General features: G+C 41.7%; 5 protein-coding genes and 1 pseudogene across 14 annotated transcripts in view; all 6 read right to left on the bottom strand.

The window, feature by feature from the left end:
• Window positions 1-8,178: 8,178 nt before the first annotated feature.
• LOC121633513 (claudin-20-like) lies at window positions 8,179-26,512 on the bottom strand. 3 transcript variants are annotated; one of them, XM_041975621.1, is made up of 2 exons: window positions 26,501-26,512; window positions 8,179-9,184 (listed from the first exon to the last, which is right to left on the bottom strand). In XM_041975621.1, the coding sequence occupies exon 2, from the start codon at window positions 9,084-9,086 to the stop codon at window positions 8,265-8,267; it is 822 nt and encodes a 273-aa protein (XP_041831555.1). In that variant the 5' UTR covers window positions 9,087-9,184; window positions 26,501-26,512; the 3' UTR covers window positions 8,179-8,264. The 3 variants fall into 3 exon arrangements, with proteins under 3 accessions (XP_041831555.1, XP_041831553.1, XP_041831554.1); XM_041975619.1 differs by lacking the exon at window positions 26,501-26,512 and adding an exon at window positions 14,705-15,057; XM_041975620.1 differs by lacking the exon at window positions 26,501-26,512 and adding an exon at window positions 9,516-10,779.
• Window positions 16,499-60,354, bottom strand: LOC121633424 (T-lymphoma invasion and metastasis-inducing protein 2). Of its 4 annotated transcripts, none has more exons than XM_041975428.1 (26): window positions 60,279-60,354; window positions 59,846-60,034; window positions 42,610-42,687; window positions 35,875-36,034; window positions 33,808-34,863; window positions 32,402-32,879; window positions 31,955-32,127; window positions 30,517-30,741; window positions 30,053-30,238; window positions 29,823-29,969; window positions 26,841-26,906; window positions 26,040-26,118; window positions 25,810-25,899; window positions 25,440-25,640; window positions 25,142-25,233; window positions 21,559-21,747; window positions 19,738-19,806; window positions 19,526-19,651; window positions 19,155-19,263; window positions 18,892-19,071; window positions 18,690-18,808; window positions 18,489-18,597; window positions 18,356-18,414; window positions 18,142-18,232; window positions 17,975-18,062; window positions 16,499-17,761 (listed from the first exon to the last, which is right to left on the bottom strand). In XM_041975428.1, the coding sequence occupies exons 5-26, from the start codon at window positions 34,855-34,857 to the stop codon at window positions 17,230-17,232; spliced, it is 4,458 nt and encodes a 1,485-aa protein (XP_041831362.1). In that variant the 5' UTR covers window positions 34,858-34,863; window positions 35,875-36,034; window positions 42,610-42,687; window positions 59,846-60,034; window positions 60,279-60,354; the 3' UTR covers window positions 16,499-17,229. The 4 variants fall into 4 exon arrangements, with proteins under 4 accessions (XP_041831362.1, XP_041831359.1, XP_041831360.1 ...); XM_041975425.1 differs by having other exon boundaries at window positions 60,228-60,288; XM_041975426.1 differs by lacking the exon at window positions 60,279-60,354 and having other exon boundaries at window positions 59,846-60,153.
• Window positions 60,355-61,172: 818 nt separating this feature from the next.
• LOC121633478 (transcription factor E2F3-like) lies at window positions 61,173-71,270 on the bottom strand. The gene is made up of 9 exons (XM_041975551.1): window positions 71,036-71,270; window positions 69,872-70,129; window positions 66,700-66,746; window positions 66,559-66,605; window positions 65,880-66,066; window positions 65,541-65,696; window positions 64,399-64,510; window positions 63,987-64,149; window positions 61,173-62,836 (listed from the first exon to the last, which is right to left on the bottom strand). The coding sequence occupies exons 1-9, from the start codon at window positions 71,150-71,152 to the stop codon at window positions 62,625-62,627; spliced, it is 1,299 nt and encodes a 432-aa protein (XP_041831485.1). The 5' UTR covers window positions 71,153-71,270; the 3' UTR covers window positions 61,173-62,624.
• Window positions 71,271-71,851: 581 nt separating this feature from the next.
• Window positions 71,852-83,976, bottom strand: LOC121633435 (annotated as a pseudogene).
• A 2,863-nt stretch (window positions 83,977-86,839) lies between these two features.
• Window positions 86,840-108,989, bottom strand: LOC121633432 (NLR family CARD domain-containing protein 3-like). Of its 5 annotated transcripts, none has more exons than XM_041975460.1 (11): window positions 108,984-108,989; window positions 100,297-100,386; window positions 100,056-100,187; window positions 98,941-99,105; window positions 98,727-98,775; window positions 93,342-93,510; window positions 91,414-93,208; window positions 91,153-91,326; window positions 89,994-90,167; window positions 89,849-89,895; window positions 86,840-88,004 (listed from the first exon to the last, which is right to left on the bottom strand). In XM_041975460.1, the coding sequence occupies exons 2-11, from the start codon at window positions 100,371-100,373 to the stop codon at window positions 87,385-87,387; spliced, it is 3,402 nt and encodes a 1,133-aa protein (XP_041831394.1). In that variant the 5' UTR covers window positions 100,374-100,386; window positions 108,984-108,989; the 3' UTR covers window positions 86,840-87,384. The 5 variants fall into 5 exon arrangements, with proteins under 5 accessions (XP_041831394.1, XP_041831395.1, XP_041831392.1 ...); XM_041975461.1 differs by lacking the exon at window positions 108,984-108,989 and adding an exon at window positions 103,599-103,658 and having other exon boundaries at window positions 98,941-99,054; XM_041975458.1 differs by lacking the exon at window positions 108,984-108,989 and adding an exon at window positions 103,599-103,658.
• A 3,775-nt stretch (window positions 108,990-112,764) lies between these two features.
• si:ch211-202p1.5 (uncharacterized protein LOC103909337 homolog) overlaps window positions 112,765-144,179 on the bottom strand; it is a 31,542-nt gene continuing 127 nt past the window's right edge. Inside the window, exons 1-4 of the mRNA XM_041975649.1 lie at window positions 144,045-144,179; window positions 127,455-127,608; window positions 115,948-116,067; window positions 112,765-115,838 (exon numbers count right to left, since the gene is read on the bottom strand). The exon at window positions 144,045-144,179 is cut by the window's right edge and continues 127 nt beyond it. Coding sequence (XP_041831583.1) covers window positions 115,736-115,838; window positions 115,948-116,067; window positions 127,455-127,608; window positions 144,045-144,105 — 438 coding nt within the window. The 5' untranslated portion in view covers window positions 144,106-144,179 and the 3' untranslated portion in view covers window positions 112,765-115,735. The remainder of the gene's footprint in view (window positions 115,839-115,947; window positions 116,068-127,454; window positions 127,609-144,044) is intronic.

The following is a 144,179-nucleotide window of genomic DNA, read 5'->3' on the forward strand; positions in this document are numbered from 1 at the left end:
AAGCATGAACAGCAATTCCTTTTCAAGGACTCTGCTGATGGGGGTGCTGAGATCGTCGTAGCACTTGTCCTTGGCTTCCACAGAGGAAGTCAGCGTAGGAGCGTACACGCTGATCAGGGTGACCAGGCCAGCTGCGGTGAGGAGTTGGAAGGAAAGGATCCGCTCACTGCCCTATGTGGGTGGAGTAACGGCCTCTAGCAGACTGTTTCTGACAGCGAATCCCACGCCATGTTCTCTGACCTCCCCTGGTGCTTTCCCCCACCAGAAGAAGGAGAAGTCTTTTTCTCTCACAGACCCAGATCCGAGGAGCCTGGTCCCTTGGAGGGCGATGATGTCCATCTGCAGCCTGCTCAGCTCTCTGTCGATGACTGCCGTCTTGCGTGCATCATCCACCTCCTGCAGGTCGTCGCTAAAACCAGGTGTTATTTTTCTAATATAGATATGTATACACTCTTATTTATTCAGGTATGGTCTCTGTTGCAGTCAGGTGACATTGTACACACGTGTGTGTGGGTAGAGGTGTTTGGACAGGATGGACACAGTAACCAAGGAAACGGAGCCGTGGACACATGAAAAAAATGAAGGTTGCGTTCATGTTTCCTGATCTGCAGCCAGGGTTTATTGTCTTATTGTGGAAAGCTGATAAAGAATAAGAGGGGCTTAATAAAGGATGCAGGACACACCCAAATAAGTAAATCACATGGTGCTCATATGAATTTTCAGTCTAGTTTGAACTTTACCCTGATCGTTTGCAGATCTGAAAAATGATGAATTAAATATACCTTTGTCCTCACAACAAGAACCTTGTAGACATTCTTTATATCTTCCTTCATTTCAGGACAGATCAAACTGATTTTGGTGAGAATGGCGACTTGAGGCATGTCTGTCAAGATAAAAGGCAAAAACATTCATGAGTAATAATAATGACATACTATAGATGCTGAGACTCAACTGGAGCTGTTCAGTAGTTTTTTTTTTAATATAATTTATTAACTACTAAAACTATTATTTTAATAATAGTCTTTATTTAACTCCAGTTAAAACGTGTTTGGATTTTCACTGCAAAACAAAATTTTCTGATCAGCTGGATTCAAAGTTGGATAAATGGGTGTGAAAACAAAACTTCTCTTCCAATAGATAAAGTCTTATATTTTATTTTCTGACTATATTTGATCAAATTTGCTTAAAGCAGAGTTTTTATTCCTTTAGCTTTTTTATGTTTTAAATCTTAAAAGTTTAGGATCTGGTAGAAGTTAAATCTGAAGCACGTTCAACAATTAACCCTTTAATGCAGAATGTTTCATTTTTAAGTTTATGTGATCTCTGCGCCACTTTGTAAAAAAGTTTTAGAAAATTATACAACACTATTCAAAGTTGTCATCTGCTCCCCACTGTTATAAATTATTGATGTTATGTGGTGAGAAACAGTCATTAAACTGTTATTCAACTGTTACCCTATAAACTGTTATTCATGAAAATGGGGTTTGATTTTGTTTAATGATCCAATTAAAATTTTATATATATATATATATATATAATTTATTTTTAAGATTGGAAAGTTATGGAGAGTGTCTTCAAGGTTAAGAAGCTTGATGATAAATAATTATTGCAATCTACACTTGCAATAAAAATGAAAGCGTAAATGGAGTCTGGCGCAATTTCTGCAAACTAACACTTAAACTCCAACTGTACCCAAACCCAAAGTATCAACTTCTGTTTTGTGTGTGTGTTGGAAAAATTAATAAAAACAAACTCACTCCCAATTTATTTTCCTCCATGGTTCACTGAGAACTTCTGGTTGTTTGTTGGAAGCTGACAAATTGATGCTGACATGGTTTCAGAGATGTAGAAACTTGTTCCATCATTGTGCTCACACCTCTTGTGATGTTGCACAAAACCCATCTATGTTGCATCGTTGTTGCAGGGTTGTGGTTTTATATTTATAAAACATTTTTCTTTTTATGATTTTTTATTCAACCTCTAATATCTACTCTGTGTGGTGGTAAATGTGTCTCTGTTGCATTGTAAAGAACTGGTCACCTCTAATCTGACTGTAGCATTTGAATATCATCTGATATATATGATATGAATTCAGTAATACCATGGTCTAGTTGAATACTCGATTCTGAAGGCTGAAGGGTGTCCATTAAAAATTGATAATGGACACCTATGAAAGAAGTTCCGGTCAAATAGACTTATTGTTGTAAATTATTGCGCTGACTAAATGGTAGTTGGTAACCGTGGCAACAGAAATTCAGACACCGGGCAGCAGAAACGCCAAATCAGAGCAGCCTGCAGGCTTATTGAACGATGTAGGACACTATCTGTAGACTTTACCTGTTTAAAAAAAATATTGCATCATCCTCTGGAAACACACAAGCTATAGGAGCTGCACCCGCCCTATGAAATGTGTGTTTCAAGTAACATAACTGCGGCGACTGAGCTGCAAGTTCTGTGTCTGAGCCGGTTACCTTGGCAACGCGTCACAACGAAATAGTCCACTCAGCCGCTTCTTGTGAAAAACTTTTACCAGTAAAAAAAACATTACTGCATTAATAATTTATTTAATATTTTTTCTTTCCTAATTGACCATGGTATAAGCGGGATAATGCCCAATGACGTGGCCATTATCATAAATTAATGGACTTCGCGGAGGCAACCGCAAACGGTTCACGCTTCTACTCCACTAATTTATGATAATGGCCACCTCATTGGGCATTATCCCTTACGTATATAATAAAATACCAATTGTCAACACTTGAAGGTGCATTACATTTCTGTTTGATTTAGTGTTTATTTAAAAACAAACAATTCAGATCATGTGGCTTAATATGCTGTCTGGTTCAGACAAACTTTATCAGTTAGCTAAGGACACTTTTTTTTTTTTTTTTTTTAAAGAATGTTTAGGTTTTACTGACCTTTATTTCCCAATAGTTTGACAGGAAAGGGGTGAGAGAGAAGGGGGGAATAACGTGCAGAAAAGAGCCCCAAACTGGTTCTTGAACCTGGGCCATTGAGGAGCTGTAGTTTCTGTACATGAGGCAGCTGTTCATCCAGTTGATCTAAACACCACCCTAACACATCATTTAACATTTTATATCCACACTAACAGCACGGCTTCCACCAGGCACTTAATTAGGTCCACCTGGCTCAAACTGGGTTGGACCTCCTTTTACTTTCAGAACTGTCCTAGTTCTTGTTGGCATGGATTCAACAAGGTGTTGCAAACATCCCTCAGAGATTTAGCTCCATATGGACAGGATTGCCTCATACGCTACACCTACTTAGTGTTAGACAGGTGGTCATAATGTTATGGCCAACAGGTGTATCATCAGATAAAAAGTGGTGGTGGTAGTTTGTTTCTAGATTTAGACACACACACACACACAAAAAAAAAAAAAAAAAAAAAAAAAAAAAAAAAAAAAAAAAATCTTTTGACACAAGCCTGCAGAAAAAAAAAAAAAAATCTGATTTCCACGCTGTAAAACTTATGTTATTAAATGATTAAAATCTTCAAAGTGTTCAATTGTTGAGTAATAATAATTTCTCCTTACTGAGCTTTTGTGTTTCCAGCAATGTTTTACACACACAGGATAAAACAGAGATTTACATTATATAAGCTGTAAGGTGAGTGCACTTTTCTTTTCCAGTATGATGGTGAATAAAATACCTTAACCATCCACAAGAACCACACCATGTCTTCGGTTACTGTGTTAAACTATTGTCGGTGGCAGAAAAACTGCAGCTGTTGAACTGTCAAACTTTTCTTTCTGAGAACACAAAATCAAAAGTGAAACTAATTCAGACAAAGGAATTTAACAACAACCAAGACCTATCAGCATCTATAAAAAGGGGTTTTCTGGAGGAATAGGACTGTTAAAGACTTTTTTTTGCTGATGAAGTCATGTAAGACTAACGCATGAAGTGACAAAGTCAACATGATTCTCTCCAGAAACATGAATGTATTAATATGGATGATTGTTAGATAAATGTTAGATTTCCAGCTATATGTCAACACCAGGACAATACTTACAATATACAACCAAGACAATTATTAGTTGCTTACTTATTTAGTCACATTGCTTATTATTAAAATGTATTATCCTTTTCATACTGTTACATAGTCATATTAATTAATATATTAATGTCATATGCTCATTGCTGGTCATGTATGTGACTCATCTTAGGTAAGAATGTTTAAAGCTCCTGAGGACAACGGAATTTCAGTACAAGCTGAAAAGTGTGACTTGCATGTGGAAGAATAGTTAGATCAACAGGAAATAAGTGCTCACTGTGTTCAAACCACAGAGTGTGCTGACATCCGATGTTGTTCCCCTTTGCTCTGTTTGCTTTATCTCTTCTATCTTCTATTTTGTATCTACATTTCACAGGTTGCAGAGTTGCATGAGAGGAAACACGGCAGCTTTTTCACAGTTGTTTACTGCAGCGGGCGAGACAAGAAGAGGATGCGCACAAACACACACACACACACTATATATATATATACACACTCAGAATTAGAGACAATTGGAACGCACCATTAGTCCCCTTTTACACCCACAAACAGCAAGAAAACAACAATGACAGTCCTCTGTGTTCTGTTTGTGCTGCTTAATCTTTTTAAAGTTCCTTTGTCTCTAAAGTAAAACATGCTTCACATGCAACATTTACTCAGTCAGCAAAGACGTAGATTGCATGAGACAGATAATCAAGACACTTCTATACAAGTGAAAGGTTACAACAAGGTGCCTCTGGAGAAGACCTGGGCAAACAAGCCGCTGGTCTGATGAGAATGTAGTGCACACACAGGGTGTGTCGTAAAGTTTCACCACCCATTACAGGCTTGGCATGCACACTGCATAGTTTGCAGTCCTGTGCTCGAAGATACAATAGTTTTCATTCCACAGATATGTAAATATATTTTTTCCAATGAAAAGGAAGAAGTTTGGGGTTTTGCATAGAAACATCATGTAAACTGGGCCTCCGAGTATTTAAATAAGCTCAGACCGTGGATCTGTTTATATCTAGGGACACATTCCATTTTTCTCTATCAAAGCCCTTGATAACCAACATAAGGAAACCAACAGAAGAAACACTTAACTGTTCATATTTAAAGTAGTTTGGTTTATAAACAGTTCACTGTAACAATACAAAATGTGATGTTGAAAAAGAGTCATGACGCTGCAGAAAAAGCAGATGCTGAAGTTCAGGAATGATTCTGTTGGAACATGCTTTGAATAATTTTTTTGTTTTACACATGAATTGCCAGATTTGACACAGAAATGCTGCAGTGCTGAAAAATGTCTACATCAAGGTTTGCTTGTTTTTTTTTTTTTTCCAGATTTGAAGCTTTTCCTGAGAGGTTGTGTGGGCGTTCAGCTCAGTGGCCTCTTTTCCTTGGCAGGAGTGATTGACAGCTCATTCAGGTTAGAGGACACTTTGTCCACCAAGCGTACTCGAGACTGTAGCGGCGCCGTCCCCTTTGTGCTTTAAGTTAGGTCCTGAAAATGACCGTGTGCCTCTTCATACAGCTGAAAAAGGGAGATGGAGGAGGTAGGTGTGTGTGTGTGTGTGTGTGTGTGCAGTGTGCAACCAACCGTGGTGAAAAGATAATGGGAAAGCAAAGAGCATCATTACCTTTCTCCATGCTGCTCTGCACCTCCCGCCTCCACCCGAACTGTCAGGAAAAGATGGAGTGGATGTCATTGCTCTGATTTTTGGATCTGGACCGGTTTCAGTGTCAAACCACAGTGAATTATTTGTTTTTATCATGTTTTTATCACATCAGCAGCCTTCACTAACAGGAAGCCATGCACACATGGTGACGGGTTTCAGACAGACTTGACAGAAGGTACCAGTCTTTGAAAATATAACATGCACTCTGTGGATTTCATCACAGCAGTGGAACAAAAACACTTCACTCAGTTTCATTTTTACAGTTAAACTTTCTTCAACATTGCCTCCATATTACAGCATGTTTGCCGAACGGTTCTGCTTGGTTTGGTGCTAGTTCTAAACACAAATGATGAAGTGCTGGTTACAAATAAAATCAAGCTCAATATTTCTTCTGTCTTGCTATGCTTAGTATTTTCTGTGTGTGATTATTTCTGAGTGTCCGGGACTGCAGATGCAAATTAAGCCAAAGAGCTAAAATCTGGTATAAAGCGTAGTTTCCTCTGCATCTAACACTGCTGTACATGGTTCCTGATCAATGACCTAAAGAAACTAATCTTGCACTACATGGAAAAGAAAAGAAAACAAAAACTTCCTGGTAAAACTTTTAAAATGTTGACTTGTCCTGCAGTTGGAAGCGTAGACTTATTTAGCATCTTATTAGCGTTAGCTTTATTTAATTTTACGTTTCAGCTGAGATGATGCAGATTATTGGTCAGTCCCTGGTCAGACGAGTGGAGCTGACCAATCAGAGCTGACGGGGCTTTTTGGTCATACTGTTTAACAAAAATGTGGATTAAATGAATTAATAAACATCTTGAAAAAATAGTTTGACAGTGCAAACTGATCACGACATTGTGGACACATTTTCTGGAACAAAAACAGTTTCTCCTTATGTGGAAACTCCAAGACGCATAATCCAGATTTCATATGAAACTTATGGAAACTTCAAGTAAGAATGCAGCTCAATCAATAATAAGTAGAACATTATTTCAATGCAGCTAATAATAATAATAAACTCGCTTTCAGAGAATTTACTACCAGCTCAGTAACATCAAGGCAAATTCTGTGTTTGGCTGCACACTGATGTTTTCTGCACACAAAACAATGCTACGAGCTACACAAAATAAAAGGAAATTAGCTTGTTAGCGTCAGATGGTTTTACTCAATAATTTAACAGTTAATATATTTTGTATTATTTGGAGTCGAAGTTATTTCTCAGATTAAAATATTTAAGAATCAGGCCAATCAGAGCAGACTCTAATGGTCTGACTGGTCTGATAAGAGAAGTGGTTTTCATGGGATGGAAACTTAGTGAAAGCCATGAATAATGATGATGCCATGTTTGTTGCACACATTGTAATTTTAATTTACCTTTCATGAAATTGCATAAACTTGTTTTACTGTCGCCTCAGATCCAGGTCGTTGTTGTAAATAAAAATAGTTTAACTTACCAGGTTAAATAAAGATTAAATAAAAAAAAAGAAAATCTAAAAAAGAAAGAAAGAAAGCTATCAACTGTTTTTTTACAGTTTTTCCTGAATTTTGTACAGATTTGAAATGTTTGATCACCTAAAAATTATTGTCATTGTTCATAAACTTAAGGAACAGTTTTGTATGTAATTTATGAAAATGTAAAAATGAACATTTACAACTCTCGTCAGTCAGTTTCTCTTCTTCAAGCACTACGTTTCTGATTTACTCCAAACTGACTTTGTTTTTGCAGCATAGCAGTCACAGAACATTTTTTATGTGGAAGGTGATCAGTTTGATCTGAAGAACGAAACCGACCACTGAACGGAGGTCATACATGGTACTGATATGCGACATGAGGTCTCCACTAAAAATGTTTTTTGATGAATATCAAATTATTTTCCTTTTATATTTGTCTAATTCTTTTTAATTAGTAGGAAACTGAGCCTCTTTTACAAGCTTTAAGCAGCTTCCTGGTTTGACCCTTTCACGCTCGTCATTGTAAAAATCTCCACTGTATGTGACGTATTTCTGTGTGAAGAAACCAAACTCAATTTTTCAGACATTTTTTGTTTTTAATGATATTTGTTATTCAAACTAAAATTTTAAGCTCTGAGAACAAATAAAATTAGTGTTTTCTTCTAGTCAAATGAACCATTTCTTTAGTATTTTTTTAACGTTCATATGGCACGCACACACATGCAGGGTGCTCCTGCCCCCAGAAAGCTTTGATCCGGCCCTGCAGGAGTGTGAAGTTAACCTCAGAAGGCAGACGGCGTTTACAGCTGGAACATGATGGCTTTTTAATTTCAGTCTGAGCTCGGATGTGTGTGTTTTTGTGTGATCAGCAGGTTCAGGGTCTTCTTCAGACTTTGGTTTAGCGAAGCTGCAGCCGTTTGGCAGTTTTTAAAGGATTTAGTGAATCTGCAGTAGAGTTCCGCCTCTCCGCTTCTGAGACATTCAGCTGAATCTACAATCTGTCATTTCCAACATTTTGTAATTACCCCCCCCCCTCACCCAAACCTTTACACTCACACCTCCCCCAGCCCACCTCCCCCTCTACATGAGCCAGAAAGCCTCAGCTGAAAACTCCACATTTCAGCGCTCAGCTGGGAGGGTTAAACGTACTCCTGGAGGCTGTAACTGTCCTTGATGTCTTTTTGGGGGAGTTTGGAAGGAGACGAATAGAGTCTCAGCTCCAGGGCCTTTGTGGCTTTCTCCTGCTTCACCTCGTCCGTCTGCAGCTGGACGCTTTTGTTTTTCCTGTTTTTTGGTTGCTCGCGCTCCACTTGCAGCTCCCGCCTCCGACGCTCATCTCTGTGCAGCTCGAATCTGTCAGGGTCAGCAGAGGCAGCGTAGTCCGGTCGTCTCGAACGCTTTCCGGGACACGACAAACAGAAAATGACCCCCCCGGCCAGGAGGAATCCAGCAGAGATAAACGTCACACACAGAGCTCCACCGGGCTGATATTTACTGTTGTCCGGTAGGTCCGTGGTCAGGAAGGTGGTGATGACTTCGTTGGTGAACCAGGACGCGGGGACCAGGCAGAGGAGGCTGGCCAGGATGAAGCAGCCCCCTGCAGCAATGGCTGTGTGCCCCTTTGCTCGGTGGCTGCCCCCCCAGCGGGTACATTTGAGTCCCAAGGAAGCGAGACAGAGTCCAAACGTGGCCACCATGCAGCACAGAACCATGGCAGCTCGCATGATCTGCAGAGACGCCGGCAACGACAGCACCGAGTTCTTCATGGTGCAGCTGAAGACGCCGGAGGTGTACCAGACACAGTCCATCCACAGACCCTGCATCTGCGAGATGGGGGTCATGATGCTGGTCCACACGTTGATGCTCACCTTCCAGTTGGGCAGCAACGTGGCCACAGTGGTGCCGAGGACGCCCAGGAGCGCCAGGGCGAACGCCAGGATCTGAATGGCAGCAGACAGCATGGCTCGGCCCCCCCTCGTCCAGCGCTGGTCCCTGCTGGCGCGGCGGCGTACCGGCAGGTCCTGACAGCAGATAATTCCTCAGTGCAGGCTCCAGCGGGCTGCAACCAGAGGAGAAATGAGAATTGAAGTGAGCGTGGGAGCGTGACGGACACACAGCTGAGGCTGCTGATGGGAATCTGCTTCTCCCCCAGATTTCTGAGCCGTTTCCAGCATGTGGGGGCTCAGTGATTGCTTGCATTAGTTACTCTGCAGCTGAAGTGGTGATCATTGACACTCAATTATGTCCTTTTAAAGCTGCAGTGTCCCTGAGCGTCGCTCTGAGATGAAGTTATTCCCTCAGCAACAACCTTCTGATGGAGCCAAACATCTGCAGCCAGAGCTGGAACCTTCTGGCTGTCAAAGTTCAGCTGAACGAAACTCAAGTCTTACCTGTGGTGAGTCTGTGGCTGCGAACTCCTGAAGTCAATCCTGAGCAGCAGTGAACGAAAACACAGGGTGTGTGGGTTAACTGGTTCTAACTACCCCTCTGCCTGCTGTCTCCTTGGCAACTGTACATACACTTTCATCCCATTCTGCATCACCAGACGTCCTCTCTGTTTTCTGCTGCAGTCTCAGTCTGAAAGAAGAAGTCTCCAAGAAGCAGGTTCTGGTTCTACCCTGAAGGTCACCGGCTCTGATGGAGCCGCAGAGCAGCGTTCTTATCTGATGGAGTTGATGGTGGTCCGTCAGCTCCGCACTCTGCTGAAATGTGGCGTCTTGTTTCCAAACAAAAGCAGCATTTTACCTGGAAATCCTGCTTTTGGTTTTGTTTCTGCAGATTTGGGTTTTCATCCTCTTCTTTTTTCAGAATTTCTCAAACACATTTCTCGCTGTAGTTTTTGAGCTCATTACGGATTTTTCTGATAACATCTGCTGCTCTTCAAACGACCGACTGGATCATTTCTTCTCTTAAAACGGCTTTCTGGTTTTGGTGATAAAGCCGCTGAGCTGTGAATCAAGGTGTCGTCCTGTCATGTGACCGTGTGAAGAATCGGCCACTGCAACGCGCTGATAAGCGTCCGCAGCTCGCCCGCCCACCGGCTGCGTGGTGATGGGACCCGGCAGCCTGTTATTACCATAATCCTGCAGACCCGCACAGACACGACATGGAAACTATAAACACACATTTTCCTCCTTGTGGGAAAACACAACTTTAAAGTCTCTGCAGGCGCCGCTTCCACATCATCGGTTAATTAATGTTGTTGTGTTGGTACAAAGAACTCACTACAAATAAAAGCCCAACTCAGGCGGGTCCGTTTCCCACCACAGAGGCAGAGCGGTGACGTCATCGGTGGACGCAGGTTCTGCTGCAGCTTTCCGGGTTTGTGGTCCTTTCAAATGAAGGTGTGTGTGTGTGTGTGTTTGGATGGATGAACGTGGGTTGTTTTAGAGCTCAACAGGACCAGAAAAATGTTTTATAAATACAGCCCATCTATCATTTCATCGTTTATATGACAGCAGATATAAACTGACGCGGTTTCACTGGTTCAGGCTTTTCTGTAAATAATTAGGATTTGTTCTTTTGTTTATGCACAATGTCCGTATTTTAAAAGGAAAATGGTAAAATTATTTGTTTGTATTTTTAATGTGTTCTTGCAGCCATGTATCAGCTGCAAATGACCAAATGTTTTGTTCGCTTTCATAATAATAATAATTGGTTTATATATATGGTTGGTAATAATTGTTCCTTTTAAAACGTAAATACTCAGCACTGCAGCTTTTATACAAAAAAAAAAGTATCATGTGAGCACAAAAAGGTAAAATTTTAAATTCTGATCAGCAGAACAAAACACACGAAAACTCATTAAAAAAAAGTTTTTAGAATTATTTTATCTTTTTTTTCTTTAAACTGGGTTTTCCTGCAAAATTTTACTGGAATTATAAATTCTGGTTGAACATCAGTGACAGATGCATTAAAATAAACTGGTTTTTGTTAATGTGGCAAAGAATGTTGTTGGTTAATGATACTCCTGCCTCTAATAATAATAATAATGATAATGATAACAATAATAATAATAATAATAATAACGAATCTAATTATTTAATGTTATTCGGTGACCTTGGACAGAAACAAATTCATCTAATGAAGTGGTAATGAAGATATTTTTGTAATTATTTATGTAATTTCCAGAAAATCTGATAAACATTTTTCACTTTTTCTGAAAAAAATATTAGTAAAATATTTGTTTATTTGGACTTAAAGAATTTAATTGTGTTCATCTAACAAAGAAATAATCAATTTAAAGACGTTAAAATATAAACAGAATAAATAAAAAAAGGTTTCCTACTTTTCTTCTTCTGTGTTTTTGTGAGTCAGAGCTGCAGGACGTCCAGCAGCCGTGTGTTCGTCCTGATCAGCTGCTGCTCGCCGCCGTCGTGCCGCCGCAAATCTCTGGAGGGTAGACGGGGAGGTAGAGTGGGGAGTAGACGGGGAGTAGATGGGGAGTAGACGGGGAGTAGACGGGGAGCTGGACTGGACGCCTGGGGGCGACTCGGCCCTGAATCTGGAACATTCCTCTGATTTCAGCAGCTCGGCCTCGTGTCGTTTCTTCGTCCCACCGAGAGGTTTCAGTGTAAACGTGTGTGTGGAGGATATTTTCACAACCTGCTGAATGAAACTAGAGAGCTGATTATTTATTTGTTTGTTTATTTAATCTATTTTTTTTATTTCATTGATAGTTTTTCTAATTTTAAAATTCTTGTAGATGTTTTCATTAATTCTTGTTTCCATTTAATTTAGTTTTTATTTTTAGATATTTTGCCTTTATTACCTTTATTTTGCAGTGTGTGTGTGTGTGTGTGTGTGTGTGTGTGGTTGTGTGTGTGTGTGTTTTATCCATTCTTGCCGGTTTTGTTAAATATGTACATTTTTCAGTGATTTTTTTTTTTGTTTGTTTGAATCCAGATTTTATTTGATTAGATTAAAAAGATGTTAAATAATTTATTAAATGTATTTACTAATTTATTAATGTCATTACTATATTTTCATTCCTGTATTTTATTGAGCTGAATTCACATTTTAAATATTTCTATTAGTTTTCAGAAATCTAATTTTTTTATACCTCATTTTGCTTTAAATTTCTTTTTGTGTGAAGAAATAAAAAAATTCACTGATGCTTCAGAAAATGTGGAATTATTTTGTTTTTTTACTTTTCAAATGATCTTAATTTTATTTCTAATGTTTCTTTACCTTTTTTTTAAAGATTATATTATTATTATTATATTATACATTACATTTTCTTTTAACCGTTTTTTTTTGTTTACGGCCGTGATGGATCATTTTTTCCTGTTTTGGCCTCCTGATCACCAGAAAACTGATCGGTCTGATCAATCAGAGCTCAGCTCTGAATGGATTTACAGATGGAAGAAACAATTACTATTATTATTATTATTATTTAAGAACTTCTGGTCATTCTGCTGATGGAAAGCAGTTTAAACCGGTCTGATTTGGTTGCAGCTGCAGAAACAAATGACGAGCATCAGATCGTGTGTTTGGGTCTTTCTTTTTGGTTGATGAAAAAACAGTGAGAACTAATTTTAATCTGATTTTCTTTCATAAAATCAAAGATTTCTGGTTTGAAAATGAAGAACTTTTCTCACACATCAAATCACAGACTGTAAAAAACTCATTCCTGAATCTTTGTTCCAGTTCGGCAGAAATTAGCTTCACATGCAAGCAAACAGTTTGACCTTTGACCCAGAGCTGAATGAACCCGTCTGGCAGAAACAACCCCCCGAAGCTGGATCAGCCAGACGGGAAAATGAATGAAGAGCTTTATCTCTAATGCACACACACACGTGCACACACACACACACACACACACGTCTTATTTTGTGGCGTCTTTACAATATAATTAATGAAAAGCCTCCTCATGAGGCAGATAATTAAAGTTCAGGATCAGGACTTGGTTCAGATCTAGGCCTGTAGTTCCCTTCATGTCCTCAGCGCCTGAAGTCGTCCACACGTCTGACCCAAACCTGATCCCCACCTTCACCCTGAAGTCTAAACCCTGCAGTCAGAACATCATTTAGTCCTCACAGGTCAGCAAACGCCCCACAGGGAGAAATAAACATGATCACGGCCACATTCTTCATGTTAACTGCTCCCAGGGGGAATTTATCCGACTGTCCATGGACTCAGCAGAAAATCCAGGTGTTCCCAGGAACAGATGACGTTTTTAGGATGAAGAGGATGATCAGGTTTAAGGTTCTGGTCCCTCACGTCACTGAGAAACTACCTATCTTTACTAATTCACAGAAAACTGAAGATTTATATGGTTTCAGTCCACATCAGGTCCAGTTATGGAAATATGGTTTCAGCGAATATTAAATAAACACAAATAAATAAAAATAAATACCATTTTAAACAGATTGTAATTACTAAATCAAACATGTATTCATGTAACTTCCACAGAACAAGTGTGGCATTGCTAAAATGAAAATATCTGTTTTTGGGATTTAACATTTTTTAATATATCACATTTACTTCTTGGATGTTTTTATTATTACTTCTTCTGTAAATGAGGCTTGTGTATATCTGAGCAGGACGAAGCCCATCGGGTGATGTCTGAGTATCCTGACTATCAACATTTTAACAAATCCCATGTAGGCCACCATCCAGGGTTGAGAAGCATGGAAGTTTGGGGTATTGGTATCTATCCATTGGAGAAATTACATCTGGCTTACACTAACTTTATTTTTATTTAAAAGAAAAAGCTTCAATTAAAAGAAGGAAAAAAAGTATTGTTTTAACCGAAAATATCACGAACATTTTTATGTATTGCTTTTCCGGCAACTTTTATTTTTAAAGCCTTACCGGAAGTACAACTCTAATAGCTTATTGCTAACTTGACAATGCGTTCCTCACTGGCTCCACCTAGTGGTCGTAACTTGTAATCACACCTGGCAAAACCATATAATAATCTAGAAAAATACAAAATAAAAATAAAAAGTCACACAAATTCAAAAACAAAAGTTTCTTTGGGCCCTAGACAAAATATTTTAGAGGATCCCTTCCAAACAGCCCTCACCAAAATTATAATAATATTTATTTTTAAACAATAAAACATTAATTTCATATGTAGAAAATGGGATGTTATAGCAGATGTTAAATTATTCAAATACAACTTTTGAATGCTCTTTGGCAGCTTTAATTTTTCTTCTACTTTTACTTTTACTTTATTTCCAATTTACATTTCATTAAGTGGGGCAACTGAATATTTAACTTTGTGCTGCAGAAACCTGCATTATGGAGCTTTAAGATGACATTAACCGCAGGATGTAACACTTTCATACATAAATACATAAACAAGAAGTATAAAGCCTACCCATATGAAAAAAGAAACAGACCAAAACATATAAAGACCACCTGCAAACAATTTCCACCCATGACCTTAGTAGTACATCATCCACATTTCTTGCCGATAAATTCAATAACTTAGTTAATTAGCTCAACGGTTTAGTTTGGAGGGACACAGATTTACCTAAAGACAATTTTGTCCGAGTTAGCTGATTTCAGTAGCAGTACAGACTGAGCTGCTCAGAGCTAAATTAGCTTCAATAGTATGTGCACTACTTACCACATGCTCGCTCTGCGTTTTGCTTTTCCTGTTTTCTTCTTCATTTTCTCGTCACCAGCCAGAAAACTCCTCTTCATTTAGATAAACCCGCTCTGAGATGTACAGTATGTTTACACAGGATGCAGCGCTACTTCCAGCCAAAGCAAGTGGTGTGGATGGGGCTCCTTTAAAGAGGTTTGCACCGGCCGACAGCTGAAAATGCAAATTATTCACGCTGTCACTGTTCTCCAGTGAAGTTGTTCACCCCTTCTGGCTCGCGGGCCCCAAACATTTAAATAAAAAAAGAAAAAGAGAATAATCTGTAACCAATTTACTGCCACATAACCACACACGTTTTAAGAGTTCACGTTTTTGTGTTTCCTTACTGCCCCCTAGTGGCCAAAATAAGTTCCTACAACGGAAATGCCTCGACATCAAGCTAGCAGTGCTAATTAGCTTCACGGAAATGGACTAATCTCTTCTAAAACTGTGATGAAAATAAAATAAATATGTGATGAAAGAAACCTTTATTCAAACACATTTATATAAATCATTTAGTTTTTTCTACTAATAAACCGTTTATGTAATACATTTGTGGCTGTGTTTGACATGTCTCAATGCTAATCATAATAGCAAAAAAAACTTTATAGGTTACATACAAACGTAGGTAAATTACTTCAACAAATTAAGTTTAAATTATTTTATTTAAATACGGCTTCCAAATCTTTATCGGCTCCAACTAATTTGTATGTTTTGCATGTTGGCAGGTTTGAATAAGTTTTTTTAAAGAAAAAGTTATTTAGTGTTTAAAGCTTTTACCGGAAGTAGTACTGTGATAGTTTGTTTCTAGCTTTGTGCATACCATTGGTATCCAGCTCTCTCTAGTGGTCACATTACGCAAATACACTTTCATGAAATAAATATAACGACGATAACAAAATTAAACTCATTATATATTGGCAGAACATCCTGTCAAAATATTAAAAAATAGGATTCCTAATTGAAGATGATTAATTATTTAATTTATTTATTGATTCCTCTTGTTGGTTGATATGTCAGATTGCGCCCAGCAGATCAGTAAAGACTGTATGAACTAAGCTAGCAATATCCTGGCAGGCTACTTGACTAACACTTAAATAACTTCCCTGTCAGTTTTAGAAACAAGACAGAATTAGTTTGTAGTAGTTAGAAGGTGCTTGTGTGTTTGATCTGATAGGACTTAAGGCTCAAGTCAGCAGTGATGAAATCGCTTGTATTTAAAAAGGACAAAAAAAAAAGTTATGTACTGCCTACATGACAGCACCTTGGTCACAGCAGTCTGCCTGACTCATAATTATGATGTCCCATCCTGTTTAAATTCCTGCTTGTGTTGTTATTAGTCTCAGATGCAAATCGCTTTGGATAAAAGTGGCTGAATAAGTCAAACTGCTAACCGGGAGACGCAAATCAGTACAAACTCAGCCTGTCATTGTGCTCTCTTGTGGTCACAAGTGGTAACTACAACAGTCAAGCTAGAAAAGTTACATATAACATGAACTTCCTGTTATTTATGTTTTCAAAATAAAAGGTCTTTTAATTACCTTTTAAAATGACGCGTTTTAACATGAAATCCAGTAAATGACAAATTACTAGATAATGTGCTTATACACACATATACATATATATATGTGTGTGTGTGTTAGACAGACAGACAGACAGACAGATAGATAGATAGATAATAGATAGATAGAAAATGTTTAAATGCTGAATTGAATTATTTAGGCCGAACAGTATGTATTAATGATCTCTTCAATGAGATCTGAATCAGTTTATTATCTTTGACAGAATCCCATCATACAAAGACGTACACGAATATTTAAGAAAATAAATTACCAAATATTTTAAACGTTCATAAAATAATTGAAAAAATTAATTTAAAATTCTGACTTTTCCAACAGAAATACAGGTGACAGAAAATATAAATACAGTAAGAGAAAAATAGCGGCTTCGATTCGATGCATCAGCTCCAGATTTTCACCAGAAACTGCTTTTGTCAAGAAAATGAAGAAACATGTCGGCTGGAAAATAAAATGTACACAGAAGAATATTTACAACAGTGAGAAAAAACCTTGAACTTAAACACTGAATTTATTTAAACAATTTAACTTTTATGTAATAAATTTATTTTAATTTTATTTAAAATATTTTTGTTTTTAAAAGTTTGTTTTTCCTACAACATGAGATGTTGGTTCCTGTAAATTTGGACTTTTTAGAAAACATAAAATAAAAAATAAAACATTTTTGACTCTGAGAAACTGGTAGATCTCAGAGGTTCGTGGTCTTTGTGTAGAACTCGTCTCAGCTTCATTTGTTCTGATGTTACAGATGTTTCTCTGGTGAAGGAACTCTGAGGAAGACTCCACCATCACTGCTGATCGAACTGATCTTCCTCATCTGGGAGTTCTGTTCTCTCTCAGCCAATCAGATGGCTCCTGGTCTGTGTGAAGCTCTGGCTGATCCGAAACGTCTCCCGGATCAGCGTCTGGACTCGGTCTCTTGTTAGCACCTTAGCTCTGTCCCTGCAGTGTGGGGACGGTGGCCGTCTGGGTCCCCAGAACCGGGTCGTAGAAGCAGTCCTCATTGATCATGGAGGTCATGCTCTGAACGCTGAAGTCTCGCTCCAGCAGGCTGATCGGGTCCATCGGTTCTCCTCCACGACTCCGCCTTAGACTGGAGCTCCGCCTCTTCTCTTCAGCGCCCTGATGCGTCCCTCCTCGCTCCTCCTCAGTGAAGTTGAGCCTCTGCAGCTGAGCCTCGAGCTCGCTGGTCAGGGAGCAGAGTCTGGTCCTCCTTCCTGAGGAGGCGTTGCTCGGCAACAGAGGCTCTGAGCAGGTTTCTCCTCGGACGCCGTCAGGTCCGCAGATCTCCGGCTCCTGACGAGGCATCTTTGAGGGGTCGGGGTGAAGGTGCTGCCTCCTCCTCCAGGAGGCGCTCTTCTCAGCTGTGGACAGCTTGGTCCTCCTCAGGGAGCCGCTGGGAGCTCTGTCTCTGAGGAGCGAGCGAAGAGCTCGCAGGACGCTGGCCTTCGTCTCCAAACCACTGGAACAAAGACCAGAAACTAAAAACCTGACACAGTTCAGCCAGTTTAACCAGTTTAACCAGTTCAACCAGTTTAACCAGTTTAACCAGTTCAACCAGTTCAACCAGTTTAACCAGTTCAACCAGTTCAACCAGTTCAACCAGTCAGCATCAAACAATGGTTTTAAAATTAAGCAACTTTTTGAAGCGAGGACGTCTCAAAGACGCTGGTACCTGCTGCAGAGCTGGAACACCGTCTCTGGTCGGCCCTCCACCTCAGACCTGCTGTGAACCAGCTCCCACACACACGGGTCGTCCGAACCTGGAAACACAGCTCAGAGTCAGCTCACACACACACACACTGTCTACGGTAACACTCCTCCGTCTGACTGGTCCCTGACCTGAGATGTTGGCTGGTCTGACCTGGACCGCTGAAACTGGGATTAACCAGCGGAACCTGAAGGGGTCCAGATCAGCTGACCGGGAGCTCGTCTGTCACAACAAACACACGTCAAGTTTTTTTTGTATCAGCAGCGACATGTTTCCTGCGTGATTTTCCTGCGTTTCAGCCTCCAGAGTGAAATAAACCACGATGAAGAGCAGAGCTGGACTCACCATCCTCTTCTTTAGTTTGCTGTTCTCGCGGTAAACCAGGATGACGGCTCGTTTGAACACTGAGGAAACAACAGCATCTGTGTTACGACCTGAACGAACCCACTCTGAGCAGCTGACCTGAGTCTGGACCCACCGAACAGACTGAGCTGAGGCTCCTTCCGGAGGCGTCGCAGACCCGGCAGAGGGTTCAGCCAGACCGCCGACGAGTGCACCAGAAACTCCCCCATCGAGATCTCCGTCACCTGAGGCCAGACGGAGAGAAGGATGAACAGGTGCTGCAGGTGATGTGACGACTTTTCTGTGTGTGTGTGTGTGTGTGTGTGTGTGTGTGTACCTGTTTGTCCGGTCCGCTCTGTTCTGCCGCCAGCTGGTCGAACACGCAGCCGTAATCCTCGTAGATCTTCTGCATGTCGTTGATGTGACTCGCCACCTTCTCCATCGCTCTGAGCGCCTCTGAGTGGACAGAACAGGAAGTGAGCGAAGCTTCCACCGTGTGTGGGCGGAGCCACAGCCCAGGTATACCAGGTGTGTGTTACCTGTCAGGTGTGTGTGTTCGGGACTCTCCACATCGGTCAGGGACACCAGCTCTCTCAGCAGCAGCGGGTACTTCAGAACTCTCTGAACCGGTTTGATCAGGAAGGACTCCAGAGAAGACGAGTGCTGATTGGTCGGATTCCTGGCTTCCAGGAAGTGTTTGAAGGCTGCGTCTGTTTTTGCTGCATTTAAAGACGATTTAAAAGTAACGTATCTGCTCAGACTCTCAGGACTTCAGCTCAGATGTTGCGGTATAGTCACCCACCTCTCTCCAGAACCTTCTGGACCTTGATGTGGTTGGCGCAGAAGCCGCTGTAGAGCTTGAAGTGATCGGCGTAGTAAAGAAAAGACCCGCCCAACGAGAAGAGGAGTTTCTGGAAGAGAAACAAAATGTGAAAACTGAAACCACATCTTCAAATAAAAATGAAATTAAAAATAAAATTAACTGAAATAAATAATCATAGAGGGGTAAATAAGATAAAAAGACAGCTGATAAAAATCTATTAAAATAAGGAACAGTGTGAAAAAAAAAAAAGAAAAATCTAATTTTAGTAAGATACTAACGAGGCATATAAAATCAGATGGATTAAATCCAGGAAAAGAAGAGGAAACAGGGATCAGCTGATGGATTCTCACCTTGAACTGTTCGGGAGTTTCCAGGCTGCTGAAGTTGGGACAAGCGGCGATCCTCTCCTCCAACGTTTGGAGGAAAACTCTCTGGAAGTCCAACATCTCCGGCAGACTGCCGAACAGCGCCTCCATCTGAGGGAGAGACCACACCGAGACTCAGAACCGAGAACAGAACCTGGCATCTTACTGCAGCGGTGCACTTCCTGTCCCGTCCTCACCTCGTCTTTGCTGAGGAACGTCTCGTTCTGCAGCGGCGTCAGGTAGAGGTCGAACAGGCAGACCAGATCCTGACGCAGAGGAACAAACCGGTCAGGTTTACAGGTTAACAGAGTACGGAGCAGGGCCTGAAAGGTTTTCAATGTCTCCCTGCTCCAACACACCTGACTCAAATTAATGAGTCACTGTGCAGAACTTCATAGGCTGTTGGATCCATTTATTCTGATTCAGGTGTGTTGGAGCAGGGAACCACTGAAAACCTGCAGGACTGCAGCCTTCGTAGGACCGATGTAAGTAGCCCTGGTATAAAAGACCTTACAAGAAAGTAACAGAAAGAAAAATAGAAAAAAATGAGGAAAACATACATACGTCAATTAGATTTCTAACTAAATCTGTTGGTTTCAAATGGACAAAATTCAATAATTTTTAATGATTTGAATGATCTGAACATATGATTGGTGCTGATGATCACATGGGTGTGTGTTTTTAGTGATGGGTGAATGATACTGAGGCTTTGAAGCTTGTATCGCTCTTCATAAACACGTTTATCAGGAATACATCCGAAGCTTGAAACACTGTCGCTGCTTCACTGATTCAAAGCGTGGTTCGATGCGTTTCGTTGGTTTGACAGCTGTGATTGTTTCCGTTAGAAGTACTGGACTAGTTCAGTTAAGTTTCATTAAAGTATTTATTTAATTCTTTACAAAGCAAAACAATTAATACAACATACATTTTAAACACTTGCATGAAAAGGAGCAGAAAGAAAAATAATCTAAAATAATCCGCCCGCTCACACAAATAATTCATTTAGCCAATAATAAATACAATTTATGTCATTTAAAAATTGAACTAAAAACAGCTTCCAACAGAAACTTTTCGCTTCATTTATTTTCTACACAATCCCACAGAACAAAACAAATGAACCTCATTAATTATATTTTCTAAATCAGAAGTAACAATATTTTAAGCACAATAGTCGATTTATCTTTAGACTTTTATCCAGATTGTTCCATAAACCAACTCCGCACACTGAAACACGTCCTTCATCTCTTTTATTCTAAATCTTGGTTTAATAAAAATCCCACATCCGTTTAAATGATAAAATTTAACAAAAAGATGTTTCTGTTCATCTAAAAACCAGAATCTGCTGCAGCAGGTTTCTTTGGTCTTGTTAAGAGTTTAGTCCAGTTTTTAAATAAAGCTTTTTAAAATCAACATTTTACCTGAATTTACATTTATTCTTTGGTTTAATCTGGAATGTTTTTAGTCTGGATTAGTCTGTATATCAGGTTATATTATAAAACAAATGCTTTAAACATTTATTAGCTGTATTTCTGCTGCAGCGTCTCTTCTAACTTATAATTAATTTTAATGCATAATGATGATGTCATCATTAATTACTATAAATGACCACAAGCATAAGCAAGTTAAAAGAACCATAAAGTTTTTTCTGAACTTTTATCACTGACGTGATAGAAACTGTGCTTCAGGTGTGCTCCTAAGAGGTTGCTATGGTTACAGTCAGCCACCAGATGTGGCTGTTCTTAGACTGAAGCCTCAAACCTTCAAAGCTTTGAATCTTTTATTCAGCACACTTAGAAGAAAAATCTCTGAGCTGCACTCATGTTTTTAGTTGCATGAGCTGTAAAAAGATGGTGTGCACATGAAACACATTAATGGCAATAAAAGTGATGGATTTGTGTCTGTGATAAGAAGGATTTTAAACAGGTTTTAAACATCGTTTTCTCTGTTCCATCTGTGAGCTTCCAAACAGAAACTGAATATTTGGATCGTATCAGCTCAAACAGCAGCAGGGTTCTCACCTTGACGTAGGACTTCTCCGTGTCCACCAGCTCCTGGATGACTTTTCTCAGGCGCTGACATACGCTCAGGTGGGCGGGGCTTGCTGGCGGCAGTCCGGACTCGCTGCAGTACGGGTTCTTGGGGGTTTCGGAGTCCAGTGCTTGGCTTTCAGGGAAGGTCTGATACCGTGAACAGACCCGCTCCACGTTCTGGAAGGAGGACAGAGAGGAAGCAAAGATGCTTATCTTGACACTTTTCCTCAGATTTTAGAGTCAGTTATTAAAACGGATGATGAGCTCGAGGCGTTTACAACTTTAGATCCAGTAAAACATTTTCTGGAAGTTTCAGATCTTGGCAGAAGTAACGGTGGAAGTGGTGACTGATCAGGCTGCTGGAGCCAACCAATCAGAGCAGGCTGGTGTGTTTCTGACTGGAAGCATTTTCAACCCAAAGCACCTGTAATTAAAACAGCATCTCCACTCAGGTCAGACGGACGGGTGGATTAGGCTGATTAGGCGACTTAAACAACCCGACCTGTTGTCCTTGTTTACCCTTAAGGACAAACTCCACCTTTATTCCTGTTGCAGACATCAGATCGACGGCTCTGTTTTCTGTGTTTTCTGTGTTTAACAGTAAAATCTTGTTTAAATGAAGAAGCTTTGAAAGCTGCAGAACGGATCTGCTGAGCAGCAGCAGCAGACGTAAATCCACCTGGCTGGGTTAGAGCTGGCTGCAGAGTGAGAGACCAGAGAAAACAAACAGCACACACTCACACTCAGCTAAACTAAACCGATGCTTAACTGGTCTGAGAGCAGCGTCTGCCGCTGCAACCCTGCTGGAGGATGAACGAACTCCCTCATTCATCATCATAATCTGACCTGCCAGCCGCTAACTGTTCGCCCTTCAGCTACACGGCTCTTTAACCAGAAGAAAGGAGACTTTCCTCAGATATAAATCCGGTTCCCTAAAATTCAAGAGAATCTGCAAACCCCCTCAGATGAGATGCATGCAGGAAATTATTATGGAAATAAGGATTTTTAATCTGGTGAAGCTTCTGATGTCTGCAGCACAGAGCTGAACGTACATACCAGATCTGCAGAGGAAACACACTCAGATCTCCACAAACCTGGGACTCTCAGCCAGACCCGAATGAGGACATAAAACTTCATTAAACCTGCAGTGACAAGTTAAAACAGCTGAAAAAGCTCAATTTAACGTCTTGTTTTATGTGATTAGTTCCACAAAGCTTGAAAATATTCAGCTGATGTCACAAACGAGCACTAAAGCTGCAAATTTGAACATTTCAGAAGCAGAAAGCAGAAAATATTCTGCACCATTCAAAGAGCTACTGATCACAGTTTAATCTTTAGATGTCAAACGTGAAGCTTTGGGCTGCAGAAAGAAGATGTTTCAAGTGTAATTCCACTGATGGCCACTAGGTGGTGACTCTCACAGAATCTATGAAAACCATCAAACATGTACACAGTTATTTTTTCCCACCAGTCCTGATTATGTTAGCTGGATTTCCTCCCTCTGATCATTAAGCTGGAGCTACTTCTGAAAATAATCCCAACATGAAACAGATTTATTTAAATTTATCCAATCAGGTGTCAAATGTCTCTGGAGCTCCGCCTACTTCAATATGGTCATTTCTAACTCTAAAAGCAGGCCGATGTGATTGTTTAATATCTTATTTCATGATAATTAAACTTAATTTTTCTAAATAATGATGAATAATCTGGTTAAGAAGAAAGTGAAGTCGGTTTCAGAGAGATTTTTTCTGAGACGACGTCATCTCTCCTGCCTTCTGATGGTTCTGTTGCAGCTCCCCTCTGAAATCTGGACCAGCGATCCTGAACTGCCGGCTCTGAGGAAACCTCTGGGAGATGGAAAACCTCCAGGAGGACCCTCAGCTACCTAAACCTTCTGACATGGAGGAGCAGCATCTCCCCTCACTGAGCTCCTCATGTCATCTCTGAGTTCAGTCTGAAATCAGAAACCAGCTCATCTGCAGCATTTCTCATGTTTACCAGCAGAACCAGGCCGTCTGCGGGTCGCTGGCAGCCCACACAGCAGCTTGTCTTGTCCAGCAGCTCCAGCATTTGCTCCACCAGCCTGACCCCTCTCTCCTCCTCTTCCTCCTCATCCTCTTCCTCCTCCAGCATCTCCCCATCCTCCTCCAGCGGCAGCACCCAGCACAGAGCTCCCATGGTGAGGGAGCAGGATGGGGGGGGAAGCCTGGGCTGGGGTCAGGGGTCGCCTCCGGGATCTGTTTCTGCTTCCAGAAGACGACGAGAAGTCGCTGACAAACAACATCTACCAGCTCCTCTAATCCCGTCAGTCTGACTTTACAAACACTCCTGACGGTCTAAGCCCAGATTAACAGGCTGGCCGCTGGTCATGTGACAACATGGGGCTGGAGCTCCAGGAGGATTGTGGGAAAGGATTTCTGCAGGTAAGTTTCAGGAAGTTCAGAGGAAGAGAGTCTTCAGGTGGCTGTTTCCTCCTGAAACCTCCTAATCACCGCTGACACAGACGTAGGGCTTTAGGTCTGTGTCAGCAGCTGGCAATAAAAATGGAATCAGTTGTAAAATGATCGGCTTTCTCAACTAATCAGAGATTTTCATGACGTCTGAGCCAAAGGAAAAGGAGTCAAACATTTCCTGACCGCTGCAGCCTCCTGATCAAAAACCATCTTGGTGCTCTGGGCTCGTCTGTTAAAACCGGCCTCAGAAAGTTCGGGGTTGAGTTTGATCAAGCTGTCTTTGGAGGGTCATTCCCAACAGCTCACCAGTAATTGTTTCTATCATTTGAGATCTGTCTCTAAAGTTAGGAAAATGTTTTCAAAAGCCAATCTTGAAATAATCATTCATGCTTTCATCTCATCTCGTATTGATTATTGTAATTCTGTTTTCACTTGTTTCAATAAGGCGACTCAACAGACTTCAGTTAGTGCAGAACTCTGCTGCCAGACTACTGACAGATCACATCACCCCTGTTTCATCAAGACTTCACTGGCTTCCAGTCAAATTTCTTACTGACTTCTAAATTAAAGTTTTGACTTTCTGGACATTACATGGTCACGCCCCCCCGTGTATTGCCGCCTCACTGTGTCCCTGCTTGTCAAAGTGCGTCCCATGGACTCTTTTAAAAGCAGGTGAAGACTAATTTTATTCTGGAAAGCTTTTTGTTATTATTTATTTTATGAAATTATTATGTTAGTATTGTATTTCACCCATTTTATGTTCAGCACATTGTGATTTTTATCTGTGAAAATTGCTTTATAAATAAACTTTACTTACAGAATAAAATAAAGATTTAAAGGAAAAAATAAAATGGATTTCATGGAGCTCTGTGTGACGTGATGCAGAGTCTGGTTCAGTCTGGAGGATGTTTCCGTCTCATCACACAAGATATTTACTGCAAACCCAGTTTTTAAATTTTTATCTGTTTCTTTGCAGGTGAAACACGCTGCAACACACACCCACCCTCCTACTGTGATGTTACCTCCTGACAAATGAGACTAATGTACCTGTAAACTCTCAATAAAAACATCACCTGTGTGTTGTTTTCCACCAACAGGACACACAGTCTGAACCTCACCTGCTCAGGTGACTCAGCTTCCTCAGACGGCATTGAAGAGTCGTTAAAAACGGGGGGCGGGGCTTGGGCTGCATCGGTGATGAGAGGCGAGTCTGTGACGTCAACAGGAAGTTTTTTTTCAAAGGTTTTGAATCAAACACAGATTTTTCCAGTTAATGAAATAAAATAAATAATTTCTGCAGGAATTTTCCCAGAACTGCCCCTCAGCCTGCCTTCAGGATAATCCGTTAAATCGAGACCAGACAGATTTCTGGGATCAGATCAGGTTCTGGTCTGAGCATGTTCAGCTGAACCGTACCTGTAGTCCAGGTGTGGGGGTCTGAAGGCTGGATGCTGAGGTCGGGCCAGACGCCGGCAGGCTCCTCTGGATCAGGTGACTCATCTCTCCTCAGCAACAGCTGCAGGTTCTGGTGTGCAAAGAGACTCTGCAGGAAGTCCAGGTCCAGTCTGGACACAGCAGCCCCGTTTACAGCCAGGACCTCGTCTCCGGCCCGGAGGCCTAATGGGACGCAGAGACACACAGAAGTCACATGATCTGAGGTCGTTAATGAGACGATGTGGTGTTTGACTTCAGGTTTTTTCTTCCTGACCAGCAGGTGAGCTGTGAGCGCCCTCTGCTGGAGAGCAACAAGCCTTCCAAACAGCTGTTTGTATTTTAATCTGTTCACCTCGTTGGGCCGACAGTCCCAGCGGGTCGACCTCGCTGATGAAGACGTGGCTTTCACCTGCTCCGTCCACGTGACCCGTCACTGCAAAACCTGCAGGTGGAGAAGAAGAAACAGGTTTGTACGGATGAATCCAGATGTTTCTCCAGATGTTGTTTTTCCTCAGTAAAAAAGCTTCCCTGAGTCGTCACCATAAGAGATGGAACCTGCAAACTTGTGAATGTTTTTCTCACCAAAGTCTTGGTATGCATCCGGTCGACAGATGTGCAGAGAGAGAACTCCAACAGCTGGAGGCGGCTGTTCATCACACAGCTGGAAAACAACAAACATCTGACGGTAAACATCTCAGAAGAGGATGTGACGACAGCGGATCCACGATGGAGAACAAGCTTCACATCATTTCTCTCAAAGTTAAATTCATAAACCGCTAAACATGATCTGAAAATAACATTACAGTATAAAAACAAACATGTTAGAATAAAATAAACAAGTACAGACATGTTTTCGTGTTTTTTCTTGTTCTCTTCATAGAATATTTTCCATATCCAGGCACCAAAACTTTCAATACTGATTAAAACCTGATCATTTCCACTGGTTAATGATCAGAATCTAAAAGATGTTTTAATAGAGGGAAATAAGGATAAATCAGGTCTGCTGTCATGTAGAATAAAAACAGCTTCAGTGGATTATTAACATTTCTACAGTTTATAGATTAAAGCTGAGACATCAGATCAGTTATTTCTCTGACAGAGATGGAGGAGATAAGTCCACGCACCCGGCAGCATAAACAAACTAATCATTCACAACACAATTCATATCAGGAGGAAAACTGCAGACGTAGTTTTATTTATTCTTAAAGATAATTTCATTTTAATGTAGCAAATTTATTTCTTACTCTGCGTTGATGTGTCATTAAAAGAACACATAATTCATTGTTAGTTTTGTATTTTGATAAATGTTATTAAAAACTGAACAGGGTTAAATAAAAAGTCTGTGGAGTTGTTAAACTTTCAGGTTTCAGGACCTGAACTCACCTGCAGAACAGCTGTGTAACCTGCAGAGGGCGCCACCTGCCTCTGTTTGGGCTCACAGTCCAGATCCTGCAGGAAGAAACAGACAAGAAGACTTTATAGTTCTATTCAACACTATTTATGAAGAGCATGAAAAATACCAGCAGTAATAACAGAGACCAGACTGAAACTGAAATAAAAAAAATACATAAATAATATATGTTTGATCTGATAAGTAAAAAAAGACAGAAATTTATTTAAAACTAATGTGATGAGCAAAGAGAAGAAGAAAAGCAGAGAAGCAGCAGGACAGAAAGGACACACAGGAGGAGGTGACAGGAGGTTAAAGAGGAGCAGCAGGAAGGAGGTGGAGGTCATGTGGAGATGAGGTGTGGAAGAGGAGGAGGGGGGGGTCATCTCCTGCCTCTGTGGAGGATTAACATTCAGGGACAATGACTTCAGGAAGAATAAAAGACCCTCGAAGCTTTTAATCCACCTCCTCTGTGTCCACACACCAGCAGGCTGCTCTCCAACAGCTAAACAAACACCAACTCCTTTCTTTCCCGACTCTTTTGTTCTGTATTTGCTAAATTCCGTATCTCCGATGAAGAATTTGGGAACAGCTGGTGCAGTTTCCAGGATCTGCATCCTCAGAAAGCTTTGGTCCTGCCGTGACACGATGCTGAGACCAACAATCTCACACTTTCACCGTCAGTCAGGTGCGTTTCTAACGGGTGAACGGCAGGTGTGTCATCTCAACCGCGGCTCTTTAAAAGACATTAGAAGTTGTTTTTTAGGAAAATTAATCCGATTGATGATTTCAGGCGACATATCAGCTGATCTGTAGCTGTTCTGTGTGAGAAATGAATGGAAAGGGAAGAGTTTGGAGGGTTGAAGCTGGACCTTGGAGCAGCAGACAGTAAAACCGTGATGAGCACAGTTCGACCACGTAACAGTCTTACAACGATAACTGAGTGGTTACCATGGCTACAGTCTGTGATCAATAATGTTTAAACTAGAAAACTTTAAAGTTTACTTCCTGCACAACCTACAACGCTGATTGTGATTCTGTTTACGCCAACATTTATCCAGGAAGGTCTGATGTGAAGAGGAACCTTGTTCTGTAGAAGGAAAGCTGCTTTTTACAGGAAGAACCTCCCGGCTCGGCGTGGAGTGGAGGCGGTGAGGTCCGGGAACTGTGAAGTGGGTCTGTTAGATCACAGCAGCTGTTTGTTTCCTGCAGAGCCGACGGCAACTATCATCTCCACATGTACCTCAGAGATCCAGAGCTGTGTCTGAGTCAGCTCTGCTCGCCAACATCCATCACTTTCCATCATGAGACTAAATCTCCACAACAAACTGGAATGCTAGTAGTTAGATGAGACTTCAGCCTTCAGTTATCAGAGTTTTCAGCAGAACCTGATTCAGCGATCACAAGAAATGACAGAAAAAGCTTTAGACTGTCCTTTTGGATTCTTTGGTCTCTTTGGAACAAAATATAAACACAATGAGACTCTTCGTCATCTTCTTTTGGAGAAAGAGGAAGAGGAACTATCCTATTATCCAGATTTAAGCTTGTTACATACTCCGCGAGAAGCAAGAACTTTGTTCTTGTTCTTGAGACCAAAAGAACAAAGTTTGCATTGGTCCGGTCATTTCATTCTCTGTGTCTTTAAATTCCACATGTACTTTCTCACCACCTCGATCAGCTGCTCATTAAAGGTATCCGTTCAACATTGCATCAGGGGAAATGCGGAAGCCACAAATTTCTGTTTCATTCTTTTCTCCGTTAACAACGTTAAATATCCGAACAATCACACAATACTTCTAGGAGCCTCACAGAAAGTTCTGCTCAGCCGATGTGTCGAGAACAAGCTGCAATCTGTCCCCGTTCATGTCCGCAAGAGCAAAATAACGTCATTTTGTTCTCGTGGCCTTGAGAACAAGAACAAATTTCTCGTGGAGTATCTAACAGCCTTAAGCTCAGTGTTTCCCACGCTGATGCTTGTTGGGAACCTGCTGGGTGTGGGTTTTAAGCCAAAGATGGATTTTTTTTTTCCCAACCCCAAGTTATTTGGTGATGAAACAAAACAGAACAACTGAAAACAGACTGTGGAAGAAGCTCCTGCCTCAGAGTCCACCATCAGCCCTCCAACCACCAACCATGGTCACACAAGCCTCGTTTTTTTCAGGGACGGGTCCAGGTCAGTCTTTGTTTTATACAGGCAAAAAATGAGAAGGGTGCCAGAATTGCCAGAAAAAACAGCTGTCATGGATGCTGCATCTGGAGAGATGGGATGCAGCATCATTCAGTTAAACACGGTGTGTTTTTTGGTTGAGGTGGTATTGATAATGGATTTATAAATAATAAACAGGAAGAACTGCGGCAGCTTTGCAAAGTTCTTCAGACAATGCTTCAAATAAAACTTTTATTTCACTTGTATTTATTTAATTTATATATAAAACTTCAAATCCCAACAGGAAAGATGGTGAAAATATGAATATATGAATATAAAGATGTTAAGTTGAAGAGCTCAGTTTTCTGTAAAATGATTTAAAATACAAACTGAGTGGAGCTGAACTGTGCAGCAGCAGAAAAAAGAAATATTCCAAACTGAACTGAGTTTGTCTGCAGGAGGAAACATTGAGACCAAACCTGCTGCTGGTTCTGTAAAATCTGTGAAGTGGACTTTCTCTCAGTCTCAGTGTAAACAGCAGGCGCGTGTCGCAATGTTTGAACAGAAGCTGAGCCAAAACAGACGGTCAGCTGTAGACAGATTTATCCTCCGCTCTCCAAACCACAGACTCTCATGGTCCTTAAAATAACTGGCTGTTTATCAGGAGGGGCCGTCAGGAGCCAAGAATGATGGGAACTTCAGCTGGGAGATTCCAGCAGGAAAAACATGAAGACAGGCCTGAAAAAGGCCTCATGAAGACGGGTGCTAGCACAGAGAAAAGATTATTTCTTTAGATGCGTGTTGTGCAGTGAGTGGTGAGGTCTATTACCTGGAGATCGAAGTTTTTTCCATTCCGTCTGTGCCTGTCCAGCCCATTCAGGACCTTCAGAGAAGATGGAAGGCCTCTCCTCCTTCCGCTTCCTCCCGTCAGAGACCGACAGCGCTGCCACAACGCCGCCTCCTCCCGACTGCACACCTGCATGACAGATTCACAGTCAGAGAAGGAAGTGAAGAAGTCCTGCAGGTTCCTCACCCCTTTGACAGAGAAAAGCTTCTTACCAGAGCGTGGAAGGAGGACACGGAGAAGACGCCCAGACGTCCCAGCATGCTCTTGGAAGGCCGGCTGGCCACGGCCAGGAGGCTCTTGGGGTTGGGAAGTTCACTACCTTGCAGACTGGCCAGGTAACACCTGAGTCTGAACAGATCCAGGTTCAGTTTCTCAAGGTTCTGCTCCCATTGTTGGATCTGAAAACACACAAACACTAATAAACACTCAGTGTAAATTCATCCAGTCCACATCAGGTTTGCAGAGACTGAGCCAAACTGAGACTGGTTTTCTTCATTGGGTAATTAATAGTCTGGAAATAACATAAAATTCTGAGTTAAAAAATTTAACTGGGGAAATAAAATTGGTTCGACAGCAGAACTAAAACCAGCTAACCTGCTTGAGTTCAGATCCGAGGTGCATCTCATCCAGAATCATAAAAACAGGTAAAGGATTACTGAACTTCACAGGTCCTGACCTGGTTCTCCACAGCCTTCCGGTTCTTCTGCTCCTTGATGACAGACAGCTGCAGCTCGGCCATCTTCTTCATCTTCCCGTCCATGTCGATCTTGTGCAGCAGTGATCGTGTCTGGCAGTGCAGCAGGTGCAGCGTGTCCTCCTTCCCCTGCCGCCGGGCCAGCAGGGAGGCGCTCGCAGAGTGGATGGCCGTCACCCAGTTCTCCAGGTCCGTCTGGTTGGTGGCCTGGACAGGTCAGAAACAGACATAGTTCAGGTTTGCTCACAGCAGATAACACCTGAGAGAAATAAGAATGAAATCATTTTCACATTTTACAGAAACTTCTTTCTAATGTTTGTTGGTGTTTTTAACCCGTAAAACTCTGTTGCTTGTAATGTATTCTGCTGTAAAAAAAAAACTTGCCTTGCCTAAATATTTTCTGTTGTGTGTTTGTTTCAATAACAATATTTTTCTCCTGAAAGCCAAGACTTGAGAGAACGATGAGATGAGAAAAGGTTTGGTCACTGTTGATCTGTGTGTTATTTCTACAAAGTTCTGTTAGTAATAAATTCTGCTTTCTTCTCCTGGTCGGTCTTTATGCTGCTAAATCTATTCATACATTCCTTTTAAATGACTGGGGTTAAAAAATTTGAGATTCTACAGGCATTTTTATATTGAAATAACAGATGGACCAAAATGGAGCAAAATGTTTTAAGGGTCAATTACCAACAGGACACACATGTTTTTCAGCTTCTTCACACCAACAGCTGCTTGTGTTCAGGAGGATTTACTCGCTGTAAAAAGGAACATTTGTTGCAGTAATTTGCTGTGTTGTGACTCCCATTAACAGCCCCCCCCCCCCCCCCCCCCCCTTCCATCCTCAGCTGAGAAAAGCTCCTCCACACCTCTGTATGGTTCCTTCATCCTCCTCCTCCTCAGTGATTTATGTGTGTGTGTGGGTAAACACTCACTGAGAGCAGTGAGAGTTACTCTGAGTAAAAGATCTCCCCGAGCTCGTAAAGCCAGAGGGAGATCACAGAGATAAATGCTCTCTAGTTAAATCAGAGGTCATCGCCGCTGCCAGAGAGGACGCAGGAAGTAAGTTACATCTATTTTTAGAGCGCGGTGACCTCTGACCCCTGAAGTCCTGCTTTCTGCGAAGGCACAGAGGAAAACTCACAACTACAGATGCAGAGAAAATCCTAAAATGCTTCATGAAGGAGAGTGAATGTGGTGAGAATCCACATCCCGTTGATTCAGACTGACTGAAATCAGAGAGCATCATGGGAAAAGAGATGAAGTCAACAATTAAAGCTAAAGAATGAGAAGAAACATTTCTAGAAAGTCTTCAAATGATGCCAAAAATATCACAGCAGAGCAGTATCTAACAAAAACATTTTATGTGGTGCCTTCAGGGACACTCCGGCACCTCAGGACTGCAGCAGAGCAGCTGTTTCACCTGGAGCAGGTAGACGTCTCCATACGAGTTGCTCAGACAGAAGACGTGCTCCCTCCTGGGATGTTCGGGGACGGCCTGGACGATGCTGTCGTCGGCCAGCAGAGCGTAGCGAGGCGACAGCTCCTGCTCGGCGCCGCTCCGTCCAAACCTCTCGTAAAACAGCAGAGTGCAGCCTGACGGGATGAAGTCATTCATTCATTATTTATCGTGTTCTAAGTTTCATGAAACATGCTACAGATTTAAGAGGTTTTTCATCTGGATGCAACACATCTTCAGCACCAGCTGATGCGAATGGGGAATTTTCACACTTTTGGCTTTTCAAATGTTGGTCCTAAACACCGGCCACTGACACACTTTCTCCTTAAATGAAAGTCATGTGTGAAGGTTAAATATGAGAAGATTGAATCAGAGTTTTTCGGGTGTCTGTGTCCATGTGGAGGGACTCACCCTTCAGAGTCACCCAGAAGTGCCTCCACCTGCGACGGGTGACGAGCTCCAGCTTCCCGTCCTTGTTGACAGTGATAAGAGCTTTGAAGGAGAGCCAGCCTGCCCTTCGTACCACACCCTGCTCCTTCTCAAACAGCACATCCACCTCCTCTGCTCCTCCTTGCACCTCCACCTCCCCATCCATCTCCTCCTCTCCCTCGTCTTCCTCTCCGTCTCCTTCTGACGGCTCTGTCCGGTCAGCCGTACTGCTGCAGCCCGTTTCAAGCTCCTGCATGAAGTTTTCGTAGATGTTCTGGCGTTGAGCATCACTGTTCTGTGTCTGGTTCTGGTTCAGGCTCCTGAAGGAGCCACAGTGGGCCGAAGGGAACAGGTTCTGGTTCAGCTGGTGGAGTGGGTTACAGGACCACAATGTGCTGGAGGCAGACGGTCCAGACGGTCCGCTGGTAAAGACATCAGTTGTGTCGCTGCTGTGTGGCTCCTGCAGGGAAATCAAACCCTAGTTTTATCTGGACTCAGTTTTAGAAGCAGGACCAGTTTAGGATCTGATGAACAGTAAACTGTATGGAACACCAAGGCTGCCATAATTCAATATAAAACAAAAAACATGAATAGGTAAAAAAAAATTTAAATGCCAAATAAATGTGTTTCTAAACATAAAATGTATATACAGTATAATGTAAAAATAGATTATATATCATTTTTAGTAAATAAACTAAAATCAAAAATAAATTTAAACTAAATTAAAATAAAATAAAATATAATAAAGTTAAATAAAATAAAACAAAATGGATTCATGGATAAAAAATATATCAACAAAATGTTAATAAACGACTAAATCAATCAATGAAAATTTAAATTGAATAATGCAGTTTAAATTAAGACAAACAAAAAAATCATTAAACTGATAATTACAGAAATACATTTGCTTTATTTTAATAGAATTTATTAATAGAGTCTGGTGGCTTCCCAGACCTGCTCTGTCAGTGTCGTTCTTCCTCCTGCTGCTTTTATTTGCTGTAGCTGTTTGCTAAATTTGCTTTTAAGGAGTTTATGAGTTGGTTTTACTGACCACAGTTTTCTGCTTCATTACTGTTAACTGGGTGTGAAAACGCTGCACAGAAAACAAACAAGGCGAGACAGTGAAAGCAACTCCACCCACTGATCGCTGCCAGCGTGAGCATGAAGCTGACAAATACAACCATCCTTAGGTTTGATGAGAATTAATCAGCTTCTGTCAGCTGTTACCTTCAGACGTGTATTTACTATTTATGATTAAATAAATAAAAAAAAAAACATTTAAAAGAGGATTATTGGTGAATTTTTGCAACAGTCGATTGTGTTCTTGTCATTTTTACGTTTTATGATAAAATATTTTTTGTATTGAATGTTCCATCTTGCTCTCTTACCTGGATCCTCCTCTTCTTCCTGCTCAGGCTTCCCGTCCAGTCACTGAGCTGTCTGATTCGGCTCTTCAGGAAGTCTTTCCGGTTGTTCCCGGTGGAGGTAGAGTTCACAGGCTCGGCCTTGCGACAGGGCAGCGTGTGGGAGGAGTAGCGCTGCTCCACATCTCTGATCAAACCCTCTGCCTCCTGGATGATGTCACCTGGTGGTGAGGAAGAGGAGGTGGTGCCCAGCTGCTCTGGTGCGGTGGGGAAGGCAGCCAGCGTGTGGTGGCTGCTGTAGACGTTGCAGGGTGAAATGAGGTCCGTGAGGTCCGGCTGCAGGATCACAGAGTCCCCGATGCCGCTGTCCTCGGTGTGACCGGAGGAGGAGCAGGAGTTGTGGCCTGTGGCAGTCTCTGTGGGGTGGAGAAGGTGGGTGGAGGTAGGTGACATGTCCTCCACCAGAGCAGAGGAGCAGGTGTTGTAGCCGCTGCTGCTGGTGGCGGTCTCCTCAGTGCGGGTGGAGGAGCAGGTGTTGTAGCCGCTCTGCCCGCAGATGAACACGCTGTCCGTCAGCTCGCCGCCGGTGCCCCACGGCGAGTCGTACCAGGAGCCGTCAGAGCTGAGCGAGCTGCCCTTGCTGGTCCGGAGGGACGGTTCTGGGCCGACAGCAGCACTGGGTGCCAGTGCCTGTGGCTCTGCTGGGACCACCCTGGCGTTGGTGAACTCCACCCTCATGCTGCCATCTTTGCTGAGCAGCACCTTTGGGCTGCCACCGCTCTCCAGAGATGCCCGCTCACCACCACTCCCCCGGTATTCAAACTGACCCCTGCAGCTGCCCTGCACCCGCTCCTCCCTTCCTCTGGGTGCATGCTCATAGCGCCAGGAGGTGTGGGGCGCTCCAGCAACGTACTGGCTCTGGTAGCTCCGCCCACGGCTCCTGCAGCTGCCCTGGCTGCTGCTCCTCCACCAGCTGCGAGCTGAAGGCACCTCCTCCCTCCTGGAGGAAAACCTGAGCGAGCAGGAGGGTTTGATGGGGGAGATGAAGCTGCTGTGACTGTCTGCGTTTCCCATGGCAACCTGGAGGAGCAGGGAAGATGACATCATTAACATGAGACAGTTTGAGTGACAGTTAACATGGGGCCTGCTCTTTGGCTTTTTAGCGATTCTGATTCATAAAAACTTTACTTTCTCATGTTTTCTGCTTCCAGACTCAACCATCAACTGAGCGAGTACCACAGCTGGATTCATGAAGAATGAGGCCTGGGGTAAAAATCCGCTCCTGGGCTTTTAGATATCAGCTCTACAACTTACAGACATCGTAAGTATCATACATAACATTACGTCATCAATGCTAACAAAACACCACATACGAAACGGGTATAGTGGTGCATTCGATTTGTACGATTTGGAGTTTCCAAATTCCCATTCGTAAATGCAGTAAGAATGCCTCTTGAAGCCAAATATCTGACTTGGAAAGTCAGATATCCGAAAGTCGGATATCCAACTTGACTGATTAAAGATGGCGGCTATTTCCCAGATCCGACTTCCAACCTCCGAGTCAAGTCTAACGCACCATAAATCCTATTTAATTTGCATAAGATAAAGAATTTATCAAATTAATTCATTAAAATGTTTTTATTCAAATAGAAAACACTGCTTGCATTGTTGTTTTGATAATGTAAATTTTTGATTTCTCAAACAACATTTTGTTGTCCAAACCTGGAAAAACCATTTCCAACAAACAGCAACTACCACAGTTAAAATAGTATATATATGAGTATAACTGAGAATTAAATCGATCCAAGTACTTTATCTTCTTCTGTGCTGCTGTCACATCTTCTCTCTGATTCCTTTTCATCATAAATGAAACATCTGTCAATATTAAATTGTTTTTAGTTTTTTTGTTCCATGTTATTTTCTTATAAACAACTTTATTTCCTCTGTTGCTTTAGCTGCAAACATCACATCTAGTAATGAAAATGTAAAACATGCAGTGGGAGAAAATCAATCAGATGATCTGAAAACAAAACTTTGACCAGATTAATCGTGTCAGAAACTAATCCAACCTCATCAGTTCCTCAGTTTTACCGATTTGTGCTCCTCAGATCCTCAGAAGCTCCTTCATGCTTCGTCCTGCTGCCTCCTCTTCCTCTCTCCTCACTGCTGAAGCTCGCTGTTGCTTCCAGCTGCTCCCTCTCTCTCTCTGTGCTCGTCTATGTCGTTCTGCCCGCTCTTCACACCAGCTCATCTGTTGGGGGAGAACAGAGGGAAGGAGGGGCTTCATCAGCTTCAGCACACAGACTTTCCTTTTGTACGACCCCCCTCCCTCCCTCCTCTTCCTCAGCAGAGCTCTTCCATGACGTTTCTTTTCTGAAACCAGACCTACTCGCTTTTCTGTTTATTTTGGTTTTCTGGAATGCTGAGCAATTTTCTCCTCCTTTTCTCCCGTTCGTTGTTTCCCTGCTGCCAAACGTGAATCTGCAGGAGCTCATCAGACATCATCAGGTTGCAAAGCCTGAAGTTAATCATCTACAAAAAACCATCACTGCTCCTGAAGCTAAGTGGCTCATTTACAAACCTGAGACAATATGAGAAAACGTCCTGGAAGAAAACTGAGTTAAAGCACTGACACTGAATCTCGACTGAGCATGGAGGACTGATGGAGGAATCTAATGATCATCACAGCCCGACTCGCTGAGGGAAATGCAGGGGGAAAAGGAAAAAGTTAAATGGCTCTGACTAATAACTGGATAAAAAAAAGTGACCTACCTTTACTACCAAACTCTGACAGGTGGTCATTTTAAATCTTAAAAAAAAGTCTCCTGGCTCACGTCCATTTACAGCCTTAGATCTGTTTCTCTTCTCAAACACACCAACTCTGCTCTGACTCTAAAAAATAAAACAATCAGACACTCTGCAGAGCTACACTGACACAGATTAACACGAGTGATAACCACCTGCAAGACTAACACACTTCTGAGAGATTTGATCTAAAGAAAAAAAAAAAGAAGAAAAAAATAAATAAATAAAGCCAATACTGCAACAGAAATGGTGGAAAGTCAACTCAGCTTCAAACTGTGATCAGTGATCCAAGTTGAAATGTTCTAAAAATGACCAGGAAACAAATACAGCGAAAGAATAAACACATCCATCATAATGACACTGGTCAGGGTATAAAAACATCCATGAGCTCAGGAAAAAAGAAAATGTGGCTCAAACATTTTCTCTTTAAGTGACTTCAGCAGAAAAACAAAGGAGAAACGTTTGAATCAGACAAGATCTGAACATTAAACACATCAGATTTCATAAGAAACGCCTGAATGAAGTAGAAAGAAAAAAATATAAGTAGAATTTATTCAATGAGCTGAAGGTCTCAGTTATCCATGACTAAGAATGTCACTGGTTTCCTCTCAAACCAGTTTCTTCCTCGTTAATCAGAGTATTCACACTTTAAATTCCACCTTAGTTTTAGTAAAACAGCTGACTCAAACTGAACATGTGACATGTGGAAAATGAAATATTTCTAAGCTCTGAGTGAAGAAAAGCAGAAACTATCAGAATCACTGTTGTGTTTCTGAATTTAAAGGATCAAACATCTCAACAAGAACTCATCAGAGCTTTATAAAACTTCCTTTAGCGAGCTGCAGAGGTCAGAGGTCAGGTCGGGCTCCTGGTTCAGCGTTCGCCAGCAGTTCGCTTCTGCAGGTGACGCCCATCCGGTCCCAGAGGAGGAAGGAGCGGGGTGGAGCCGAGGAGGAGGAGGAGTCGACAGCAGCACAATGACACAAAGAACCGCTGACCCCCGAACGCATCACTGACCTCTGACCTCTTTCACCAAGACACAACAGGAAGGAAGAAACCTGGACAGCTGCAGTGACACCGTTTATATGATTTTATTTGACATTTTTTATTTCAGCTTTAGTTTGATCAACATCAGATGGTAAATGGTAAATCAGACGGGGGTAACTGGGTGGAAAATCCTAAAAATTTCAATGTTGATGTGCAGCGGTGGTGAGAATTCCAGTGGAGTCGGCCATTTTTAACAACTTTCTGACATTTTATCAGATCAGTCACTTAGTTGGGACAATAAACTTCAGCTGCAGCCATGAAGGGAATGTGATGTGATGAATGAAAAGCTTCCTCTCAGACACGATATCAGTCCACACAGAGAACATCCTCCACTGGAAGGACCAGAAAACTCAGAGGAAGCTGTCAGAACTCCACCACAGGCGTCATTAAACCAGATCTTCTCTTGGACCTGAGCATACGCTCTCAGACTGCAGCCTCAGTGAAGGCCTATGTGAGTGCAGCAGACCCTCACCCATCATTAACCCCCCCCCCCCCCTCCCCTCCATCCTCCTCCTCGGGCCAGTGCTGCTTTGTGAGCTGAAGTTCTGAAAGGAGAAAGTCTGCTGCACACTTTTGTCTGTTTGTCCCATCGGCCATCTGCCGGCTTGCAGGACGCCCGCCACGGGCGACCCCTCCCATTCTCCACAGACAAAGACCCTCCTCATCCTCCTCGCCCCCTCCCTCAGGCCGGCGTGAGGCCGTCAGCCAGAAAGAATCATCAGATCTGAGCTGAGAAGATGTAATTAATGCAGATGGAAGCGTGGATTCATATGGAGGAATGCCACCTGCTCACTGAGCTTCATGGGAGCAAATCAAAGCAGGCAGAGTTCAGCATGTTTTGCATGGCTCAGATGGTCCCTGATGGTGGAGCCACAACGACAAACACGGGCAAGTTCACGCTGGTGAAAGAAAGCAGCAGAACTACAAAAAAAAAAAAGAGAAAATTTCTACAGAAACATGAAGTCATCGCAGGTAGTTATTCTCCTAACTAACCTGACTGCTAATGACATCAACATGTATCAACTTCATGACTATGTGGGACTGCAGAAATAGGGAGTTCTGTCAGATTCTGCTGATTTAGACTAATCAGAGCAGACTGGGCCCTGCAGGAGGCGGGGCTTATCAAAAACAGGAGCACCACTTCCTAAATGTATGTCCGTTTCAAACGTCACTGCCCTCAGACTTTCATGCGTCCCACCAGAGGGCCGAGCAGAGTTCAGAGTTCACCTCCGAGTTCCGACGTCCACAAAATAACAAACATGGCGTCGATGGAGGAGGCGGAGCAGATCCTGATGGTGCTCATTCTCAGAAAAAGGGATAAAAAAGGCAGCACGTTAGATGGCGGTGTGACATCAAATACGTCATGGCTTCTTTTTCTTCTTCTCTGTTCCTTTTGTGAGCCACACATCAGCTATAATCCTCTACACTACCCTGCGGTTTCCGATGGTGATGCTCTGTTAGGGAACGTATCTGCAAAAGCCTCCAAAAAGTACCACGTTACGTAAATGATGCAGAAGACAGATGAAACTCTTAGTATTAGTCTTTTGGGCCTTAAGGCATCAAATGTGAAAGAAAAGATCTTTAATTAACAAAAGTTTATGATGCATCAGGTAAAGAAACAGAAACAGCAGCAGAAACGGCAGCAGACTGAGAACCTAAAGCATCACAATAAACCAGAGTTCAAATGAAGAGTGAATCTGTTTCTGCAGGCAGCAGCTGAGGAAACAACAACACAAACTTTTGAGCACCAAACAAGCATCTGCAGGCTGCAGAACATCCTCTGACATCTGAAACTTAATTACTGATTTAACCTTTAATTTACCAGGAAGCCCCATGAGAAAACATCTATGTTCCGAAGGACACCTGGTAATTAATTTTCCAATTTATTTATTACCAAATTAAATTAAATAAAAATAGAATCTGCACGCATAGCTCAAAACTAAAATGAGTCCAAATTTCAACTAAAGATAAATTCAGCATCAGAGTCTGTCTAGATGTTCTTTGCTTTAAAACTACATAAATCCCTCATGGAGTGAAAACGCTGAACACACGCAGGAAACAGGAAGTCCAGATCAGCTGAAAACAGCAGGAAATTTCCTGCATAAACACAACAAAAACCTGTGAATTTACACTGATAACATCTCTGTGGTTTCTAGAAAACAGATATTTTATCAATTAAATACATTAGAAAGGGCTGATGCTGATGTTTTAACATTTAAAAAATATAGGTTTTAATGTTTCTGGTCTTGAATTAGCAGCAGTAATGTGCTGTTCTGGATTTATCTGCAGTAACCAACCAACTGGAGTCGGCAGCAGATCCAAACATTCATCAGCCTACAATAAAGCTAAAGTTTGTTTGTGAGAAACAGTCGACCTGCACACTCAGGACTCAAACAGGTCTCCCCACACTTCTCTTTGGGAATAATTGTTAACACAGACGGGGGAGGGGAGCTGTGTTTGTGTAGGGAGATGCCAAGAAGCAAAAAGAGTGCCCCCCCCCATCCAAGCACAAAGACGGAGTCGATAAGTAGGAGAAGGGAGGGGCTGCAGTGAGCAGCCACTTTCTCCCCATCAGGGGAAGTGTGCCTGGATGGGGAGGGGGTGAGGGAGGCGTGGGTGGGGGTCCGTTTCCTGTCCCAGCTAACTGGGGTCCTTGTCCTGGCACAGTAGGCGGACGGGCGGAGCCCCTGAACTCGAGGTGGGGCCAAGTGTTGGGTTTGGTGTGGTCGCTACAGCTGCTTCCTCTCCTGGAGAACGTCCTGCAGATCACTGGAGAAGATTTACACACACTTTTCTTCTGAGGAGGTCTGAAGGATCCAAACCAGAGTCCAGAACAGAGAAGTGTCTCAGAGCAGCTCTCCTAATCTCATTACGCAAGTAATGAGATCAAGAAGTTATAATGATGTTATTTCAAACAGCTGGCTGCAATGATGATTTGGTACAAAAACAGCCTCCATGAAAGTCTTTGAGGAGCAAAGATGGACTGAGGGTCTCCAGTTTGTCCCCCAGTCTGAAACACCATCACTCAGCCTCCTGCTGGGCTGCTGTGAAACATCACAGGAACATCACGGATGAAACATCAGAGATGAAACATCAGAGATGCTTCTGTGAACTGGTTCAGAATGAATAAACCAGGCTGTGAACTGTAATCGTTTGATTTCACTTGAGGGGGGACTTTTTTTACTGCTGCACCACTAAAGAAGCAGCAGAGCAGCTGGGCTACTGGGGATGCTGAGCAGTGAAAATAGATGGAGAAAGTGTTTGGGCCGCTGTAAATGAACCTTAGTCTGCTTTCACAGATACTCCGGCTCTTTTGGAGCAGCATGAACGCTCATGCATACCTCGGTGTGGACCAAAGAAGTAAACTCTCCATTTGAAAACTGGGGGCTTCGGCTCACTTGCAAGTGAATCCTGGTGCAGTTTGTTAGTAAAATCTTTATTCTGATCATTTTCATTTACATCTATATTCATATTGATACAATGATTTATGAATGCGAAGGGTTAAACTTTAGCTGAAAGTAGTGTTAGATGCTTATGTGCCAAATAGAAAATAGCCAGCCTGACCATGGTTGAAGGTTTAGTTTAGGTTGAAGTCAGATTTCAAAGTGGGGTCAGATTCGGTTGAGTTAGTTTAGACTAATTTAAACTGTTGTCATGCATGCACTGTCTATGTGTCCTATGCCCACAGGGACTGGCTGTGAGGTGTAGGCAGTAGGGAGGGTTTTGGATGGATTAAGACACTAATAGAAGAAAAAAGAAATGTAAACAACTTCTGCAGACTCTTGTTAAACCTGTTTTCCTGCTGCTGCAACGTGAGCTTTATGGATTTATTTCTCACTGATGGTTTAATGAAGAATTTCCACGACAGGTTTGCTTGCAGTGCAAAAAGAAACGGACCATCCAGTGAACTAAAAACAGGACGTGCTGTAGAAATGCCTGTAACTGAACATGGAGGATATCTGGTTGCCTCTCCGGCTGCTCATACTGGACAGATTCTGGTGAAAACTGCATTAGGTTTGAATGCCAAAGTAAAAACAGAAACCGGTCCTGTTCAATGATCCGGATTTTCTTCTTTTTGGTCAGCATTTGGTTGTTTCTGGGAAGATCGCCCCAAATGAGCAGTAGTAACTGCGGTTCTGAGGAGAAAGACGGATCCAGGGCTGTGATAAACATATATTCTCATGACAACTGTGACAATGGAATATACTTTTCTTTAATCTGCTGCAGTTATTTTCTGTGGTCAACACTCGTCATGGATGGAAACATACAGTCAAATATCTTCACATGCAATTCTAGTCATGCAGCCGAGCACCAAGATTCAAGTAAGAAAAAACACAAAGATCACTGAAACAAGAAGATACGAGTCTGATCTGATCCCACCGCCATCATCACCATCATCATCATCACGGTGCCTCCCAGCAGGCTGCTGTGAAGGATCGATGGTCTTGGCTCCAACCAACAGTTAACTGAATGAAGACACAAACCCACTCGGCTGAAGCTGCAGAGCTAAACTGACACTAATCAGATCAGATCCTGGATCAAATGTGGTTTACTTTAACCAGCCAAGGTTACCTGCAGGTCTCCAGTTAACTGCCAACAAATCAGAGTTAATGTCGTCTGCCGAGACTCAAACGCCTCCGTTAACCACAGAACGTCTTCACATCCCAGAAACAGCGATTCTGATCCTCATCTCCTTCCACACAACACAAACTGGAACAAACGTCCCATTTAGCATCCGACTGGAAAAGTCTGGCTTCATGTGATTAATAAAATAATTCACTTATTGTAGATTAATCATTCATTTCAGTACTGATGTTTAATGAATTTAATTAAATATACTTTATTTTTACCAGAGGGAAATTGTAGAGAAAATGAAGAGAAAACGTTGAATTTAAGGATTTTCATTGTTTGACACAACTGATCCACAAAACAGAAAACAAAACCCCAGAGAAGAAAACAAAAAGAAAGACTTACATAAGACTGTGTTTATTCGGAGTCTGACTGTGAGGATGACGTGTTCCTGCAGCTTCTTCTTCCTCTTCGCAGGTTTTGCTGTCAGAGTCAAAGAAAAACAGAATTACATCTTTACCTGCTGAGTCCACATCTGGATCTACAGTCAGCTGGACATCTTCACTCACATGCAACCGCGATTTACACCAGCAAAAACGAGTGAATTATTCCTGTTGTGTATTCTTCTGTACACAGACTATTTCATGTCTGTAAATGTGTCTCAGCTTCCTGCTAAATAAATCTTTGAATCTCCAGAGTCTCGTTTTATTGGTTAAAAATGTATCTTCCATCTTTTCTTACTCCAGCAGCTGAATTCAGTCGTGTTCTGGCACATTAAAGCTGACAGATTAAATAGTCGGGACTCCTCAGGGCCCATCAGGGACTCGTGGCGGCCCCCAGGTCTTCATAATCTGAATGGTCTGACACAACATTTGGTACAACAAGAAACACGAGCTGGATCTCTGGAGGCCGAATCTGAGCAGACAAGTGAAAAAGTGAAAAGTGAAGAAGCTTTTCTTCCTTTGTCCTTCACAGACAAAACAGGCGAGTCGCTTCATTCAGAGTCCAGATGCTGCTGAGGGGCCCCAAAAGTGAACAAATTCACTACAACTATAAACCCCATCAGCTGAAAAACAGACACCAACCGCAGATTCTAGTGATGAAATCATGAAAATAACAAAGCAAAAGTCGAACGTTGACCTGATTAGACAGAGAGAAAAAATCTCCTCCGCCCTGATTTATTCCAGCAGATTGACATTGTTAGAGCTGAAGAAGAAAACCTTCAATTCTCATGAGCTAGAAAGTAAATATTTGGTCTGAGCAGCTTTACTCTTCATCCCAGTCTGAATCTTCTTTAAGTAGTCTTCAGGAATAGTTCTCCAGGCTCCTTGAAGGACTTTCTAAAGCTCTTTAGTTAGATTCTGCCTTTTATTCCATTTTTTGTCCAGATGATCCCACACTGCTTCATCCCTCTCATCAGACCAGTTTTCACTGATCTTCGGTCCAGTTCTCGTGTCATGTGACATACCTGAGCCTTTTCTTCCTGTTTCCATTCCATAAAAATGGCTTCTTGACAGCCACGTTTCCATGGAGACCATTTCTGATGAGGCTTCAGCCAACAGTAGATAGATCAACTAAAGGTCCAGATGCCTCTCTCAGGTCCTGGTTCAGGCCTTTGCTGGATTTCAGTGCTAGATAGCGTTTTTAGTCCTGACACTTCTTCTGTTGTCCTCCACATGTCCAGTTTCTGCCTCCATGCTGAGATAAGCCAAGTTTCCAGCTAACAGCTGTTTGGGAATCACCTTGTTGCTGCTGAAATCCTGTTTTCTGTCTGATCTTTGCTGGTTTTCACAGATAAAACTACAGAAATGGGAACAAATGATGCGTCTCTGTGACAAAGAGCTTAAAGATCATAAAAACGTGATTAACTCCGACTGAAAAGAAAAGAAAGCAGCAAACACCGAGGAGCGATGTTGGTCCATAAAACCGCTGTACAAAGAGAAGTGATGGATTTATCTGAAGCTTTAATGACCCAAAGCTGCTTCTTTAATTTTTCATTTGTCTGACTGTACATTTTGCAGCCTACACACACATTCATGCTTCTACTTTTACATGCAAAGATCAGAACCAGTCCAGCAGCAGGAACCACACACGTGCGTGTAAACACAGAAATGAGCAGGAATCAGCGGTTAACCTAAAGCTCGTGTCAACAAAGTCCAACCACAGCGTCAACAGAGGCTGCAGGAGCTCAGACTCACTGAGAAACACTCGGACCGAGTTTAGTTTCTTCTGGAACAGAATCTTGTTAAAGTCCCTGAAGTTAAAGGAAAAACAACAAAATGCTGAATCTGTTAGAATCTCTCCTGGATCTGTTCCCCAGCGTCAACATCCTCACCATCATCATCATCATCATCACTCTGCCGATGCTTTTCCTGCAGGTTTAAACCAAACAAAGACAAACACACTGTGTCGGCATAAAAGTTGTAGCTCTGGAATGGTTCAGGTCCTATTTAAAAGACCAAACCCAGGAACTGCAAGACCTGGGTTTTAACATGGATTCTGAGCTAAAGCTTGAAAGCCAGTTGCTTTCACCTGAGGCAGCTGGCCAAAATTAAGCAATTTCTAGCACGACAGCACTTTGAAACAGTAATCCATGCCTTTGTAACCACCTCACTGGATTAGTGCAATGCACTTTATTTGGGGTGAGTCATTCTTTTATTTCTTGACTGCAGCTTTTACAAAATTAAGCTGCACATTTTTTAACTGGCACATGCAAGTATGAGCACATCACCCCGGTTTTATCGACTCTTCACTGGCTGCCTGTGCACTCCAGGATGCATTATAATTGCTTTAATTTGCTTTTAAGCGTTTAAAAGGTTTTGCCCTGTTGTACCTCTCTGAGCTCCTCTGTCTCTAAACACCTTCTCAGGATATCAGGTCAGCTGACTAACTCCACCTGAATGTGCCCAGGACTAGCTGGAAGCTCAAAGGGGACCCGGCCTTTGTAGTGGCAGCACCTCAACTGTGGGATGAGCTGACTTTACACATCAGACAGGCCTCTTCTATACCTGTTTTCTCTTCTTAAAATCCATCTGTTCACAAAGCTGCAAAGCTGCATCTGAACAAACCACAAGGCTTCTGGAACAATGTCCTTTGGACAGGCCGGAACAAAGTGGACTTGTTTGGTCATAATGGACAAAAAACAAACAGCATATCAGCACAAACACCTCAAACACCTGCGTGCCACAGTGGTGGAGGGATGATGATCTGGGCTTGTTCTGCAGCTACAGGAACTAGACACCTTGCAGTCACTGAGTGGACCATGAACTCCTCTGTATATCAAAGTATTCTGGATGTGAGTCCTTCTGTCCAACAGCTAAAGCTTGGCTGAAACTGTCTCATGCAATGATCCCAAACACACCAGCAGATCTAAGCTTAGTAAAACAAAGCTATTTATGCTAATAAAGATCTATTTCTGTCTAATAGCTAAGTTGTGCACTATTTTCAGATTAACCCATTAAGGCCCAACCTATGAAAAAATGGTAAGAAAAGTCTTTTTTTTTATTTAAGGTCTTTATTTGGCCCTTTAACAGGGAGGAGTTGGAGGGATATCTACCATTTATTACCATGTGATACATTAACAATATTACAATGTGGTTTTCTGCTTCTGGGTATCTATTAGGGGACAGAAGACAAGTATCAGATTGTGTTCAACAGGATTTTGAACAAAGTTTAGACCATAAATTGAAGCAAAATGTCTCAGAAACTGTATGTAACATATATGTCACGTCGGGCTCTTATAGGTTAAATTTAGAGTGTGAGGAAGCTGGTTTTATATTTAGAAGCTGTGTGTTCAGGCCGCCCAGAGTCCATCTACATGAAAAATCAGGCTGGACAAAAGGCCGGTTGGTCTGGTCCACACCCAAACTCTCCAACACATTGTTTCATTTACGTCAAACTTTATCAGTTCTGATAGGAAAGAAAGCCAAAACACAATTTAAAAACCCTCAGACCTTTACTTTAAGTGCAGTTTGTCTTCAGAGGTCCCTGTTTGGGTTTCATTGTTCTCAGGAAAAGTAAGTCTGTGCCTCCGCTGCTCTCCACCATCTGCTGTTGGAGTCATTTTGCTGTTTCATGAGAGCAAAGCTCAACAAAGTCTCCCTGTTTTCCTGAAAACCTGATTAAAGAGCTTTCGCTGAGCCGCAAACACACAGAGTCCTTAAAGTGCAGTGAGTGGAAAGCAGAGAAAAGCCTGTTTGTTCGGAGCAGGTAACACTCCCTGAGGTGTCCAGCTCGCAGTCCCAGCCCTGCATGATCTTTAAAGGTCCTGCAGCTGCTGAGCCTCAGAGGAATGTCAGAGTTTTTACAGTCAACCCGCTGAGGTGAGAAAAGTTCAGACCGTGCGGCCCGTTGTGTTTTCAGGAGGTTCTGTTGTGGAAATGATCCTGATCTGACAGAGCAGTCGGACCCAGGCTAACAAAACATCTTGGACGCAGATGAAGAACAAAGAGTGGCAACACAGACACGGAGGATTCAGATTCTGCTGAGCTGACAGAAGTTCTGAGGTCCGACCCGACCCAAGCAGACGTCTGTCACAAAGCCTCTGGAAAACATTTACACACTTCAGCTCAGGAACGCTGAACACAGTGATGATCTGAACAGAAAGCTTCTTCTGAACATGCGGTGTATAAAGGTGGGAGACCTGAACCAGCCTGGACCATCTGAGAACATCTGGCAGATTCAAGCTGCAGCAGAGCAGCTTCAGTCAGCTGAACAACCAGGACCACAAACCCACCAGTCAGATCCAGGATCATCTGTCTGCAGTGTAAGTGTGGATGAGTAACGGAGCAGTGGTCGGGTTGGTAAATATAACAGAGTTAAAATGGACTTTAAAAACTAGTGTTTAAACCTTTTATTCACTTTGATTCATGTTTGTGAATTTGATCTTTAAGAGTCATTTTAGTTTTATATTTCCTTCTTCTGTTCTTCTTCGTCAACAGATTCCCACCCCGGTTCTGACGAAGGTTTTCCTTCCTGGTTCTGGTTCTGATGGAGGTTTTCCTTCCTGGTTCTGGTTGTGATGGAGGTTTTCCTTCCTGGTTCTGGTTGTGATGGAGGTTTCTTTCCTGGTTCTGGTTGTGATGGAGGTTTTCCTTCCTGGTTCTGGTTGTGATGAAGGTTTTCCTTCCTGGTTCTGGTTCTGTTAGCCGTCTTTCTCTTGTGTAACACAGATTTATGTGCATGTAGTAGCTAGATGTCCAAGATGTTTAAACTTTGGGTCCACTGACCACAAATATCAACTCCAGATTCCAGGAACCTGGATTAACTTGAGCGTGAGCCCACAGAAGCCAAGATGGACGATAAACACACCATCATAAACGCTTCCGTTTAACAGATGTCTGAGAAATGTATCAGGTACAAGAACAGCTGGAGATGCACCTCTAGTTGCTAAAGTTACGGCAGCCTCACCATCTGTGTTTGTACAACTTAAGAAGTTTTAAAGAGAAACGTTCAAAGCTCCTCATGGACTAATTTTCTCACCATTAAAAGGGACAGATTGGTGGAAGACCTTTCAGAGGATTAAATCAGGAGTTATACTGAGTTGAAGCCTCTGGTTCATCGTCATCGGCATGCAGACAGCATGGATCTGGAGGGCTGAGCTACAGCTTACATGACAGAAATAATGTCCTCTCCTGCTGCTACACCTGCATGAAAAGCTAAAGTCCATCTGATGTTTCCTGCGTTTCTCTGATAAACAGGACAGGACAGTGGCTTTTATACGTTACTGTACACGGGCTTCCTGCCAAACCGACAAACTGCTGCCACATCTGGCTGCAGCAGCAGGATTTTCCCAGCCTGGTTGTAAACAACATGACGTCAACAACACACACGCAGACAGAAAGGAAATGCTGGTTTCCGCTGAGCTGCATCAGATTCAAACACCTCTGAAGGTCAAACATCCCGTCACACACTTCCTGTCCTGCTGTCACTGCACGGACACGACGAGCTGAGCAGGAAGAAGAGCTGGAACAAACTTTACATTTATAAAACCACTCTCTCCATTCCTGCAGAGACATTTCCGAATCACCCCAAGGTTTCGGATTTGTGGAAAGTTTCTGTTTGACGCAGGTTTGATCAGAATTTTGCTTTAAAATCTGAAAGTCTCACATGAACACAACTCATCTGCCTTTCAAGAGGTTTTGTGAGTCTTGACTCATTTTGATGTTTTTTTTTCTGTTTCTTTTTCATCTGTCTGATGCTTCTGAGTCTTCGATCATTTTTAGCTCATGAAGTCATCTTCAGTTATTTTAAGTTGTTCATGTTTTTGTGTTCATGTTCTTGATGCTCTGACATGAAACGGCACAATCATTTCATCCAGATGCAGCCCAGCAGCTGCTGACAGCTCAGATCCAGCTTAGCCCAACTTCTCATGCTGAAATCTTTAGCTGGAACTAGAAAAGGCTCCAGCTTCACAGCAGCTGTTGCCAAGAAACTAACCTGTTAAATCCCTGAGCAGATTTTTAGTCTTACATAAGAGCCCGGGAAACACCAGAAGGCAGAGAGTCACCAGAAACCACAGGAAGCTGAGGATCGACTCTTTCTGCTCATTACACAACAGTACAACTGGGAAACAACGAGGACTGGAGTCAGAGAAGGAAAACAAACGGAGGAGAAAAGCCGACAAATATGAGAGGAATCTTGGAGAAACCACATTACAGACTCCAAACATTATGAGGTTTGATGGGCTCAACATGTGAAGCCTGAACAGCCAATCAGAGACAAGCTGTTTCAGGCTGGAAACCAAAGGCCAGATTCCCGCTTCAAACTCACTGTGATGTCCGACTGAGATCCTGTCAGAACAGAGACATGAGGACGTGTCCAGGATGTCCTGGGAATGCCAGATCCAATCCAAATTTATTCATGGAGCACATTAAGAAAACAACAAAGGTTGGCCAAAGTGCTGCACATGGAGAGAATGAAAAAAAATATAAAACCTTCAAAAATGGATGAAGCAGCCATAAAATTCTACAACTCCTGCTGTGTTGAATGGTAGAAAAGATTAGTCTTTAAATAAGATTCAAAAGAAAAAAGTGAAGAAAGATGCCTAACATGTAGATCAGGGGTCCTAGAGGGCCACTATCCTGCAGGTTCTAGTTGTTTTCCTGCTCCAACACACGTGATTCAAATCAAATGGATCCAACAGCTTCTCGTAAAGTTCTGCACAATAAACCATTAACGTCAGTCAGGTGTGTTGGAGCAGGGAAAGATTTAAAACCTAAAGGCCTGCAACTCTTGAGGACCAGAGTTTGACACCCCTGATGTAGAGGAAACCCATTCTATAACTTTGGGGCTGCAAATAAAAAAAACTGATCCATTCCAAGCTTCAACATCAGCTTTGGATCAGCTGACCTTAGAGATCATGAGGGAGCGTCAGCAAGTCTGACAGATAAGGTGGCGAAAGGCCATTTTGTTGCAGTTGGAAAAAGCATTAAACTCAAGGTCACTTTCATCCCCAAATCTGTGACAGTGAATTTAAAGTATGGCATCAAGTCATATGGTTGGTGTCACAAAGAGCCACATGGGTGGAATAATATGACCCCAGACCTTTTATCAAGCATTCCAGCAGGCTGAAAAAAGTGGCAGTCAAAATATTTCAGCTAACTGTGGGTTTGTTTGATCGTCAGCATAACAATGAAATTAAATTCCAAATTTCCTCCAAATGGAACCGAAGGGCAGGAAGTGCAGAGAGAAAAGGAGGGGTCCCAGAATAGACCCCATAGCCAAGAGACACTAGATGATACAGAATCCTTTATGCTCACACAAAAACTTCAGTCTGCCAGGTTAGACTGAACCCAGCTCAAGGCTGCACCTTAACGCCATGATCCATTGTGTTAAAGGCAGCAGGGTGTAAAAGCACAGGGACAACATACTGAAACCACCAGCATCAGCAGCTAAAAATACGCCATTAAAAACCTTCAAAAGAGCAGATTTTAGGCTATGAAGTTTTTTAAAACCAGACTCTTTCTATCATTTATGTCTAAAACTGAATGTAACTGTGTAAAAACAACTTTCTGCAGGATTTTTTAAATCAGTGGGAGATTGGTGTTTGTGTCTAATGTTCTCCTGAAATATTCGGACAGAATCAGATGGAGAGAACCAACATAGACTCAACATGATGGAGTGTTTACTTATTAAATGCTAGGAAAAGGAAGAGGAATCACATCGATGAGACAGAAAGCACCCCAGGGAAGCTTTATTACCCCCATTTTTAATGCAAATTCTTCTCTTTTTATGGTCGGTTTTATTAGCTTATAAGAACCAAAACTACTTTGCTGGGTTTATAAAATTGTAAGTGAGTGCAGAGAAGGGAAGATTCCCCTGTATGCAGCAGGTTGTACAGAAAAAAATCTAATAAAAAACAGGGTTTCATTGTGTCAACTCAGTTTGAAATGAAAGAGAAAATGTCCTCACTGCTCTGCGGGTCTCCTGGATCATTTCTGCTCTTCACAGCTTCCAGTTTTCCACTTCAGAGCTGGCTAGAGAGTCCGAGCCAGACACGATAGAGCCTCACCAGTCATCTTCCAATACACCATCCCAAAACCAGGTCGAGCACGAATCCCAGAACGGAAAACTCCCCGAGCAGAGCCAGCATGACGATGATGGAAAGAAAAACCACAACACATCAGGACTGAGCTGGAGGGAGGGATGGAGGTATAGACGGCGGGATGGAAAGATGTGTCCAGGATATGGGAATGCAGAGGCCCGGATATATGTTTTCCAGTTTGCACAAATCCCGTCTAGGAGGGGAAGGAGCAGCTCGGAAACGCAGCAGGGGAGATTTAATGAAGAATCTGAGCCCCGAAGTCAAATAGAAATGAGAAGTGATCTCCTTCACCAGGACCAAAAACCCAAAACATGGAAGTTAGATTAAAAACAGCCCTGATCACAACATGTGACCCAAAATGAAAAGTAAACACAGCATCATGGACGCCATCAGTTTAACATGTACCAACAACCTGTGCTGTCAAAGCCAAGTGTGTTTTCACACACTCACAGAGAGTAATGACCGCATGCCAAGCTCACATGTAGGACTGTGGACAGGGCAGGCGAGCGAGGCAGTTTATAATGATGTGGAGAGAGCGAGCATTTAGTGAGTAATTGGGAGCAGCTGTTGTGGGACACACTGATCCTGGTGGGTTTGGTCTGAGAACAGCAGCAGGGTGACGTAACATCAGCTCCCTGGTTCCCATCAGGAGCTCCGACAGCTTACGTTTCATTGATACGCCGCAAACCGATCACAACAAACAAACAAACATGACCAGCTGAGTAAACACTGATCATTAACTGCTGATAAGCAGTGTCACAAAATTATGACTTTTTCAGATATTTGTATTGTCCAGAAGGGAAAATTCCTGCACAACCCGGAATCAGAGCAAAGCAGGGGAGTTAGGAAAATGTTTATTAATGAAAAGAACAACAATTCTACCATTAGCTTTGACTTTTACTTCATAGCAGCAGGAATGAATCACAAAGATATTTAATGTCTTGTCTTAGCTGCATTTTTACATTTCAGCCTGTAAAACAACTCAGTAACTATGGACGGGAGCAATTTAGGGTTAGTCATGATAAAAATAAATAAATAAAAATTTTTAAAAAGTTATGTAAGCAAGTGAATATACGGAGATCTCTGATCCCTCAGACGGACCTGCATAATGCCCTACAACACACAGTTACATTCACAGACGTCACCACAGACTCAGGGAAACCTGGATTGTGGTCAGATAATCAGGATTGTAGATTTTTGTTGAAAGAAATTGAGTAAAGAGCAAAAGGAGCATCCAGACTGTGGTCAAGTCCACAGGTCTGGTTCTGTGATGGTCTGGAGTCGGATTAGGGTTCTGTGATGGTCTGGGATTGGATCAGAGATCTGTGATGGTCTGGGGTTGGATCAGAGATCTGTGATGGTCTGGAGTCGGATTAGGGTTCTGTGATGGTCTGGGGTTGGATCAGAGATCTGTGATGGTCTGGAGTCGGATTAGGGTTCTGTGATGGTCTGGGGTTGGATCAGAGATCTGTGATGGTCTGGAGTCAGATTAGGGTTCTGTGATGGTCTGGGGTTGGATCGGAGATTTGTGATGGTCCTGGGTTGGGTTAGGGTTCTGTGATGGTCTGGGGTTGGATCGGAGATTTGTGATGGTCCTGGGTTGGGTTAGGGTTCTGTGATGGTCTGGGGTTGGATCGGAGATTTGTGATGGTCCTGGGTTGGGTTAGGGTTCTGTGATGGTCTAGGGTTGGATCGGAGATCTGTGATGGTCTGGAGTCGGATTAGGGTTCTGTGATGGTCTGGGGTTGGATCAGAGATCTGTGATGGTCTGGAGTCAGATTAGGGTTCTGTGATGGTCTGGGGTTGGATCGGAGATTTGTGATGGTCCTGGGTTGGGTTAGAGTTCTGTGATGGTCTGGGGTTGGATCGGAGATCTGTGATGGTCTGGGGTTGGGTTAGGGTTCTGTGATGGTCTGGGGTTGGATCGGAGATCTGTGATGGTCTGGGGTTGGATCAGAGATCTGTGATGGTCTGGGGTTGGATCGGAGATCTGTGATGGTCTGGGGTTGGGTTAGGGTTCTGTGATGGTCTGGGGTTGGATCGGAGATCTGTGATGGTCTGGGGTTGGGTTAGGGTTCTGTGATGGTCTGGGGTTGGATCGGAGATCTGTGATGGTCTGGAGTCGGATTAGGGTTCTGTGATGGTCTGGGGTTGGATCAGAGATCTGTGATGGTCTGGAGTCGGATTAGGGTTCTGTGATGGTCTGGGGTTGGATCGGAGATCTGTGATGGTCTGCGGTTGGGTTAGGGTTCTGTGATGGTCCTGGGTTGGGTTAGGGTTCTGTGATGGTCTGGGGTTGGATCGGAGATCTGTGATGGTCTGGGGTCGGATTAGGGTTCTGTGATGGTCTGGGGTTGGATCAGAGTTCTGTGATGGTCCTGGGTTGGGTTAGGGTTCTGTGATGGTCTGGAGTTGGATCGGAGATCTGTGATGGTCTGGGGTTGGATAAGGGCTCTGAGGGTATGGATCGGTATTCTGTGATGGTCTACGGCTGGATCAGGGTTCTGCAGCATTAATGCAGAAATATTCACTGAGATCTTCCAGCAACATCTGCTGCCTTCCTCTTTTCCAGGGACGTCCTGCCGTTTTCTACAAGATGATGATGAACCATATTCTTCTACATTACAGCAGCATGGCTGAGGAAGAGGAGGGTACTGGACTGGCCTGCCTGCAGTCCTGACCTGAAACAACCACAACCCCAAACTGTTGAACACCTGAAGTGAATTTTGCAGAAAGAATGGGTCAAAATAACACCTGAGCTAACTACAACCAAGGTTCTTCTTTAGGTTGCCATAGCAACAAATTATGCCCCACATATAAAGACCAGTTAAACATGTTAAAGGTTAAGGAGGGCTGAAAAAAGACTAAACAGATCTTTACTGTTCTGTAACATAACACCCGGTGAGAACGCAGCTCCGTCCTAAAAATCAGAAACAGTTTGTTTCTTAAACATCCTGAAAACAAACTGAAAAATACTAAAGATAAAAAAAGACTTCAAAGCAGAAAATCACTGAATCAGAGCTGATTCCAGTAAACACAACACACTGCATGGTCCCCACCCCCCCACCGCCGAACCAAAGCCTCACAGCCGGGTGGTGCAGACAGAAGACTCCAGAAATTACAGCTGCAGGCAGAAAGTAAACCTCATTATCATGAGCTGTACTGTTAGTTTCCTCCATTCTGAGTAATCAAACTGTGTGTGTGTGTGTGTGTGTGTGTAGAGGAGGTTTGCCCCATAATTAAGATGCTTTCTTGGCTTGTGTGTAGAAAATTGCTGAATTTCAGGGTCCAAACTGAATGTGTCTGGTTTTTGTTGCTGTGTTACAAACTTTAAAGGTGTCGTTTATCTGGACCTGACTGCAGGACGACGTATCAGCCGAGTTTAACTTAAGAGGCGAAGCTCATCTTAATCCCAGCACTTCTGTCCAAACCATGAAAAAAAACAAGCCCAGCATGTAGGCCACCCAGGACACTCAAGACCAATATTCAAACTCACATTTATTGGAAAAACTTACTCAGTTTCTGTCCAACTTGCATCCGTTTTGAATAAAAATTTAATTTCTTACAGTTTCCAGTCTGGTTTCCATCCCTCTGAAACAAAGTTTCCAGTGACACTGTGTCAGTGGATGCTGTTAGACCTCTCCTCAGATGTTTTTAAAGATTAGTCTGATTCCATCACAAAGCACATCTTTGTCCACTCTGATGTTGGGAGATCCAGTGTTCTTGTTTCAGAATGGATGCCCGACATCTTTTTCAGTTTCTGACCAGTATTTCATCTTTTCATTGAGTTGTGTCCTTCACTATAAAAAGATTGTCTAACAGAAATCAGACTTTGAGACAGTTTTTTAAACATTATTATATTCTGAGAACTTGATGTTAATTTTAAATCATAATAATAACACATGACCTTTGACCCGCTCACACAGCTCCTGTATCCGGTGTGTAATGAGGACTGATTACAGTTCTGTTGGGTGTTTAAAGAATCTCAAACATCCAGTTTCACCTCCTGCAAACACCAGGGCGACAATAAACCTCTGTCATGGTGAAAATGGGATCTAATTAGTTCTGTTAGCCTGAAGCTGTAGACTTTGAGCTGTAACGGAGTTCTGCTTGGCTGAGTTGGATCTTATCGGCTCAGGCTCGTGCACAAACAAAGCCTCTCCGTTGTCGGATCACTCCGAGCCGAGCGGCTTAAAAACAGAGCGGCAGGGCGGCCGGGCCTATCGGCCTTTTCCATCATGCAGAAAGTGGTGGCCCTGCACGCCAACCCAGAGCTTAATTAGGCAGAAAATCCACCACACATTCCAGACAAACACAGGCAGGTCTTTCTTCTTCTGCTGCCATGGTGTTGGTGGCCATGCCGGTCACCTGAGAAAAACTAACCACCTCAGAGTGAGTTTTTTCTCTGCTGAAGAGAGAAGCAGCTGGATGAGTGACAGCTGGTCTATCCAGTCTCCGAATCAAAGCCATGATCCTGTTTGGACCCGTTCTGTTAAACCCAGAAATTAGCAACATGAAAAGTTTTTTTACAAAACTTCACATAGGTGCTGTGCCGATGTGGTTACCTGATCACATATAAAACCTTCTTATAGTTCACTTACACATCAAAAGACAAAGAGAAATTATTAAACTATTAAAATCATATTAAGAAAAGATTAAAAGGATGTGCAAAAATCACAATAAATTATATGAAATCATATAAAATACCTAAATTAAAATTATTAAAAGCAAACAGCAACCTAGACAATTTGACTGATATCGTACAGATTTCATGCACATGAGGAAAGAAAAGTTTAACCTGGATTTTAAAGTGTTTACATTTAGTCAAAGTTTAATCTCCACATGTTTGCAGCATCACAGCGAAATGCTGCTTCTCCATGTTTAATCTGGACCATAGCCTGGACGCTGGCCTGGACCACGACCTGGACCCTGGCATGGACTATGGCCTGGACCATGGCCTGGACCACGACCTGGACCCTGGCATGGACTATGGCCTGGACCATGGCCTGGACCACGACCTGGACCCTGGCATGGACTCTGGCCTGGACGCTGGCCTGGACCCTGGCATGGACTCTGGCCTGGACCATGGCCTGGACCCTGGGGCCTGGACTCTGGCATGGACTCTGGCCTGGACCACGACCTGGACCTGGCATGGACTCTGGCTTGGACCACGGGCTGGACCCGGGCATGGACTCTGGCCTGGACCACGGCCTGGACCCTGGCATGGTCTCTGGCCTGGACCCTGAGGCCTGGACCCTGGCATGGACTCTGGCATGGACTCTGGCCTGGACTAGCTGATCTGAGTCCTTGGATCTAAGACCCTGCTAGGTTAATATTCTCTGAACATGTCCGAGATGGATTCTGGAATTCATAGACCATGAGTAGGACTTTAAAATCTATCCTGTGACTGACTGGAAACCAGTATGAACTGGAAACCAGTGAAGAAATGTTGACCTGGTGTGATGTGTTCAGATCTCTTAGTCCTGGTTAAAACTCCAAAAGCAGCGTTCTGTGCAGCTGAAGTTTCAATGTGAAAAAAGACAAGGAGCGACGTTTCTGTGGACTGTGTGGAGATGTTTGAAAGAGCTGCTGCACATAAATTATGAAATCTTTTTGTTACTGGTTATTAAATCTGGACGGGAACCTGGTCTGACGTCAGACTGGTGACAGCTCAGAGCTCAGAGCTGTAAGTTATACATCAGGCAAAGATTACCGCAGATGCAGATGAGGTTCGACATCGTTCAACAATCACACTCAAAGTAACTTTTCATTCATTACTACGAGTCTACGAATCTTTGCTTTATTTGCTTAGACCCTCTTAGTGTTTGTTCCTCTGCAGCTTGTGGCTGCTGTCGGGGAGTAAACTGAGCTCAGACCTGCTCTCATTAACACACATCTGACCCTAACAAGCTCTGCTCAGCCTTTGTTAACATGTCCTGACATACGGAGAGCTGAGACCAAAACGCTCCCTAGAAAACAACTTCCTGTTGTTGGTCCGACAGGACAAAGGGATCAGAGATGACCTCCGGCCTCCACACGCCACGCCGATCACTGAGGCGTTGCGCTTATTGATCAGAGAGGAGAGGAGACCTCTGGAGAGAAGCAGTGTGGTGTTTTTGCTGTTCAGACGGCTTCCAGATCATCGACCATCACTGAAGCAGGTTTTCAGGAGAACTCTCAGATTAAACATTTGGAGGATGGAGAGCCACTCTGTGGAAACATGCTGTTAGCTTTCTTATAAAGGTAAGAATATTTTCCTAAATCAGGACCAAACGGATCCTTGAGGATTTACTGTTAACTAGAAGACAGTGGTGTGTGTTTCTGTCTCCTCTTCATATGTGACGACATCAGCATCAAACACAAGCAATGTCAGCTGGAAGCTCCAAGTTCCTCACAATGTTTGTCTGTTCTGGAGTAAAACACGCGTGTAAGGTTTCCGCTTACTGCTGCGGTTTACTGGACACAGGCGAGCAGTGTTCAACCGGCCAGGGCGTTCCCCACCACTGCACCACCGCGCCGCCACCTGAGCTGCTCACCTCACAACACTAACAACCACAAACCACCCCAGAGTTTGTTTACATTCCTTAAAACATGACTGTAACTGCTCAGCAGGTAACCATAGCAACCACCCTGAAGCTTCAGGCTCTGGAAACTGTCAGCTGAGAGATGAAACTAAGCACACTGTAGTGGACATGGTCCTCTGAAAGTCTAGAGAAGTTCTGGGCTGTATTTGGGTCGAAGGCTTGTGGATATGTGTGTGTGTGTTTCAGGTCTTGAACTCTTTTCCCTGGAGGTTTCTGGGTCCCTGGGGGACACCGATTATCTTTAATGAGTCTGCTTTAAACCACACACACACCTGCAGGGGTTTATTTAACAAGGTTTCCTCAAACAGAGACGCAGCTGCTGAATTCAATCAGGGAGAGAAGACGCGAAACTGCAGAAAAAGTGGAAATTACACACACACACACACGCACACACAAAACATCAAATCATGAAATAAATGTGCTGTTACTGAGGAATGATGGGAAATAAGGAACGGTAAACATATAAACCGTCTGCAGCTTCTATTACGGCCAGATCTTCAAACATCATGCTGGTCACTGGTTCTGTTTTTATCTCTCCATCTGATGTTCAAGTCATATCAAACACAACTGTTTTGTTGTTTTTTCATACTTTTGTTGCTCCCTTTCAGGATTTTTTAAGGTTAACGGGAACAAATCTGCTTATAATCTCTTCTTTACAAGACTCCGCTGTAAAGTTGCAACATGAGATCCTCCACTAGAGAGTATGTTTGCAGGACCAGGAAGCATCAATGCTAGCATGCAGCAAAGCCACATGACGGGGAGAAACTCAGCTAGAAGACTTCACCCCAAGCAATTATATGGAAATGTAAGAAAACCAGGAGAACAGCTCTGTCCACTTTACAGCTTCTGCTAATTTTTCCACGACAGCAGAGACTCTGCTGGTTCATCACGGTGGGACAGAAACTCTGCAGCTAGCAGCCAGGATCAGAAATCAGGTCTTTTCCTGCTTTGTGGTGAAAAGTTTGATTCCAGCTCTAAAAACTCTGCCCATGAAGTTTCTGCTGGTTTCCATGGAGATGAAGGAGGTTTAGTGAAGGGTTCACTCTTCCTATCATAGACTATCTTGGGCTTCACTTCTTTCTGGATCCTCATGCTGGTTCTAAGGTGAATGTGGGGTTTTCTCTGGATCCTCCTGACTCTGACCATTGATAGAGGCGTCCATCATCATCATCGGCTGATGGCTTTCTCAGATATTTTCTCAGAGGTTTACTTCGGTGCTAACACTTTTATTAAGGATCGGCAGCACATGTGCATTGAAACAGCCCCCTAGCTGATAGATCTAGTCTTCACTCAAATTAATGTTGTCTTTTAGGAGGAGATAACCATTTTTATTTCCTACTCTGTTCCAGGCAAATTTCCTCTGACACAGTAATACATGTCTTGATACTTATGTAGTAATCTCATGTTTCAGCTTTCTGTAGAGACCAAGATTATACATACTGCCCTTGTAGTTGTAAAGATGTACTTCATTTATTTTGGGTTTCCATTGCAGATCAAAGAGGCCTGGTCAAGACGAGGTTACATGATTCAATTTACACACATAAACTTCAGGTGAAACGCAGAAGCATGACTCCAGACTTCAGTCAATTTAAGCTAATTGGATGACCTTCTCACCAAAACAAGAGTTTTATTGTTCTGATGCAGACGGGAGGAAAAACTGGATGTTTGAGATTCTTCAGAATCAGTCAGACCACTTCCGACTAGTTACCATCACTGTGTAAAAAAAATAAAAGAGCTAAAAGGAAGACAAAGTGGACTTTTAGCTCGAAGGATACAGGAAAGATGGAGGAGGAGGAGAGCAGGATGGGATGAAGACACAACTCTGAGGAAACTGTCTCAGCATCATGACCTGCATCACTACAACGTGTGGTTGAATATTTCAGCAGAATAAACGCAGGGTAGATTTCTGACTCGGAATGTCAGGAAAGCTGGAAAACATGATAAAGTTAAAGAAGCTGCTTTTTCAAAATCTCTTTTTGAAAATGATGCACATGAACATGGCAGAGGAATAGAAACACATTTCTATTTTCTAAGTTATTTTGGTCATCAATTGTTGTGTCAGCTGTCTCGTTTTTTCCTCACAGCCTCTATGGAATTCCCAAACCACCGAATCCCCGATCTGAATAAAGCATTAAGTTTCAGTCCAAGCAGGAAACATCTGTTTCCAGCAGCTGCTTTCATTCAGAGAACAGCATCTGGAAGCTCAAGGAGAGGATTTCATCTCTCTGTTAATGTTACACGATGACACCGATGGCGGGACAACGCACCACGGGACCAGCTTACTGCTGCCGTCACGTCACTGACCACGTTTTCATCTCCACTCAGGACCAGACCAGAACGTTACAACACAGCAAAGCTGCACAAAATCACAGAAAGTCCTCCATGCAGGAACATCGGAGTCTGCTTGTAAAACGATGGAGGGAAAAGCCTGCCGGGGGACAGCGAAGGCAACACGACGTCCTGTGATTTCAATTCAGAAACATCCTCAGGACAAACAGGAAAACAGACTCACCCCCAGAGCATGGAAACCCTCTCGTCCTCTCCGAGAATCAGTTCAGATGCTTTTTCTTCTTCTGTGCTCTCTTGTGTTCAGGCTGAGTTTGACTCGTGTTTCCCGTCCTGACAGCATGAGGGTGGAGTCCTCCAGCTGAACTGGGACCAGCAGCTCCAGGAGGAGGATTTGTTCCAACAAACCACACCTCTGTGACACAGAGAAGGAAAACAAAGTGTGTGCATGTTACACAACACTTCACTTCGACTGCTCAACAGTGGAGCAAATCAAAGTTTTACATCACTTTGAAAAAGATGGTCAAGTTCACAATATGTTATCTGAGCAACTTTATCAGCTCTGATCCTCCGTGAGAAATGTGTCGCTGCTGTAAAGATACGCCTACCTGAGAGGAGTATTTGCAGGTGAACACCCTCCTCTGGATTTGTTTTCTGACCTGAGAACAGCTGCAGATCCACGTCAGTGTGCAGCTCATACAGCGAAGCTGCAGTCATTCCAGGAAACTCAAGCATCCCGATAAAAATCTGCAGAGAAGAAAATCTTCAAGGACAAACTCAGTAAATCTCACACTGATCTTGAGATTCGGCTTCAATTCCACCCTTTGGTCCTACCTCTGTTTCACAGGGGGGGTACCAGAGGTCATCCAGTTCACATGGTCCCCAAGACCTCAGGTGAAAGGGTTAGATGACCTCTACATTATCTCTGCTAAACAGAGGACTGAGGAGAGGAAATGAGACTCAAATCTCACTTTGAGAAATTAAAACTCTTGATTTTAGTTTATGAAGGTCCACTGATCGTTCTGAACTTTACATAAATGAATAATCACTTTATGGCTGAAACACATTAAAGACAAACCATCCATCTTCTGTTTGGTTCAGCCGGGAAAGGCTCAGGGTGGAGGAAGGAAGGCAGAGTCAGACTTTCCTCCAGGTTTCCTGAACGAGAGACTGCTCGATGCTGCCCTCTGCTGGCTGAGCCTGAGTATTACCACAAACATGGTCTCAGAGTGGGAGGGGTCTATAGCCACGTCTTCATTAATCACAACTGTAATGATAACAAAACAATAAACCTGTTGTATAAAACCTTCACATTAAATCCAGCTGCTGCTGTTGTAGGTGATGAAAAGGATCCAAACATCAGAATTATTGGAGGACCTCAGAACTGGTTCGGGACTGGTCCACAAAGACTTGTGCATTTAAAAACATCAAATTAAAGTTGTGCTGATCAGTTTCTCAACACTTCAGAACTTTAACTCATCAGCTTCATGTCTGGGTCATGGAAACATCAGAGATGAGGTTTTCTTCTCAGAGACAACAGGACATTTTTCTGCATTTTTATAATTTTATATTTTATTGGTTCCAGTTTTTTTTACAACAACTCAAGCACTGGAAACATGATTTTACTGTGTGTGTGGTTAATGACTATTAAACCGATGCATCAGATGTTTTGCACTGTATGAGCTCAGCAGCTCGATGCTTCTTCATGGCAGGAGTTCAAATAAAAACCTGAAAATGGATCCGTTTCATGACTGGAACCTTCATCACACACTCAGGTAAGACCTCATCAGGTTTATCTCATGTGCCTGCAGATGAGCTGCCCAGGTCCTGATTCTTCAGGATGCTGGCGCCTCCTGGTGGTCAGCTGTTGGCTCTGCTCCTCAGGACGGAGCTGCTTGAAGCCTGAAACAGTCATGTGACAACATGCAGGACTTCAGTGAGCCTCTGGTTCGTCTGAAATCGTCGTTTGTCCCGTACCTTGACGCTTCAGGCAACAGATGACGGAGCACATCATGTCTTTGGGGTGTTTCCATGGAGATAAGCATTCCAAGATACTAGTGTTTGAGCATTGTCATGTTTTTGATATATCTAGTATCTTTGATACACACTTCAAAGTTTACAAGATGTACCTGAATGCATCATGACGTCATACAGGCTCTGACGTACAAGGTGATGAGTTTCATGTTCGTTTTCCAATAAAAAAGATGGTATAAATGTGAAAAAGACAGAAGCATGAACACAATCTCTGCTGGATCACAAAGAAACAAATCCAACATGCCGATTCAGCTTGAACGGTGTTCGGTTTTCAAACATGTTCTTACGCTAAAGAAAGTGACACGACTGGTAGATCCCAGGATTTATAACGCGTCCGCTGCGTTCAGTGACAGATGGTGCTTTTCACATCAGCTTAGATTCCCAATCAGTCGCTCAGATTTGGGCTTTTTGTGCAGTTTGAAGAAGTTTGACCACAGCTCTCAGGCTGCAGCTTCTCTGCAGAAGTGATGGACAAAAGAAACATCGCTCTGAGATTATCTGAGAACAAGTCACCAGTTTTAGCTTTTAGTTTGCTGTTTATCAGGAGGAGGCATGAAAAAACAAAAAAAAGATGTATTAAAGGAAACGAGGTTCTCTGACATCAGGTAACACTGATGTAAAAATCTTTATATCTTTAGAAGTAGTATCAGGATACAGCAGGTCTGGATGGTCCTGCGGGAAAGTCCTCCTGAACCTCGCCTCCGCTCTCGTTTGTTTCTCTCTTCTCTCGGATCCATTTCAGAACCATCGACTCCTTTAGTCCTAAGGTTGCCAGGAACAAGGCCTTGCACACCCTCCTCCTCCATCCATCAACACTCAGGTGGAAAACAAGGCCGGATTCCATCTGTGAACACCCAGACCCCTGTCTCCTCTGGATGGCGATGACCTCCACCAAACTGCACATGTAGTTTTTTCTTTGTTCCCAGTCCATGTCCTCCCAGAAGCATTTAAAGATCTTCTCCCTGTCTGCTTCAGTGAGAGAGCTGCATGCATGTTTGGAGGAACGGAGGCATGTTGGTGACTGACAGGGGGGGTCCCATCTCGGTGGGTTGGCCGGGCATACACCTGGCCTGCCCGGTGAACGTCTGCCCCACCGTTTTCGTCTGGTCAGTCTTCTTCTCGACAGCTTCAGAGTCCGCTTTGCTTCCTCCATCTGGGTCTTCCTCAGTCAAATCACACGAGTCTGGAACAAAGTGAGATCAGTTAATGTGATTGCCTTACTTTCTCTCTGCAGTATCACCGAGTCGCAGGGGTGGTCTAAATATAAGGCTCTACTGGGGCCCAGGCCCCCGATTTCTCCACATTTTTTAATCATAAACACCCACTAAGCCGACTATTACTGCTACAACAAACAAATGCTGCTGAAACTTTAACACCAACTAATAAAATATTACGAAAAATATTATTTCCAGAAACAATGGATGAAACAAGGCACAGAACAAACACTGCAGGTGCAGATCATTTGGTGGTAACACATGGTTTTTGAGGTCTTTTGCATTTAGTTTCCCAGATAACACAATGACATTGACATCTTCACTATCATAAGATTACAAGGAATCCTAAACATGACCTGACTGATCACTGGGGAAAGGCTTAAAAATTGGCATAGTTGAACGTTTTACTGCATGAATGACAATATCTCAAACATTTTACGGCAATAACTGATAAAATTCAGACAGTAATTAATCTGTGTTGCCTCTAAATTATGTGCTGCCTTCTGAGAAAACTGCTGCTGATAGCAGGTCAGACTAAGTGTTGGTTCAGGTGTGATTCTCACCTCTCAGCTGCTTTTCCTCTCTTCCTTTCTTTTTAGGGAGCCTGATTTTCCATTTCTTAGGGAAAGATGTGACTTGCTCCTCTGGCTGTCCAAGCACTCTAAATGTAGCCTGTACGCATAGAGTGATCCTACTCAGCTAAAATGACCAGGTTGGGTGTGGACTAAACCATTTTGAACCTTTTTAAAGGTGTGACGGGGGCTTCAAAGAGCATCCATTATTGTTAAAAGAAAATTCAAAGCAATCTTCAAAGGAGCCTGTATTTTCATTAAACTGCTTTATTTCACTTTACAAGATAACTGTCTTCTGTCCCTGTTCCCTTTAAACCATCTTATTTCTCATTGCTGGATGGTTACCCTCACTGTGTGAGATTAGACTGGGGTACTGGTCTACTGGCATTAACCGCAACTGCAGCCAATCTAACGGCCTGGCTGGGCAGGAAGAAACATGGAGGCTGCAAAAAAAAGGCAAAATGCCTGCTGCAGCTGCAGTCAGTTTAATGTGTCCCTTCTGGGCTACTGTAGTGGCAGTACGATAGGCGGATCCTTTTCCTGTTACCTGACCGCGCCGAGCGTGCCCCAACGCGACCCTCCTTCAGCTCTGTAAAGACGACGCTGCTCCGTGCCTTTGGGCTGGAGGTCGGTACCCCTGCTGAGTCCACCTCAAAGCTCAGCACCGTGATCGGACTCGTCTCCGCCACCAAATGCAAATGAATTCTGTCCTGAAGCAACACACCAACATATTCTGTCATTTATATAAAAAATAAATAAATAAAATAAAAATAATCTGGATAGAAAACAGAAACCAGGTAGTTTCTATGTTAATGCTCTTTTATTATTATTAAAATGTCATGTATTTATATAAAATGGTACTTCTCACCTCCAGGCATGCTCAGTACCAACTCGAAACATGTCAGAATTTCATTTCTGTAAAAGAAAACATCTTCATACCAACATGCAGCCTGGTTTACCTCCTTCGGCTCAGGAATGTGAAGTTTTGTTTCCGGCGGAGCTTTGATGATGATCACCGTCTGCTCCTGAGTGGCGAGCCGAGCGATGTCCTCACACCTCACGTAGGCCAGCGTGAAGATTCGTTAAAGAAGAAGCGATTCATAATTTTACATAAAACTTTCCTCTGCATCAACATATTTTATTTTCCTCCTCACATTCGTCTTTAGTTTCACCTCCTTTCTTTTAAACTATGAAAAATGACCCTCAAAGTTTCCGTATAAACCTCATTTTAAACATTTTTTTAAAGAACAAATTGTAAACACGATTTCTGGGCACAAGAAAAACTCAATCTCTCTACTAAACTAAATATATTCAATTTTCCTGTGCCTTGAAAAAATATTCATACCCTTTTTCACATTTTGTGACCTTAAAATCACAAACTTGAATATATTTAGTTGAGATTTTATGTGAAAGACCAACACAAGGTAGCTCATAATTATGAAATATGAAATAATCTACATGCATTTCTGAAATACCAGAACAATACAGGGTTTCCCTGATTCACGCCCAGAAAGGCTGTGATGTGGGAAAAAAAAAACAAACAAAAAACAGGACAGGACAGAAAAAAAAGTTGAACTTTTTAAATGTCCTGATGAAGCGTTTCATTCAGCGGAGTCGCTCTAAATATTCTTAAAGTTCAGATCTCTGACAACGTGTTGATGTTAATAAAACTTACAAAGAATACTGGATGCATTTAAACCCTAAAACGACTCAGAAACTCCTGAAATAACATGGATTCAGCTTGCTGTACGAGTTGCCGTGACGACCGTGACACTATCGGTGTGACACCGGAGCAGGAGAAATCCTCCATCTGCTCCTCATTGGAGCGAGACGCTTCCATCTCCACCTGCCTGAGAGAATTTAGAAAACTCATATTTTCGTGTGATTTTCAGGTGGTTGACGTGTTTTCCGACACGTGCACAGAAGTGGGAACACCCGTGTGCACGTGCACATTTCTGTGTGTGCACGGTCTTAGCGTTAGCTGCTAATGTGAGCAAAAGAGTTTAAAGGTGAAAGTATCCACCCTGGTGAGTGAAAACATATGAATGTGATATTTTCTCAGCAAGAGAAGCTGATTTTGGATGGAGGTGAGGAAGGATATGCAGAGTTGTCCACGTTGTCGGTCAGGTCCAGGAGCTGCTGCGAGCAGCTTTTGATGAGTCTGTCCAGTTCGTGCTCCACCAGTTGCAGCTTCTCCAGCGCTGTCAGGAACTTCAGGGGGTTCCTCCACAGAAAGCTGCAGATGGATGTGTTTCCTCTGAACACACAAACAGCCACAGACAAGCTGAAACTGATGAAAAGTTTCCAAAAAGAACCAACAAAAAACTGGGTTTCCAAATAATTATTTAACAAAAATCAGTCTGTTTGGAGTTGGGATGTTTGCAAAATATAAAGACAAACAAGATGCAGAACTCCAGAAACATGAAGAAATGAAACTCACATCCAGCTGATCCGCCTCTCCGACTCCCTGTGGATGAGACCGATGTCGTCCAGCACGTTGACAATGTTTCGGACTCGCCGCGTGGGGGTCTGCAGGCTGGCAGCCGCCTGCCGGAGGTCCACAGAGCCGTCAGGAGCCGCCAACAGAAGCTGCAGGAAACCCTGAGTCAGCAGGGACAGCGGCGCATCTGAACGCAGAACCACACCGACAGTTAGAATCCCAACAGGCCATGCTTGATGTTATTTTTGTAGATGAAAAGAGGACACAGCAGCAAAGTTTGGGAACCTCTGCATTAAAAGAACGACTTCCAGCTTCATGCTGGTAAAACTGCCTGAGATCGCTTAGTCAGGCTTCTGTTTACGTCTTGATTCTTCCGATGATGTTGTGTTCACTGCTTTCATAAAAACACTTTTCCTCTGCAGGTGAAGGAGTTTGTGTTGGACATCACTTCTATCTTCTGTGAGAATATTATAAACTTATAAAACTTGCCTGTAAGAAAGTCCCTACTGATATAACAACAAGATATTTGTCTTGTTCAAAGTGAGTTTTTATCATCTCATGTCATCAATGGTTGAACAGGTTAATGCACAAACAACATAAAAGAACTTTAACCACAACAGACCCACATCACAGACGTTGTTAGATGTTTAATCTTTTAATCACATCTCTCCTGACTTACTCAGTCCGGTAGTCGTGCTGGGTGTTTTATTCTGCTGCTGAGAATCACTGGAGGAGACGAGACAAAGACAAATAAGAAAATATTTCCCCACAAACCGCTGAGCACAGGAAGAGTACATGAAAGTTTCAGGCTGGTTGTTACCTGATACTCTGACCTGCTGGAGGATTCTCCAAGCCTCGACCTGGACCCTGGAGATCAGAGAGAACCGAGAGGATATTACTGACATTTACTGGCTGCTTTCGCTTTTTGTTAGAGGCTACGTGGAAATATAGTTTTTTTTTTTTGTGATCAAATATTTTATTCAGATTTTCTTCATAACAAAAAACAATGGCATTAACGATTATAGCAAATCAAATTAAATTGTAAATCCCCGACCCCACCCTACCCCTCGGACCTTAATCCCTCAATAACAAATAATCATACTTATAAATAAAACAAAATACATTGATATAATAAATGGAACTAGGACAGCTGCAAAACGGTAACTAAATATTAAATTCACCTTTCAATTCTGCCTTTAATTTTATCTGCTGTTAGATGCCAAAATAGAATATTTTGTTAATTTGGATTATGAATTTGGGGCGTAGATATTTCCAAATAAATATCCAGAAAAACTTTGCTGCTGTTAGACCAGCAAGTAGTATCCGTTTTTCACATTGTGATGCATTTACCATAGATAAATTGTTTAAACTAAGTGTTTGAGGATTTACTGGAATATTTTGTGCTGTTATCAAAGTCAGTGCAGCTGCGACTTCTTTCTAAATCTGGCAGCAGGTTTGCATTCCCAGATTATATGTATGAAAGTCCCCGGTTTATTCTGATTTATCCAGGACCTTCATTCGGTAAAGCTTGCAGGTTGTTAAATAAGTTCTATACACAAACTGATAATGAATAATCTGATGATCTGGATTTCTAGAAGATAAAATTATAATATTTCATACCTCATTCCAGTCAAAATGTGGGTACCTATCTAATATATAATAAATAAAATTATTTTTAAAATGTTGGTATACAGTAGTCACCACACCCTTGTTGTTAACTTATCTAAGAGCTCGAACAAGGGATGTTCAGATAAGTTTCCATTTGGTTCTCTTTGTGCTTTAACTGCAGCTCTAATCTGCAAGTAGAAAAAAAAGATGTATTCTGTAAATTAAAACTATTCTTAATATCTTAAAAAGTACAAAGCCTGTTTCCATCATAAATATCCCTAAGTAAATTAATCCCCTGCTCTCTCCAGTGTGGAAATTTGATGGGTCTAGTCCAGTTCGTAAACTAAAATGATTAAAAACTGGGATTTTCTTCTAATTTGTGCCATGAGACATTGGTTGTAGTACTAAACCATGTACTGAGTGGACGAAGAGTGAAGGCCCAGGAATAAAGTTTAAAATTAGGCAGTGAAAATCCTCCCACTCTTCTATTTTGCTGAAGCATTTGTACATGAGGCTTCTTGACCTTCCATATGAATTTATTAATAACTATGCAATTTTTCCAAACTCCCCTCTGGAGGAGCGAGGGGTATCATAGAACTTACTAAATTAAATCTAGGTAGCACATTCATCTTTGTAAAGGCTATACGAGCCTGTAATAGATTTGGTAGATTCATCCATCTGTCCAAGTCATATATAATTTTCTTAAAGACCTCCAGATACTTTTGTTTTACAATAGCCTCCAAAGAAGCATAGATTTCTATTTCAAGTATGTAAAGTGCAGCACTACCGGTACCGCGAGGAACAAATTAGTTGCTACACCGGCACTATTAGATAATAATGGTAGCAGTGCCGATTTCTGCCAGTTAATCCTAAAACCAAAAATTCTACCACTTGATCAAAAATATTAAGTAAAAGAGGGATGAAGTTTGTTATATCTTCAAAAAATAATAATATATCAGCATATAGGGATATATAATGCTGAGTATTATGAATTGAGAGCGGGCAAATATTGTCTGATTGTCGCACTGCTTGAGCTAATGGTTCCAAAAATAAAGCACATAAAAGTGGACTCAAAGGGCAACCTTGTCTTGAGCACCTGGAAACCTCAAATAAAGAGTAACAATTTTTACCCGTCAGGACCATTGCACATGGATTAGTATACAGCACCCTAATCACTGATATAAACCCCTCTCCAAATCCCATTTTTCTAACACAGACCACAAATAGGACCACTCTAAGCGGTCAAATGCTTTGATTGCATCTAAGGACAACACTGCTGTTACTGTTCCCTACTAATTCCACAAAATGTAATAATCGTCTAACGTTGTCACAGGCCAGGCAGGATTTGATAAAACCAGTTTGATCAGAGTTAACAAGTTTAATCATATGGGCCTGTAGTCTGCAGGCAAGCACCTTAGCATATATCTTGACATTACTGTTCAGTAGCGAAAGGGGTCTATAACTGCTACAAACAGTTGGGTCTTTATTTTTTTTTTTAAATAGTGATATTAAAGCAATATTAATATTTCTAGAAAAGGAGCCTTTTTCTATAGAATAATGTATCATATTTAATAGCAATGGACCGAGAATATTTCAGAATGTTAAAATAAATTCAGGTGGAATCCCATCTATTCCAGGTGATTTTCCTGCTTGCATTTCTCTTGCACATTGTTGAAATTCTTCTATGATATAGGTTTAAACAATTTCTTCGCCTCTTCTTCAGATCAGCAAGGTAATTCTAGATTACTAAGAAATGCCTTGCGGGTAGTTTTATTACATACAACATCTGATTTATAAATTTCAGTATAAAATGCTTCAAAAAAACAACTTTATTTGTTTGGGTTCTGTTACCAACATCCCATCTTTAGATGTAATGGCTAGGATGTCAGCAAATTGAGAATTAGTTCGAATTTTCATAGCTACTAAATTACTAGGTCGGGATCCATGAAAATAATACTTCTGTCTTACTCTGTGAATATAGAATTCTGATTGCGCCCTATTCAAAAATTTATTTCTTTTTTTTAACAGTTTCTGATTGATTCCAGACCTCCCCTGACCACATGCGTGGGCAAGACACAGAACTCTACGTTGCCTCCTGATGTGTCTATCGGGGTATGAATGTGTGTGATAGGAAAAAAAGAACTTGAGTGTTCTTAAAGAGTGTTTAACAATAGAAGAGCTGAATGAGAGTGTGTGTGAATATGACATGTAGTGTTAAAGCGCTTTGAGTGGTCAACATGACCATTTAGAAGACTTCCAGACGTCTTTTATTCAGCATCTCTGAGGATTTTAAGACTTGATATGGAAAAACCTCAGAACTGAAGAAGGGATTACTTTTTCTTTTTCACATGACTACATAAAATGGTAAAAACATGTCTCCAGACCTGCTTTTGTGAAGGTGGAGCATTTGGTGCTCGACCTTTATCTTCTTCACCACCGTCATTGGGGTCTCCAGTGGACCACTGCTCAGGCCCCCAGGAGCCCATCAGGCTGAGAGGTCTGTCAAAGAAAGGGGGCGTAATGGGTATAGCATCACTGATGAGCCCTTTTTTGGAGATGTCCTCTGGCAGGAAGTGTTCTTCACAGATGACAAGCTGTTCGGAGGAGTCCCTGTCCGTCTCCCTCAGTGCTGCCAGCCACACCTGGACATCAGAGGGTTTACAGGGTTTCTATGTATAATCAGTCTGTTCCATGGATGTTCATGAAAAATGTTTTTATATGTGTGACGTCATTCACATGCAAACACACCAGAACTCAGAGTGAAGACATTCTGCTCTTTTTGTGGAAAGAAAAACTTTCCAGTATTTTCAGTGTTAATTTATGTGTCATGATCACCTCTGTATACCTGCTTCACACAGCAGCTGTCAGTCTGAGTTACGGATGATATTTCAATCTGCCAAGATACATGAAGCTGGAAGTTTTTACCTGCTCGGCTGCATCATCTCTCCTAAATTAAAGGTTTAGCTTCCATGTTTTCTAATATAAATGTTTGATGCAAAAAATGATCAAATTTTAAAGTAAAATTCAACGACAAGAATTTGATTTCAACTAGCAGCTTATTTCAAGAAATCAATCAGTTTATTTAATACAACTGATTGTTTTTCTAGATAAGAAAAACTAACAAAAAACTTGTTTTAACATAAAGATGAGAAACATTTTTACAGGAAAGTGTAACTGTATAAATAATCATAAATGCATCTTATCAAAGACGCAGTCAGTCCGAACCCATGAAATATTCTTTACCACTTTATCATTTACATAGATGTTTTGTTTGTTTTGTTTTTTGTAAATCTACAAAAATCTGAGGAAAATCGAGAGGAGCCTGAAGATGACATTGAAGAATTTAATAGTAATAACAGTGATTATAATACAATAGAAAAGCCTTGAGTTTGTAAATCCGCCCCACTAAAAAAACAAACAAAAACAAAACAAACAAACAAACAAACAAAAACCCAAACAAAAAAACTAATCGCTTTGTTTACTGAAATTGAATAATTGTTTCTGAGCCGGAACCAAACCAAACCAAGGCTACCTCCCTGAGTCCATACCTTGACTCGGTCCGGGTCTTTGGGGAAGTTGAAGAACCTCCTCGGTGGTCGGTTAAAAACTCCGCGGTTGTAGCTCACGATCCGGTTCGGACACCCAGACACGACGCACTTTACCATGCTGATCGTTTCTCCTCCGTCCGGACCGAACCAAGCCGAACTAACAGCACACGTCTACCTGTTAGCCGAACTTTGGCAAACACCGCGTGTGGTTTGTTTACGTCGCATGCTACCGGAAGTAGATGTACTTTTAACCCGGATATACAACTGGCACCGTTTGATTGGCTGATTAGTACAGCGGCTATTTAAAAAAAAAAAAATTTTAGACTTTAATAATCGACAAGTATACAACACATTAACATTACATTCAGATAGTCAGGGGTGCAAATATAAAATTATTAAAACAAATGCAGAGATTTACATATAACAAATAAAAATTGAAAGCCTTTTTATTTGGTTCTGATTTGATTTCATAATTAAGACAGTAAGTGAAACAAGGTATTTCACTGGTAAATTTAAATTTATGTATGAAAAATTTAGCTATCAGAAGTAAAAGGTTTATTATAGGAAATGTTTATTAGCCTTTTTGGGGATACTAAAAAACAAAACAGAGGGACGGAGGTGTGTGGAAAGCTACCTGAGTTTTCAAACATTAGGTTACCTGAAGGAATGGCATTAGGTACTAATGAAAATTCTTTGGGAGTGACTGTCCCTCTCTGTTAACCAACTCACCCACCAGTAGAATCCCAGCATGCTCAAACTGAAATGTAGTTTTTTGAGTCAAGACAAATCAAAACACACCAAACTTAGAACTTTGTTAGACACTAAATATGGAATGCCTTTATTCAACTTTATTCTAACATACTTACATTTTAAATAATAATTATGTTAACAAAGATCATCACATAAAAATCAGACATTGTTAAAACCTTAGATGTAGATTTATAACTGTAAAGCTCCTGAGTTACTTTTGGTCTTTCACAGCAGATTAAAACATGTTTAATTAACAAAACAAAAGAGTTGATAAGAAGCTGTCGAATCCATTGTTGGAGCAGAGAAACAACTAAATCCTGCAGGATAGTGGCCCTCAAAGACCCAAGTTTGTTCCATTTTAAAAATTGAATTTCTAGCAAGGAAGTTTAATCCTACTGTGGAGATCTAAACTGTCAACAGAGCATTGCTTCTACACATCGATACGGAGAATCATGTAATTTGATCTAATCTAAAAGACAAATTGTGATAACTAACAAAAGACACACACACACACAAAGGAACATCAAATTAATAAAAATATGTCCATGTGATATGTTGATGCAGCCGATTTTATTGAATGCAGCTCACTACCAAACAAACGTCTGATTAAAAACGGTTAATATATGACCAGATAGAAAAACATCATAAATTGGATTAAACAGAAAACCATTGCTGCAGCTTATTGCGATCGCTGGGCACTACCAAGTATTTCTGCTCAAGCTGCTGGGTTGATGGGAAGACACTTCACAGATATTTCATACACTGTTGTTCATCCGAGGTTGGATTGGCTGAATTTCTACCCCTCACAAGGATCAGATGGCTTTTATAATGCCCTCATATATAAAACAGAACTTTTGTTCATCTGTATTTCTTTTAACGTATTAAATACTTATTTTCAAACAATGTGCTTGCTGTGCTTTCCCCCCTACTTTCATCAGTATTTTATTTACACCATGAACAGAGTATTTAGAGTTTTCAGCTGTAAAACTTGGTTAACTAGATAGATAGATATTTTTGGAAACGTGGGCTTACTTCTACGATGCATAGTTTTAACACACATCGTTTATTTTTTTTTAAACCACAGAGCTGAAGCTCTGAAACCCTCCTTCCTACAGAGACACTGAGGAGTCATACGAGGTAAACCCAAAGCCAGCAAACAGAGGTTCAGTGAATGTGGTGTGGAAGGTGTGGAGGTGGACCAGAGAGTCGCTGGAGACTCTGTAGAAGGACAGAGACCCAGCAGCACAGTCCATATACACGGCTACTCTGTGGGAGACGCAGGAGGAAGAGATAAATGTCAGATTGTTCCTGTGACAGACGGAGTAACCGCCATCAGAGCAGCTCAGTCTCCAGGACTGATCGTTCTCTCCAAACCTACAGTCGTTATTTTCTCCTCTCCTCTTGATTCCTCTGTAACTCACTGATATACGAACCCCTCCCTTCCACTCCACTTCCCAGTAACAACGACCAGTTAGAGGATTTTCACACAGCAGCTACCAGAAATCAAATCTGTCAGGATGATCCGGATATGGCTGCTTCCCTTTCACAAGCGTCACCTTCCTGTTGTTGTTAGACAGTTTGAGGTTGGAGTTGACTGACTTCGTGTCCACTTCAAGTTTACAGGAATCTAACAGAGAGAAAAACCCAGCATAGTTGCAGATTATCACCCAGTATATCTGATTTATTTTTTCCTTATTTAAATGGTCTTGAAAATCATAAAGTTCAACAACTGATTAGATATTTTTTGGGCCTTGTGAGAAATAGAAAAACACAAACTCTATAATTAAAAACTAACTGATGGTTTGATGTTTGTCAAACTTACACTTCCTCAGACCAGGTTTTAACCTCTCCTCTCCACCATTGTCCACCCTGCAGGAAGAAACACAGTTATTTCCTATCCAACACAAGACTGTCCTCCCAAAGACACACCCATAGGTAATCTGTTTGTGTAACAGACCTACAGTGGTAATGACTCTATGCCTGTGCATTGGTACGTAACATCTGCTCGGACTGGTTATGCTGGTGCAGTAGCATTCCAGCAGACTCTTGACCATGAATGTTGTTTTTCTAGTAGCCTACCTCTTATCAGCATGTCCTAGTTCCCCGGCACCTGAAGCAGACCTTGTTAAAATGGAACTGGCTTCATTTCAATGTCTCTCACTCTCACATAATGATTCCAATGCTTCTGGAGGTTTCTCAGACTGGAAATTAAACCAGTGATCTTCTGAATCTAAGGTATAAATCTTCAAGCCCTCCATGAATGAGACCTCAGGAGTGGCTTGTCCAAGGTTGGACAGCCATGATAATGAAAGATCCCAGAATGAAAGCTCCATTCAGCTACTCAATTGCCTGCCTTTGTACAGAAAGCTCTTGTCTGTCTGGATTGACTACAAAAAAATTAACTTCTCTATATCACACAGATAGATACCAGAAAGCTTGGAAAAGTAGAACATCAACAGGACACTGAGAACCTTCATTAAGAACTCAGTGGGATTGTGGAAGAAAACTCATGAGTCAAATTCAAAGCCAACTGCACAAGTCTTTATCAAGTCCCCACAACCTGAACCCCTATAATCAGATTATCACAAACAAAGGCTACGGATATTGGTTAAGTAGCAGAGCAACCATCGGCCACCTCCTCTACACGGATGACATCAAGTAGATGCCAGGACTCAACCTGACAAAGAACTTACTGATCCAACTTACCAGGACAGACAGCAAGAACATCTAAATGTCATTCGGACGGGATAAATGCAGCTGAATCTTATCAAAGACAAGAAAGATGATCATAACTGAAGGGATTGAACAACCAGAAGGCAACATAGCAGATGTTCAGGACAGTTAAAAAAGCTTTGGATATCACAGGCTAATGACAACCATGAAGAAGGCACAAGGACACCAGCCACAACCAAGTACTTAGTTCAGACCAGGGGTGTCAAACTCTGGTCCTTGAGGGCCGCTATCCTGCAGTTTTTGTTGTTTCTCTGCTCCATCACACCTGATTCAAATCAAATGGGTCAAGCTGCTTCTTGTTAACTTCTTCACAATGACCCATTTATTTCAGTCAGGTGAGCTGGAGAAGGGAAACAAGAAAAACCTGCAGGAAAGCGACCCGTTGTGGCCCGGAGTTTAACACCTATGATTTAGACTTTTACCTGCTGTCAATCTGCACTATTTGTCTCTTTTTGTTTGAACTTTTGCCTGGAAATAAACTCTTTAGAAAACTACATAACTGCTTATTAAGTTTATGTATGAGCCCTTATTCTGCCTTTAGGTACGTCACCTTTCATCACAACAACTCTTACACCAATCAGAACAAAGAGTCCAGAAAAATTCAACAATTCTTTTTCAAAAGGCAAAATGATTAATTCTATTATCAATTACTGTGTTTAAAAGTGAATATAAAGAAAAACAAACGTCCACCTAAAGATTGTTTATCTAAGCAAAACTGATGTGAAGCAGTGGAAGGTGCTGAGATGAGCACCTGACTGAACCAAGGGATGTAAAGATGTTTAAGCTTGAGCTGAAGTGCCCGGCTAACAGTCAATACTAAAAGCATTTCATTGCAAGCTTATAATATTTTAAATAAAAAATAAGTGTTCACATCCATATGTTCACAAACTCAGTTCTTCTTTGAACAAAAACAAGCACTTGAAGATGGAACAGAAAACGACTCTTCATACCTGAGCGTGTCCAGTTTCCAGTGTGGATTCTTCAATCCCGTAAACAGGAGGTTCGCTCCTGAATCTCCCAGATGATTGTAGCTCAGGTCCAGCTCTTTCAGATGGGAGGGGTTGGATTCGAGAGCTGAGTTCAAAGAAGTGCAACCTTCCTCTGTGACCAGACATCCTGACAGCCTGGAGTTAAAAAGGTTTCTCAACTCAGGATACACGAAAATAACTGTGAAGGAAAACTTGCTTCAAAATGCAAAAGCTTGTTAATGTGATTTTTCTGCAGGTGGTCGTGTTTGGTGTTTTTACTCAAAGATAAACTCAATTTCTATGCATGTGAATCTTTTTATGGAGATTAAGTTTTTTAGACAATACACTTAAGCATTTTGTTCAGAAACTTTGTTGGAAGCTTCATATTCTACAAATTTTCAAATCAAATCTACAAGCTACGAATTCTTGCATTTTGAAAAAAATACATGTTCCACATTTACACAGAAATCTTGCAGATGCTGAATACGTTCAATATGTTCAACAACCTAGCTAAGACCTAACTAATCATCTGTATCATGACCTGAGAGTTTCCAGTCTACAATGTGGACTCTTCAGTCCATCAGACAGCTGCTTCACCCCTGAATCCTTCAGGTTGTTGTTATTCAGGTCCAGTTCTCTCAGATTGGAGGATGGGGAGCTGAGAACTGAGGACAGAGCTTCACAGCTTCTCTCTGAAAGGTTACAGCCACTCAGCCTGTAGAAGAATTTACAATGAACACAATCTATTTTAGTTATTATGTAATAAAATAAAATAATATAAAATAAAAACCATTTAAAACACAAATCCACTTACAGAGCTTTCTTGGAGGCTTTGACCACTGGCAGCAGTCTCAGCAGAGCCTCCTCTGAAGCAGAGTATTTCTTCAGGTCAAACACATCCAGGTCTTCATCTGATGTCAGTAAGATGAAGACCAGAGCTGACCACTGAGCAGGAGACAGCTTATCTACAGAGAGACTTCCTGATCTCAAGAACTGTTGGATCTCCTCCACCAGAGAACGATCATTCAGTTCATTCAGACAGTGGAACAGATTGATGCTTCTCTCTGCAGACGGACTCTCACTGATCTTCTTGATGTACTCAGCTGTTTCCTGACTGGTCTGAAGGTCCTTTAGTTTATACCGATTTTTCTGTGAACTACTTCCTGTTTGTGTCAGCAGGCCTTTTAGGACAGTCTGATTGGTTTTCACTGAAAGACCCAGGAGGAAACGAAGGATCAGGTCCAAGTGTCCATTTGGGCTTTTCAAGGACTGGTCCACAGCGAACTGATGAAGATGTCTGAGTTTAGGTTTTTCTCTTAGGTCTTTAGACAACTGAGATGATTTTTGATGGTCTAACAGATTAACACCAGAGTTGATGAAGGTCAGACGGACATGAAGAGCAGCCAGAAACTCCTGAACACTCAGGTGGACGAAGCTGAACACCTTCTCCTGGTACAGTCCTCTCTCCTCTTTGAAGATCTGTGTGAACACTCCTGAGTAAACTGAGGCTGCTGTGATATCGATGCCACACTCTGTCAGGTCTGATTCATAGAAGATCAGGTTTCCTTTCTGCAGCTGCTCAAAAGCCAGTTTTCCCAGAGACTCAATCATCTTCCTGCTCTCTGGACTCCAGTGTGGATCTGTCTCAGCTCCTCCGTCATACTTGACCTTCTTCACTTTGGCCTGAACCACCAGGAAGTGGATGTACATCTCAGTCAGGGTCTTGGGCAGCTCTCCTCCCTCTCTGGTTTCCAGCACATCCTCCAAAACTGTAGCAGTGATCCAGCAGAAGACTGGGATGTGGCACATGATGTGGAGGCTTTGAGATGTCTTCATGTGGGAGATGATCCTGCTGGCCTGCTCCTCATCTCTGAACCTCTTTCTGAAGTACTCCTCCTTCTGTGGGTCAGTGAACCCTCTGACCTCTGTTACCATATCAACACAGTCAGGAGGGATCTTATTGGCTGCTGCAGGTCGTGTGGTTATCCAGAGGCGAGCAGAGGGAAGCAGTTTCCCCTTGATGAGGTTAGTCAGCAGCACATCCAGAGAGGTGGACTGTGTAACATCAGTCAGGGTCTCATTGTTGTGGAAGTCCAGAGGAAGTCGACTCTCATCCAGACCATCAAAGATGAAGACAACCTGGAACTCTTCAAAGCTGCAGACTTCTTTGGTTTCAGTAAAGAAGTGATGAACAAGTTCCACCAAGCTGAACTTCTTCTCTTTCAGCACGTTCAGCTCTCTGAAAGTCAGTGGAAATGTGAACTGGATGTCCTGGTTGGCTTTGTCTTCAGCCCAGTCCAGAGTGAACTTCTGTGTTAAGACAGTTTTCCCAATGCCAGCCACTCCCTTCGTCATCACTGTTCTGATTGGTTCATCTCTTCCAGGTGGGAGTTTGAAGATGTCTTCTTGTCTGATGGTTGTTTCTGGTCTGTGTGGTTTCCTGGATGCTGTTTCAATCTGTCTGACCTCATGTTCCTCATTGACCTGTGCAGTCTCTCCCTCTGTGATGTAGATCTGGTTTAGAAAGTTTTCCTCTTCAGGAATTACCTCCAACATTCTCTGGAACTTCTTCTTCAGGCTTGTCTTGATTTGTTGTCGGTACTCGGTACCAAAAGTTCCTGAATGAATGAAGAAAAATGATTAGGTAACATATCATTGCCTCAGTGTATTTTAACCATGTGAATTTGTTGTCGAGCTACAGCCGCTGTTTTCAGTCAGAGATATTTATATGATATAAACTGTAAAGTTTGGAAGTCTAAATTTGTCCCATGTTCTAACGTATTGTGACAACAATGCTTTTAAAATCCTCTTACTGGTCTGGAGGTTGTCAGCCAGCTTCTCCTGCTTCATTCCTCGCAGGAAGTGCAGTGTAATCTTCAGAAATGAATCCCTGCTGCCGCTCCACGGGCAAGCATCCTCACCACCCAAAAACTCCTCAAAGCATTCTGGACCATCCTGAGTCAGAACTTTCTGGATCTTCTTCAGCTCGTTCTTTACAAAGCTGACAATGTTTTCCTCCAGAAGCTAGAAAAAATCAAACAGTTTACTTGCAAAATAAACTCAGATTTGTTTGAAAATCCACTAAAGAGAACAGAATGAGTTTGACAAAAATGCAGTTTCAGCAGGTGAACAGAATAACTATTATGAAGGTAGGAGTGATGGCAGGCTTCTGTGTTATCTGTACCAGCTTCGATCTATACATTTTTTTTTATGAATTTCATGAATACATCTAAACCAATTCTTATGTTGAGTTAATGTAACAGCATTGGATGTAGAGGTGTTCTCACCTTAAATATGGACTCCAGATCTGATGAATGCTGAGAGACAGACGGACCACTGAGAACACTGGAGACCTGCTGATCAATGCTGCAAACACATGAAATTTTACTACATGTATGGTGCCTGGCAAAGTAACCCCAGGCTAAGAGTCTGGGAGTCAGCCTCGACAGCACTCTATCGTTCCAGTCCAATACGAATAATGTCACCGGCTCAGCTTGTCACATCTCATATCTGCATCCATCTCTCACACCCAGCAGTACTGCTGTTCTGATCCACTCCCTGGTTACATCCCGTCTTTAATACTGAAACTCTCTTCTTTTTGGTTACCTGCCAAGTCCCTCCATAAACTGCGGCTGATTCAAGAACCCTCTCCTTCAGTCATATCACACCTGTTCTGCAGAAACTCCATTGGCTTCCTACAGGGTTACATATTTATAAAATCTTACTTCTCACCTTCAAGGCCATCAACAATCTCACCCCTCTGTGGCACCAGTGCATTGCATCACGGGGCCAACACAGAGAGACAAACAAACCACTTTCACACACACTCGCTCCTAGGCACATGATAAAATAAAACACCAAATAACATTATATTGTGTCTTTGGACTGCAGGACAAAGCTAGAGTACTGAGATGTAGATCCACTCCCTGGTGGCTTGAAAGGGCTGCAGTATTTGTGGCTACTGTTTTTCAAACATTGTTATCTCTAGCTGCAACCAGTAATGCTTCATATCAACAAAGACATCACAGCAAAGCCACATGACAAAGCATCAGCATGTTGGCTGGATATTCTGTCAAGAAGCAAAGGATTAGAGACTAATCTGCCTCAGAGGCAAGGCATGTCCACCTGAAGCTGAAAATGGGATTTGACGTCTGCAGTCAGTGGTATCATGGCACTAAGATATTTCCTGGACTTGAGTTAGTTTGAAACCTTTACATGATGAGAGGAACGAGTGATACTGGAAAGACTGTGTGGAAAAACAGTTTCATGTGAGACTGGGAGAAAAAGTGTGTGCCAGTAATGGTTGTGTTTACTGAAATAGTTCATTTTGCTCACCAACTGTAGGGTCTGTTTGATGAACGCTGATACAGAAAAAACTCAGGTGTGCAGCATGCCAGCACAGACCAACCGGTTGGGTTGGTCCTGGGCTAAATCACAGCCTTGAAAGAATGAAATGAGACATAACGAGGGAAAGACAAACCGTCCAATAACAGCGAGGTGTACCTAATAATATAACCACTGAGCGTATGTTTTATTCTTTTTGTCTCTCTGATAACATGAGTGAAGAGCCCAAAACGTGGCTGTGAATCAAAGAAAACCATAAAATGAAAAATAGCTTATGTCTGAACAGTTGTGGTATAGTAGTAGTCATGAGAAAATTTCCTGCAGACCAGAAAATGCAACCTGTTCATCAAAGGGATTAATGTGGTTCAAATTCTCAGACATGCAAGTCATGATAATGCTACATGCCTGAATGGAAGGTAACAGAAAAAACATTTCCCAGGTAGACCTGATTACCACAACCCAGCAAGCTGATCCAAGAACAAAGTCACAAACTGCCTACAAAAACTGGAAAAGAAAAAAAATAACTGAACATCCAAGACTTTACCCTGGAGAGGCTTCACTGTGAATGCCTGAACTTCACACATAAACAAATATATACTTTTCTAGTTTCACATAAATGTCCATCCATTTTCTTTACAGCTTATTCCAGTTCAGGGTTGCAGGGAAGCTGGAGCCTATCCCAGGTGAGAGGCAGGGTACACCCTGGACAGGTTACCAGTCTAACACAGGGCCAACACAGAGACAAACAACCAGTTCAGCTCACTCCGAAGGAGAATTCAAAGAAACCAGCCAACCTAACACGCATGTCTTTGTGCAGAAGCAGGAGAACATAAAAACTCCACACAGAAAGGTTGTTTGAACCCCAGCCGTGCAGCCCGTCACATAAATGTTTGTCAGAGAAAACCAAGAATGGGAGTCAACTGTCATCTACAAAAACAGCTGATGACATAATGAAACAGACATTTATGGTCCAATGCAAGATCCAAGCTGGATCAAACTAATGCCGGAGACGAACTCTCACTTTTATTCCTGCTCTGTCTTTTCATACTGCCGTGAACAGTCAAAGGTCACCGTTTACAGATTCAGCTGAATGAAATGTGCTGTTCATAGCAGAGCTGGGCGGATTGATCCAAGAATAGATATTATTGATACCAAGGCTAGTATCGATGTTGTTCGATACCAGCGGGATGATATCTATATTTTTCTTGCAGAGGGCTTTGCAGACAAAAAGCCAAAGATGGTAGATGAGAGCCAACCAATAGTAGGTTTTGCTTTTGTTTAGCTAATTTGCAGTTGACTTTATTTTTCTCAAACAACTGTGTAATTAAAGGGAATAACAGAATTATTTTATTTAGTTTCATTGTTGATGTTAATTAATATTTCTCACTTTCGCCATTCAGCTTATTAATATGAAATGTTTTAGTTGAAACTGGGTTTTATTATGATCACAATCATAAATTATAATCATAATTAACAATTAAAAGCAAAATTGTGAAATTTCAAACTAAAAGTATCAGCATCATATCGCCGATACTTTGCTTTTAATTTGGATTTACTTGTTATCGGATCGATACAGAAATAGCAGTATCGCCTAGTCCTAGTTCATATACACTATCTCCCTCTCTCTCGCTCTCATACATATATATATATATATATATATATATATATATATATATATATATGTATATATAAAATAAAATAAAATAACACAAAGTGTGACAGTTAGAAAAACCAACTTACTCCACTTTTTTAAAATCAAGCTTTTCCTTCTTAGAGTCTGTTCGCTTCAGGAAACAGCTGGATCCGGTTTTCGGTTCTGGTTCTTGTTCAGGTCCATCAGATTGCAGCACCAGGCTTAAACACAACACACAACACACACATCTGTGTTTAATGATGGTTTGATGATTGGAGCAGAGTCATGGACAGTTAAAGCTCTTCATCTCACCTTTGAACTTTGCTGTCGTGTTTCCCACACAGAGTAGATTCAGAAGGACAAACGTCCTCTTCTCTGTCTTCAAACCGGTCCATAGCAGAATACACACCTTCACACACACACGCACACAAACACACACACACAACATAGTGAGAATAACAGAATTAATATATTTCTTGTATTTAACCTTTTTTGTTTCAACCAGGAAAGTAATAATGACAAATTCTTATTTACTATGACAGCAGTTCTCAGTACGATCAGAAACACATTACAACATTATGAAATTACAGAAATTTAAGTTTTTAATAGAATAGAATAGAATAGAATAGAAATACTTTATTAATCTCTTCAGAGAACCCTCAGGGAAATTTGGGTAATATCTGACAAGCCTAAAATATTTCTATAAATACCTGAAGTCTGGTTACTGCACTAACGCTCTTAAGATAGACAATGAAAATATTTATCAGCTTTTGTAACGATCAAATATCAGTAACTTTCTATTCAAAATAATAATCTAATTTTGTAAAGAGTGAACAGAATTTGGAGAAAGTAAAGAGAAGGATTTCTGGCGTATCACGGCTGAACTGAGTGGAATTTTGGGCCATGAAGCATTTAATGCCAGAAAGAGAAGGTGTAATACTCAAAAAGCTGCTGGGATCTGTGGGTTTTATCAGCATGTACAGCTGACTGTCAACAGCATAAAAATAATTTTAATAAACTACAAAGAGGCAACATGTAATGAGAGAACAGAAGGGGACCGAGGACCGAGCCTGGTGGTACGCTTCAAGTGGGCGGAGCCACTGAAGAGGTGGAGCTATTCAGTGACCAAATAAGTTCTGTTTTTCCAAGATATGAGCATGCGTGTGTACGTTGAAGTTTTGGTTTGAAATCAACTACATAGCATAAAAAAACTACATTCTTTCAGAAGGAAATAACAATACACAGTTTTCCAATTAAATAAAACATGAAGCTGAAATCTTTGTACATGACCTGTTTCATGCTGCACATCCAGCATCTGCCCAACATCACTTGTCTTTAATTTAAAATATTTTTTAAAAAGGTATTTTGGAGTTTGCCATCACTGAAAAAACTGTTAAAGTATTGTTGACTCATTATATAGGACTACTCATAAAGAGTCCGTTTGTTAACCAGAATGTCAGCAGAATGATTGTCAGAATTCAATTAGTCAATCCAGGATGACCCATCAGAGATGATGGGACTTTCTTGGGAAGGTGGAGCTCTCAGTCCCTCTGCCTTCTGTTCTTCCAGAATCTGCACATATAAAATTACAACATCCAAAACGTTTCCTGAGGACGTAAAAGCATAAATAAGATGTTTAATCTGTTTAGATTTCTGCATTTATTTGATTATTTTTAGGGTGAAAAGACAAAACATCTTTATATCTTCACATACATCAAAATATGAAATTCTGAGAAAAGTTAGTGGAAGGCAGAGGACCCTGAGCAGCCACTGGGTTCCCTTATGGCCTTAAATGGTTCTGGTCCAAAGTAAATACAGTGTGTTTAAAAGGCTCTTTGAACACCAACAATATTCACACTCAGTGAACATTAATGATTCATGGAGGCTAACAGCTATAAGCAACATCCAGGATATGATAGAGCATTCTGCAGAACATTAATTACACACATTGATTAAGAGAATCAGACATCTTGGTAAATTAAAACAGTAAACTTTAACTGTAGCCTGAACATAAATACACTTGGAAATAGTGCAAGAGCACAAAGGTATAAATGATACATTTTACTGTTTCCCTCTGGGATAAAGTGTTGCTCATTTTATTTAATTCATCAAACATCCTTGTTCCTCAAACCAGCTTTATCATTGTCTGGAATTTTCCACTGATGGCTCCAGATTAAATTACAAACCATGGTTCACTTTCCTGCAAATCACCAAGAACAGTGCATTTAAATTCTAAGATGATTCTTGTACAACTCAGAAATAAGTTTTTTAATTTATCCAGGAAACTAAATGATCTGCTGAAACGTTTCCATTCAGTTCATGATACGGCACAGAGTCAGAGTAAGCCTGTTAACTATTCACTCAGACTTCTCACCTGCTGAACTCACCTCACATAAAGTTTTCTCCTTCATTCGCTGAGACAATCTGGTCAGAAGAATCTTCTCATTGTCAGTAGTCCTTATGTGCCACCAACAACGCCTTTGTTAGGAGTGCATCACATCCTCATAACTGCAAAGTCTAAATCAAAACAAACCTGTGATGCCAAAACCAGGTGTGGGACAGACCCAGATGTAGTTCTACGTCTGTCCTGTAGGTGGAGCTAAGTAACACCTGATGGATCAGCTCAGCACAGAAACGTGAGAAGCAGGTTTTACATTTCTGTCCTTACACGTCTGCAGTCCTTACTGATGCTTCCTGCTTTTCAGCCTCCTTATGAACAACTCTGCTTTCAAGCCACGCCCACATCCTTGATTTAGAAAGTTGTGTAGAAATAAACATTATTATAGCTTCAGATAGTGGAACAGTCTCGGATGGTGTTCTGGGCATAGCAAATAAAAATAACTGAGTGGACGTGAAGTAGAACCTCTTTAAGAGCACTGACCTCAGTATCCAGCATCTTCAGTACCAGTTCTGAACTCAGCCTTCATAATGAAGCTGATAACATGTAAAGCATCACAGCTGCATGCTGATGAAGCTTTCTGTAGATCCTGGCTGAAAACCACCTGTGTTCTGGTTCCACACAGAATACATCTTTACAGTTACATTTACATTTTTTTCATGCTCAAAGACAAATGTGGCTGCCAGCAGCTGTTGGGATGGAAAAGCAGAGAGACATCAGTCTGGCTCTGTAAAGACACTAAACAATATCACCAAAGACATGACGTGTGAGGAGGGGCGAACTCATTGTAAATGGAAACAAGATCTAAATCTACACAGAGGCTTACCATCAACAGAAGAAGCTCCCAAACTTTGTCATCCAGTGACCATTTTTAGACCCTTTTTAAAGTTTAAAAATCCCACTGATAACAATATTATTTGCATAATCCCACAGGGTCAGATAAGGACATCCAGAACTCATTATGATTTATATGCAATGACATAAAAAGGAACACGTCATTGTTTTTAATCCAATTTCTTCAATATCCAACTAGTCCTAAAACTTGAGGAGTCTCATCAGTTACCAGTTCCTGTATTAAGTCCTGAACCCTCAGGAATTCCATTTTTACTATTAACAGTTCCTTTTATGACCACTAGATGGCACTAAATGTTAGAATATAATTATAAGCCATATTTACCTTGAATACAGTCTCTCATATCAAAACTTTTTATTTAAAAAGATTAAGAAATTCAAATCTTCCAGTTTGACAGTATCAGTATTTTAGCAGTCATGAAACTGAAGTTCTCTTTAACCTCTTAAAGGATCCGTGAATTATTTTCTCCTGACAGTGAAGATGCTTCAGACTGATAAAAGATATGAAGCATCATAGTTCAGACATATAAGCTTCTTTAAGTAGAATCTGCTCCGTCCTTTCTTGCAGATGCCGTCTGTGTTGCATTTCCAGTCTAGTCAGTTGAGATTAACTCCAAGGTAATAATTCATTTATCAATCAATGAACTAAAAATGCTGCAATAATTAGAAAATGTATAATTAGTTCTTGTGTTTGTAATTCTTCATTTTCACTGTGTGATTTGTCTGTTATAAAGAACCTGAATTAAAATTGAGCCGAATCAAACTGAGATGGACCAGTTTTATAAAACTGCTCAAATATTCTGAAATGTTGGTAGCCAGGGACGGTCCGGCCGTTTGCACACCAGGCTTTTTCCTGCTGGGCCGATCTGACCGGTCTGACCAGCACGGATACTGTGCCGCCTTATTAAAAGGATTAAACAGCAGCATCCTGCTGTTGTCCCTGTTCGGTCATTTATTCGCTATTAAGTTCAGCACAAGATTTTCTCTTCTGAACATCAGCCTATAAAAACACTGATCTGCAGCCCGCTGGTTTATTTCTTAACTGTCAGAATTAGAAAATAACAATACCAACATTGTTCCTGTTGATACGACACCATTAGTTCATGGTACTTTATGATCCATACTTTTTGCTCCATTGGTAAAGCAGACGTTTGTACAGAGTACATTAATATTTCTATTATAAGGGCAATTTGAAATGTAAAAAAAAGTCGATTAACATGAATAAAAAGAACAGTTGTAGTTATATTTAGAATTCTTTATTTCAAATATAAAAATAAAGCAAAAAACACACAAAGAAACAACCATTAAAATAAAAGAAAAGCCATCACACTGACATAAACAATGACATTAACAGCTCACATCAGATTACAGGTACAGTTAGAAATACTCGACCATTTTATGTCCCAAAGGGAGCAGAACAAAGTGCTTAAAAAATGATCAAATACATAAATGACAAATAAAAAAAATAAGATGAAAATAATCATGTCATCAAAGTACTGATTCAGAGTACTGATCAGGCCATCCCTGGTCAGAGTCAGGATGGAGAGAAAACAGAGAGGTTGTTTAAAAAAAAAGTGCAGATACTGATTAACATGTATGACACACCAGGACCTTCATCAGCTGCCATGGCTGATGGTGATGATGATGATGATGATGGTGTAGCACAGCTGTAGTAAGCTGCACTGCTTCACAACACTGAGATCCTGTTGTGTAAAGAAAACCATTAAATCCAGACTATCTGAACCATAGACAGGTGATGGTGAACAAACTAGCTGTTTACGGTGAAAACAAATCAATAAAACAGCAACTTTAGTTTGTTTCGTTATATTTACCAACAAAGCTGAAATAATTCCACACAAGACTTTCTGAGTTTAAGATGGATTATTAGTTGTGGGCTGAGGGGTCAGTTAATACGTGTAATACAAATGTGTTAGAGGTATCTTCAGTGCACGCGTCCATAAACAATATGCAGAAACAGAGAATTCAGTAATTCTGCATCTTATTGCATCATTAGAAAAAGTAAAAAAAAAAAGAAATGAAATAAGTTCCTCAGAAGTAATCTGAGATTTTTTATCACAAAAGCAGATCAGCATTTTAAATCTGTGACAGCAGCTTAACGAGGAAATCGATGCATCAACACCAACGAATACCTCAGAGCAGGATTCAGAGCAGGCTGCTTTCTGGGATTTTGACCTGCATATTTTTTTTTTGTTTTTTTTTTTAACAATGGCTTTGTGTGAGCATAGTATAAATGACTCACACCATCATTTTATGTTCTGGTGAATTTAAGTAACAAACGTATTCAGACGTTAACTAAAGATGTAACAGACACATGAGCACACTTTATGGTTACACACAAACATTTTTCTGCACACAGTCCAAATCATTTCTCTCTTCTGTGACTGCTGTATTTACATCTTTTGTTTTAAAGTGTATTTCTTTGCATAAACATTTATGCTTGTTAACATTTTTGTTCAGGTTGAACAAAAAGTAGACATTTCAGGTTTCTTTTTTTACAAACAATAGTTTTTCCATAATGCTTTACTAAACAAACAACATAAAAAACTGTAGAATGGAGCAAAGATAAAACCCATAGTTTACTGAATCTGTGTGGGCAGAGGAATTACAACATTTAACATCTCTGCCAACTATTCGTAGGGCTTCAGTAGCCCTATCTCATGGAACCACAGAAACAACCCATAGACCAATACCCTTCTTTACAGAGCTTTGCATCCTCTGTAGCCTCTTGAGAGAAGCTGGGCTGAAATGTGCGTAAAGACAAGGAAGAGCTGATTGCAAACCCAAATGCAGGGTACACAGGCTCGGTGAATGTGGTGTTAAAGGTGTAGAGGTGAGTCAGGGAGCCAGAGCATACACTGTAGAAGGACAGAGTACCAGCAGGATAGTCCACATAGACTCCCACTTTCCCGGAGGAGGAGGGAAAGGGGGCGGGGATGACAGTTTCTCTGTTATCATGGCAGACAGCAAAGAGGTCTTTGGAACAGAACAGACTCCAGGAAACCTTATTTCCTCCAAGCCAGGAGTCATCACCATCTCCCTTCCTTTTGATTTTCCCAGCAGTTACTCCAACAATCAACTTTTCTTTCCATTCAACCTCCCAGTAACAGCGACCACTCAGATCATTTTTACACATCACCTGAGGCCACTTGTTAAATCTGTCGGGATGATCAGGATATGGTTCTCTCTTCTTCACAGCAGTCAGTGTCTTGTTGTTTAACTGTTTGAGTTGTCTGTGTGTAGTGTCTGGATCCAGCTGAAGTTCACAGGCATCTGATAGAGAGAATTCATTTATGTTATTATTACTTACTATTTTCAATGACAACCTGCATTCGATAGGATTTTTCTTCATTTTCAGTCCAGACAGGAAGCCATTAAAATCAGCAGCAAGGCATCCAAATTCCTGCAGTTATGTGGTGTCCAATGTTATAATGAGGCCCAAACATTCAAGGTTGCTGCCAAGATCTATTGTCCTCTTCATATTTATTATTAGTTCATAGCTAGTCCCATTATGAATACATTTGTATTTCAATATTGTGTCAATGCTAAAGGTCCACCTGGCAGAAATCACATGTTTTAGTAACAGATGCAGTCAGAACAGAAAGCAAGTTAATGATCATTTAATGTAAAAACAGCATTAAACAGCAGCTAAACAGAAATGTTATTAGTAGGCACCAAATCCACTCTCTCCAAATCTTTCTTCCATTTCCCCCTCCCCTCAGGTAAAGAGTCTGGGTGTCATCCTCGACAGCACTCTGTCTTTCACATCACATATCAATAACATAACCCGGTCAGGATATTTTCACCTTCGCAATATCAACCGCCTCCACCCCTCCCTCACCCCTCACACCGCCGCCATACTTGTCCACAGTCTTGTCACCTCCCGTCTTGATTACTGTAACTCTCTTCTGTTCGGTCTTCCTCAAAAAACACTTTATAAACTTCAGCTGGTTCAGAATGCAGCAGCCCGGGTCATCACAAGAACCGCCTCCACCCATCACATCACCCCTGTCCTGCAGCAGCTCCACTGGCTCCCCGTCACCTACCGCATCCACTACAAAATCCTGCTGTTCACCTACAAGGCCATCCATAACCTCGCTCCTCCCTACCTTTCTGATCTCCTCCATGTCTCCATACCAGTCCGTTTCCTCAGATCCTCCTTCTCCATCCACCTCACCGTCCCCCCAGCCCGCCTTGTTACCATGGGGAGCAGAGCTTTCAGCTGCTCTGCTCCTCATCTCTGGAACTCCCACCCCCCAGACCTCTGTAACTCTGATTCTATACAACTGTTCAAATCCAAACTCAAAACACATCTGTTCAAACTGGCATCCCACATGGTCCTTTTTATGTAGCTGTAACAATGACCGTGGCACTACTTGCTGTCAGACTTCATTCTGCTGTGGTTTGTTCCAGAGCTGTTTTATCTCCTATTAGTCAAAACATGAAGCTACTGGTTTTTCCAACCTTGGATATACAGAAGGTACTAGATATGATTTCCTGGTATCATAGATAAAATAACTGGATACTTTTATACTTTGGTTGGTTGGTCTGTACCTACTGTCCACATCCGCCCTTGTCCAACTCAGAAACAGCTGAAAAACTGTGCCAATGAGAAACATTTTATTAGCTCAGGTTAAATGCTGATGAGTTGACCCTTTGACTTAATCAGTTCATCGGTGTGTTTACTTGATTGGGGTGTAAATGATGTGATGGCAGCTTTTAATGCTTGTGGTCTGAATGTGCTTGATGTCTGTGGAGTATGTGTTTGTGGATGTGTTTTTTTTACATGGTAATGACATGGTTTATAGTACTGCATGAAATATTTGATGGGCTCTGCTGGACACAACATACCTCCACAGGTGGACTGGTGCCTGATAAATTTTGGGAACCCTTCTAAAGGTTCTTTTATGTGTCTAAGTTGAGCAGATTTTTTCATTTTCTAATGTTACATAAACATAAACCACAGATACATTTGCTCTTTAACGCTTTTTGTAGCAAATGGTAATGTTAAAAAAGAAAAAGAAAATGAAAAAAATGCAAGGACATTTTTTTCCACTTTCAATAGCTTTTCCACTGCTTCTTTAACAATTGAAGGGCCAAAGATAGAAAATACGTACACTTTGTGAATCCAGGTTGCAGCCACTGTTTCCCATCATGGTCAACTCTGAAAGAATTAAAGCAGTCAGACAAACCATTCTGTTACACTTCAGTAATTTAAATGTTTTTCTTGGTAAATGAGCCATAATAACCATATGCTCATACCTAAGAGTTTCCAGCCTGCAGTTTGAATCCTCCAGTTTAGCTGAAAGAATTCTCACTCCAGACTCTCCTGGATGATTGTAGCTCAGGTCCAGTTCATGGAGATGGGAGGGGTTGGAGCTCAAAGCCGAAGCCAGAGAAACACAGCCTTCCTCAGTGACCAAACAACCTGACAACCTACAGACACACATCCTTCAGTTAGCTCACACACTGACATGAAAACGTCTGACTTAGTTTTACTAAAAAATTAGTAGCACATTTATGCAGAATAGTTACACAGCGAGCATGTTTGTATGACAGTAGAGGGAAAAAAGCTAATTGTTATGCAAGGTGACAAACGGCTGATCCTGGACAGGTCACCAGTCCATCAGAGGTCAATACAGAGATACAGAGAACCACTAACGCCTACACTTACTACTGGGGAGAATTTAGAGTGAGCAGTTATTCTAACATGGGCTGCATGGTGGTGTTGCTTGAGATGCTGGGACTTTGTATGTTCTCCCTGTGTATGCGTAGGTTCTCTCTGGGTATTTCTGCTTCCTCCCACTGTCCAAAGACATGCAGGCAAGGCAAGGCAGTTTATTTGTATAGCACATTTCATGTACAGGACAATTCAAAGGCTTGGACTCAAAATGCTCCATAGGAGTGAGTGTGACTGTGATACCAGATAGCAGGCTTGTTTGGGCTAAATTCAGGCTACTTGTGGCATTTATGGCTCAGTTGTAGCATTAGCAAGTCTTCTGTGGGCCACATGTGGTCCAGATGTCAGCTGTTGGCCTGGACATTGATTACATCAAGCATTTTGTGGACCAGAAATGGTCCTAAAACAGAAAGTCTTTCTTATGACAATTTCCTTGTGGGGCACATGCAACTCAGTCATCTCAGTCATGTGGCTGAGTTTTGGCAGCCACACTTACATTTAGTCAAATCTGTAAGTCAAGGCCAAACATTTTTTGCTATCTGATATTGGTCTTATTGTGTATCTCTGTGTTGGCCCTGTGATGGACTGGCGACCTGTCCAGGGTGGACCCTTGCTTCCCACCCGTTAGCTCCTGGGATAGGCTCCAGCTAAGATTCAAGTTTAGTTATTTAATATATTATTCAGACAAAACAAAACAAAACAAATAAATAAATAAATAAGCACAAATACAAGTATCCTGACCTGAGAGTTTCCAGTTTACAATGTGGACTCTTCAGTCCATCAGACAGCTGCTTCACCCCTGAATCCTTCAGGTTGTTGTTATTGAGGTCCAGTTCTCTCAGATTGGAGGATGGGGAGCTGAGAACTGAGGACAGAGCTTCACAGCTTCTCTCTGAGAGGTTACAGCCACTCAGCCTGTGGAAGAATTTACAATGGACACAATCTATTTTGTTTATCATGTACACAATCAGACATTTTGAAATAGTTAATATATCCACCTACAGAGCTTTCTTGGAGGCTTTGACCACTGACAGCAGTCTCAGCAGAGCCTCCTCTGAAGCAGAATATTTCTTCAGGTCAAACACATCCAGATCTTCTTCTGATGACAGTAAGATGAAGACCAGAGCTGACCACTGAGCAGGAGACAGCTTATCTGTAGTAAGATTTCCTGAACTCAAGAACTGTTGGATCTCCTCCACCAGAGAACGATCATTCAGTTCATTCAGACAGTGGAACAGATTGATGCTTCTCTCTGCAGACGGACTCCCACTGATCTTTTTCTTGATGTACTGGACTGTTTCTTGATTGGTCTGTGAGCTACTTCCCATCTGTGTCATCAGGCCTCGTAGGAGACTCTGATTGGTCTTCAATGAAAGACCCAGGAGGAAGGGGAGGAACAAGTCCAGATGTCCATTTGGACTCTGTAAGGCCTGGTCCACAGCACTCTGGTGGAGCTGTTTTACTTTTAGTTTGTTTTTAAAGACTTTAGACTTCCTAGGTGTTTGCTCCTCTTCAATCAGATTAATTCCAGAGCTGATGAAGGTCAGATGGACGTGAAAAGCAGCCAGAAACTCCTGAACACTCAGGTGGACGAAGCTGAACACCTTCTCCTGGTACAGTCCTCTCTCCTCTTTGAAGATCTGTGTGAACACTCCTGAGTAAACTGAGGCTGCTGTGATATCGATGCCACACTCTGTCAGGTCTGATTCATAGAAGGTCAGGTTTCCTTTCTGCAGCTGCTCAAAAGCCAGTTTTCCCAGAGACTCAATCATCTTCCTGCTCTCTGGACTCCAGTGTGGATCTGTCTCAGCTCCTCCATCATACTTGACCTTCTTCACTTTGGCCTGAACCACCAGGAAGTGGATGTACATCTCAGTCAGGGTCTTGGGCAGCTCTCCTCCCTCTCTGGTTTTCAGCACATCCTCCAGAACTGTAGCAGTGATCCAGCAGAAGACTGGGATGTGGCACATGATGTGGAGTCTTCGTGATGTCTTCATGTGGGAGATGATCCTGCTGGCCTGTTTCTTATCTGTGAACCTCTTTCTGAAGTACTCCTCCTTCTGTGGATCAGTGAATCCTCTGACCTCTGTTACCATGCCAACACAGTCAGGTGGGATCTGATTGGCTGCTGCAGGTCGTGTGGTTATCCAGAGGCGAGCAGAGGGAAGCAGTTTCCCCCTGATGAGGTTAGTCAGCAGCACATCCAGAGAGGTGGACTGTGTAACATCAGTCAGGGTCTCATTGTTGTGGAAGTCCAGAGGAAGTCGACTCTCATCCAGACCGTCCAGGATGAAGACAACCTGGAACTCTTCAAAGCTGCAGACTTCTTTGGTTTCAGTAAAGAAGTGATGAACAAGTTCCACCAAGCTGAACTTCTTCTCTTTCAGCACGTTCAGCTCTCTGAAAGTCAGTGGAAATGTGAACTGGATGTCCTGGTTGGCTTTGTCTTCAGCCCAGTCCAGAGTGAACTTCTGTGTTAAGACAGTTTTCCCAATGCCAGCCACTCCCTTCGTCATCACTGTTCTGATTGGTTCATCTCTTCCAGGTGGGAGTTTGAAGATGTCTTCTTGTCTGATGGTTGTTTCTGGTCTGTGTGGTTTCCTGGATGCTGTTTCAATCTGTCTGACCTCATGTTCCTCATTGACCTCTGCAGTCCCTCCCTCTGTGATGTAGAGCTCTGTGTAGATCTGGTTCAGAAGGGTTGGGTTTCCTGCTTTAGCGATCCCCTCAAACACACACTCGAACCTCTTCTTCAGGTTTGACTTAAGTTTACTCTGGTACAGTGGTATACCAATCTCTTTCAGTAAAACACAAATAAAAATAGACATTAACTTATGAAAAATTAATTGTATATAAAGTCTAAAATCTTTTTAAGTTTTCCTGTGTTGCTTCTTAATTCTTTAACCATAAAACCATTAAAAATGTTTTACCTTTTTGCAGTCGGTCAGCAAACTCATCCTGCTTCATTCTCCCCAGGAAGTCCACTGAGAGCTTGAGAAATAATTTCTCTATTTTTCTGTATTGCTCTTCATTCATTGGAACCCGTACCTCCTTTTTCCTCTGATTCTCATTTATTTGATTCCCTATTTCTTTCAACGCCTAAAAAAGATAAATATGTAAAGTTTCCATTCATTAGCATCAAAATGGCAGTGTGAGTGGAATGAACACCTGAGAGTGAAGAAGTAAATGCTTTGGCATTGCTAGACATTTTTTTCAAGGCAAATGTCCCACTATTGGCCAGCTGTGTCCCAGTATAAGTTCAACAAGCTGATAGGGTGGAAGCTTTTGAAATAATGAGCATTGAATGGTATTTTCTTTTTACCCTAACCTGTTACCCTTCCTGCTTTGCTGCCGTGCGGACACTTCCTGCTTTGCTCTCCTTTCTGCTTGCATTTTTCTTCTTTTTTTCTTCTTTTTTCTTATCTTTACCGGCAAGAAATTTAGGAACAAGGACTCCTGGTCACTTATAAATCACTGGAACAAATATATTTTTGGATAAATTTAGTTGATTGCCATCGGAGAACTAGTGGAATGATGTCTCCTAACCCTGCAGTATCAGTGAGCTGCACTGAGTGTGAGCAACTTTCTTTGAGGATAACACAGCTGGAGAAGAGGATTGAAACACTGCAAGACATTTGTGTGAACGAAGAATTTATTGACTCTGTTGTAGCTTCTGTACAAGCTACTGAGTTGTCAAATGGATTGAGTCACATCTTCATACGTGAAGGCATGTCGAATGTGGAGCCTCCCGCTACAGACCTGGCTGATACACTTCCCTGGATGTGTTCAAATGACATTGGAATAGCTGAGGAAAATCCCAAACCGGACCATCAGACTGATCTCTCCTACTGGAACAGTGTTGGTGCCAGGCCAAAGTCATCAACCCCGGCCAGAACCTGGTCTGATGTTGTTCGTCGCAGAGGTAAATCCAGCAGGAAATTTAAAGCTCCAGCACTCACTCCACCACCTGAAGTCTCACTGCATAATAAATATGATGTGTTGAGTCATATTAAAATGAATGATGATGAGTGTAATGCAAGGATATATCAAAATTCAAGAAATAGCCCTAAAACTCAGCCCAGGGCTAACCAGACCAGGAGGAGAGGCCAAAATTCCACAAACAGGAGGACTAGAGAAGCTATCGGCGCCTCCACACAAAAACAAATAGACACAATTCTGATTTTGGACTCTATAACAGCATGTGAGGATGGCAAAGATGGAAAATCTAACACTTTTTGATCCATCAGTCAGGGAACTGACAGAGATCTTTAGACCATTCTGTCTTCACATCCAGATGGTATGAAGATTATTGTCCACACAGGGTCTTTTGATATTCTGAGGAGGAAAATTGGCTCTGAGATCCTGAAGAAAGACTTTTCTCTGCTGTTGGAGAGACTGTGTCAGTTTGGAGCACCATGTTTACATTTCAGGACCCATTCCTACAGCGAGTAAAGGAATTGAACTTTTCAGTAGACTTCTTGGCCTGAACACATGGTTATCAAATGCATGTATCACCCATGGGATAAAGTTCATTGATAACTTCAATATCTTTTGGAACTGTAAGGAGCGATTCAGACCTGATGGTGTCCATCCAAATCTAACTGGATGCAGATTACTTGGTGCACACCTGCGTCATGCTGTTGGGACGGCAAACCCAAACATGAGTGTACAGATAAGAGCGAAGGACACAGCAGAGAGGAGATCAACTCCCAGCTGTCCGCCCTCACCAGACCCTCTTCTCCACATCACCCAAGGTCTTAAAAGGATGTCTCTATCCCATTCTGAACCCCAGCGACCACCATCTACCAAGAAATACAGGGCTCCCCCTCCTCCCCTCCTCATCCTCCTCTTAGATCATCTGTCCTGGCAGAGCAGGGCACGGGAGGAGGTACAGGAGGTTCACAGAGCAGCAGAATTCACAACAAAGATAACATCCATGATGCGTTCAGGGTCCTTGCTGTAGTTTTGCTACTACTGACAGCTGTTCTGAGATCAAGCCTGGACCCAGTAGGATTCCTGTGTTAGTTAGTAAAATAAGGAATCGAACACGATCAGTTTGTGGGGTGAATGGATCTAATCTGTTAACTGTACCTTGTATAACTCAGAATACAACAGAGACCAGTGTAACCTTCATAAAGCTGCTGTACTAAATGTTAGATCTCTGTCCAACAAGTCACTGTTAGTTAATGACTTCATCATTTCTCACAGTTTAGATTTTATTTTTCTGACAGAAACGTGGTTAACAGAAGACACAAGTGCTACAGTTCTTAATGAAACAGCACCGCCTCATTTTAGTTTTATGAATAAATGTGGAAACGGGAGGAAAGGGGGAGGAGAAGCTGCCTTATTTAAAGATTCATTCCAGTGTAAAGAGATTTCATTTGGTGATTTTACTTCTTTTGAATATCTTAGTTTTATTTTAAGGGGCATTCCTAAAATCCTATTTCTAATCATCTACAGGCGTCCAGGACACTGTGTGAATTTTATTGATGAATTTTCTGAATTATTGTCGGTTATCTCTACTGATTTTAACCATTTCATCTTAACTGGGGATTTTAACATTCACATAGATAACATGACGGATGGTAATGTCAAGGAATTTTCTTCCATGTTGGACATGTTTGGTTTGTGGCAACATGTAAAAGAACCGACCCACATTCGAGGTCACATTCTGGACCTGGTTATTTCAGGGTGTTGATATTTTTTCTGTTGCAGTCACTGACTCGGCCTTGTCTGACCATTTTTAGTTTGATTTCCTGATCACTCAGAATGTTCAACCAACCTGCTCCTCGGTTAGGAAGAGGTACATTAATGAAAGAACAAGTGCTAAGTTTGTGGAGGCCAAAGCTATGTTACCAACAACCAGTGCAGAGTCCGTTGATGGACTCCTGGATCATTTTAATCTGAAAGTCTTGAATGTGATGGATGCTGTTGCACCGATAAGAATCAAGAGCAACTTGAGCAAACAGAAAACACCATGGAGAAACACCACTGTGGTTACCAGCCTAAAAAGAGAATGCAGAAAAACTGAGCGGAAATGGCGGAAAAATAAACTTCAAATTCACTATTAGCTGTCCAAACAAAGGCTGCGTAACTATAACAATGAGCTGTGAAGGCCAGAGAGCTGCATTTATCTGAAATGATTAACAGGAATGTCAACAATTCTCTCTGTTTGCTATGATTGAAAAACTTACTAATCCTCCTAAACAGATAAGCCCTGAGCTCCTTTCCACTGAGAAATGCAACCAATTTGCAAACTTTTTTAGCCAAAAAATTAAAACAATTAGGCAAAATATTAATTCCACACAGTCAAACAAGAAAATTAGTCTGTGCCTAAAACCCGGAAACAATTCTGCTGTTATGTCGCAATTTAAAATGGTGAATTTAAAAGTCCTACAAGAAACAGTTTGGCATTTGAAATCAACAACATGCACTCTGGACATGATACCATCCGACTTTTTAAAAACAGTTTTTACCTCAGTAGAAAGTGGTCTCCTACTGATAGTTAACAGCTCACTGGCATCAGGCATTTTTCCCAAGTCACTAAAGATAGCTGCTATTAAGCCTCCTAAAGAAAAGGACTCTAGACACCTCTATAATGAACAACTATAGACCTGTCTCTAACCTCTTTTATTTCCAAGATTATTGAGAAAGTTGTATTTCACCAGCTTCATGACTTTTTAAATTAAAGTGGAAATCTTGATAAATTTCAGTCCGGCTTCCGACCTCATCACAGCCCTGAAACAGCTCTGGTCAAAGTGTTAAATGACATTAGGTTGAATACTGATTCTGGTCAAGTATCAGTCCTGTTTCTGTTGGATCTCAGTGCTGCGTTTGATACTGTAGATCACAGAATCCTGTTTCACAGGCTGGAAAACTGGGTTGGACTTTCTGGAGCGGTCCTTAACTGGTTCAGGTCCTATTTAGAAGGCCGGAGTTATTTTGTTTCGATCGGCAGCTATGAATCCGAGCGAGTGGCCATGACTTGTGGAGTCCCCCAGGGGTCAGTCCTTGGACCTCTTCTGTTCAACTTGTATATGCTCCCTTTGGGTAAAATATTACAGAACTATAGCATTAATTATCAAAGTTATGCAGATGATACACAACTTTATGTGTCTCTGTCACCAGATGACTGCAGTCCAATAGACTTAATGTGTCAGTGTCTGGAGCAAATAAACACCTGGATGAAGGAGAATTTTCTACAATTAAATGAAGACAAAACTGAGATTATTCTGTTTGGTAGCAAAGAGAAGAGGGTCAGCATTGGCAAACATCTGGAGACTCGGGCTCTTAAAATCACCAACCAAGTTCGTAACCTGGGAGTGTTGATAGACTCAGATCTGACTTTCAGCAGCCACATCAAAGCTGTCACTAAGAAGCTTTTTACCAGCTCAGAAACATCAACAGAATTAAAAGTTTAGTCTCCCAGAAAGACCAAGAGAAACTCATCCATGCATTCATCTCCAGTAGGCTGGATTACTGTAATGGTCTTTTAACAGGACTTCCTAAAAAGAGCATTAAACATCTGCAGCTCATCCAAAATGCTGCTGCTAGAGTTTTAACCAGGACTAAGAGATCTGAACACATCACGCCAGTTTTAAAATCTTTACACTGGCTTCCAGTCAGTCACAGAATAGATTTTAAAACCCTTCTGCTTGTTTACAAATCCCAGAATGGTTTAGGCCCAGAATACATCTGTGATATGTTCAGAGAATATAAACCTAGCAGAGCTCTTAGATCCAAAGACTCTGGTCAACTAGTCCAGACCAGAGTCCAGACCAGAGTCCAGACTAAACATGGAGAAGCAGCATTTAGCTGTTATGCTGCAAACAAATGGAACAAACTGCCAGTGGAGATTAAACTTTCACCAAATGTAGACCTTTTTAAATCCAGGTTAAAAACATTTCTTTTCTCATGTCTATGCATGAAATCTGCACGGTAACTTTTTTTTAAACTTATCTTGCTTTTAATCATTTTAATGTAATTTATTATTTTATTGTGATTATGTGTTGATGCCTTTTACTATTCTAAATATCTGTAATATCTTTGTTTTATGTAAAGCACTTTGAATTGTCCTGTACATGAAATGTGCTATACAAATAAACTGCCTTGCCTTGCCTTGCCTTGCCTTGCCTAACCAACTATTTTAAATGCTGCAGTTGAACTTAAAATCCAAGATGAGACAAGTACAAGGCTTTCTAGGTCTGGAAAGCTCCATGTGTTGTATTGTGGGCATGTATAACTCAAAACATCATATGACTGATGGGGAGATTAAGGTCTAGCAATGCCCTAATTAAATGTAGAACTGCTCTTACCCTGATTATTGCATTTTGATCTTCTTGATTCTGAGGCACAAACTGAGCCCTGAAAACACAGAAAGGTTAAAATCAGTAAACTGCAGCTTGTTAAATATGTTCTACAATGACAAAAGCGTGACAGAAAAATAAAGCAATCTCTCATGTAAATGTTTTACACACTGTTAAATTAAATGATTTCAAAGAGAAAACAGTCAAAAATTTACATCCTTACCTGTTAAAAACAAACTGGTTTCTCTTTTTAAATGAAAGTGGTTCCATCATAGATGCGTCACTCTTCATGGAAACACAGCTGAGTACAGAAGAGGCTGGTTGTTGCTGATGGATGCTGGAAGAAAAAAACCCATCACCATCTGACTGTACTGCTTCCCAACTGTAACTTAGAAAAAAGAAAATCAGTAGCATAAGTACACTACGCTCAACACTGGTGTCAACTCAGAATGTAAGGAAATAACTTTTTGCTGAACCCCAGTGGAGAACGAATAATCCTGAGCAGCTAGCTAAGGCTTCAAACTAAAACCTGACATAACTCCTGTATGTTTGCTGTTGTTGCTGCCAAGCAGAATCCCATAGGACAGTGGAACTGCTGCACAAACACATACGTAAGCAACATGCTTTATAATTACACACTGCAGCTGTAACTTAAGCAGATCAAATTTACATAAATCCTACTGTGATAATTGGTGGTTTGTTATTATGTAAGTTGTCACAATGAAAAGTTTAAAATAAAGTTACTTGTCAGACCCTAACTAATGAGATGTTGGAGATTAATTACAATAAAAAAGGTGTTTGTTATGTCCTTTGGTCTCCCCCTCTTTGTGAAAATAATAGTACACACAAACTATATGATACTACTGTTGCCTGCGACCCAATGAATGCTCAGGATGGAGGACTGAGTTAACTGTAATCCAGTGATTATCTCTGCTAGCTAATTATCTTTATGAAATATTTTACATGAACTCAAAAAACTGGAATAATGTGAATCATACAATGTGTTTTAATGAGATTATATTGAACTACAAAGAAGTGGACTGTGTCTGTAAAGGTGTCTTGAAATGATGTTTTCAGTTGGCTTAATACAAATAAAGCTAAATTGAAATGATAAATAATTAGAGTTGATGGAGTCTATATAAAAGTTCATGCATCTGTATTAAATTATTAAGTGAAAATAGTAGTTAGTGATGACTAGTGGGTAAATTGTAATAGCTGATATTCAGAGTAAATAATGAGAATTTAGTATAAAATCTGACGTGTGACTGGATTCATTTGTAATATTTAGAGTAAATACTGATGTTGATATATTATCTGAATCTGAAGAAAACAACATACTTCATTTCTGAGGGAAGAGTCCCTTTAAAGTTAATAGGTAACTGTATGGAACGGTCACTTTTCAGGGAAACACAGCTGGGTTCCGGTTCAGATTCAGGTCCAGCAGAGTCGTGTCCATGCTGCAGCATTTTTCTTCAATACAGAAAACACACAGTGATGATGAATAATCATGATGCAGTGATTTGACTGCTGAGACTGGACAAGAAGAAGAAGTCATGGACAGTAAAAATCTACATCTTACCTCTGATCTTTGCTCTCATGTCCCCCACGCAGAGTGGATTCAAGCACTCCCTCTTCTTCTCCCTCAGACTGATCCATAGCAAAACCACGTCTTCACACCCACAAACACACACGACACACAAACTCAACTCAAGTCATGCACTGAGTCCTGAACAAGGTTGCATTAATATGACTGGATTGAATTACACAGCTCCAACATTCAAATACTCAAAAAATGATGAGCAGAAAATAATTTATTAGCATAAATTTTGACACAGAACACCCATAAAGTCATTAATAACTAGCAATATGTCCTCTATTAAAATCTGAAAGACTGGAGGATTGAAGGTTTTTAGATAGACAGTCAACCATAATCCAAGGGTTACTTTGAAAGGGGATGAATATTACAGAACCATCGATGCAGCTCTCTACAAAGCAGCTTTTTATGGTCAAGTGGTCTGAAAGAAGCCAGTCTTCATTCTGCTGGGAGTCAGAAATCACCTGAGCAACTATTAGATCATCAGAAGCTAATTCATCTGATCAGGTAGAACAAAGATTTAACTATTTGGCCACAATTCCTAACAGTGTGTGTGAAGGAAAGAGCAAAGAAATAACATTCTACGTTACCCAGTTAAAACCAGCCCAGGGTTGGCAGCAGCTTTCTCTGGTGTTTTTCTGTGGCAATTATTAGAGAAAACTCTGTGGTTTTCCTTCCACGCATGTTGGTTAATTTGGTCAGTGAGAACAAACAACTTCTCTCAAATTAAGTTATTTATTCTTACAATTAATTGGTAATGTTACAGAATTCTGAGTTCTGAGACCATCTCACCCTCTCTGGTTACAGAGGAAGGAGTTCTGCTGCTGATAGCCAAACTCAGAACCCAGCTGCTTTCCCTGAACACACTAATTAAACCTTGTCAAACTAAACGGTGATTGGACGCTGTAACTAACTAATCAGCTGTTGTGAGGCAGAGTTTTTCTGCATCTTCTGCTTTAGCTCCTTCTGAGGTTTCTGTTTCTGTAAAAACAGAAGTACGGACAAAAGCATCCACATGTCGCAGGCCAGACATTTCCCTAACACCAGTTTGTGTCACCTTCTCTTTTTCCTCACTTAGAAACCGAAAGCAACGCATGTTAATCCAAGATTACACAATGTACTTGTTAAGTGTGTGTGTTATTCTTTCCAACTTGCAAATCTGCAATTAAATATTTTCATTAATGACATGCACAAGTTATACAAAGACAACTTTAAAATAATATCTAACACAATACTAGAAATGGCAAACTGGAACTGACTGGAATGGACTTTTATTTCAGCAAAATAACCTCAAGCAGAACACTGAGAGAAAGCAGGAATGGTTCAAGCAAACTGTGGAAGTCTCTGCGTGATGCAGGACTAGTCTGAACCTGAACCTGATGACCTCTGGACAGGTCTGAATGTGTGTATAATACACTCCATCCATGTTGACAAAAATGAGAGAAAATGTAGTAATTTAAAATATGTCTATGATTTCTAACTTTACTTTCTTCATCTGTGTGTTAGAGCCAGTAACTGGGTGTCTGACTGGGATTGGCTCCTCGCTCTGTCATCCCACAAGCCCCCAAAGCTCTCCTCACTGACAGCTCAGATTTATGCTGAGGAGAGGATCTGGCCTTGAAAATATTTAACTTTAACTTAAAATTTAAAACATTATTGTCATAAATACTGCAGAGCTCTACTGAGACTGGAAAAAAAAGTTACACTGAAATGATAAAATAGAGATATATTTCTCTTACAGAGAAAACGTGGTCGATGGCAAGAGGAGAGTGTAGCTTAAACCTCATCCAGCGAATCTTCCTTCTCTTTCAGAGCTACAAGTCTGTGGAACACACTCATTTTTTATTTATTTATTTATTTATTTTGTTTGTTTTTGGTGAATGCCTTTATTTAGTCTGTATGTGAGTTGTCTGGAAATTTTGGTGGTAACATGTTTATTTATTTTTTGTATCATAGTGCATGTTTTAACAACAACCTGTCCAGGAACAGCAGGCGGAAATTAGCTGCTTGGCTAAAGCCTGGTACCAAATATGTCTCCCTTTAGGGTAAAAACATTGCTGTGCATGTTCCTCTCAAATAAATACATTTAAGTTTAATAGGTAACTGTGTATTAAAATGATTCCTGAAACAACCTCTGCTGATATCATGATTCAGTGCATGTCCCAGAGCAGCTCACACTGCATCGTCAGACCTTTAATGGACACTGCTGCACTTTGCAGAAAACACCCTGAAACAAATGTCTACAAAATTATGACTATTATTATTATTTTTATCATTAAAGTCAGTCTGAAACTATCTTTGTTCTGGTAAGTCTTCCCATGACAAACATTTCCCCTCCATTAAAGCAGCAAACTCCGTCTCCACCTGTCATGACTTGTTCCCAGGTGATTGCCCTGCTGAATCGAAAGGAATAGATGTAATATGATCCGTCACTTTGTTGCCTGCAGACAGACAGGTTTCACAACTTTTTGTTTGTTCTTTGGAAGTCAAAAGCTATGAGTCTATATTTTACTAGTGGATTTGAGAAACAACACTGGCTCTTTGTTCTTGTTTATGTTGACCTTTCTTTGTGCATTAAAACAGCACTGGTAATAAACCTCTCCATTCTAACATGCTGGTGTTTTTTGTTTCTTTCAAAGGTAGAAATCTTAACTTAATAAATATTTTACAGGTTGTGTAATAGCAACCAGTAGTCACAGCTTTGTTTCTTTTTATTTTTTCAAGCTTTTATAATGCATTTTTTTATTAATTTAAACAGTAGCTTTGGGGGGGATTTTGTCACCCTGATGAGGCTGCTCACCTATCGGATGGATTTCTGCAGACACTTTTTTAACTATCTGGTTCATGGGCTGTAATTCCACCACACGAGTTATAGAAATGCAGGAACTTAATTCTGGCCAATGCAACACTGTCTGCTTTAAATCATCCACAGCCAGAAAGAACAAGTAGAAAAGTGGATTCAGAAAATTCAGAAAATTTCCAAGTTCATTTTCTGTCATAAGACTGAATTTTTCCAAACAAGGACTGAAGTTGTTTTAAAATATTATCAGAGTAAAAATAATCAAGACATTCAGATCACTTCCGAATCTTCCTGCAGTCTACAGGAGCAAAGTATAGTATCCTCCATATGACACATGTCTCAGGAAGATTAAAAAACTAAATATTTCTACAACTGGTCGAAGCAAAGTAGCCTCTAAGTTGTATCTTTCACATGCTCACGTTCAGTTTTATCACAGCAAATACAAACACAAAGTTTTTAGCAAAATAATTTAGCTGCATGTACTCACAGGTTTTTCTGGAATGTTCTCACCTGGTAAACTCAGCTCAGGTCTGACATTCTTCCGTTTTCTCACAGGTATACGTGCAGCTAAGCAGTCAAAGTGAACTGTTCAGTCAGCAGCCAATCAGAAAGTATTATTTCTTGTTTCCAGGTGAATTCCAAAAAATAGGATATCGTACTGGGTCCAGTCAAATTACCACCTGAGCTACCAACCAGTTTAGTAGATAAATGCACATTAAGTAATCTGAAATGTTTACATTACATTCTTTTAGAAGCAACTACTAATTCACAGTTTTTGTATTGATCACATGATGTTTAAATCTTAGTAGATGATCCCTTTTGTGCTACACATCACTCAAACACCTGCAAGATCACCTGCACCTATATTAAAAATCATTTTAAAGAGACATTGTGTAACATCATTGGTGTATTAGGACCTCCACTAATGATCTGACAGCAAAGAATTTTAGATTTGTTCATACATATGATCACAGATATCTACAGTAGATGTCTCATCTGCACTGTTGGCCAGTGGGGTCGAACGTCCACGCTAGCAGCCATCTTGCCACAGTTAGCTCGCTTACATTGTTTTAATGGTGCATGTACTTAAATAACCATAACTTGCTTAATTTTATAGTGATTTTCAAAAGGTTTGGTTCATTATAAATGCCAGAGATGTCAATACATACTTATAACTAAAGAATCTAGCTTTAACCATGGACTTTCATATGAAAATAAACAGATAGGTGCAGCAAATATACACACGCACAAATTATTTTCAACCAACATACTACATCGAGTTAGGTAAATTAACTTTTCTTCTATAATCTGAGGTATTTTAATTACCATTCACTCAATAATTAGCAGCATAAACACATGTTTTAAGTTAAAGGCTCATATAAATTAAGTTTTTCCAAATTTTTTTCCACATTTTTTAAAAGGAATTTTAAGTTTTTAAGTTGGTTACTTATAAAAATCAAGTTGTCCGCATTCTTTAAAACAAATTTTTAGATTTGAAGTGTAAGTACATGAAGCAGTAAGTACATGAAGCAGTAAGTACACTCAGCGATGCTATCACATCAAAGTTATAGGCATTTATATATTTAAAATCACAGTGCCAAACATAAATCTGTGACATTTTAAAGCATTTTGTAAAACGTTTTTAAACATTTTGTAATAACACAGTAAAGTTCTGAGCAAGTGCTCATTAAACATTAACTTTCAATGACCACCAATATTCTAAAGATCCACTTTTTACAAAAACTGTAACAAACATGTTTTTACAGCAGACATGTGAAACAATATGAAAATTTTAACAGAGAATACTTGGTCATCTATCAGTACACCTCTTTGAGGATTGAATGATGGCAAAATGGGAAATCTGTTAAATTGTTATTTTGAAAATTGCAGGACCGTGCATATGCAGCAACAGCAGCACGGGGGCCATTTTTACCATCGCCAAGAAAATGAAAAATGGGACTTAAACGGCAGCGTGACCAGATGATACAGAAAAGGAGGATCAACATCGAGCTAGTCTTCCCAGCTAGCCCGATGTTGATCCTCCTCAAGTCTGAACTAAACGCTTTTCCTGTGACAAAAACCCGGTGCTGTGTCGAGGCCAGTTTCCCCGTCCATTACAGTTCCCCCTGTGAGGACCAACCTTCACTTCTAAACACAGAGGAGTGGTTCCTCTGTGTTTAGAAGGAAGAATGGTTCCTCTTCATCTGAGTGAACACTCCATGTACTATCGGATGCCTTCATCAGCTTTTTCGGATACGGCGGCTACTGTTGTTGCAGTACGTGTTTGAGAAAGTGAGACGCTAGAATGCGCTATATGTTAAAATGCCACACACAGATCCAACGTTAGATGGTCGTAATTCTCACACAATGTCCCTTTAAGGTATTTTGGAGTTCCATCACCAGAAAACTTAAAGATATTGCTAAAATATCATATACTCATGAGGAGTATATTTTTTGTGCAATGAAACATTTGCTCCCCATTCAAACTTCTGCAGAATGACTGGTGGAACTTGATCAGGAAATCAGAGATGAAAGGGCTTTGTTGGGAAAGTGGAGGCCTCATTGCCTCTGACTTCTGTTCTCCCAGAATATGTAGATAAACAGAGACAAATTGCAACATGCACAACGTTTCCTGCAGGCGTAAAGGCATAAATTAGATTTTTAATCTCTTTAATAATCAGCATTTTTTAAAGGTCATATATTATGGAATATTTATATGTGTCCTCATAGTCTGTGTATGAAGCTCAAAAAATGGAAAATTCTGTCTCCTCTCTCACTTGCTTGCTCCAGTTTTTAGTGAATGTATGCTCAAACAGGTGAGTCTGACATCTTTCCCTTTGCGACGTCACAAAGGGAAATAACCACTGCTCCTGGTAGTGGATGCTGTAACTGACCCAGACCGCCGGCTAGCTGAGCCCGTCCTTTAAAATCACCAAGCAGGCGCCAGCGAAAGCCAGATCTTTTCCCACCCATATGAAACTGTTGAAAAAATGTATAATATGGGACCTTTAATTCTTTTTCAGGTGGATAGACATGAACCATCTAAACATCTTCACATGCATCAAAATGTGAATTTATCAGAAAAGTAGCAGGTAGGACTCAGAGCAGCCACTTGGTTCTCAGGAGATAAGAGAGAGATAAGAGACAGACATATACTACTCATTTAGGTACCTTTTGTATTCTGTTTTTATTGTTTTGTACGTGTGTGTGAGAGAGACACAGAGAGTTGGATCAGGTGTGTGTTTTTAAATTAAAGAATAAATTAGTTATATTTAAATTAGATTATATATTATGGTGTGTGCAGGTTGGTGTTTTTAATATGCAAGAACGTTTTTATTACATAAAGGACTCTGTGCTGCTTATTTGGTATGAAAACGCTTCATAAATAGAAATTGATTAAATTTATTTAAATTGAATTGAATTTTAGAAAATGACTTTTTCATACTGCTTTGTATTCATATGTTCTAAAATATCCTGAAATATTCACAGAACACAAACTAACCATTTTTTGGTGGAGAAATAAAAACGTTTCGTGCTGTTTGTCCAGCAAGTGGCGACCTAGTACAGGAATCACTCGATCTGACTGAATCTCCATCAACACTCCTCCTGTTTTACAAGTTAAACTGAAACTGAGGCTTCATCATGTTGATGGAGACGTTCTTTCAGTCAGTCATTAAACAGTCTGCTGAGCTTGATTTACTCTCATAAATCACACAGATAAAACTCCATCTCCATCACTCACCGTGCTCATATAACACAAAGTCTCTAATAAGAAAATGATTTTCCTGCATGTGCAGAGAAATCCTTAGAGAAGATTGATGTTGGAAATTTCAGGAAATTTCAGGCTGAGATGGGAATATTTCTCCTGACAAACAGATTAATGTTGAGTCAGTAATCAGATCAATGAGCCGAAGCCTGATCTAAAGAGTTCCTGCTGAACTGCAGTCGGTGCTGTTCAGTTTTCCTTCTTTTACAGCCGTCTAAGCTTCTGATTCGATATTGCTGCAGTGGATCCACTTTCCTCCGCTGATACTCACCTGAAGCAGCGTCTGAGTGGAACATGCTGAGAAACAGTTGGAAAGAATTCAGATCCTCTAAAAGAAGTAAAATAAGAAACAAACAGAAAAACATGTTTTGTAGGAATCTGGAATCCAGAACTCAAATGTGACCACATGCTGTTTCACCAGCTCTAAATGTCTCCAGATTTATAAAGCCAGCTCAGAGATCAGGCCGTTTGTTTGATGTCAGTTTATAAAGAGAGTAGCTTGTGGACTGAGTCGGAGCAGAACAATGAGACGATTAACTGCAGCAACACAAGCTCCACGGAAAGCATCTGAGCCATTAACACCTCAGCAGGAGGACTGCAGCCTGTTTCCAAACCCCGAGAAAGAATTCCAGCTCTGTAACCAGGGACGTTTCCCTCTTTCCTAAAGCACATTTAAAACAACTGCTCATTGATCAAAGGGCCGTGCATTAAAAAGTATTCACACAATATTTAAAAAGTCCAAAAATGAGGAAATTAAAGCAATAACAGGACAATAAAACCAGTATCAGCAATACCAACTACTACTACTGATTTGATATCAATACTAGTACAAAAACTTTGTTTCAACAACCCCTTAAAGCAGCCTACGCTGAACGCTTTGCAACTGAAACTGAAATTACCAGTAAAATATATAATTAAATAAATGGTAAATAAACTAAGCCTAATAACTGAATTTATTAGGTCCTGTTTACATCACAACATTTCCAAGCAAAACACAAACCCTTTTCTTTAGCATATTTTTAAAAAAAGCATTTATAAACTATCTCCACACAGGGGAAAACTCAAGTAGGACCAGAAACCATGTAGTGTGGGTGCAAGGTCTCTAGTGGGCAGTGAGACTTTGCAGCGATACACCCAGGTATGCACATTCTCATAAGCCCAGGAAACACAACACAACGACAGAAATACGTTTCGTCTTGCTTGCAGCTAGTAGTTATCCGGCACATGCAATCTTTACATCTTTGCTGACGGCATAATTGTTCTACCAGGAACAGGTGTTGCTTCAACAGACCAAATAAATAAATAAAAGATCAGTCAGCACAAACATGACATGGAGGACGGCCAGTGTTGAGCAGGGTCTGTGAGACCGAGAGCAAGATGACATGAAAGACTTCATCATCCCCAAAAGATTCCAGTTCCAGTTTACACTGACGGGATTCGCCTTGTGTTGCAAGAAAATTTCATTCTGGAGGCGGCTGTCAAATCTTTGCAGTTTCATCCACCTAAAACTCTGTTATCATGGAAACGAGAGGCCAGAGTTTTAGGTGGAACTAAACTTTTGCATTTTACTGTGTCAGCATTGTGGTATAAACAGGGCTTTAGTCAGTACCTAAATTTCATAGTCTAAACAACTGAGGATGATCAATGTTATTATCCATCCATCGGATCTATGGAAATTTTTTAGCTGTATTTTTATTTTTCCCCTATGGCTGTTTTATACCCACTACAGGATATTTTTAGGACATCCAGCATCTGCAAACATCCTTACCGACTAAATCCAGGCTCTTAAATTGATGTGAGCTGATCCTAGGGACACATATCAAGCTGAACTTATTTAGATATTTATTGTGGAATTCACTCATTTATATATATTACTTATATAAGAATGAGGGGGACCCCTTCAACCTAAACCTAACAGACAGATGAAAATCACTTTAACAAAGTTCAGTATGAGTACTACACAGCTCCACATTTTCTCCCTCTGTACCTGGATAGTACCTGATAGTACCTGATTGTACCTTGAGGATACCTGAAGCCTCATTTCCACCAGCAGGTGCGGGCTGGGACAGGACGGTTAGGGTGTGGATATGGTTTGTGAACTGTAACCTTGTTGCGTTCCCACAGCCAACTGTAACCTTTCTGAGAGGCGGAGTATCAGCCAGATAGTGGTAGATGCCTCAGCTACGTAATAGCATGACACCATCGCACCGCAGCGTCTTCCTTAAAGTAGAACCAAAACACGACTCAGAAACCAAGGAGGAGAATTGTGGTCATCCAACAGTTTGTGTGAGATCTAATCAACAAAAAGAAAATATGTTGCACTAAACAAGGACCCATTTCTGCTTTATTTTTATGCCAGATTGCACAGGAAGTGGCTTTTTTTTCAACCAATCAGTGGATTGCAGTGTGTCAAGCTCCACTGTTTTGGGTTGGATCGGTTAGATTGGCACCCCAACGGAAGGGTCCCACAAAAGTCGAACAGATCCTACGTGGTATCCTTCCCAGTTTTCGCGTGTGGAAATTTCCTGACCTGCCCCGCCTTGACCCGCACCCATCGGTGGAAACAGGGCTTAATAGTACCTGGATGGTACATTATGGTACCTGGATTGTACACATGACTCCGAGTTGGCGTACTGATCATGTATAGTCACATAAGACTATAACAGGCAGAAAAAAATGTAGTTCCTTGCAACTTGGTTTAATTTAGACCAGATCCTGATTGTATAGTTACTTCTCTCTGTATGCCCAAATTACAAAAATATTGATATTTTAACATGAAAATCGATTCTAGAACATAAATGGCAGGTATTGGAGGTATCGATATTTCAGTATTGCTCTGCACATCACTACTGAGGATGAAGCTGAAGACGTTTCGCTGCCTCAGGAGGTCTGTGCTGCAGAAATGTGGAACGCTGATGGACGTGTTCAGCTTTCATTCTTTTAATGAACCCACTGAGACGAGGCTTCAGGGAGGTGCAGGATTAAATGAACAGACATTTTTCAGGAGGCATCAGCGTCCATGTTTGTGTTTCTGTGTTGCCCATGTTTGTGTTTCTGTGTGACCTCTGAGCTCCCAGGCGATCGGTCAGGTTTCAGGTTTTTTTCTTCACTTTGCTTTTTTATCGTTATTCCACCTGATTCAACACTTTTTTGTTTCTGTTCAGAAAACAAAAATAAAGGATAAAAGTTCTTTTGGGGAATTGATGAAGAATGAAATGTACAATTGTTTTCAGTTTATCTGCATTTGCCAGCTGAAAAAATCCAAACTGATCTGATGTTAAAGCAACACTACACAAGTTTCAGCCCCTGAAACTCTGTTCTTCTGACTCGTTTTGTTGGCTCAATAACATTCGTCATGCACTGGAGCCGTTCCTGCCCTTCAGCCTCCCAAAGCTGAAACTGTATTTCACAACTTTTTTTCCCTGCCTGGAACATTACAAGACATCTAAGTTTTGCTTAATGGCACCAAGTACATGCCAGCAAACAGAAGTCAACACAATGGCTGCTTACAACACGCACTAATGGTGACTGAGCAAAGAAACTAAGAGGACATTATCGGAGGAAGGAAGGAAAAGAGAGAAAGATAGTAATAGAGTGAGAGGACCCGAGTCAACATCCGACTGACTTTTACCGGCTGGATTGGGCACAGAGAAGAGACAGGATGAAGACAAACCTGACAAAGTTCAGTAATAAGGCTTTAAATAAAAATGTGACCAACGGGAATGCTGCAGCAGACAAAACAATAAATACAAACAATAATGCAGTGTCATGTTAACATTTAATAATAGGTTACAGCTCATTTTATGATCATTTTTTTTTATCATTAATTCTAATGCTGAACTGTTCATAAGCGTTCATAACGTTCATAAACCGTGCACGATGACCGCCGTGGTGCAGTGCAGAGCCAAGCACGGGAATAAAGGTGAGCAGATATAAAAGCATCTTTCTCCAGTACCAATGTGTTTCCATCAGCTGGCTGCAGGCCAGAGGTCACAGACAGTCTGCGGTTTTAATGAAAAGTTAAAGATGGTGGCTGGTCTGTAACGCAGTTGTGTTGACTATCCATCAGTACGACCTCCACGCCCCCACCTCCTCCTGCTCTTATTAGAAAGGATTCATGACTTCCTGCAGTGACGCAGGAGATGAATGGTGCTCTAAGGGTCACGGTGAACGTACGGGCTGATAACTGCTGAGAGGGAAGATAAAGTTAAATAATACATTTATTATTCCTGAAGGGAAACTTGTCAGAAAAATTGTGAAAATATACATTTCACAGGTAATGAATTGAAAATAAGCTGATGGATAATTCTGTTACCTCCATGTTAAAACTCCTTTCCTGAACAGTTTCTAATCAGTTAATGTTGTCTCTGTTCTGATGTTCTGAATTTTTTTCATCCAGTTTCTGTTCATTTTCATGACATTTTATCTTAAATTTACATTTTTTTAACCGGTCTTTAATTTCTGCAAATCAGAAACAGCTGGGATGGTTTGGAAAGGTGTTGGAAAAATAAAAGTCTGAAGTCAAATTATTTCATGTTTTGCTTCATAAAAAAAAGTTTCTCAAAGAACGATTGGAAGGAATTTACATCTTCCTCCTACAGCCAGAATATCATTAAACTGTTCATACAATCTGGTGGAAAGCAAGTCTAAGCTGGACACGGTGATCTCTGATCCCGCAGATGGACCTGCATCCAGAACCACATGACCCACATGAGCAAGAATTACCATGGAAACCTTCATCAGTTCTGCAGTTACATTCATAGATGTCACTTCAGACTTTACTGAGCAGAAACATGCATGTCAACCTGGTCCAGAGTTCAAGAGGCAGCGTCAACTTTTCTGGACTCTGAGGCATTTGGGAAGGACCATCACACACTGGAGACCTGGACTGTGGTCAGACCAATCAGTATTCCAGGTCTTTGTTGGAAAAAATGGGCCAAAGAGCAAGAGGAGCATTCAGACTGTTGTCAAGTTCAAAAGCCTGGTTCTGTGATGTATGGGATCGGATCAGAGTTCTTTTATAGGATCAGTTAAGGGTTCTGTGATGGTACCGGGTCAGATCAGGGTTCTGTGATGGTAGGGGTCGGATCAGGGTTTTCCTGTGACCCTGTGGGGAGTAGGGACACAGCATGGCGGCAATATTCTGGGGGCCTGACCATGTAACGCCTGGAAAGTCAAAACTAAAATTTTAAGGTCAATACAAAATTTGACTAGAAGCCAGTGAAGTCTTGATAAATTAGGGGGGGTATGGGCTGTTCTGGGCGTACCTCTCAGTAGTCCAGCGGCATAGTTCTGCACCAGCTGAAGTCTGTTGAGAGTCGCCTTATTGAACCACATGAAAACAGAAGTATAATAATCAATACGAGATGAGATAAAAGCATGATTGATCATTTCAAGATCTGATTTTGAGAACATTCTCCTAACTTTAGAGATAGACCACAAACCATGGAAACATGTATGAACACTGATTAAATCACAATGAACTGACTTGAACTGATTTTGTCTGTAAAGTGCCCTGAGATGACTTTGTTGTGAATTGGCACTATACAAATAAAGCTGAATTGAAGTGGGTTGGATCAGGGTTCTGCAGCATTAATGCAGAAAAGTTCCCAGTGATTTTCCATCCTCATCTTCTTCAGGGACGTCCATGCATCTTTCAACGAGACATGATCCAGATTCTGCTACATTGCTGCAGCATGGCTGAGGAAGAGGAGGGTACTGGACTGGTCTGCCTGCAGTCCTGACCTTGAAACAACCACGACCCCGAACTGTTGGACACCTGAAGACATGCTAGCAGGAAAAATGGGACAAAACAACACCTGACTCTTCTGGATTTTTCACTGTGAAAGAAACCAAACTGATTCTGCAAAATGTTAAACTATCCTTTTATTATTTTGGATTTGAAGAGTTTTTCCACCTTAACTCAGGTGGAGGATACAAAGCGACATCACATGTTCTGTTGAAGAAACCAACAGTGGTTGTTATAAATCATGCCACCTTTTCATGGTCAGTTTGATCTTCTCAGAGTTCACAACCACCACCAGAGTGAGTTATCCTGATAAGGATTATAGTTACAAAGGCTCACCTACTTAAATATTTCTTTTGGTTATACTTCATATGTGCAGCAGAGGATTAAACAGGAAATAAATACTTTTTCTGACGGTCCCATCTCTGTGTGCATCATTTCTCACAGACATGCTGGACGAAGAAGTGAAGGTGCGAACAGGTATAAATATAGATGGACAGCAACGTGGTAGCTGGTGTTGTCACATGCATTCCTGGGAAAACACAAAACATTTCTGCAAAGCAACAACAGACTTTCTTTACACACAGATTTATAAAAATTCACATTCACTTGACAACTGCAAGCGAAAAGTCTAATTTCTCATCATGATCACCAAAATCTAATCACGGCTGATCGGACTGTACGGACGCTTTTACAGCTTCTCTCGAACTGTGTCTTCATTCCAATAGACGGTTAAATCATGATATACTTCTGTTTAACAAATACAAGCTAAGCTAAAGTTAGTATGAGTACACATGTTCACCAAACAGCAGCCAGTCAATACAAAAAGCCCTAAATTCACATTTTACATTTGGAGAAAATAAACCACAAACAGGGAGAAACAAATCTGATATTTCAGGGAGAAAAATAATGTAAATTCAGAAAGAAAAGGTATATATTTATATATATGAACTCTGCAGAAAAAGTAAGGATTGTTGGATTATTTCTTTACTGTAACGATGCTTCTTGACAATAGATCTAATACCTTTGGAAATTTTGTTTATTTTCCTTTTAAGTTTAGTCACATTCATGAGGAAAATGCATTTGTGGGATACGCAGCACTTATATTTTATGTTTAATTTCATATTCCATTAGGTTCCTGATGTTTCTTTAATGAAAAGAGCATTCATTTGACAGCGTTATTAATTTAATATGTTACTGAACAATGCAGGAGGTCTGTCCTGCAGCAGCCACTTCATTTCCTGCTTTTTGTGGTTGTTAAAGGAACTTCTTGTTCATGTACAGATTGTATCAGACAAGTGCAGGAATAAAGGTTTATTCATAATAACTGATGGCGAGAGGGCTGGAAAACTAAAACAGTCTTCCAGGGACAACATGACGATCTGGCAATGAACCGAAGAAACCAACGTGGTAAATATACACTGAGGAGAACAACCTAAATGAGGAACAGGTGAGGCAAAACAGCATATGACACCAGGTGTGTGGAGAACAGGAAGTAAAACAGAAAGTACTACAGAAGAGGATGAACTACAAAATAAAACAGGAAACCAGACCTCCGACTTAGGCAACAGTAAATCCAACAAAATCCCACAGATCATGATATTTTCCTTACAAATGTGACACCACTTTAAAGCTAAATAAACAGACAGTGTAAAAGTCACAGCCGCAGAGCATTGTTCCAACTATGGAGGTCATTTACAGATTATCTAGGTCAGGGGTGCCCAACTCCGGTCCTCAAGGACCATAACCCTGCAGGTTTTCGATGTGTCCCTGCTCCAAAACCACCTGACTCAAATTACTGAGTCATTGTGCAAAGCTTGACAGGCTGCTGGATCTATTTAATTTGTACTGAAGCAGGAAACATTGAAAACCTGCAGGACAGCGGTCCTCGAGGGCTGACTTTGGACACCCCTGATTTAGGTACAATTATCAAAGAAATAATTATGATTTTTCCAATTATCATAATTATCACAAATATTCTGCACCGTGAACTGAAACTGAAACCTCCTTTAGTCTACAGTATATTTAAGATGAAGCTGTAATCTTAAAAAAGTTTGAAATATTGCAAAAAATAAAGTAGAATTTAAAAGACATCTGCATGTCAAAATGAAGCTGTACAGAATATCATATAATTCTAAAGTACCTGAAGGCAACGTTTTCTTTCTTTTGGAAACTTGGACAGGCGCCACCGTTCAGCCATCTCAAGTTAGACCAAGGGTGTCCAAAGTCGGTCCTCGAGGGCCGCTATCCTGCAGGTTTTCAATGTTTCCTGCTTCAACACAACTGACTCAAATTAAATAGATCCAACAGCCTGTCAAGTTTTTTTACAATGACTCAGTAATTTGAGTCAGGGCTTTTTGGAGCAGGGGAACATCGAAAACCTGCAGGATTGTGGCCCTTGAGGACCGGAGCTGGACACCCCTGAGTTAGAATACAGCTGTTTTATTCTGAAAGGTCAGTTTTGTTTTCCTCTCTGTGGCATTCTGCTACGGTGCAGCAACAGGGACTAAATTTAGACTGCTGAACAGCTTGTTCTTGTTCAGATAAAAAAAAAAGGCTTCAGCAGAAAAATGAGCTCCACTGGTTCCTCAACAGCCTGAATTTTGATCCTTTTGTTTCACCGTAGAGGGTTGTTTTAAGTTTTGTGGTGGATTTTTGCTTCTCGTCTGTCGGATCGGGAGTCAGATTGAATCGTATGAGAACACACTTCACTTCGAAAAGTTTTCATGCAGAACTTGGAAGCTTCAGAGGATTTGCAGATGTGAGGTTTTCAGCGGACTCCAGCTGTGCCATGTTTTTCTTGCTCGGGTGGGGAACTTTACTTTTTTGTCCCTCAGAGCTGCAAATCAGCTGAGATCAACACAAAGGTCACAGATTGAACTCTGGAAGCATCTGAGCTCCTGCTGCTGTGGATGAAGACATTAAAATATTAAAAACTTGTCAGTGGTCAACGCGCCTTCCCAACACGCCGCCATCACATTTACATAAACACACAAGCCGCCGACAGGCAGCCGCACAATCATAAAGGTCCAATATTTGATATTTCTGATACATTAAGGACTCTGTTCTGAAGAGCTGGTGTTCGTGGTGTTACTGGTGCACCCTCTCGCTCTCAGGTCTGCCTTCTGAGGGCGTGTCTGCTCCTTTTTTCCCAGAATGCAGCTCTGTACCTCTTCAGTTTGTCAGTCTTCTTTTTCACAACAGTGTTCTCCTCTCTAAGGAGAAACAGAGGATATGTCAGCATTTTCAGCCTGGTGTGTTTAAACTTAAGTGTATGCATGTGTGTGTGTGTGTGTGTGTGTGTGTGTGTGTGTGTATCCTCACTGTGGCTGCATGTCGGCAGAGCAGAAGCTCAAACACTCGGCATCCTGGGAGTTCGTGCAGAGGCAGCGGTGGAGCTCCCTCCGGAGTCGCACTGAGCCGAAGCCGTAAGGCACCACGTGGCTGCGGGACACAGAGTCATACGTTCATACGCTTCGTCTCACCATGGAAACGCCACCAGTCCATCAGTAACCTGCTGATACTCCATAAAGTTTCTGAGCCTCCAACATGAGTCAGAGTCTTTTTCGTTTTAAAAAGTCTGCAGTGAGTCATCCTGCTGCTGATCCAGGTGGAGCCGATGTTACCACGCTGACGGTAGGTTAGAGGTTGATCCACCACCGAATTACAGCCAGATTAACAGCCGGATTACAGCTGAATTAACAGCTGGAGCTGCCTGACTGGATAACAATGAGGGTCTATCCATCCATCCATCCATCCATTCTCTTCCGCTTATCCGGAGTCGGGTCGCGGGGGCAGCTGCCTAAGCAGGGAAACCCAGACTTCCCTCTCCCCGGCCACATTCACCAGCTCATCCGAAGGGATCCCGAGGCGTTCCCAGGCCAGCCGAGAGATGTAGTCTGTCCAGCGTGTCCTGGGTCTGCCCCGGGGCCTCCTTCCGGTGGGACGTGCCCGGAACACCTCACCAGGGAGGCGTCCAGGAGGCATCCTAACCAGATGCCCGAGCCACCTCATCTGGCTCCTCTCGATGTGGAGGAGAAGCGGCTCTACTCTGAGCCCCTCCCGGATCACCGAGCTTCTCACCCTATCTCTAAGGGAGAGCCCGGCCACCCTGCGGAGGAAACTCATTTCGGCCGCTTGTATTCGAGATCTCGTTCTTTCGGTCATTACCCACAGCTCATGACCATAGGTGAGGGTAGGAACGTAGATCGACCGGTAAATCGAGAGCTTTGCCTTTCGGCTCAGCTCTCTCTTCACCACGACAGACCGATGCAGAGCCCGCATCACTGCGGACGCCGCACCGATCCGCCTGTCGATCTCTCGCTCCATCCTTCCCTCACTCGTGAACAAGACCCCGAGATATGTAAACTCCTCCACTTGGGGCAGGACCCCATCGCAGACCCGGAGAGAGCACTCCACCCTTTTCCGGCTGAGGACCATGGTCTCGGATTTGGAGGTGCTGATTCTCATCCCAGCCGCTTCACACTCGGCTCCGAATCGCTCCAGTGCGAGCTGAAGATCACGTCCCGATGAAGCCAACAGAACCACGTCATCTGCAAAGAGCAGAGACCCAATCCTGAGGCCACCGAACCGGATCCCCTCGACACCTCGGCTGCGCCTAGAAATTCTATCCATAAAAGTTATGAACAGAATCGGTGACAAAGGACAGCCTTGGCGGAGTCCAACCCGCACTGGAAACGATTCTGATTTACTGCCGGCAATGCGGACCAAGCTCTGACACCGGTCGTACAGGGACCGGACAGCTCTTACAAGCGAGTCCGGCACTCCATACTCCCGGAGTACCCCCCACAGGAGTCCCCGGGGAACACGGTCAAATGCCTTCTCCAAATCCACAAAACACATGTAGATTGGTTGGGCAAACTCCCATGCCCCCTCGAGGACCCCAAAGAGGGTGTAGAGCTGGTCCACTGTTCCACGACCGGGACGAAAACCACACTGCTCCTCCTCAATTCGAGGTTCGACTATCCGACGGACCCTCCTCTGCAGCACCCCTGAATAGACCTTACCGGGGAGGCTGAGGAGTGTGATCCCCCTGTAGTTGGAGCACACCCTCCGGTCCCCCTTTTTGAAGAGGGGTACCACCACCCCAGTCTGCCAGTCCAGGGGGACTGCCCCCGATGTCCACGCGATGCCGCAGAGGCGTGTCAACCAAGACAGCCCTACGGAATCCAGAGCCTTAAGGAACTCTGGGCGGACCTCATCCACCCCCGGGGCCTTGCCACCAAGGAGATTTTTAACCACCTCAGCGACCTCAGCCCCAGAGATAGGCGAGCCAGCACCAGCTACCCCAGACTCTGCTTCCTCATCAGAAGACGTGTTGGTGGGATTGAGGAGGTCTTCGAAGTATTCCCTCCACCGCCTCACAACGTCTCGAGTCGAGGTCAGCAGCCCCCCATCCCCACTGTACACAGTGTTGACGGAGCACTGCTTTCCCCTCCTGAGCCGCCGGATGGTGGACCAGAATCTCCTCGAAGCCGTCCGGAAGTCATTCTCCATGGCCTCTCCAAACTCCTCCCACGCCCGAGCTTTGCCTTAGCGACCGCCGAAGCCGCGCTCCGCTTAGCCCGCCGATACCCATCAGCTGCCTCTGGAGTCCCACAGGCCAAAAAGGCCCGATAGGACTCCTTCTTCAGCTTGACGGCATCCCTTACTGTCGGTGTCCACCAACGAGTTCGGGGGTTACCGCCACGACAGGCACCGACGACCTTACGGCCACAGCTGCGGCTGGCCGCCTCGACAATAGAGGCACGGAACACAGCCCATTCAGACTCAATGTCCCCCGCCTCACCCGGGACTTGGTTGAAGCTCTGCCGGAGATGGGAGTTGAAACTCCTTCTGACAGGGGACTCTGCCAGACGTTCCCAGCAGACCCTCACAACACGCTTGGGCCTGCCAGGCCTGACCGGCATCCTCCCCCACCATCTGAGCCAACTCACCACCAGGTGGTGATCAGTTGACAGCTCCGCCCCTCTCTTCACCCGAGTGTCCAGGACATGCGGCCGCAAGTCCGACGACACGACTACAAGTCGATCATCGAACTGCGGCCTAGAGTGTCCTGGTGCCAAGTGCACATGTGGACACTCTTATGTCTGAACAAGGTGTTCGTTATGGACAATCCATGACGAGCACAGAAGTCCAACAACAAAACACCACTCGGATTCAGATCAGGGGGGCCGTTCCTCCCAATCACGCCCCTCCAGGTCTCGCTGTCATTGCCCACGTGAGCATTGAAGTCCCCCAGCAGAACGAGGGAGTCCCCAGAAGGAGTGCTCTCCAACACCCCCCCCAAGGACTCCAAAAAGGGTGGGTACTCTGAACTGCTATTTGGTGCATAGGCACAAACAACAGTCAGGACCCGTCCCCCCACCCGAAGGCGGAGGGAGGCTACCCTTTCGTCCACCGGGGTAAACCCCAACGTACAGGCGCCAAGTTGGGGGGCAATGAGCAGGCCTACACCTGCTCGGCGCCTCTCACCGGGAGCAACTCCAGAATGGAAGAGGGTCCAGCCCCTCTCGAGGGCAGTTGTTCCAGAGCCCAAGCTATGCGTCGAGGTGAGTCCAACTATATCTAGCCGGATACGCTCAACCTCGCGCACCAGCTCAGGCTCCTTACCCGCCAGAGAGGTGACATTCCACGTCCCTAGAGCTAGCTTTTGCAGCCGAGGATCAGACCGCCAGGGTCCCCGCCTCTGGCAGCCGCCCAACTCACAATGCACCCGACCCCTATGGCCCCTCCCGTAGGTGGTGAGCCCACGGGAGGAGAGGCCCATGTCTCCCTTTCGGGCTGAGCCCGACCGGGCCCCATGGGCAAAGGCCCGGCCACCAGGCGCTCGCCTCCGTGCCCCACCTCCAGGCCTGGCTCCAGAGGGGGGCCCCGGTGACCCACGTCCGGGCAAGGGAAACCTTGGTCCTTGTTTTTTCATCATCATAAGGGTTTTGTGAGCCACACTTAGTCTGGTCCCTCCCCTAGACACCTGTTTGCCATGGGTGACCCTACCAGGGGCATACGCCCCCGACAACATAGCTGCTAGGATCGTCAGGACACACAAACTCCTCCACCACGATAAGGTGGTGGCTCATGGAGGAACAATGAGGGTCTATTGTCTGTAAAATGCATAATTTCTCTCAAAGTTAAACATATCAGGAGTAGATTAATAAGTTTCAGTGATTAGAGCTCTGAGAGGCTTTGTTTCTCTGTTTTCATCTCATCTAAATGGCAGCACATCTGGGTCTCATTTCCACAACAAAACCAGTGATAAAATGTGACCCTTTCATCTCCCGACCCTCCTCCGTCTGCGCATTTCTGCTATATCATTCATTTCCCTCTCAAATGCTTGTTGACCTCTGTATTGTTTTTCTTTCTGACTTTCCTGAAATGTCAAAGGGTTAGTAAGCTCCTTTCTTGGGTTACAGGGATGAATAAATCTATATGACCTGAACTATTGAACTGGAGCTCGATGAGTTACGGCTCCACCGCACCAAACTCCATTCAGAGCCGTGTTTATACCGAGTTATCGGTCATAAGTTGTCCTAAAGCCAGACAAGATCACACAATCCAACAACTCAGTGCCAACATTTTCCCTGCTTTTATATTCCAGCCTGGCAGCTACTGCGCTGTGAGCTTAGAGGGAGATCAGAAGGGGGATCAGATGCAAACAGAGTTCAATTTAATGGGATAAAAGTTCGACTCTTTATCCACCAACACCCAGACTTCTACACCCAAAACCTGCAGCACATACTTTATCACTCGCTGACAGGAATATGTTTGCGATTACATCTACAGGCAGAAATCTAATATGTTCAAATATAATTTTAATAAAGTCTAAACCTCTGGAGACAAATGTTTGGTGGAGTGTTTGTACCACAAATCTGGGTCGGTCCGTGTAATTCAGGTAATATGATAAATATGAGGATATGAATTTGACCCTCAAACAGAAGAAATTTGCTGAAGATTGTGGCCATACTTTTTAAGGCTTTCCTTTCTAACATCCTGGGATGGACTAGCAAGCTTTCCGACTCTTCCCTGCAGTATTTACTCCTTTTGCTTAGAAAAGATATATGAAATGAATTATTTAATGTTGTGTATTTAGATATCTGTCTTTTCCTTTCACACAGAATATATTTATTCACCAGAAATGAACAGATAATGTATTTGATTTATTTGACTTAACGAACTTATAAATGATGAGTATGATGGTGTAGGTGTAGCCGATAGTTTGTAAACTCGCAGGTTTTCATCCATCTGGTTGTAAAATAGCTGCATGAACATTAAATATTGAGTAGTTTATAAAATTTATGACAGGTGTAGGAACTTCCACCAAACACCAGGTAAACACTGACGTCTGAGACTCAAGCAGGTAGAAACATCTAAACCTGAACTTCATTCATTGTTCAGCAGCTTGTGAGTCGTAAGTTATTGTTTCTGCATCGCGGCGGCTCTTATATTCTCCTGTGAGCTGATCGCAGTAGGGACGATTCTCTCTACTGTGTTTTAAAACATGTTTTTAACAGATTTTACTAAAGAGAAGCCTGTACGTGTCCATGGAAACAGTAACTGGGTTCCCCCAACATAGAGGACAAAGCCCCGGTGATGTCACATGCACATTCACTAATGGCTTCACCCACGACTGACGACCCTGTACTAAATAAACTGGGCAAAGAATGGATGGATAGCATGCTACCAGTGTTAGGTTAGTGATAGAACACAACTAGTTACCATCAGTTTTACAAAGTTGGTTATTTTGTGGTGTTTGTAATCTGCACTTTCAGCTCGCAGCTTCGATCCTCATCTCAACCGTATCCCTCCGTGACAGAAGTAAAACTCTTACACACTCTCAGCTTGTTACTGTAAATGTGACACAAGCTTTCTAGCAAGAGATTTAATTTGTTCCAGTCAGAAAACACAACTTCCCCAGTGTTTACTGGTGTTATGTCTGCGTCAACCGAGCAACCAAGAGTGTGGAGAGGCAGGGTTCATTTTAATATGCAAAGTAAATACAAAAACGTTCTATGCTGCTTGCATATGTTAGCATCTGGCTATTGAGTGCAATGGAAAGGTGCTTAATTGGCATTCAGTCACTTTAAATGACTGCAGCAGAATCAGCTCCAGCTCGGATCAATGGCAACACAACATCTGGGTGTACATGATCATCGTCGCTGAGGATGCTGTGGTGAGTTCCCAGCTCACTTTTTCTTTACAGAAACCTAAACCTAAACTAACCTGATTATCTGAGTCGTGATTATCAGAAGCCTCAAGGACAGGGATCCTTAATCCTGGTCCTTGATAGCCTGCAAGTTTTAGAAATTTCCCTGCTGCAACACACTTGATTTAGACTCAGAAGCTCTGCACAAGTCTGCAATGTAACTACTGATTAGAGTTAGGTGTGTTGCAGTGACCTGCAGGACCCTGGCCCTCGAGGACCAGGACTGAGGATCCCTGCTGTAGGATGCAGTGTATTTCCATCCCTTCTTGTTGCTGTGACACACCTGTCCTAAACCTGCACCTGCAGATAAACCTGCACCTACCCTTAAATAAGAAAGACTTTAACCAGTTTGTTTTTGTAGGTGTAACAAAAGAAAAAAAAAGAGAAAAGTTTAAAAGCCACATGAAAACAGTGTAAATGGGGACAAGGTTTAGTTATTTCTTGTTTAGTTATTTCTGAGAAATGTCCAGACGTTCACTCCAAATACAGTCTAAAGATTTTGTTTTACTTTGCTTTACTTTCCGACCTGATTCTATCTCCAACACCTGGAGCTACATAGTCACAGGAGGATGCCTTAATAGTCAAAAAAAGTCTAAAATTCACTCTTTTGGCCTCATCCTGCTCATGAGGGAAATATGTGGTGCATCAGAAGAAAAATGCTCCCAAAAGACCACCAGCTGTGGATGATGTGTCCGAAAACATTTATTTCCACATCTCTACAGATTGCTTGACTTACAGCTTTGCTCCTGAAGATCAATCTTTTAGGATATGTGAAAATTAGTCCTGCAGATCCAGGAATTATTCAGGACAGGTGTGTTACTGTGACAGTGCCCTCTGGTGGTCCGCAGCTGTTACTGCAGAGAATCCATTAAAGTTTGGAAAACTTTCATAACGCTTCCAGCTTCTCCTTAAAATATGCGCATGTAGCTCCTGATGAAAAATTTGTTAATGTGCAGAAATATGCAGAAAAAACACAGTGATCATGGAAAGTCAGGCTCATAGTATTTAAACATTATTTAACAGTTAACTTTTGGCACATTTACCACCATGTCTGCCAAACAACTGTGTTTTATGTCATCTCTTTGAAAAGCTGATGTGTCCAGATGTAAAATAAGTTGTTTGTTTGAATTCGATCCCGGAGGAAGCTTGCTGTTGTCCATTAGCCTGTCTTTAGTTTGGATCTCAGCCGTTTTGGACGGTTGACGGCATTCATTGGAGACCAAAACTCCTCACTCACTTCTCTGTTTATTTTAACACTTGTGAGGGTGAAAATCTGACTCAAAAATAACATTTACTCAGAAAGTACTCTGTGGTTTTTGTTATCTTCACATGTCCAGCAGCAGGTAGCAGGAGGACCTCCCTCCAAAGGTTAAGTTCAGTGTTACTTGATATTTTTATTTTCAACAATCCAATAAAAATACAAAAACCAACAGCAGATTAGTTTGTCTCGAAGTCTGGGGCTCTGAGCTTGAGATCTTTTAGACTCCTAATGATGATATAAATCTGTTAAAAAAAAAGGTTTTAATTTGATTGAAAGTCGACTTTTCCGCATATGAACAGAAGAGTGTAGGATTATTCCAAATGTGGATGAATCCTGTGTTTGTGTGTTTTTAGTGAAAGAAAAAAAGTTCTTTCTGCTGAACAGATTTGAAATGTCAGCTTTTAATCTGTAAATATGTTTGGGTAGCATTGGTTTATGTCTGCATATGATGGGTATAAAAATAAAAATGTTATGATGGACACAGATTGTGTATCTCTTTCATAAGACCGCTGCGATGTGTTTTCCAGGACTCATCAGCAAATAAAACAGAAAAGATATAAAACAAATGTAGAATCTGCTGCAGCATCACACTCCGTAAAAGTTGGATAGTGGTGTTTCCATTGGGTTTCATCAATGAACTGGTCCATTCCTGCTGAATCCAAGAGTTCTGCTAATCAACAGTCCGTGGTCGTCATCGTCTGATTCTGCTTTCCACAGGAGACAGATGTGGACTGGAGACAGGACCACACCTTCACATCTTTCTCTGATAACAGCCTGAATGCTCTTCCTCATCTTTGGCACGTAGAAGCAGACATCAGGTTTTTCCACAGACTCATCTGTCCTCAGGACACTTGTCCACTTTCTTTCTTTCACATCTTTCTGTCCATCTGACTCAGCTTTGTTCTGCACAGAGATCATATACATATATGTCGTCATCCTTGTGTAATCCAGTTTCAGGTTCTGGTTCTCGATCCAGTGATGGACTGTGTTGAGTGTCTCTCTCTCCAACATTCTGCTCTGTAGAAGCTGAAAGACCAAAGTTCTTTACAATCTGTCATTGAAAAATATTTGTTGTACTCACTAATGATTCTCTAAAGGAGTTTGAACCAAAAAGGTGCACCACAACCCATTTCTGCTCAGAAAAATTAAACTTTTGGTGGATGCTCCTTTTATACCCAACCCTGACACCCTCACCTGTCACCAGTTAATTTGCTGGTTGGAGAAGCTTCCAAAACAATGTTACTGGATATTCTGGAAGTTAGAACAACTTTTACTGAGTGTATTGCTGCAGCAGATTCTTCATTTCTTTCTATTTTAAAAAGGAAGAAAATTATTTCTTTGGAGTTTAATTTTTTGTTGAATTTGAGAAAACTTTCGAACTTTTGTGGAAATAAAGTTTGCACCTGAGTCACAAAGTTCCATGACGTCTGTATTCCTGTATGATGTTACTGTAGTAACTGTAAGGAAAGAGATTCATCCTGCAGGACAATATTTTCTAGATTAAATTTAGTGAAATTATGAAAGATATTAACATATTAGATTTCACATCTAAACTTAAGTAACAATGTTGTCATTTACATTTTGAACAAAGCTCACAGTGTTTTTTTTTTTTCCCTTTTCCTGTGCTCCAGCTCTCAGCAGCTTTAAACGTCACCTTGCCAACAAACATCACCTTCCTCCACTTCAGCCTCCGTCTTGTTGGAGGAAGAAGATGATGTCTTGAGCAGGATGTGATGAGGAGGAAGGTTTAGTGATGGTGGGCTCTGCCACTGCTGATTAAAACCTCGTAATGGTGAAGGCAGGAAGATTGGACCCGACCGCACCGCTATGTTTAGCCTAAACTAACAATCTGAGATGGTGGAGCTGTTTTTAGATCATCTCTGGAACCTATTTTGGTTTTGTTTACTGTCCCTCAAGTTAATTAATTTGAAAGTGACTTCCAGTAAATTTGATATTCTGTACGTTTGCTGGGAATTTGGATAAACTGTAAACAATTTTGGCAGGAATATTCATGTAAATCTCACCCTTCCAAACTTTCCCTTCTCAGTCATCGGACTCCATTTTAAGTGGAAATTATATCTGATTTCAGCTCAGTGTGAGCTGGTGAGGAGCAGCTCAGTGGGAGTGGGCTGTGAGGGGTTAACTGGTTGTCCAACCATAATGACTTCAGAGTCTTGTGGTCTCCTCAGTGGGTTTCTGTTAAAGGGTTAAAACAGGCTATTTGGAAGCAGCGAGGAAACATGGTAGAAATTATCCTTATTTAGGAAAGGTGTGCTTTCTTATTAGATCCACCACATCTAACTGCTCACTCATTGCTTGTGCATACTAAACTAAAATGAAGTTAATTGCTAGCGATTGTGTAGGGAGCCTGCTTCCTATTTGAGACCCAGCAAAGTAAAAATAAGTTCAGACGGACCTGAATACTTAATGGAAAAAACCCTTGTTTACCGGACGTTGCTTTGATCAAACCCAACAAAGAAAAACCTGAACTGCCGACAAACTGACAGATCATGCACTTAATGAGCAAATAGCTTCAGACAAACTTCAGGTCGTAGGTCTGTTTTCATCTGTTAAAGAACATACAAGACGAGGAAGGAAAGCTGGATTGTGACCACAGTAATGCAGAAGAATTTACTATGTGAGCTGACAGAAAACAGGTGAGAAAACTACACAAGCTCCACCCCCTGGCCTATGAATAATGTAATAGAACAAAACATCCATCCATCCATTTTCTGTCGCTTATCCGGAGTCGGGTTGCAGGGGCAGCTGCCTAAGCAGGGAAACGCAGACTTCCCTCTCCCCGGCCACATTCACCAGCTCATCCAGAGGGATCCCGAGGCGTTCCCAGGCCAGCCGAGAGATGTAGTCCGTCCAGCGTGTCCTGGGTCTTCCCCGGGGTCTCTTTCCGGTGGGACGTGCCCGGAACACCTCACCAGGGAGGCGTCCAGGAGGCATCCTAACCAGATGCCTGAGCCACCTCATCTGGCTCTTCTTGATGTGGAGGAGCAGCGGCTCCACTCTGAGCCCCTCCCAGATCACCGAGACTCTCACCCTATCTCTAAGGGAGAGCCCGGCCACCCTGCGGAGAAAACTCATTTCGGCCGCTTGTATTCGCGATCTTGTTCTTTCTGTCACTACCCACAGCTCGTGGCCATAGGTGAGGGTAGGAACATAGATCGACCGGTAAATCGAGAGCTTTGCCTTTTGGCTCAGCTCCTTCTTCACAACGACAGACCGATGCAGAATCCGCATCACTGCAGACGTCACAACAATCCTCCTGTCCATCTCCCGCTCCATCCTTTCCTCACTCGTGAACAAGACCCCGAGATACGTGAACTCCTCCACTTGGGGCAGGACCCTATTGCAGACCCAGAGAGAGCACTCCACCCTTTTCTAGCTGAGGACCATGGTCTTGGATTTGGAGGTGCTGATTCTCATCCCAGCCGCTTCACACTCGGCTGCGAATCGCTCCAGTGAGAGCTGAAGATCACGTCCCGATGAAGCCAACAGAACCACGTCATCCTCAAAGAGCAGAGACCCAATCCTGAGGCCACCAAACCGGATCCCCTCAACACCTTGGCTGCGCCTACAAATTCTGTCCATAAAGGTTATGAACAGAATCGGTGACAGAGGGCAGCCTTGGTGGAGTCCAACCCGCACTGACTGAACAAAACATTTCACAATAAAACAGGACGTAAACACTTAACAGGCTATATGGTTAAATTTGCTGCCTTAACAGATGTGTTATAGTCTCAGTTTTTGGATTTATTAGGCGCTCTGATGAGCTGAGCCTCAAATTCAAAACCTTTACAAAGATTTGCATCCTATGAAAACAATGGGCCTGTTTTCAACCTGAGAAATTCCCGACTTATCTCTCTCAACATTGACCTTGCAGAGCGACTTTAACGCCGTCTTCGGGTGGCTTCTGGAAGGAGATCCTGGATGTGTTCTGAGATTTCTGCCTGGGGCTGTTTGTATGTGAAATATATCTGAATCGAAACAGAATCCGTGAAGCCAGCTAGTTTAATTTATAATAAGCTGACTGTTCCAGCTACAAGTAAATCATTATGAACACATCTGTAAGTGTTGAGATGCAGTTAATGAAGTGTGTATGAAATCTGATGTTTCACTGCATAACCTCTGCCCTGGCAAAGAGAGACAGTTTATCTTGGTTCTGAACTGGAGCTGCTGTGTGTGGACGCCTCCCGTCCTCCCTCAGAAACCTCCCAACTACTGCTGATTGTGTTTATCTGTATTTTGTTATATCATCACATTCTACCTCTCCGCTCCAGTTCTGCAAAAACAAACTCTCCAAGTGTTTAATATTCTTCCCTCGTACACCCTCACCTTGGGGTGTTGACCCAGACGATGCCAATGTGACAGAAGAAAATACACTCCTTGTCTTTCTGGTTCTCGCAGGAGCAGCGTTTCTCCCGCCGGTGGGCCGTGTGGGTGAGCTGCGCCAGGGGGCCCTCCTCCACCACGGGGCTCCTAACAGAGGCTGTGAAGCACAGGTTGAAGAGAGGGATTAGACTTCCTGTGAATTATTATACGTTTTTAATCATGTAAACCATGGATAATCTTTAAAATAGGATTTTACAGCACATTTAGGATTCATCACTGATTGCTTAAACATGTTCTGGAAACTTTTACATGCAACATAGAAACATGTTATACCTCAAATCTTTCCACTCTGCTACAGATATGAGACAGTTTTAGTTACTGGTGTGAACTGGGCTGCTGAGCTGCTCAGTGTGGCGCTGGTATGTTGGCTGGATGTGGCACCTGCATCAACTGGGATGGTAAATAAATGATGTGGGTAAAGGCTCAGTTTCTGGCCTGTGGGATGCCCAGTGCAAAGGTCCAATGGTGATGAAATAACGCAACTCCAGAAAATAAAATGTGACAACCCGGAACAATCTCCTAAAATAAAAAAAAGAACTATTGAAAGAAGAGCATGAACACTTGTTTTGAGTTGAGACTTGGTCTGTTTCACCTTCACATTGTTTTACTGGAAGAGCAGAAGGACTGATGAAAAACATGTGCACAGAGGGGGTTTGTCCCAGTTTGACCAGAACCAGGTCTGCACCACAGAGTCCAGACTGGGTCATCAGTTCACACACTATAATGTGATTATCATCAGTTTGGCAGCATATATTTAAAACAGTCTCACACGCCAGGTTTCCATCACACATGAAGGAGGGATGGTGAATGAAGATAAAATAATAATAATAAAAATATCTGATTCATAAAAAAGTTTATCCTCTTTTGCTTTAGTTGGTCTTTGTCTTTTTGAAAAGTCACAAAAGGGAAATAACCCCAGTAAGAAGAACCAAAGCAGCACTTTTGCTATTAATGTTTTAAATAGTTTCCATGGAAGATGGTATTGTATTGTATTATTTACACACCTGAGCCTGGGAATGATTATAGCACACAGGCTACTCCCTCTCTGCTGTGCTTCAGCTCAGCTTCCAACACTCCTCCCTGCAGACGAAACTAAGGTAACCAGGTCAGGACTCAGATGTAGTTGATGGCAAATTGAAATAAAGACATGTTTGAGAGCGTCAGTCTTTTGCTTTGTTCCTTGTTTTAATTTTCCCTCATGTCTGTCAAAAATAAAAATAAATAAATAAAAATAAATAAAAATTGTTCAGTTCCATCAAGTTTCAATTTCTAAGAAAAAAACAAAACAATAAGTCACCTGTGTTCAGTCTGCAGTAGTTTCAGTTAGGGATGTTTTTTCAAGATTACAAATATGAGTACTTTCATTGTAGTACTTGCAGACACCAAGTACTGAAGTGAGTACTACTAAGTCCTATTACACTGTACTGGGAAGGAGTGTGGACCAGAATGTCAGATGAGACAACTAAGTGGTTAACTGTGTGATACATGAAACGTGTCCTGCAGCCATCGTCTAAACGTAAACCTGGAAAACTACCAGAACTTCATAAATAAGGAGGAGAAAGAGGTTTTTGGTGGATTCAGTTCACCGCTGTGACAAAGCACGTACATGCCCAAACTCAGCCTCTGCCGCAGAGATAAGGCCAAATCCAGGTTTTTAATACGGCATGAGTAATATATTTGTGTTAAAAAAGCTTTAATTCTACAGGTGAATTTCTTTGCATTAACGTGTTAATTTTGACAGCCCTGTTTTTTTTTTGTTGTTGTTTTTCTGTTTCGTGTTTGTTTTGTTTTTTTTTGTTTTGTTTTGTTTTTGTTTGTTTGTTTTTTTATGTTGGTATCAGGTTCTGTAGTATCAGAAAACTTTAATAAATATGAAGTATGGGTACATGCACATTAGCACTAGGTGCATTCCTAGTTTAAATGCCTGCAGGTAGCAGCAGAAGCAACAACTAGACCTGGGCGGATCAATCCAAATATCAATAGTATTGATACCAAGGCTAGTATCGGTATCGTTCGATACCAGGGAGATGAAATCGATATTTTTCCTGCAGAGGGCTTTGAGAGAAAAAAGGCAAAAAATGTGAATGAGAGCCGACCAATAGGAAGTTTTTCTTTTGTTTAGCTAATTTTCGCTGTTGACTTTACTTTTCTCAAACAATTGTGTTTGATAAAGGGAATAAAAGTTATTTTATTATTTTATTACATTGCTGAAGTCATTTTACATGGTTTACAATGAAAAAGCTCAAATTTAAATTTCTCAGTTCCGCCATTTAGTTTACAAAAAAATGTTTTACCAAAAATATTTCTACTTTGTTTTATTATGATCATAATCATGATTAATAATTAGAGGCAAAATCATTAAATGATTGTGAAATCTCAATCAAAAAGTATCAGCAGAAGTATCAGCATTACTTGCTCTGGATTTACGTGGTATCGAATCGATTTCCAGTAACGCCCAGCCCTAGAAACGCTGAAAAACCGCTGGGGCAATGACACTACACTGCACAACCACCACAGCCTGAACAGAAATGTCACACTGCACTTCAGCATCTGCACCTGAATACACACCAACACACTCAAGCGTGCACACATGCCCTTATTACAGAAGCACACAGAGCCCATAAAGCAGACGGAGGCCACAGACAGCCTTTGATGTTGCCTTCAGTGCACACGGGAGTGTTTGGGCGTCTAAAGAGGGTTTAAGACGGCTCTCACATGAGCACAAAATAACACCTCGTCTCATCGTAAATGCTGGAGGTCTGTTCTTAATGCTGCTGTGTCCCACACAATCAAATATTTGAGGTTGTTATTCATGTAAAGTTTCCAAAGAAGCTGTTATTTTGTCCAAAATGGAACAAGAAGCATGGGACAATTAGGACGCTTGTTTATTTAAAAAGTCTTTTAAAGTCAGGTCCTGGAGGCAGTAAGTTAAAATGCCCACCACCTAAAGTTCCTCCTAAAAGATACTGAGGTGTTTCCAGGATGCTGACAGGCTGGTGGAGGTTATTTTATCTCTGAAACTACTGATCAGGCCAATCATGAGCCAGATGAGGTGACCAATCACGCACTTTGTCTAAAGTGTGCTGACGATATTTAAAGGGGGTCGAACCAGCCTCGTCTTATGTCCAGCCCTAGTTTGTTAATGATGCTGTGAGTTGCTGTTTGGATTGTTATTTGTCAGCTTATCTGATAAGTGAACTGGAAAAAAGCCTCTGCAGACTTCACAGTGTTGTTTCCATGCAAGACTCATCTCTCTGTCATGGTGTGGGTCCACCCTGGGGTTTGGTACCAAACAGACAATCCCAGAAAACCACTTTTTCCACCACAGAACCTCCATTTCAGACTTTTACCCTCAGCATTCTGCCCCAACTGGACCAAGGAAACCAGAGTCACCACCTGTAGAAAAAGGGTTCAGACTCAGTGACAGGCTGCTTATCAACTAGTCAACTAAAACTTTTTAGAAATATCCTTTAAAATCACAGCCTGGCAAGTTGGAAAGCTGAGGTCATGTGATGTACAGGTCCACCTGCTCCTGCAGGTCAGGTGTCCATGTTGACCAGTTTGTGTGAGTTGTAGATCCAGGGACATCCATCGACACGGCAGCACCTGCCAGCCACATCGTAACTGCATCACCATCAGGAGATACCCAGAGAATAATAAAGCTGCTGTTCTGCTCGGCTTCACGGTGACTTCAAACAGCTGGCCTGCAGCTCCCCCACATCCAGATAACATCAGCTTCCACTTTCAGGTTGTTTTCAGTCTGAAGCTAAATTAGCCCGAGGATGCCGACATTCCCCAGTTTAATGAGTGAGCAGGTGTGTTTTGGTTTAATGAAAACACTGAATGTTAATAAACTCTGCAATATTAAAAAACTAAAAATTAAAAAAAAATTCTGTAATGAGACTTTTAGCTCCAGAAAGGAAGTTTAATAAATGCTATGATAAGCTCGTGCTCCTCTGACTTAGCTATCTTAGCTATCAGAACCCTGTATTGGTTAAGGCAGGTGTGTGAGCGTTCACGGAAAACCGATGAAAGGCATCACCCACTGAGCGCTGAAATCACAATGAAAATGACCAAACGGAGAGCGCCTTATGTTTCACAGCCTGGGTTCCAGGTCCTCCTCGAGGCCTTTGATGAAGAGAAAAATAAAAATAAAAAATAGCAATACAACTGCATCTGCCACCACCTGCTGCTACGCTTGGCGGAGGATTGCCAGTAAAGTCAACACGGAAGTGGATGTTAAATGCACAGCAGCCTCCACTGTAGCTGGCACGTGTTATTTGATATATTATATTATATTTTTATTATATTATATTATATTATAATATATTATATTATATAATCTTATATTATATTATATTATATTATATTATATTATATTATATTATATTATATTATATTATATTATATTATATAATCTTATATTATATTATATTATATTATATTATATTATATTATATTATATTATATTATATAACCTTATATTATATTATATTATATTATATTATATTATATTATATTATATTATATTATATTATATTATATTATATAATCTTATATTATATTATATTATATTATATTATATTATATTATATTATATTATATTATATTATATTATATTATATTATATTATATTATATAACCTTATATTATATTATATTATATTATATTATATTATATAATCTTATATTATATTATATTATATTATATTATATTATATTATATTATATTATATTATATTATATTATATTATATTATACTGCTGTTGGCTCACCGCAAAAGGGTATACATATTTCACACCCGATAAGAAGATGGGATGTGAAGGAGCTCACAGTGAGAATCAACCGGGACCACTAACTGGATCGTCTGTGGTCAGGATTGGTTTTAATTCCAGTTTGCTATGTAAAAAAAAAACAAAAAAAAAACAAAACAAAAAACTACCGTGTCATGACAAATGAATGTCCTCATTTCAAGTCTTGGTGGAGCCCATCACACTCCAGCTGATGTAAGTCACCTCTTTATAGTCAGTGTGAAAACATGACCCTTCTGAAGTCCTTACCTATGGTAATAATGATGAAGACGAGGAACTGTGACCCTCACAGACCCCCAGGTCTCCAGCATCACCAGCAGAGGTGAGCCAATATGAAGAGAGAGGTAAGAAATACAGGCCAAAAAGAACAGCCTGTCAGTGAATGATGACATTGCATAACAGTGTTTCTTTTTTTCAGGCAGTGTAGCAGCAATGGGGAGGTTGGCAGACAATCATTCAATTTAAAAAGCATCGAAAACAAAGTTGCCTGTTCATTTTCTTTTAAGTAAAGTGGTTCTGGCAGATTTGATCATGCACATGGTGACCTTCCCTCATTATCAAAGTCATTATGCTGGAGATAAATTAGGCAAAGCCTGAACAAAACCTGCCCTCCACCAGGCTGTTCACAGCACGTTCCCACATTAATTTACCTAGATTAGCCATTTTGCAACAGAAAACTCAAAATTACCATTTAATCTAGGATAACATAACCAGATAAACCAGTAAACGCGCTTTTTGGAATATGGAGATTCCTGAGAACATGAATAATTACAAACGTTCGGTTTGACCTCGACTTCCTGAACTCGACATCGCAGATCATTTTTCTGTTTGGAGTCAGATGCCAAAAACTGATCTTTAACATATCTGAACCAAATTTTTATATATAATCTTGACTTTTATCCACAGCCTCACAGTTCATGCAGGAAATGCAGATATTTCACAAACACTCCATCAGTTTGAGTGAAGAAATGAAATTGGACACAGTTTGAATCCCAGGTTTCCTCTTTATCTGGAGCGAGTCTCTGAGCAGCAAACGCATTTTCCACATTGATTTTATAGTTACTTTCCAAACCAAACTCAACCGAGTCTGAGTTCAGGGTTCTTGTCCACAGGCTGGAAAGAATGTGACAGGTTTGAATCCATCTAGCACGGCAATGTCACGCTTTTTATCCACGGTCATCACTTTCCCAAAGACACACAGAGCACACCCCTCTGCAATATCCTGCTCAAACAAATGTGCAAAGTAATACAAGTGGGTGGTAGTTTGAATCTGGCCTCCAGAGGATTGGCTTACAAAACAGTCTGGGCCTCATTTTCATTATTTGTGACGCTAATGTTAAAATCACATGATGCTATGGCAGCCTTCACCTCTACTGACTGCAGCCTGGAAGTTTGGCCCTTATCTCATATCTGTCAGTCAAGAGTCAATAATTCTACCAATAACTTAAAATATGACCCACGAAGGCATCTTTGAATAACAAGCAGCCAGAGAGACGTCCTACAAACATTCTCAATGACCAAAACACTTTGGTTACTTCCTGGTTGGATTTCAGTTGTAACGTATCTTGGTTTGAGTTAGAAAACATCATCATAAGGACTAAAAATCATTCTTTAAACAACACCACCATCTTCCTGACAAACACTATTTTGACTTTTTACATGCAGTTGCTCTCATGACCAGCAGAGGGCACATATTCTTCAATCAGACTAAAAAGGAAATAATCAAAATCCATAAAAACGGATTGATTTCCTCTGAGGAATCAACCCCGACCTCTTGGCTATTACAGTCATAGCAGGACTTCTAATACTGATCCATCCTCAGCCGACAGAGAGAATCCACATTTCCACATGAAATCTGCTGGTTAGTTTAGTTCCCGTGGTTCCTGCATGCAACACCTCCGCTACTGGACAAGTCCTGCTTATTTCATCCATTTCTCTTCAACCAGGTTCAACTGACTGAACTTCATTTTATAAATAATGACTTTTTTCTGTCGAAAAATGAACGTGAGAAAAATGTGAGAAAAGAATCTGGAATATCTTTCCAAATAAATGGAAATGATCCCATTTTGAATAGAAAGTCCACTGAAGATACTGAGAAATAAACCAGGCATCATTAAAACATGCATGACATGTACTTTGTATGATATTATGAAGCAGTGTTTTATGCATTTGTCCCAGTTTAAATAAACATGTAAATAAATAAAAAATAAAATGGCACCATCTTTTTGATAAATTCAACCCACTGAAAACCAAGACGGAAAGTTTTCCGTCTTAAAACATCCCCCTAGAACACCTGGGTTTTCTTAAAAAGTTCATGCTGACTCTCAATCAGTCAGAAACATAAAATAATCTTCAGTTTAAACTTGCAGCTGAAACATTATAACGTCATATAACAACAAACTTAAGTGGCCAAAATACTGGAAGAAATGAGGAGTCCAGGTCTTGTTTTAGGCTGAGAAAATACTTGTAATTACATGTATAAGTGCTCATCGTGGCTGCCTCGTATATTTTGTTTGATAGAAGCTTTGTTAGTGCACATCCCCAGAAATGATACGGTAAGCTGCAGCGTTGAGTGACCAGTAGGGGCAGTGTTGGGACCAGTCTGACAGGATGAAAGGTCAGAGGTCAGGGACCGGTAACGGTCTACTTGGTTTAGGGTCTTTACATACCATCTACGATATCACTGCTTTGATTTCTTCTGCCGTGATCTCAAAAGGAACCAAACATTAACTTCTCTATTGTTGCCATGTTGATGATTTTATTTAGATCCTACAAATTCAGTAACTTAATCTGGTCCGAGTTCTCTCATGCGCCCCTTAGTGGAATTCTCTGATAACAACCGTTGTACACAGTTGCAAGTTTTTTAACCAAGGATTAAAAAACAAGTGTATTTTCTTCTTAATTTTAAAGGGAGCACTGCTCCTCCAGGAACCTGAAGAAGCACAAATCTGAAGTGTAGACGGAGTAAGGGTGGTATAAAACTAAACTTTACAACAAAGCTGCTCTGAAACAAGTAGAAGCATCAACACGATGATGATTGTAAGATCTTCAGCTTGGATGAAAACCAGACTCCAGTGTAACTTCTATAGATAAAAGTCTTTCTGTAGACTGAATGAGCTGCATCTGTTTGCTTGTAGGTGATGAAACGATAAAGAAAAGAGCTGCTTACTTACAACGAAACATGCTGCCTGTAGAAACACTGAATGTAGTCGATAAAGAATCAGATCAATATCCAACAGAAAAGGGAAATTTAGACTTTCTCATTTCAGATGAATCCTTCTGAAGTGACAGACGGGTTATGAAACGCTGTGATGGTAATGAAAACCTGGGTAATCTAGACTTTATGACTTTTGGCTGCCACTCCCTGGTTTAGGTGTTCCTCAGACTGTTACCGCGGGCGATCTGCAGACAGCAATAAAGATCAGAAGATTACCAGAAATGACCCAAAGCAACAACAACACAAAAGCCTGAAAAAGTTCTCAGCAATAAATCAAGACCTAAATCCTCCAGAAAACCTTTGCAGAGCTAAAATCTGCCTCCTGTGTTAACATTAGACGGAGAGTCTGCAGGTGAGCTGGCTCACTGCACCGCTCTTCCCATCACCTGTCATCGTTGTTTCATCCTCTCTGAGATAATTTCTTCTCATGAAAGGTAACTTATTATACTGTCCATCTTGCTTTTGATAGAAAAGCCTCCTAACTAATGCTGTTGTTTGGTTTTATCTCTTTAAAGCAGAGAAAAGTGCAGACACCTGCACATGGCAGGTGGACGTCTGTGACCAACAGATGACGTCGGGACTTCACTGGTTGGGTCCAGATTCAAAAATCTCTCAGCACATCCCACATTTTTCAGGTTTGTTTGACTTTGTGGTGAAACAGAAGCAGAAACACGTGAGCCGTCTGGAATGTTGTAGAAGCACACGCCTGAAGTCCTCCGTACAGTGAGAACATGTTTAACTGCTGGAAGCAGCTTCTTTGTCTGGTTTCTCCACCACCTGACTGACATAAGCACCCCGTCCCGAGCAGATGACGGCTGTCAGAGTCAATGAAGTGAACAGAGGAGGAAATTCAGGCGGCAGGCTGTGCTGGGTCAGGATCACATCCTACAGCAGAAAGGCCACTCATAATGCTTCGTGCTTCGTTTTCAGGTTTACATTTCCCTCCCCGTAGAAGCTCGGTGTGAAAACGCAGCACTGACACGGCCGGCTGCAGTCAGAGTTGAGTTCTGTGGCGCTGCCGGGGGAAGGTGGCGTCCACCGCAGGGCCAGCGTCTGCCGCCAGCAGACCACAGTATGGGCTGTAACAGTATCTTAACAGAAATCCTGGTAAACATGTGAATCCATCAGTGGTTTCACTGGCAGTGTGGTTTCTTCAGCTTGAGGAGTTCAGAGAAGTTTCCTGCTGTTGTGAGAACAAAGATGAAGCTACAAAAAGATGTTAAGAGACCACTAACACTTAGCTGGATGTGCATGGTCTGTTAATGGATACCAGAGGGAGGCAAACCACCTATAATCATTTTACTGAGGTTATTTAATATTCGCTTTAAACCAACAGGCTGTAAAAGTTCAGAGAGGAATCTGTGGATATTCAAGATGGACAAGAATCATTCGGTTCAAACATTCTGACTCAAAATGAAGGAATTTGGACCAATATCATTCGTCTCGGCAGCACGTCTGCTTTCAGAGCACGAGTCAAAACAAAGCGTTGGACGTGCGCCAGTCTGCTTTCTATGTGACGTCAGGCTTGATGCTGAAAGTTGGTAGGCTATCGTTTCCTTGCTAGAAGCAATGAGTCAAACATAATGGATGCAAACAACCTTTTTGCATTTTACAACTTCAGTGTTCCTGATTCACTTGTGGCACCCATTCAATCCCCCAATGAGCCCTCAGTGCAATCCATACATCCTCTCCTATAATTTCATTTAGTGCTGGGTTCAGAAATTTGCACTTTGTGCAAATAAATTCAATGTGTGTGTTTGTCTACAAATGTGTTTCTCCAGAAGTAAAATTAAATGTGGGAAAACCCAGGAGGCAAAATCCCAGTTCAGGCTCCAACTCTGGAGACTGCCAAGCAAAAGTTAATTTTGTTCCCTGTTATGAGAGCGTCTGCTTGGCTCCACAGGGTTTGACAATATTTGATAATAAACAGGTGGATCAGTGGCTAAACCACACTCCGGCAGGAGTTGCTCCGCAGGTAAAAACCTCTTCGAAGATTCAGCAGCATTGAAGAGTTTTCTTCGTGAATATATTTACCAGGAGGAATTGCTGGTATGCAGCGGTTTTGTGTAAGCAGTAAAACATTGTGGAGCTTGGAGACACTCTGGAGCATTTTCAGTTTGTCCTGTTTTTCTGTCTCAGGTTTATTTGGAGGTAATAAAAGATGCTGTGGCCAACACGATAGCCAATGAAAACTCCTCCTGCCAGATCCGGAGCGTTTTTTTTGGAGCCTCAATGTCTCCGGCTTGAATGCCCAGAAAAGTAGCAGAAGCAGAAGTTACACACAAATCCAAATGTCGGCTATATTTGTCCACGCCAGGATCATTTCTTTTATTTAGCTCAGATATATTAATATAAATGGTGAGTAAAACACCTCCTATCCCTCCTCTGTGTGTGCAGATGAGATAAAAGTGGTAAAAATGATTTCTATCAGCTAACCTAAACTCATTACAGTGCTTCATGATGGATGGCTGTCTGAGTAACTCCTCTGTTGACACAAAGATAACACGCTGGATGTGAACGCTCAGTGAAAAATTCCTCCTGATTAACCCGGAAACATAAGTCCTGGCGGTTCTTCATTCAACATAAATCATGATTTTAAAAGCTTTCCCTTACAAAATTCTGCTCAGATTAGATACGTTATCAGTGATATTACTGCTAACTTCTGAGTGGGAGGTGATTTCTTATTTTCTAACAGGGGGATCCTCCTGTTCACACCAGCCAACCACACGCTCATGGCTACAGCTGGTGAACAGGGGGAATAAACTGTGGTTGCAAAGCTGTGGAAGCTAAGACTTAAAATCTTAATAACAGCGCAGAGATCAAGTAAGTAAGAATCAGGAGGACTTCAGCGACTTCAGGTCAGAGCTGTACGTGATTATTTTCATATTTCTTATTTATTGTCATAGCTGAACACTCAACAGAATAACACCCAATCCCAGTTCCTCTTGTTGCCCTACAGTCCAATTTTAATACTTAAAAACTGAAAGTCACCTCATTCCAATTCCCACCCTTAGCTCCACGACTTTAATTCCCAGGTGAAAGTTGAAGTTTAAAAATCTGGATGACTGGATTTTTCAAGCCCCTCCCTCTCCCTCTCTGCTGTGCTTCAGCTTTAATACTGTGTTTCAGTTCTCTTCCGAGGTCGTTTCCTAACAAATTTTTGCTAGAAATGAGCAAGGGAGCTGGTTTTCCCAACAGGGAACTCTTGCAGAGAAACCTGAAATTCCAGATTTAAGATGGCTGTACCTGGTACCACCTTTAGTCCATTGTTGTCTGTATTTTACTTCTTTTTAATAGGTTTTTTGTGTCCATTTAATGTCTAACTCAGTCCTATTTATTGACGCTGTTACGTTGGGGTTACTTGTGAAATGTTACATGAATAGGTGGTTTATCAACTGGTCTGGTGAAAATTAGCGATGCAAACATTGTTTTTTACATTTTGGATTTTCTAGTTTTATGCAGCATAATTGTAAATACAAACTGGCTATCTTTTGTCCATTTCTTCTGAGTTGATGCAGCGGAAATGACAAAGGTTTTTTGGCTGGTATTGACGTCATCTACTCTTGGCCGCTCAGAATTATGCGACAACTGGAACGCATATGAATCCAGAGACTAGCAACTGTAGAAACTGGGAAAGTGGGAATGGGTAACTATGCATGCCAAGTTTGTATTCCTTGGATATTTTCTCTAAGGCATTGATAAAATGTGACAAGTCATCTACATGCCCAAAATCAGCTTCTATCATCAAGATAAATTTGGAATTTTAATGTGCCATGAGTAATAGTTTAGTTGTTTTTTGCAATTAAAAAAAAATAAATAAAAAAAATAAACGCGTTATTCCACAGATGAATCTCTGCATTAATGTGTAAACCCCTGATGGTTCAATTATGGTGAATGCACCATCGTCCTCATCCCGAGTCACCACCCCAGTGCCAAAAACCCTGTTTTTGTAATAGTGCTGAAAATGAAGTGAACCAGATGTCGGAGGTCAACTTGAATAATGGCGTTTGTATCTGAAGACTCAAAAAACTGATGCAAAAACCTGAACTTGTTCTGAAGACATGGCAAAAGCTTAAGAGTTGGTGTGTGAAAAACAGTGGTTTCATTCATATTTTCATGCAATATGTTGGCCCTTGTTTTTCTGAGCCACAATCACGAAAGGAGCAGAAAACACGAATGGGAAATACTGAAGTTCCTCTAATGGCCACACGAGGGCGCCTCTAACAATAACCAGAGCTGAAGTTTCATGGCAGAAACAAACTGCTAGGTAGAGAAAATAAGCTCTAAAGTCAGCGTCATTGTTTATAATAACAGATTTTATAAAGTTAACTCCATTAAATAACTTTTTTGAAAAAACAAAAAACAAATATCAATCGCCTGGAGCCTATCCCAGCAGCTACACCTTGGACTGGTCGCCTGTCTATCGCATGAACATGAACTGGGCATGTCGTGACTTCCACAGTGTGTATCCCAGTGGAAGCTTTCCTTCCTGCCCACACATGGGTTGTGTTTTTCTGTAAATGATGTGGGACTTGCCACTGACTGATTCAGACAAAAGAGATCTATTTAAAGGCAAGCCATGATGTTTTCTTAACCCAAACCAAGCAGATTTCAGCCAAACCAAACAGATACTGGAACAAAAGCCAAGTTTTAAGTGAAAAAACCAGCACAAGGTAAGGGATGGTAAGAAATGGAACTGGAGTCTCTCAGCTGTCAGTCGTGTAACACCAAACATGACGGTGAATGTGGACATTTTCACCAGTTAAAACTAAAAAACAGTAGTTTCACAGAATACTGCTACCGCTGAATGTTCTATTTCAGAGAATTTCATTCATATATTTGCATAGCTGCCTGTTATACGTTAATAGCAGCTGTTTGGATTAGGTATTTCAAAGGCTGGAAGGATTTTGTGGAAAACTCATGATGAGGTTTGGTCTTCTGCATGTGTGCTTCATTAGACTGAATTTCCTTCTCCATCATTTAATAAATGAAGTATTTTCAGTAGGACATTAGCACTCCAGCAGACAGATTCAAAGATTTCAGTCTGGTGTTAAACACTGATGGCATCATCGCAAACAGACTGTGTTTAAGGATGCGTGTCCACATTAACAGGCTCAGGCCATCCCTGTAGTTATATGGGCTATTAGGTTTTATTTAGAGCGCTCGGAAAGACACTCTGGCATCGTCTTGTGAGTTTAAATGGCTGTTTTCTGCAGCGATCCCTAATAAACATCAGATGTCTGGTTGTGACACACGATCACCCGACACACACCTCAGATTAAGACTGAAGCAGCGGTTCAGCCAGTGGAGACAGAAAAGGGAGCCTGAAATAACGGGAAAAGTATGGATGGATGGATGGATGGGGGAAGTGGAGACAGCATGTTGACGGAGTGGAGGTGGAGGATTCCTCTGGGGCTCCCCTGCTGATGAAGACTACAACTTAAAGTACTGATTGGATTTGACAGAAGTGACATATGCCCGACGGTGCAGTACTGCACTGATTAAAGCAGCACTTTACGTCAGAGAGAGGAGCTGCGACGTACTGGGCTGGTCCAGACTCTGAAAACACACCTGCTTTTTTTACTCTTAATAAAAAAACCTTTTTCTTTTTCTTTAAATCTAAAACTAAAATATGAAGCTTCTCTGATTTAACAGATGCGCTTAACGTTTTGAATTTAGGTGTTTTTTCTTGTTTACTGAGAGGATTTAAATGAGCGCAGCTGCAGTTCAGCTGATTTACATATCAAGGGGAACTAAATGAGACCTGATGTGGAGATGCTTCAACATCTGCTGCACATGTGAGGATATTTAAGTGCAGATTGTGTATTTCTCCTGCAGTAAATACCTATGAGGGAAGAACTGGTGGCTTGAAGTTAATCTTTGAAACTATTTTCACCAGATCAGCTCTGTATACATACAAAACAGAGCAGTTTAGTTAGGTAGTCCTTTAATCTGCAGATCATCCTCCTCTGCAGTCTCAGAGGTTTAACAGCTGTTTTTAACGTAGGATGAAATTTCAGGGTGAAGCTTTGCAGGTTTTAGATGTTAAAAAAAATCTGAATCTGACTGAAGTTTGTAAAACATCCTGCTTTCTGACTTGTCCTGTAAACATAACAAGAATATTTTCTACATTTACTGATTTCCAAAGTTTGTGTGAGTTTTACCAGTTTTTCCAGCCAGAGCTTGAAACTGAACTGAAGTTTGTTAAGACAGCATGCTGAGCAGGTTAAGAAACCTGCATTGCTTCAGCGGAGAGTTTCCAACCTCATGCAAGACTCTCAAACGTCCATAATACAAAATCTAGACATCTCAGTTCCTCCTGGGATTCAACTTTCTCTTCTTTCCTTCATGTATGGGGACAGGAAAGTATCTGCTTATAGAAATAAAGTCTGACTGCGTTTCTAAAACAGACTGAAAAGGTTTAATGATCACAGATGACCCAGATCATCAGGTTTGGGCAACAAAAGCTAAAGTTTAATGGCATCGGGCATTATTGTGATCTATGATGTTCTTTAGCCCAGTCAAGGTTTTTATTTGATTTTATTTTTGCATTTTAATCAATGTTTCACAAATAAAGCATAGATGCATAGATCAGCTTCACATAAACTCCTTTAAAAGTAAGGAGAAAGGGGGTTGGACGACTGCTTACTTTAGCCTCCGGGTCTCATTACACGTTAATCCTGCTGTCTCAGCTCCTAACAGGCGTGTAATGAATGACAGCCCAAGATGTGGAAGGAATGTGGGTATATTCCGACTAAAAATAGAGCCGCAACTTTCACCGCTCAGATCAGAATCAGGATGAATCTGACAAATTTTTCGCTCACAGAGTGACAACAGCAGCACATCATCCCCTCTGATTCAGCTTCAACCTGGAGACTTCTAATGCCAGCCAAGTTTCCAGGTGTGGGCATCAGACGAGCGCCATCCTCTTCCTCCCTGCAAAGACGGAACCATCAGGGCTCATGAATATGTTTTTTAAAAGCTGTCTGCAGATCGCCCGCGGCAACAGTCTGAGGAACACCTAAACCAGGGAGTGGCAGCCAAAAGTCATAAAGTCTAGATTACCCAGGTTTTCATTACCATCACAGCGTTTCATAACCCGTCTGTCACTTCAGAAGGATTCATCTGAAATGAGAAAGTCTAAATCTCTCTTTTCTGTTGGATGTTGAGCAGAATTTGTCAGGAGCAGCTGGAACCATCTCACCTGAAGGAAGGTGTGAATGCAGATGAAAAGATAATTCAATCTCAATCGGCTCAAGACAGAAAAGCTGCAACTTACGGAAAAAGTCCACTTTGTAGGTAAAGAAAACATTTCCTCTCTTCAGCTTTGATCTGAGGATTCTCCACTAAAGGCTCCCTGTAATCCTGGAATTTCTGCTTTTTATCCTGTGGGTTCATGTAGGTGCAGGCAGGAATCTGCAGGTAAAAGCTCTGGCAGAGGGGTCAAATGCATTCCAGATTTTCCTCGTGCAAAGACGCGAACCTCCTGTGATGCTCTGTATTACATTCCTGAAGAGTACTGTAAGAGAGCCTCTTCGGAGCGGCAGCAAGAAGATTTGCACAAAAATAATTGGTTGCCTGAAGGTTTTTACTGTGAACATGTAAAACCTGCACAGGTCTCTCAGCCTCTCAGGTTTTAACTTGTGTGGAGGAACACACGAGGGATGAAACTGCTGGAAAATACAGCAACAGTGAGGAATATGAAGGGTCCTACAGACACCCTGAATATGTCCTGGTGTTAAAAATTTTGCTGTCAAACACAGAATTGATGGAACTGAGATGAAATCAGGGGTTAGGAGGTTTCCTGGGAGGCTGCAGGGTGGACCAGAAAACCTGAGGAGACCAGAGCTGAAATGTCTCATTTGGTTTGGAGAAGGAATTAAAAACTTCTTGTGGTGTTAGAAATCTAATCTACACCTCATTTCTTTATTTTATATTTGACCAGACTGCTGGAAATTGACTTAGAAAAATACTGGAAAAGATTGAGAGAAACTTTAAACTGTTTTATTTTGTTTTTTATAACTCAGTTTAAATCTTTTCTAATGAACCAAACAGATTCAGGTTGTTGTGTCTGGACTGGTTATCTTGAAGTGTCTTCATCAGCTTCAGGGCGTCACATTCCTGCTGTGTGATTGAGCTCCATAAAGTCTATAAATAACTACATTTTCCTGGACAGCAGAATGGATGCAGCATCTTCTAAGATCACAAAAAGTAATTATACAGAAAAAACAAACACTCCTTATCAAATATTATGTGCCTCATTTGCTTTGCAACAGCCGTGTAATTTAGTGAAGTCACAGCTTGGCCTTTGCACCAGATTAGTTTAGTAATAATCCATGCTCGTCCACAGAGGAGGTGCACACTGAAACTATTTTAAAATTAAAACAGTCTGCAGCAAATTATATCTCAACAATATGTTGCCAGAAGGCCTCACCCAACCCAGGGCAAACTTGTCCCACTCGCTACCTCATTTTAACTCACAGCTAAATATTTCACATGGCTTTACCTTGATGCTGCTGGATCAGTATCAGAGTCGTGGCGAGGAACCAAAGGTAAGTGAAGTCCATGCTGCGTCTCTGCACAGCATACAGGTGTGAAGTAAAAGAAAAAGTTCCTCTTTTCTTCTGTTCAGAAAAAGCTG

This window comes from Melanotaenia boesemani, chromosome 22 (assembly GCF_017639745.1).
Source record: "Melanotaenia boesemani isolate fMelBoe1 chromosome 22, fMelBoe1.pri, whole genome shotgun sequence".
NCBI classification, from domain to species: Eukaryota; Metazoa; Chordata; class Actinopteri; order Atheriniformes; family Melanotaeniidae; genus Melanotaenia; species Melanotaenia boesemani.

Bases quoted from the DNA above. Each gene is read 5' to 3' on its own strand.
- LOC121633513 (XM_041975621.1), bottom strand. From the start codon at position 9,086: ATGCTGTCTGCTGCCATTCAGATCCTGGCGTTCGCCCTGGCGCTCCTG.
- LOC121633424 (XM_041975428.1), bottom strand. From the start codon at position 34,857: ATGGGAAACGCAGACAGTCACAGCAGCTTCATCTCCCCCATCAAACCC. The intron at 32,880-33,807 runs GTAAGAGAGCAA...ATTTCCCTGCAG, and splicing joins GGAAGAAGAGGAGGATCCAG to GAGCCACACAGCAGCGACAC. The intron at 18,415-18,488 runs GTGGGTCCAGAC...TTGTTTCCTCAG, and splicing joins GCCTCAGCTCAGTCTGTTCG to TGTTCAAACGAGCCGTCATC.
- LOC121633478 (XM_041975551.1), bottom strand. From the start codon at position 71,152: ATGGTAAAGTGCGTCGTGTCTGGGTGTCCGAACCGGATCGTGAGCTAC. The intron at 66,747-69,871 runs GTCTGGAGACAT...TCTGATCTCCAG, and splicing joins CTCCACCTTCACAAAAGCAG to GGTCCAGGTCGAGGCTTGGA. The intron at 62,837-63,986 runs GTAACAGGAAAA...ACTTTGTTCCAG, and splicing joins GGCACGCTCGGCGCGGTCAG to ACTCGTGTGATTTGACTGAG.
- LOC121633432 (XM_041975460.1), bottom strand. From the start codon at position 100,373: ATGGATCAGTCTGAGGGAGAAGAAGAGGGAGTGCTTGAATCCACTCTG. The intron at 100,188-100,296 runs GTAAGATGTAGA...TCTGTATTGAAG, and splicing joins CATGAGAGCAAAGATCAGAG to AAAAATGCTGCAGCATGGAC. The intron at 98,776-98,940 runs GTAAGGATGTAA...CTGTGTTTTCAG, and splicing joins AACCAGTTTGTTTTTAACAG to GGCTCAGTTTGTGCCTCAGA.